The following is a 144,179-nucleotide window of genomic DNA, read 5'->3' as shown; positions in this document are numbered from 1 at the left end:
TTAGCTTTTGTGACCTTCGCCATGCAGGAAATGATTTGCGATGTCCTCCCCTCTTGTATTCTGTAGGAGAATAGCCATAACTTTTATCGGAAGAGGAGGAAGGTGAAGAAGAAGGAGAAGAGGGTGACCTCTTCCTAGCCCTTTTCTTCCTTTGTTTCCTCTCTTGCCTTTCGGAGTGATGAGGAGAAGGACTATAGGTTGCTCTTTTCCTCTTGGGAGGAGTAGGCGATCGTCTAGACCGCCGTCTTCGTGGAGCCACATCTTCAGAAGAACTTAGACTTTCATTGCTTTCTTTCTCTTTGGATTCCTCCTCTCGAATGGGAGAGAGTCTACTTTTGGGGGTCTCTTCAAGAGGCCTCCTAAGCTCTCTCTCTTCTGGGAGAGGAAGGGAAATTCCATAAGCACGAAGTTGTTGAGTAACTTCGGCTTGCAAAGCAGGGTTGCCCATAGCTTGCTGCAACCTAGTGACGAGATAATTCACAAACATGGGAGCATCATCATTAGCACCTTCATGTGCAAAATCAAAGCTATCAATGTTCATTCTACTCTCTTGATTATTGTCAGCCATGTTAACAAAATTTATGTTTATACTTAGTGTATGCTTTGGCAGTTCAAAACCTTAGTTGCCACTCCTCTTAGCCTTTGAAAATCGGCTCTTAAGCATCTACACCCACGGCTCAAAGTGGTTAATTATAGAGAGTAGAGGAGTAGGTCTAACATAGCAGAGTTGCCAAGGGCTAGCTCGTTTCGGACTTCTTATGGCTCAATAATGGTAAAGCCGTAGGCAAGTCTAAAAAGACTCCATTATTAAGTCCAAAGCTCCCGAGGTGTGCACCATCCCCCACATAGTGGGATTAACAAAACCGATATTAGATCCCAGTTCCACTTACTCTATTATAATTAACAACATCAACCATTTATAGGCTACTTAAGGACCTCTCTTCTTAAGCAAGAAAAGAGAAACCAAATGCTCTGATACCAATGTAATGGAATTTGCCTATTCAATTTGAGAGTAGCGGAATTTAATGAGAGTACTTTCAAGAAATGATTTTGTGAGCATAGCGGGTAGACATAATTGAAGATAGCAACATAATCATAGCAATTAGTTAACTTGGCATGGACAATAATTTTGCAAGAGAGAGAATTTAGAGAACATGACAACAGTTGAGGACCGGATTTATGTGGAGCCGGTCCCCCCTCCAATAGGCATTTGTATTATGATTTCTCCCATAAAGAGAGACTTGTTACAATACATTCTTTGTGTTCCTTGTGACCTAGGTGAAGCAATGAAGATGGAAAGCTTCATGCATCACCATCATAGCATAACCTAAACTTGAAGAAAGCTTTAACTATACCAAGCCTCAGTCCCAAGACCTCAAACACCTTCGAAGGTGGAGAGAGCTAGCAGGGAATGAGGGTAGGGAAGAGGAAGAAGAAACATTTCATACGAGAAAGAGCTAGTTCCTCACTTATCATAACTCTTGTGCTAGCATACATAATAGCATAGTAATGAAGAGGAAATAGATGGCAAGCTCAAGCATTGAAGCATGGCTCTTGGATGGATTTGCACTCCATAGCCAAGAGTGTTGGTGTAGGCTCTCAACCTCTACTCGCTTGGAGAAGGAGAGGGAGCTCTTGCACTTTGCATAGTACACCATGAGAGTGTTTGTGAGTGTGTGTGGGTGAGTATACCCCCTAAGCACCCCCCTAGCTTGCTTGGGTCGACCCCCCCTTGTAGCTCATGCTTGAAGCTCATTGGACCCCTCCAGGCCTAGCCAATCACAAGCAGGAGCCATTACAAGCAACATGGGTAGCCTTGGGACAAGTGTCCCCCTTTCCCCTTTGAGAGAGAGGACTTGATAAATGCAAAATCAACTAATTAAATATCCTAAATTATCATTGGACCCCTTGGGTGGCCAACCAATAGGCTTCAGGCACACCATGAGGGCAACATGAGGAGGAACTTGACAAGTGTCCTTGCTGCCTCTTCAAGCTGGGGCTTCCCTTGTGTGTGTGTGTGTGTGTGTGTGTGTCTGTGTGTGTTCTCTCTCATCCCCCCCCCTTGTAGGCTCGCCCCCCTCCTTGTAGGGATCTTTTTGACTTTGGATGAGCAAGCCCCTTAGTCATCAAGCATGACTAAGCACTTGAAGTAGGGGGTGTTCCCACAAGCATCTCAGGCAAGCTTCTCAAGGCACCTCAAGCACCTTAATCATGCACCAAGTCAAGCACCTCAAGCATGGAGCCAGTCAAGCACCTCAAGCATCTTAATCAAGCACCTCAAGCATGACAAGCACCTCAAGCAGGACAAGCACCTCAAGCACGACAAGCACCTCGAGCTTGGGCCGAGTTCCCACCTCAAGCTCAGCCCTAGCTTACCTAAGGTCAAAAGGACTTTTACAGACATTATTGGAGGTCTTCAATGAAGCTAACCCTAAGGTATTATGCTCCATTGGTTAGCCTTGCTCTTGATAGTCCATCTCCCATTTGGGCCCCTTTACTTTTGGCCCCGTGTTGAGATAGATCTATAAGCACATATCTATATCTTAACACTTGTTCCCGTTTATTCTCCCACATTAAGTGATCAATTTAATATGAGAAAATCATTTGGGTTGGTTAGAGATTAGATTTTATGACACTTTCTCACGAAAGGAGTGGGTAACACATAGCCTATTTCCATGGATAAGATAACCATCCTGCAAGGTGAATGGTTCTTCTTTCTTTCCCAACGCAAGGGTTGACATTATGTCTTTAAAGTCAGGGTCAGTAGCATACTCATCTATCATAGAAGATAGATCATTGTGAGTTTCTATAGACACCACATTGACTTTTGGTCATCGTGAAAGTGCATCGGCCCCTTGATTGTGCTTATTTTACCAGCAATGTGAGCAATATGAAAATAAAATTGCGAAAGAAAATTTGCCCACCTCATTTGTTTGTCAAAAAGCTTGGTTTATGTCATGAAGTACTTGAGACTTTGGTGGTCCATTCGCAAAATAAATGGAGTCCCCAGTAGATAGTGCTTCCATGTGTCTAGGGCATGTAGAAGGGGATAATAATTCTGTAAGCTTCTAATTTAGAGCTTTTGGTACAAATTTAGACCTTTTTAATTGTGTGTTCAAATAGGCTTATTGTAATGAGAATGCTCTCAAACATATAGCTTTTTTATATATTTTATAGTCATTTATTTTTAAAACCCTAAGTTGTGTGAAGCTATATTCAATAAGGATTTTCTTGGATTCTTTAAGTTGATACATATTACATATCAAAATTTTCTATTATGTATACCGATTTTGTACCAGAAAAACAACTTTTCTTTTTGCGTACTTGCTTTATATACATGTGTGCATTTTCTCTGTACAACTTTAAGACTTAAGAGACAATGTAGCCTTTCTTCTCACAAAGAAGGGTGAGAGATAATTGCTTAGATCAAGCCACTTTGTAGTCTCAAAGGGTATTTGAAAATGCATCAGATCTTGCACAGATAGAAAACATTAAGTTGAAGATCTTTTTTGTTTAGTGTATGTGCATGCTACATCCTAGCTTGCTTTGAATGTATCCAATTATTTTTGGTGATTCCTAGATACCATACTAAATATTACTCATTTAGAGACATGATATTGTGAATTAGTACTACTATAAAATACTATGAACTAGTACATCCTAGCTTTCTTTGAATGTATCCAATTATTTTAGATAAGTCCTAGATACCATACTACATATTACTCATTTAGAGACATGATATTGTGAATTAGTAATACTATAAAATACACAATCAAAGGCAAACCTTTCTACCTCACAATCTACAACTGCACAAGAACCCACAACAAAAAACCAAGCTCTATAAGAGCGTAAAAATGACAACCATGCAAGAATAGTGTTGTCAAAATACATTTACCATTCATCCATTAGATCGGAGTGACTACATGTGCTTTGAGAGCACAATGATAAATATGACTATATTTGGGAAGATTTCCTTCTATATTTGCACCCAATTGAAAAAGAGCCTGTAGCTTTGTTTTCCAACCTTGTTGACATATCCTTCTATAGTCCACTCCATACGCTTCATCTACATGCTTTCATCCATTAGATCTGAGTGGCTATATGCTTTGAGAGTACAATGATAAATATGACTATATTTGGAAAGACTTCCTTTTATATTTGCACCGAATGAAAAAAGATTCTATAACAATATTGTTTCCAAACCATTGCAAAGACCGAATGGCATGACTAGATACATGAATGCACCCCATTCAGTAATAAAAGTGGTTTTACTCTAATCTTCAGGAGTAATCTTTAGTTGATTATAAGCACTATAGCCATCCATAAAGCTATACATCTCATGGCCTGCAATCTCATCAAGAAGCATGTCTGTAAAAGGTAATGGAAAAGGAATTTGGATGGTTTGAGCGTTCAGCTTTCGATAATCCACACAAACTATGAGCTTGCCATTCTTCTTTGTCACTACCACAATAGGGAATAGCCAGTCACTACTGGCGACTTCTGTGATGAATCTAGCCTTTAGAAGGTTGTCAATTTTTTCTTTGAACTTCTTAGCATAGTTTGAATTCATTTTGTACCGTTGCAGACGCACTGGTCTAGCATCTGGATTCAGAGGTATTCTATGTTGACAGACCTCTTGATCTACACCTTTTAGATCGGTATGTTCCCATATGAATACGTCTTTGTACTTCTCGAACATGTGTCGGGCTTTTTCTTTCATTCCTGGGTTCAGATGCTTGTCTACTTTGATCAATCAAGGGCTTTCCTCAAAACCCAGATTCCATTCTTCGATTTCGTGATCATCTGGAAGCAACCAACTAGGCCCACCTCCCTTTCTTTTGGTTGACTCCTCAGCATAATCCCAGGACGGACCTTGTAGTTATTTTGAACTTCAGTAACTTCTTCATAGTGCACTTCTTCAGTGGCTGCTGGTGTACTAAAATATGAGAATTCTTCTTTGGAGTCAACTGGTTTCTCTGGCCGTCCAGTTAGCTGAACTGGTCGTTGTCCAGGATTTAGTTCAACGAACTGATCTGGAAATTTCCTCCTTTTCTTTTCAGCCAGATCCTTGTCAAATAATACTGCATTTAGATCTATTTTGGCCAATGAAAAAATATTCATTGTTGCCAACATCCTCTTAATCTTCTTTACCCCATACTTCTAGCAAAGCTCTTCTGGTCGCAGTGCCTTCCTCCAACCTCTGGTGTAGTTTTCAAAACTTTCTTGCTGCTTTGGTATCTTCTTGGCTATATCTTAACCGCCAGTTCTCTCTGCTCCTGCCATTCATCGACTACCTTCTCTTTACCCTTTGCCTTCCATACCTCTCTCTGCTGAGTCCATTTGCTAGTTTCAAGACTGACTCGTTTTACCGGCTCTTTTGATTTCCTCAATGACTACCCCTTTACTATGTGTAACTGCTCGTACTAGAACTAGCTCTGGGGCTTTCGCCTCAGTAGCCGTAGTACTGGGCGCCTCTAGACACTGAGTTGCAAAGTGCCCAGACTTGCCACAAGTATAACAATTAAGGCTTCGATTTTGAAAATTACCATGACCGCGGCCTTGGCTAATACCTCCTTAGTTTTTGCCGTGCCCAGTACCAGTGCCACTAGTACTTGTTTTGTCTTCTTGGGGTACACTGGTTATCTCTACTCTACCTGGTTCAGCATTGGTAAATGCCAATACAGACAAATCCTTTCCCTTCTTGAAGTGATGAATGCGAATGCCACAATTGTTCCATAAATGACCATATGCTTTGGAATATGTACATTGTGGACATTCATTAGAAACATGATCTTTAGATTTTCACCTTGAGCACCAGGTTTGCATTCTCCTAACTGGTTGTCTAGTTTGGCTAATTTCAGCAATTTGCCGGGCCATTTCATCAATTTTCCTGGACCAAGACCCCTTTTTAGCCTTGTCCTTGCTCTTTTCATCTAAGCTGCTGTCAGAGCTGCTGGAGATCTCACTAGAATCAGAATTTTGAGTGGAAGAAGTGCTACTGCTGGACCTCCTCTTCTTGTGGCTTCTCTCCTTCTTAGCATGCTATTCAAGCTTCATAGCTCTCTGCACCAAATCATTAAATTTCTTTGTTGCTGTAGGTACCTCTTGTTCTCTAAGCTTCTTACTGCGGAACCCATTTAAAAACCATGCGCGTAGCCTCTTTTTTGATGGTGGCTCCTGCAACTGCCTGATTAACTCCTTGATCTTCTCTACATAACTTCTAACTGACAAATTCCCTTGTCTAATCTTATCTAACTCGCAAAGGATGTCCTCATCACCCCTATTGTCTGAATACTCCAGTGTGAAAGCCTTGAGCAATTTTTTGTATGAATTAAGTTGGCAAGCTGGGTAATGGTAATATCATTTCCTTGATGCATCTTTCAGTACATCTGAGGAAGATATTCTCCCCAGTCATCTCCATCAATATTCTTCAACTCAGCATATTGTTCAAACGCTTGAATATGAACATCCGGATCATCTTTTTGCCCTCCTTTGAACACTGAAAAAGAAATCTTCAATGAAGAAGTATAATCATGCCGATCGGCCTCGTGTCTACTTCTTCTGACCTTGGGAGCCTGACTTCGTCTTGAAGGCTTCATGTAGTGATCTGTGTCAGCATCCCAGTCAACTTCTTTTTTAGTTTTAGTCTCTGTCTCTTCTCTGACTTTCTCGTTATAATTGTGGCGATTGTTACTGCCCTTGGCCTCAACTGCCTTGTGTGTGGACAGAGAACTCCTGGTTTTGCGTTCTTCCTGCTCAGCCCTTCTCTTCCTGGAATGACTAGAGTGCTGAGAGTCCCTGGCCTCTTCAGCACGATTGTGCTCCTCTTGAGCCTCACTCTCACTCTCAAGGTCCTTCTTGGGATCAGACTCTCTTTCTGATACCTCAGGATTAGGGTCGACGCGGTTGGAATCAATGCTTAACCGGGTTGACGGTTTGCGACCACGAGTGGCTTTGGGCGCCATGTGTACAATTGAAAATTCTAACTGAGAGATAAGAGTTTTTTGGTCGAAGAGCGAACAACTCTAACCACGGTGATTACCAAAATGGAATTGGAGCTTGTCTCTTCAAACAACTGATTCCAGTGTTAGAATTTAGAGCTACTGGTTATATCGTTAGTTTAGCTAATGAGACTGGAACAAAGTACTGGATTGAAATAGAGAATTGAACTGGAATGTTATACTGAAACAAGAGACATAACTGAAAGACTGGAAAGAGTATTTGTAGATTAAGATTAATAGCTCAAGGAAAACCAGTACAGTGTATAATGGGTTTAAGCTCAGATGATTACAAAAGCAATGATTACAGGGTGAAACTAGAGGCGAAGAGCTCGTAAACCCAAAAGTGCTTATAACGCTAAAGCCAAAAGACAAAAGTCAGGCAGCTAAGAAGCCCGATTACAATGTAGCAGGTCCTATTTATAGCTATCTAGAGTTACTACAATAACTACCTGCAGTAATTATTGCCAGTGTGACTGCTTCCCACTAGTCATCCTTATAAGGGGCAATTCCCGCCTGCTAGGACTGTCCTTGTCTTCTACAATATGTATAGATCTGGGTATAGGTGCTTTGATGCCAAGTTGGCAGTCGTCGATAGTTTATGTCCAGAGAGCACTCTTTGTTGGTTTATGCATTGTTTTTGGCTTACTTTTGCTTGAGATTTTGATCTCCGTATAGAGGAGACTCTGTCGAATTTTTCCCACGAGTTCTCTAATTTGCTTACGTATCTTTTGCAGTGACATTGTAGTGATTTTGTATTGACATTGTAGTGCCACAAATTTCTAGTCTCCCTCTCTTGCATTTTCTCTTGTCAGTCATGGCTAGAAATTTTGAGAAAGAAGTATATTATATCAAGAAGTTTGATGGCACAAACTTCATGATATGGAAGAGCATATGCTTGATGTCTTGGTCAATAAGGGCCTTGCAATACCATTGAAAGAGCGTAAAGAGGGTGTTTACACTGATAATGAGTGGGAGGAGCTTGCTTATGCTATGGCAACCTTTTGCCTACACCTTGGTGAGTCCATTTTCTTTGTAATTTTGGACAAGACTACTGCAAAGAAATTGTGGGATTCATTATGCTCAGCTTGGGATGGTAAGACTGCATCAAACAAAGTTTTTATCATGAATATGCTTATGCGTTTAAGCATGAAAGAGGGTAGCAATATCATTTTTCACCTAAATGAGTTCAATAGCTTGTTTATGCAATTGACTGCTAAAGGGCTGTGTTTCAATGATGAAATGAAAGCCATTTTCTTGCTATGCTCTTTGCTTGCATCATGGGATCAATTTAACACTACCGTTAATAACTTTGCCCCTCAAGGCAAGTTTGTTTTTAGTGATGTTACTAGTGCTTTGCTCACAGAAGAGATTTGATGTCAATCTCTTGACACTAGTGGGCATGGTGATGCATATATTGCTAGTGAAAGTAGCCAGAAACACCATCAATGAAAAAGAGGTCGTAGTCATACTAGCTACGATCATTCTCAAGATTGCAAGAATGCACGTAGAAAGAGTTGTGGACACAACACAAGGAACATTGAATGCTACCATTATCAAAGAAAGGACACATGAAAACAGATTCTTGTTTGTTGCAAAAAGAGAAGGGAAAAGCCATTTTTGTAAGTCTTACACCTCTTAAAACCAATGTAAAAATAGAGGAGCTCAATGTTGTTGAGTCTCCACATGTAGATGTTGTTCTTGACGTGGCACAACCATCAGATGTACTAGTTTTCACTTCCAATTTGAGTCTAGAGGCATTGTTAGCACTTGATGAATGCTATGCATATAATTAGATTATTGACTCAAGTGCCAATTTTCATGTTACTCCTCACAAGGAGTGGTTCTCCAGTTATACTTCTACACATGGTTCAATTAAGCTACGTGATAGGAAGATAGGGAATCCTCTAGATCTGGTTCATAGCCATATATGCAAACATATGCCACATAAGTTATGGAATCCTCTAAATTTGGTTGATAGCGATCTATGTGGACCTGTGCAACATAAGTCTCTAGGGGGGCATTATATTTCTTGACTTTCATAGATGACTCTACTCAAAAGGTGTGGGTCTACCTCTTGAAGAAGAAGATGAAGTCTTTAGTGTCTTCCAAAAGTTCCTAGATATGGTTGAGAGCCACTCAAGCAAGAAGTTGAAGGCTTTGCATGTTGACAATGGAGGAGAGTACGTCTCCATTGAGTTTAAGGACTGTCATAGCAAACAAGAAATTAGGAGGAAATTTACTATGCTATATACACTTGCTTAGAATGGAATTGTTGAGCACATGAATAGAACTATTCAGAAGAGAGCCAATTCCATGCTATCTATGGAAAATTTACCTCAAGATTTTGGAGGAGATGTTGTTATGACAACGGTGCATATAATCAATAGGTCACCTAGTACACCATTGAGCTACAAGATTTCATAGGAGATGTGAACAAGCAAGAAGCCTAATTATGATAGATTACGTGTGTTTGAGTGTGAGGCATTCTCACATGTCCGTAAAGAGCTTAGAAAGAAGTTGGATCCCAAGTCACACACAAGCATCTTCATTGGCTATGGTACATATAGAGAAATGAATTATCGTCTCTGGCACCCAGAAGTTTGAAGAGTTATTCGCAGCTTACAAATGATCTTCAATGAGTCAAAGATGCACGGATAGCCTGCGAAAAAGGTTGAGTATTGAAAAGTGAGATTCAAGGATGTAGTCTCAAGTCTTATTACACAAACATCTCAGTCTACTAGTGATGTACCTACCACTAGTAATGCTCACCATAGATCTTATGTATGCCATGGTAGCCACAAGACCAGACATTGCTTTTCTAGTGGGAGTGGCTAGTAGATTTATGGAAAATCTTGACAAAAAGCACTAGGAAGTGGTGAAACACATTTTGAGATATCTCAAAGGTGTTGGCGTTGTGATTGCTCACACTATATCTCGCACCTCACTCCTCATGGGAGACATCTCTTACACACTATGACCAGATACATTGAACCTGTGACTAGCCACTTTGACTAGCTTTAGTATATGCTTGCATACACTACCATTTGACCCTTGGCTCCTCCAAATACACCCCCATATGAGCATCCACGAGCTACCTAGATAATTTACACCTCTAGATGTTGCCCAACACATCACCAATGATATGACCAAGATGCCCTTTGATCTGCTCTATGAAAGAGACCTCTTGTACTCACAATTTTGTTGAATCAATCAATCCTAGCATTCTATTTGCATCTCTCTCTATTGTGTATGCTTAATTGCTCATTCTCCATTGCTTGTGGTGTGTGTGATAATCACCTACATTATGCACACACCATGAATGCTACACACACACACACACACACACACACACACACACACACACACACACACACACCCACCTTAGACACTTACTCAATAGGTGGTATCAAAGCCTAATAAGGGCTAGAATTTCCTAGATTCATTAGATCTTGGTTTTGTGTGTGTGTAGGTGAATAATACTCTATGCTAGATCATCTAATTTTCCCTCTCATGATTATGATGATTGCTAATTAACTTCCTCTTGCATTGCATCTAGATTTGCATGAATAAGCTAAAATATTGTAGGCTTTGATTCATTCAACAAGCAAATGGAAGAGGCGCGCTGGTTTACGATGACGAAGAGCCTATATTTGGTAAGGCCACATTGTGGGGTCAAGCCCCATTGCAATTTTGGGTGGAGCCTAGTGGCGGACACGAGTGAGTTCCTCAGATCTCACTAATGCTTGATTGGGTCCAAAAGCAAGCATTCTCACACCCTTTTGCTATCTCGTCTTGTATCTAGAGTTCGTGCGCCATCAAATTCACATCATAACAAGTTGAATCCACTGGCAGGTAGTCTCACCAATTGCATCTGGCCCCAAGCCCTACAAAGGATGCTTTCCCGTAAACTTAAAAGCCCAAATGGATTTTGCTACACAGGAGACAATTCCACGGCCTGCAGCGATGCACTTGAGCATTCCAAAGAAGGGGTTTCCCATGACCTTTTGTTGTAGACAAATCCTCTCCTGGCACTAGGCAGGCATTCCCATAGGCAACCTGCGAGCCTCAAAGCCTTACAAAAGGAGTTTCTCACCAAAGGATAACTTCAACCATCAAAGGTATTTTGTGATGGTCCTTCAAAGGGAGATTCTGAGCCTCAAATTTTTAGCCCTGTGGAGAGGTACTTTACAATAGTAAAGAGTGGAGAGGTACTTTACAATAGTAAAGAGTGACTTCACATAGTTTTTTTATGAAATCTCTTGTAAACCTTTTTTGGAGTGTTGTTCTAGGTACATATGGACACAATGCATATGCCAATTGTGAAAGGGTTAGACACTGCCATTGAAAATATGCAAGACCTCTCTTGTTAGCACTCATCACTAGCACAATGGTTGATATGTATGCCATGCCTACACCATAAGCATCAACACAAATAACTCACTTGGATAGCTCTAGTTTGAGGAAATGACACAAAATAAAGATCATAAAGACCAAGAAGAATATGCATTTGTAAATGCAGACAACAACGAGATGGCAGAGGGGGATTTCTTCCCGACTTGAAGCAAAGGATGTTCCATGAATTTTTTTCATTTTCCATCTTAGGCTGGAAGTTCCAGTTCCTGCTTCAGTAGACTCTTGTTTATCTGATATGCAACATTTCAGGTACATGTTCTAGTGCATGTGTTGGAGTTGGCTTTAATAGGCAGAGGGGGATACTTCTACCTCCAAAACCACTTCTTGTTTGACCATCTGACTTCCTTGGATGAGGTTTAGAGGTGGAGCACGTGGTGCTAGACCCTTAGCCAACAGTGACAACAATACAAGGAGGTTATGTTGGAGTATGGACCCTTCCTTTCTCCATGTTTTATCCTTTCCCCAGTGATAGTATGGCCCTACAGATTTGGTCACTTCCTTGCCCTCTTTTGAGCTTGTCAGTTTCAATTGTGGGATAGTTTACGATCCTTGTCAGCTAGTCTACACCAGTTTTGGGATAGGTTTACAACCCTTTATGGGAAATTTTTCTTGATGATCGATAGCAGATTTGTTGAGATTCTTTGGATGACAGGTTTGCACGTAGTGTTGGAAGTTAGTGGGGACATCTAGTTCCTACTCCTGCATCCAACAACATTTGGATGCTTTTTCCAATACATCTATTTGGAGAGCTCCAATCTTGGGGGCAGCCCTTCTTCAGGTGCAGATTTGACCACGACTGGCTAGTATAGCAGGTTTTTCCCTTGCAGTTTTTCGCTCAATTTTTTGGCATGTTACAAATCAGCCCCAGTGTCCTTCACGGGCTAGTTCCTCGAGCCGGTTCCTTTACTCTCTCTTTAAGTATTGGAGTTATGTTGTGTATCGGATGTTGATTGCACAATTCAATTGTGGGTATGTTCTCTTTAGCACAAGTACAAAGGACAATTTTTTGGTAAAAATTTTAAGGAATCAAGTTACAACAGTGGCAATATATGTGCTATTTCGAGTCTGTATGCAATTTGGCATATTGTATTGGATTGTATTGACTGGTTTGATCTTGGCAAATGCAGAGATATGGTGGACATTTGGTTTGATCTCAGGGAGTTTGCTTGAGTAGCTAGGTCTTTTTGGACCCGACGGATTCTTTGGCAAACATTCTTCTCAGGTGATGACCTTTCAGGTCTTCCTATTCTTCACAATCCGAGTTTACCAGTGGTCTGATTCTCTTTGCGTCTCAAGTTTCATGAGATTCAAGATTTGCTATTCATTTTTAGAGAAATCTGCTTTACTCCACGTTGTCTCATATTTCTTTTTGGTTATATTTATTCTCTTTTCCCAAGACTGAGTGGGATGGGGACTTCCTATGTTGGTAGGAAGTTCTCAGCTTTAACCTTAAGCTTTCAGTGTCAGTGTTTGCTCTATTCCAACATGAGTTGAGTCACTTGCTACCTCATAGCGTACTTTTAAGGATACGTCTCTTTCAGAGGGGGCTTCTGAGTTATTATCTTCAGTTGACTACCGGTGCTCCATTTAGTGGAGTACCACGCATGGTGTCTTTCAATCCTAGGTTTCCCTTGCTTGCGGTTTTGGATGGTGTGCTTGAGCCCACAGTGCATTTATTATCTTGATGGATGTTTTTCCTAAGCCATTTTGGTGGTTGCCCCGTCTTTCGTGGTGTGATGGTTGCTCTTCACAGTGCACCCAAGCAGTAGTCCCTATGCCTCGTCTTCCAAATTGATCTTTGGAGACTGTACCATATAGGACATACCTACTTCCCTTATCCTTAGACCAGCATGTTCTCTTTTGTACAGGTGCATATGGTCCTTCTTGTACTAGGAACCAATTACAGTTTAGCCATGGCATTCTTCAAAGAGGGGAGACAATCTTCTTGCTTCTCCCAGATTTGGTTCCAGGTTCCACAGGTATATCACTCATTAGGAAGAGGATGGGGTATAGGAGGGCCTCTTTAATTGCCATGAGCTTATGGAAGTGATTTTCCCGGAGTCTTTTGGGAGTAGCGATTGGATCGTATGCTGGCCAGGTACTATTCGACCGCAGAGTTCTGTAGCAAATATCCTCATCCACAAAACCCTCTCTTTACAGTTGCAGATTGCTCACTCCAGCTCCTTGGATCCGTTTCTCATCCAAGGTCTGAGAGGGGGTGTTAGAGTTCATATTCCTGTCCGGTGGTAGCTCCGGTATCTCCCAGGAGCAGATTAGGGAGTGAGGGCTATTTTGTGGCTGTGCCTAGCTAGGGTTTTGGCTTTATTCCATGGTCACATAGGCTCTTGCAGGCCTGGGATATTTTATTCTAGGCTCCCCATGTATCTTGTAGCCTTTCCCCATTTTTCCTTCCTTTTTGTCGTGGAGCCATAGGGCTGGGTCGGGCAGATTTGGATGGTGCCTATATATAGGCACCAGGGGGTCACTTCTTTTCTCGTGCATGCAATGCCTAGAGGGGGGCGCCCTCCCTTGGGTGTCCCAGAGGGGTTTGGTGCAGATTAACCTGGAATTTCTCCTCCAGATCAGCCTAGCATTTTGGTGCAGATCAGCCTAGCATTTTGGCATAGATCAGCCTTGCATTTTCTTACACAATAGTTCAGCCCTAGTCTTTTCCTTGGGTAGTAGATGCAGTTGGCAGCAAGCACCCTTCCTAGCATTTTCTCCTCAGGGCATCCCTATGGTGGAAGATCTCATGCAGAGGTAGTGCATCTCTGATGTTGGCCTAGGAGATCAGAGGATTCTTTCTTCCTCTAGAGGGAAGCCATATGACAACATCCTTGAGCCTTGATTCCTCTCTCTCCAGATCCATCATGTCGTCAAGAGGAGATGCAGTTCGGTACAACCCATGTGGAGATTGTTTTAGTGGTCTCGTGCGCAGGAGCAGTTGGCCGTGTCAGTAGTAGTCGTAGTTGTGTGTGTCCTTGGGTCTATCCATTGGCATGTCAGTTCTATGCTGGACCACCCTTGGTCACTTGTATGACCAGATTGTTATCAACAAAGAGAGCTGTTCCCAGATCTCTCTCTCTTTCTCTCCCTCTCTCATTCTCAGATTTCTTGTCTCATTCTACCTATGTGATCTCTCTTCTCCACAAGTGTACCTTGTTCATGTGCTTGGCATTGTAGGTGTTCTAGATCGGAGTCGAGGTACCCACCGGATCACAAGCCAGGTCTTGTCCTCATTGCATCTTCCGCTGCCACCTTTGACATATCATCCCCTCTCTCCCATGTCCGAATACCCCAAAAGGATGGTGCAACAACACCTGCTCCCGTGTTCTTTATATATTTTTCACATTTACCGACTGTGATCCTAAGCACCCTTAACATTGAACCCTGCTTCCCTTTGGTATTCGACGGATTGCCCACATTGTCTTATGAATGTCAATCTCCATAACCACTAGTCCATCCTCGTGTTCCTCAACCACTTGGCTGGCCTCTCCAGCTTGGAGACCTCTACAATTTCTCGGGATGTTTTGTGAGGTACTTAGGTTGATGCAAATCATTCTCCTCCTCACAGATTATCATCGCGGATTTCATTTGCACACTAAAACATATGACTACCTTTAAAAATTGATTGGCAATATTTACCCCAACAAAGTGTTTTCTCTAGCAACGGTACTACATATGCCACCAACATACCCAACAATCCATTTGTGACAACTTATAGTCGGACACTTTTCCACAAGCCCACCAAGCTTGTATATTCCTGTACAAGCTTGTTCCCTCTTCTTCTCTCCTTGCACAATGCCATAATTCACACATACACTTGTGCTCATCTTGGAAATTTTTATGCATGCATTAGGAAGAGAATGGAGTCTAAGAGGGCCTCTTTATTTTCCATGAGATTATGAAGGTGATCAACATTTTGACAAATAGGTGCACGCCATGTGTGCAAGAATGGTGGGTGTGTCAGAGAGGTGTAAGGGTGGTCAAAGGATGCACTTTTCCCCCCCAAAAAGGGGATGGACAACTTTATGATTTTTGGCCTTCCATAACTCTTACATGTGATCTCCAATTTGAGTGGAGATTATAGATTTGTGATCTACATGCGGAGCTCTTTTCGTAGATATGTTACATGATATGGTTTTTCTCGCTAGATTTTGAATTTCGTTTTAGGGGGAAAATTCAAATTCAAATAAACTAGACATTTTGCCGGTTTGAATTCAAAAGTTGTCCTTTGATTGCTTTCTTAATACTAGAGGTTTGACTCCCTTAAACTGCCAAATAAAGAGGCCCTTCTAGATCCCATTCTCTTCCTAATTTATTGCATGGTGTGAACGTGCAAGCTTTTCTCCCAATGAAACAAGCAGGAGAATTCTCTTCCTTCCATAACAAAGTCAGGTTCTCTATGGAATACAGTTCGAATAGAGAATGCTACAGCCTCATCTGTCATGAATCCTCTAAAATAAACTAGATGGTGTCCGCTTTTCGAAAACGCCAAATTCATCATATCCGAGAACAGGGTCTGTGCTTGAGTGTTCTTCCTTCCTCTCGTAGATGGAAATTGTTTGAATTTCTTGAATTCTACACAGAGTAATGATCAATCAACACTACGAAAGAATGAAGGAGAAGTAGGAAGTTTTCTTAGTAGGCCTTATGTAGGATCGTAGACATTTACTGCCATTGTTGTCCACCCCGCTACCCTACGCAAGTGATCGAAGCAAACCTAGCTTCTTCAAAAGTCTCCACTCCTGTCTTGTCGCATTCTACTTACCAACTTGACACCAGATCTAGGGCCATCAATCGACATTTTGAATCCATGATATCGTTTATCACGGTCAATGAATTGCCCAAATCTCATTGTGGTGGTGATTTTCTATCCAGAAGTACTGATGGCTACTCAAAAATATCCTTAAGAGATGAGCCAGTAGATGCAGAGCTGTTTCATACAACAACTGAGGAAAACACAGTTCCAGAATGGTATGATGTATATCGGCTCCTTTCCAAAGGAGGATTCTCAGAAAACTGGACTCAGAATCAGAAGAAGGCTCTGAAATTATTAAGAGTCTGAAGTTCACCATCATAGGAGGATTGCTCTATAGACTGGGAGTAGATGGGGTTCTTCGAAGGTGTGTGCCAATGGAAGGAAGAATGCAAGTTATTTCTGAAGCACACAATGGGGATTATGGAGGACATTTCTCCACTGATATTACTTATAAGAAGATTTTGCAGGCTGGATTGTGGTGGCAAACTCTGATATCTGATGTTCAAAGTTTTTGTAAAACTTGTGATATATGTCAGAGAATGGGTAGACCAACAACAGATGATATGACTCCACTTACTCGAGTTCAATCACTGGGAGTATTCATGAAATGGGGTCTGGACTTCATGGGACCATTCAAGAAGGTCACTCCAAGGAAGAACCGGTATATAATGATGGCTACCTATTATGTCACCAAATGGGTAGAGTCCAAGGCTCTTCCAGATAGCACTACGAAGTCCACTGCTGTATTCCTATTTGAAAATATTATCTGCTGCTATGGATGCCCTGTTGAGATTGTGTCTGGTCAAGGGACACATTTTATTAATGATACTATGGATATTCTGATGGAAATGCTCTCAGTTAAGCACAGGAAGTCAACGCCGTATTATCCTAGGTGCAATGGGCAAGCAGAGAGCAGTAACAAAATCATCAAGAACATTCTCACCAAGATTGTGTAAAAGGAGCCACACCAGTGGGATCTTAAGCTCCTGCTCTATGGGCCTACAAAACAGCTTATAAAGTCACCATTGAAATGACACCTTTCAGAATAGTGTATGGTACTAAAGTTGTAGTGCCTATGGAATTTGTGATTCCAATCTCAGAATGGCGGTTGAGTATGGATTGGATTTTAATCATAATCTCAAACATAGACTGGAGGAATTAGCACAGTTGGATGAGTTAAGACAACCTGCCATGCTGGAATAGGAGATTATTCAGCAAAGAAGGAAACACTGTCATGATACAAGAATGAAGGTTAGGGAGTTCCACAAGGGCGACTTAGTTTTGCTCTATCAGTCCAAACTGGGCCCTAAGAAACCAAATTTAAAGATAGCTTGGGCTGGTCCGTATGAAGTTGACTGGGTGTTTTCCAATGGCACAATAAGGTTGAAGGATTTATTTGGATTGCTGCTGGCAGGTGTCTACAATGGGGCCAAGATCAAGCTATATTATTCTAATGAAAAAGAGACTTCCAAAGAAGAAGATACTGGCATTCTGGGTATTGATGACCAGGAACTTTCAGAACCAACCATTCTAAACGTCTTCCATGTACGGCCAGTACCAGAACTAGTGATGGTGCCAGAAAAGTCTCAGCGTGATAAAACAGTGCCAGTGGAAGAGTCAGTAAAGTGTCAGAGTCGGTACCAATTCTTGTCGGGAAAGGGCTAGTGGGAATGCATGTGATAATCATTAAAGGGAACTTGGGAAGCATTAGCCAGTGCATGTATGCCACGTTGCTGACGGTGCACAAAACTCTAGGAACGGTAAGTAGTGGAGCTTTTATGGCACGTACACGTATAACAGTAAGGCGAGTGGACATTCTTACTCAAAAATCTCTTGCATGATGTCTACCTGCTGTTACACACTCGCCATCGCCAAGCTCTGAGGATTATTCATTACAACTACAAAACTCCTCGTCAGAAGAATCTATTGATCACTGTCTGTCCCTACCTGACACACCTGGCTGCGGCTTGGAATATACAAGCCGAAACACTACTACAGCTATGGGATTTGCATGTGGTTTTACAAGCTACAAGGATAGATTTTGACACGGCCATAATCAAGAAGGTTCTTGATTCTTTTAATGTCGAGGATGGCAGTGTTGTTGTCAATGGTGTAAAAGTCACAATAACTCCTAACGCCATTGCTTATGCTTTCAAAATGCCCAATGAGCCAAAGCCAACCACAGCGTCTGCAGAGCATATAAGTTTGGCTCTGAAAGAGGATGAAGCAGCCAAGAAGAAACAAAAGGCTAATGCACAAGGGATTCTAGTAGCAGGACTGGACGTCCCCTCAGCTCACAGATTTGTTGTTGAGGCTGCTAGCTTGAAGAACAATCCCACATATGTGTCAGAAAAGCTGTTTGCCATGTTGCTTGCAAAAAGATTAAATGCTACAGCCAAAATCAACTTATGTCAGATCTTATCTCACAATGTGCTCCAGCAAACTGCCAAGCTAAAATCTCAGAATGTATTCAAAGCTTGGTATGTATGGTAATTTCTATATTGGGCAACTGCTCCAGAAGCTAATTTCCAGGTAAAGATGGCTTGGGGTCCAAAGACTATTCCATCCACTAACAATGTAGAGCTGTCCTCAGACGAAGAGGACCGAGCTAGTCAATTAGCCCTAACTAGACAAAAGAGGAAGGCCACACAGGTGGAAGCCAGTGGTTTGAAGAAACCAAGGATTACGTTGGCCAAAAGCACTACTTTACTAAAGCAATTGGAGAGTCAGGTCAAGTCTTTGCATACTAGAAAACCTTCAGCATGCCAGACTTTAGCCATACCTGAAGAATAGACTCCAGCACATACCGGTACTGGGAAGGGCCAGCAAGGAGAGTAGACTCTAGCAGACGCCAACACTAGAAAGGGCCATCCAGAAACATCAAGTGCTGAACAGGCGGCGGTCAATGACAAGGGAAAGGGCTCAGCACTTGCCAGTCCATCCAACAAAATTCCATTTAGTGAATTGGCTTTATCCATAGCCAAGAAGGATAGACTGTAATAGTTACAACATAACCCTCTCAAAGGCCGACTAATTTTTCAAAAATCTGATTTGGCAACATTACCATACATGGCTCCCGTTATGGTTTATGAGCCAGTCTAATCTGACTTGCCAACAGTAGTTGATGGCTGCTTTGTGTTTATCCAATAATCATGAAACACCATCATCAAAGCCTTAGGACAGATGATGGATGCGTCAGCTTCCAATGAGCATATGGCTAAGCTAAAAGAAGAACTGGAAAGCAGCCAGCAGCAGCAGGTTTAGAAACTTCAGAAGGATGTGGCTGCATAAAAACTCACGCATACTATTGTTGAAAATCAATTAGTAAGGACAATTAATGAGCTACAAACAAAGTTGTTGAAGACAAAAATAGAAAATTGGCAATTAAAGGAAGACAAGCCAGTAGCCTTAAGAGATGCTTATAGATTTCAGACTGTGCTGCGAATGAAGCGAACATACTTCAAAGAACTGCTAATAGCTCACACTACAGTAAAGGCTTTCCTTACAGAGAGATATATTTATAATAATCTTGCCAATATTCTGAGTCCAAAAGGCAACGTCACTTTGAATATGGACAATCTAAAGGCACTTATGGAGACTATGCAGAGTGATTTGCAAGAGAAGCTTTCTGAATATAACACATCATTAGAAAATCAAGCCATCATAGATTACATCAATCAGCAAAATGATCCTGATGAGGAAGAAGAGAAGGATGAGGAAGGGGAGGACAACCGAGCTGACATACCTGATGACGATGATGATGACTTTCCTCCTTCCCCACCTTCAGGCTATGGAGCTAGTGGATCAGCTGCCATAGGGGGTAGTCAACCCAATAAAGACCACCCAAACTAGCCCAAAGACCAGACATACCAGCAGTCTGATGATCAGCAGCAAGGTAGCAAGTAGCACAATCAAGGCAACACTGAAGATTCTCCAGTACACCAGTCACGACACATTCCAGTAAAGGAAAAGCCAAATCTGTGATGACTGAGTCCTTAAAAGGTGATGAGCAACACTCATTACAGCTCATCACACTGAACAAGAGATTAAGACATCAACAAGCTCCTATTACTAGGAAGTATTTGGAAGATGATACTCTTATCTCTGATCTGGAACGCTTTCAAAGGTTGTATGTTGGAGCCAGAGAAATGATTCAGCACTGTAAATCAGCTGCCTTCCATGATCAAGAATTGTGTCAACTGCCTGTGCATCCCAGCAAAATCCAGCTGCCTAGAAAGAGTACCTGAGTGGAGGCTTTGATGATATCACAGTCAATCCACTTGGAAGAGGCAGTCCACTGCAGATCGACACTCTCTAGCTCTTGAACTGGATCTACTGCTAGGGAACACACCTACATATAGATGTATGAAGAGGTTAGAACTCAACTGAAAGAATTTTTTCTTCAGATGCAAATTGCCAGAGGAGTTTTGGATCAGAGGATGCACGCCATCATTGAAGACTAGTCTTCCAGCAATAAAGGACCTCGGACTCAAATGATAGTCGAAGAACAGACAACTACTCTTTGAAGGCTCTTTCAGCTCGTCCAAGTTACTAGGAAGATGATGCAGTAGGAGAACCAAGCTGTTCTTAATTTTCTAGAGTTTGTGCATGATTCTCCAGTTCTCCTATATGCATTTCCTGCTAAAGAAGCTGAGCTGCCTAGCTTTTTCCCAGCTTTGTATCCTTAGTATCAAGAACTAGTGGATCGGCTCACTTACTTCAGCATCACTAATGAACTCCAGGACTGGTATGAGCGAGCCACTATGGAATGGAATCTTGGCAATCACTGATCAATGACACCCTCAAACTAGATAATATCATGGATCTGCAGGGAGAAATACAGAGGCTCAAACTATGTATGGGACAGTGGAAGATCCAGCACCGTGTCTTAACAAAGATCACAAATCAGTTGCTTCAACTAACTGTGGAGTCTTCCAAGATCCCTGAAAAGGATATCGCTACTAAACCAGGAATGGAACCACAATACAGAGAGATGGCTGAGATTCTCTTTGAAGCTAGAATTAAGATGAATTAGCCTATTTTGCAGGGATGGATCCACACTGCCTCGCATTGTCATAAATTGGCCAGAACCTGTCTAACAAAGGGTAAATGCAGTCTGTATGATCCCGACACCAAAACCTACAACACCCTCACACCTTATGAATTGAGATGTCCACTGAAAGGCGGGATCAGCTTGAGAAGGAGGCCATTTACAGACTTATCCAAAAAGACAATGCTGACACTGAGACTTCTGAAACACCAACATAGACAAAGGGCAAGAGGAAGCGGGTTCAGTGGAAGGATACTGGGTAGTTCCATCTCAGAATCAGATGGTGGATTTTCCCAATAAGGCACTGGATTCTCCTTGGTTGGGCACCCTGGGAATTACAACGATATGGGTGTCAAACACTCAACAAGCATGAAATATGACATAAAGCTAGCAATACCAAAAGAATACTATCATGAGGAACATCGGCCAACTCAACAACCAGAAGGGTTTAGGGTTTAGGCCAAACCAGAATACCAGATGGTTGTCTCAACACCAATTCAGAATCAGATGGAGATTTTTTTTCAAAAATTTGGGAGTTATACCAAAATTAAAGAAATGAGGGAAGGATGTAGAAGGCGAGTACACTCCTAACAGGCGGGAACTGCCCCTTAGAAGGCCGACCAGTGGAAGCAGTCACACTGGTAGTAATTATCGTAGGCAGTTACTGCAATAACTCATGAGTAGGACCTGCTACATTGTAATCGGGCTTCTTAGCTGCTTGACTTTTGTCTTTTGGCTTTAGCTTTCTAAACACTTTCGGGTTTACGAGCTCTTCGCCTCTAGTTTCACCCTGTAATCATTGCTTATGTAATCATCTGAGCTTAAACCCATTATACAGTGTACTGGTTGTCCTTGAGCTATTAATCTGAATCTGCAAATACTCTTTCCAGTCTTTTAGTTATGTCTCTCGTTTCAGTATAACATTCCAGTTCAGTTCTCTATTTTAGTCCAGTACTCTGTTCGAGTCTCATTAACTGAACTGACGACATAACCAATAGCTCTAAATTCTAACACGGGGAATCAGTTGTCTGAAGAGACCAACTCCAATTCCACATATCCTATGGTCATGCCACACGAATGAGGATCTCCAACAACCTAATATACCTCACACTGGGTAACCCAGACCCTAGTGCTCATCTTCAAAAGACCTCACGCAACGACCCTCACAAGAGGTTATGTGGACACCACTAGCCATAGTCTTAGAAAGGGATCTTTCGGATAGAGTCTCACAAACGGCCGAGATTGCCAAAACAAGCCAAAATTGGCTCCACAACGATGTACAATTATAGTATCCGTAACAGAACATACATCCAAAACGTAAAAATTTCACTACAAAATCACATGACATGTGCTCAAACAGGTGCCAATGAGTATGCAAGCAAAAGCATAGAACCAACTCCCTACAGGGAGTAAAATTCTCTCAACAGAGCACAAACTCTCAAGTGCCAGTCACACATAAATCAAATGCATCCAAACCTCCCACTAGAATTATAATGGCTGTCACCACCAAAGTGTCCGGTGAAAACCTATAGTGTCAATGCTAAGAACTGACAACTTTGCCTTGATCGAAAATGAGTATCCACCGTCAGTTGAAACTACCTACATGCACAACGGTCAATAATTCCAAGTCATGTGTAGGCTAATTTAACCCATGTATATGTAACTTACGAGATAAATAGGCCATTGACTTCCAACACCAGCCATTGACTACTGACCATTGGCCAATTGGCCAAACAATCGGCTTTTCGACCACTTTTCGACTGTCATCCGGCCATAATATTCCAGCGAAAAGAATCTTTCGAGACTCACCATGAAAATTTTGGTTTTCGACGAGTGATTTTTCTTTACGCACGGGGCCTTACAAATGTGCGTTTTTAATACAAAAAATTACAAGGTGAAAATCAGGCTCCATACTTAATAGAGATGATATCGATGAATAAAGCTACAAAGTAGAGGAGGAAATCTAGGAGGAAGAAGTGTGGGGCCATAATCGCACTCAAAGGCTTGCAAATGGTAGGCCACCAAGCAAAGGAGGGATCATGTGCACACACCTAGGGAATCACCTTCATGTAAGCAAATAAGGTGCATAAGAAATTATCGTACACTACCTTGTAGGTTAGGTGCAAATTAAACCTTGCAAGCACAAGTTTACACTTGTGCATCCAAATATGGGCACTATCTTATATCCTTGCTCAACTAGAAACTACCTTCTAGCCTCCTATCCCTATTCCTAGTTGATAATGGAAACTACCTAGTTGATAATGAAGGCTTTGTTTTGAGAGAGCCTATCAAAGCTCAATGAATGCATTTGGCATAGTGTTTTTATAAACACATGAAGATTCCCATGCTGGCAATTAGGAGACCCTCAATCAAAGTCTTAACATTCATTGAGCTTTGAGCCGATCAAAGCTCAATGAATACATTTGGCACAATGTTTTTATAAACATAGGAATATTCCCATGCTTGCAATTAGGAGACCCTCAATCAAAGTCTTAACATGACGTCTATGATCTTAACATGGAATTGAAAAGTGTATGGGAGCCCCTTAAACTGTATTTGTAGAGAGAGAGAGAGAGAGAGAGAGAGAGAGATAGTATCTTTGACTACTACAAACTTGTCTTTAATTTTTTATCTTTGAATCAATACATGACTGCCTTATGCTTGGCTTTACAAGGATACGAAGCTCAATTGAGTGTAGAGCTGTAGAAGATATGCAGTGAGCAATACACAAAAAAGTGTTGGATTGATGAGGAGTATCTAGAGTGACACGAGGAAAATATCCTAAGGGGCTACTACAAAACTCCTATGGGGGAACAAGTGATTACACAAGTGGCCAACCCTTCAATTTGGAAGTTACATGAAGTCCTCCCACCTCAAGGCCTAAAAGAAAAGCAATCTTGAAAGCAATGAGTTAGACATATGAAGAAGGGTTTAGAGAGAAGGTGTTTGAGGGAGGTGACCAATAATCTTCCACTCCTTCCCCTTCTAAGAATTCCTACTACTCTCTACACCCAGATAAAGAGGAAGTGACTATAGAAGAACTTCAAGGTAGATAAGTCCACTTAAAACCATCAAGCAAAAGTGTGTAGTAAGTGGGCAATATTAAGGCCCTGTCTTCTTTATGATAAGATGAAGAACACAACTTTTCCAACTCAAATCACAAGTCTAAATGTATGTTAGATAGGAAACTTCACCACTTAATACTAGCCCACCCACTACTCTACAACTCTGATGTTTAATTATAGGAATGAAGGGGATGATGATCTTTTAGATGAAGAGCCTACAAAAAAGGAGGAGAGAAAGCCTCTAACACCACCACCAAGCCCTCAAGAATGAGAAGAGCCTAAGGAGCCCACAAAGTTTGGGAAGCTACCATAAAAAGTGGCAACAAAAGGGCCAACATAGGAGTTGCCTAAAGTAATTCACATTGAGGACTTTGGAGAAACACTGACTTTGGCTGCTCAAAAAGATAAGAGCAAATCAATTTTAGTCCATGAACCTAAGGAATGTTAGGAAATAGGACGTAGCTAAGTAAATATTAGAGTAGTTTACTTAATGAAGAGAGATAATTTTCACACATGAGAGATTAGAGAGAGAGAGAGAGAGAGAGAGAGAGAGAGAGAGAGAGAGAGAGAGAGAGAGAGAGAGAGAGAGAGAGAGAGAGAGAGAGAGAGGGAGAGACGATATACATGGTTCACCCAATGTGGGCTACAGGAAAGCAGCCACTCAATGGCTTTAGTACTTCAAACAAGAAGTAGGTTACAAAGGATTATAGCCTTAATAGAGTTCCCACCTTGCTTCACTCTCACCATCTGACATCACTTCACAATGCACCACAATGCATTTTGTGTCCTGCCCCTGCCACTACCATCACCTCCCTGGTACTTGCCCCTGCCAATACCAGTTTCTCCAGTACTTGTGCTAGCCTCTTTATCCTTGGTCCCACTGGCCCCATCTACCTTGATTGCCTCAGGGTTTGTCAGTGCAATCATTACTAAATCCTTACCTTTCTTGAAGTGATGGACTCTGGTGCCACAATTACTTTAGACTCGACCATAGGATTTACAGTAGGTACATTGGGAACACTCATCAGACCTATGATCTCTTGATCTGCACTTTGAGCACCAAATTTTCATCTTCTTTACTGATGGTCTCGTCTTGGCCATTCAGCAATCTGTTTTGACATGTCCTCTAGTTTCCTCATCCATGATCCTTTTTTCTTCCCTTTGCCATTGTCATTTGACTCACTATCAGACAAACTGGAGACTAAATTCTGATTCTTTAGTCAAGGACTCACTATCACTGGAGTGTGCTGGAACCTTCTCTTCCTTGAGCTTCTTACTTCTAAACGCATTAAAAAATGAGGCTCTCATTCTCTTCTTTAATGAAGGCTCCTGCAATTGTTTGGTTAGTTCCTTGATTTTCTCCACATAACTCCTAACTGACAACTTTCCCTGTTTAATCTTGTCTAGCTCATAGAGGATATCCTCATCTCTCCTGTTTTCTGAATACTCTAATCTAAAATCCTTGATGAGCTTATTATGTGACCTGATCCCGTAGGTTGGGTAATTATAGTACCATTTCCACACTGCCTCCTTGAGTGTCCGGGGAAAGTACTCCCCCCATTCATCTTCATCGATATCCGTAAGCTCACCATACTGCTCAAATGCTTGGATGTGAACATCAAGAGCGTCCTCTTGGCCTCCTATGAATATCGAAAATGATATTTTCATATTGGTGGAATGCTCGTGACTATTGGCTTTAGTTTTGGAAACTTGTTTCTTGTTCTGAGATTTTTGCTTGATGTAATGATTGGTATATGCTTCCCATTCACTATGTATTTTGGTTTCAACCACTGTATCTTCAACTTTCTTCTTTGTTGGCTTGTGTCCTACTGAATTTTTCTTCTTGCTTCCCTCACCTTCTTCAACATGCACTTGCAACACTGAGATCCATGGACCGATTGTGGCATCTTGATCTCTCTACTTGTCTGCGCCTGGAATGAGATGAATGCTGAGAATTCCTTGATTCATCAAATGTTCTTTGTCTTGGAGTAAGGTTGGTTTCATTCCCAAGTTCTCTCTCTATATCGAGCCTTGATTTGACTCTTATGGTATTGGGATGATTCGGTCCATATTCTTCGTGAACCTCATAGCTGGCCTTCTGCCTTGTGCTATTCCTCCGGGCAGCATGATTGATTGTGATGGCTCCAACACTACCTAGGTGATAGTTTGAATGTCAAGAGAAAATTACCTCTAGCCACCTGATGGCAAAATGAAATGAGCTGGACACTTTCAGACAACTATTCATGGTTGGTAGTTAGAGTTATTTCAGATAGGCATAAGACGTTAGATCGGACCAGATAGTGACCGAAAGACCATACTGAGATTGGAAAATGGAAATGAATATTGAGACTGACAATTGGAAATGAATACTGAAAACTGAAAATGGAAATTGGAATTGAACATTGAAACTGGGATTGTATATTTAGACGGGGACAAATACAATGTCGAGACATAATCTCAGTATGTGTTTGGATTACAAGAGTATATAGCTCCAAGATACAAGAGGTTCGGAATAGCTCAAGCTAAGATCAAATCAGATCCTCAAAATGAAGTAATGGCCCCTATTTATAGGCCTTTGACTGGGCTCTGACTGTCTGTTCCCTGCACCAATAACTATAGTAAATGTCTATAATTATTGTCTCTTGACACTTCCAGTTCAGTCATCTACCAGCCGCCTGCTAAGGATCGTTCCTGCCATCTACAGGGAGTGCACACAAAGGTCATCCAGACATATTTGCAAGAAATCCCAAAGGCATGTCCCTGAATGCATGGCACATGAGCCATCATTCCAAAGGGTATGATATTATAACAGAGATTCCCCACTTTATAGCAAATGTGATTTTGTCTTGGTCCTAAGATGTTATTCTCACTTGATTGTAGAGCTAGAGAAGCCATCAAGGAATCTATACGCTTCTTTTCCTACTACTCATTTTAGTACATATTCTGTAATAGGTAGAAACTGGTTACCCCGTATTGTGGCCACATTCATTTGCTTGAGGTTAACACAAGCCCTAACCTTATGGTTTTTCTTTGAAACTACAACCATCAGGGATAATACTCTCAATGTGCTCAATTTCATAGATAAACTTTGGATCCAAAAGTTTGTCTATTTCCTCTTTCATCTCCTTTTCCAAAGTTTTATTGTAGGGGTGTTGTTTGTGTGGTTTGGCCCTCATCCTTGAGAGGGATGGTATATTGGCAAATCAATGGACCTACCCCTTTTAGATCCTTCTAGGATCATGTGACAACATTCACATACTCCTTGAGAGTGGAGTTTTCTCTTATTCGTTCACATCCATGGCCATCCAAACCATTTGGGATGGTTCATCTGCTCCTCCCAGATTTGCTTGTTTAGGGTTCTCAAGACCATTCTAGAGATCTTTTGCCAATTTGGTTGGTTTACACTTAGATTTTCTCAAGTATTTTCTATCTCAAGTGAACAACCTAATGAAATAAGAGGGTAGATCAATATTTTTTCTCCTTCATTAAGCCTCCTTTCAACTAATTCCTCCCAAGCCTCCTTTAAGACTATTTTTTTCCCTTGATGTATTCCCTCTTACTTTTGTTTGTACTTTCTTTCCATAGAGCTTTCCGGTTTTTTTGAAGAGGCTTCATCCGTCTTTATTTTAGGTTCCTTTTTTGCTTTGGTTTTGCAAATGAGACAAGTCATTTTTTTGTTGCTTAATCAGTAGTAGTCTTGCAACCCATCCCTATTTACATTGAATCTCATTTTGGAAATTTTTGTCACTCCTTGAGGTGTTTATGTTGGATAAGAAAACAAATGCAAATAATTATTTCAATTGAGTGACCTCTTTGTCATTATTTACCTCTTCCATTGAGCTATCTAGGCTAGGTGAGGTCTCAAATTTGATGTAAGAGACTCCACTTTTGTTTAGCTTAAATATTGATTCTTGATGATCTAAGTTCTCTTCCATTTCCATCTCCATGGCATCTTCACTAAAGAACACTATTCTTCTTGGGACTACATTGTATCCATCTTCATCATAAAACTTGGTTGTGGCTTTAAGGCACAAGTGCACATAGTGGAAAAACTGTGCATCCACTTTTTGTGCTTGGGTTACAAGGTGTGTAGATTGACATGAGCAATGATGCAAATGTAGGCTTCCAAAATAGAGGGGGTTTCCACTAGTTGACATTGTGGATGTGGCACACACCCAAACAAGCCTCCCCGTGTGTGTCAAAGTAGCACCCAAAATTACAAAGGATCCTCCCCTAGAGAATTTAACACTAGGGTGTACGATCAAACATCTCTCTTAGAGAAATAAACGGTAGGATTAGACCAAACAAAACACCTCCCCTAGAGAGTAGTAGTCATTTAGGTGGTAGGTCAAAATGGTGCTTTCAAAAGGGTTTTGCTAGTGTCAGAGGTTAAGGGTGAATGCCTACTTCAAACCTTCAAAACACCTCCCCTAGAGGGTAGTAGTCATTTAGGTGGTAGGTCAAAATGGTGCTTTCAAAAGGGTTCTACCGACGTCAGAGGTCAAAAGTGATGCCTACTTCAAACCTTCAAATATTTTGTCATTGTTGTTAATGTCAACTTGTTGGATGCTTCTCCTTCCCTCAAGGTTTGTCGTCAAAGTAATCGTGGATGTTGATGCTGCCATGACATACATATTAAACTTTGTGCAAATGATTTGTTTCATTTAGGATGGTATGAACCATTGTAGGGTAGTGTCTGACCCTTTCAGTATTGTTATCTTTGTGAAGCCAAATATCATCATGCCTTGAATACATGCAAATATGAATGCAAGGAATTTGTGAAAATGGGAAAGACCTTGTGTGAATGCGTGGTTCAAGGCTACACGGTAGTAATAATCTTGGGAGATTGGATAAAAGCATACATATCTTTTTGGCCCCGTGGAGACTTGGTCATGGAAGAAATCCCTTAGTAGGCAGTGACACTTGCGGCTTGGCTTGTCATGAGAACACGTGCTTAGTGCACAAATTTGAAATCTAGTGGGAATGGCTATTAATATCAAAGAGATTGAGGCTCTTAATGGGATCTTGATGACCGTGGGAGATGTTGAGGTTGGTTGGCAACTAATAGGCAAAGCCACATGGGTAGCGAGGATGTTGGAGGAGCAGATGTGGCCATGCGTATCAAGGCGAGACTTTTGAGGTGGATGTATGATAGCCCAAGGCCAATAATACTTGTGCCTTTGACTTTCCAACACGTTGGTTGCGGAATTCTTGCATGAGGTGGGTAGGTATGAGTGGGTCCGCGCCGTCAATCACATGCTTGCGAGCTCTTATCGCCACCGATATGTTTTGCAAACTCTTATCACCACCAATATGTTTTGAGAGCTCCACCACATTGACTGTAACAAATAACAAGGAGTTCGTAAGTGATGTCTTGTGTGTACCGGCTAGAAGGGTTGATGGCCACACTAGCGCACCACATCCACAACTCGGTGCAAGTTGTGTGTTATGATGACGCTTCTAGATTGGGGGTGGCCACCTAGATGATGAGATCCCATGCATATTCAGCAGGTGCCATGAATGAGGATCTCTCTCCAGGCTATTTTTGGCTACTTGGGAGTGATGGCACAGATGTTGCAGGTAGCAAGAGAAAATTGGCATGTTTGACGATAATCTTACCTCCTTGTCTTCTCAACTTTGAGGTCACACACTTAGGGAAAAAAAGGATTGGAATGCTCAATCAAACAGCTTTATTAAAGGATAGGAAACACTAATGACAAATCCTAAGATTGTTGAGAGATGCAAATGCAAGATGCCACGCCCTATTTATTCCTCTCAATGTTAATTACACCAACAAGAGTAGTGACTTCAGGGATTAACCCAAGAACATGCCCAAAACTTGGCTAGATAGACATAGATTAGAATAGAATCTGAATTTCTAATGCTACGCATTAAATGCAATCCATTAAGATATTAATGATGATCAAATTAAGGAATTAATAGGCTTAGGTGTGAACCATTGGCTCTGATACCACATGAAAGGAATGGCTATGGTAGAAATGTAAGAGAACCCTTTATGGTATAGTTAGTTCTTTAATGACAAGATATTAGGGAGAGATATCAATCCAATGAAAGTAGCAGAACATAAAGTAGCAAAGATTGATAACAAACTAAATGAAATGGTGACTACAAAGTTGGCTCAAATGATGGGGTTATGTTTGTGTTACAAGGTGTGTAGATTGAGCTACTTTTGTAGGAGTAGGGAGAGAGTATCTAATGACATAAGTGATGATGTCAAATGTAGGATTCCAAAGTAGAGGGGGTTTCCACTATTCGGTGGTGCAAATGTCGAACATACTCCAAAAACCCTCCCCGTGTATGTCAAAGTAGCACCCAAAAATTTATTAGAGGATAGGACACACTAATAAGAAATCCTAAGCTTGTTGAGAGATAAAAAAGTAAGATGCCACACCCTAACTATTCCTCCCAATGCTAATTGAGTCAAGAAGAGTAGTGGCTTGAGGGAGTAGCCCAAGAACATGCTCAAGACTTGGCCAATTAGACATAGATTAGAATAGAATAAAAATTGATAATGCTACTAATCAAATGCATTCAATTAAGCTATTAATGATGATAAAATGAAGGAAGTAATAGGCCTAGGTGTGAACCCTCGGTTTTGATACCACATGAAAGGAATGGCTATGATAGAAATGTGAGTGAACCGTTCATGGTGTACTTAGTGTGTTAATGGCAAGAGATTAGGGAGAGAGATTAACGCTAATGGAAGTAGAAAAACATAAAGTAAATTGATGACAAACTAAATGCAAATGGTGACTACAAAGTTGTCTCAAATGATGGGGTTATGCTTGGGTTAGAAGGTGTGGATATTGGGCTTCCTTTATAGGAGTAGGGAGAGAGCATCTAGTGACAGAAGTGATGTTGTCAAATGATGCGGTTATGCTTGGGTTACAAGGTGTGGAGGTTGGGATTCTTTTATAGGAGTGGAAAGAGACCATCTAATGATATAAGTGGTGATGTCAAATATAGGCTTCCAAAATAGAGGGGGTTTCCACTAGTCGGTGATGTGGATGTAGCACACACCCCAACAAGCCTCCCCGTGTGTGTCAAAGTAGCACCCAAAAGTACAAAGAATTTAACAATAGGTTGTAGGATGAAACATCCCTCCTAGAGAATTTAACAGTAACAGTAGACAAAACAAAACACCTCCCCTAGAGAGGAGTAGTCAACTAGGTGGTAGGTCAAGACGGTGCTTTCAAAAGAATTTCTCTCATGTCGAAGGTCAAAGATAAATGCCTAACTTAAAACTTCAAATAATTTGTTAATGTTGTTGATGTCGACTTGTTGGATGCTTCTCCTCCCCTCAAAGTTAGTCGTCAAAGTCATCATGAATGCTGATGGTGGCATGGCATACATATTTAACTTTGTGCAAATGATGTGTGTCATTAAGGGTGGTCGTACCCATTGTAGGGCAGTGTCTGACCCTTTCATAATTATTATCTTTGTGAAGCCAAATCTCATCATGCCTTGAATACACGCAAATATGAATGCAAGGAATTTGTGCAAATGCGGAAGACCATGTACAAATATATGGTTCATAGCTACTTGGTTTTTGTTAATATTGGGAGATTGGATAAAAGCATACCTTTTTTTTTGGCCTCATGGAGGCTTGGTCATGGAAGCAAGTCTTTAGTAGGTTGTGACACTTACGGCTTGGCTTGTCATGAGAACGGGTGCTTAGTGCACAAATTTGAAAGCCAATGGGAATGGCTACTAATGCGGAAGATCTTGAGGCTTGTAATGGGCTCTTGATGACTATGGGAGAGTGTCCTATGTTGAGGTTGTTTGGCAACTAATAGGCAAAGCCACATGGGTAGTGAGGATGGCAGGGGAGCAGATGCAACCATGCATAATGAGGCAAGAGTTTTCGGATGGGTCTTTGATAGCACAAGGCCAGTGATGCTTGTGCCTTTAAGTTTCTAGCATGTTTATTGTGGGATTCTTGCATGTGGTGGGAAAGTATGAGTGGGGCCGCGGTGTTGATCACATGCTTGCGAGCTCTTATAGCCAACAATATGTTTTGAGAGCTCCACCACATTGGCTGAAACAAAAAGCAAGGAGTTCGTAAGTGATGCCATGTGTGTATCAGCTACAAGGGTTGATGGCCACACTAGCACACAACGTCAACAAATCGGTGCAAGTTGCATATATTGATGACGCTTGTAAAGTTGGGGTGGGTGCCTAGATGATGACGATCAATGCATATTCAACTAGTTCCACAGATGAGGATTTGTCTCCATACCAAAAACCAATGTTTTGGGATACGTTGGGAGTGATGGCACATATGCCGTAGGTAGCAAGAGAAAAAATGGCATGTTTGATAATAATCTTACCTACCTATCTTCTAAGCTTTGAGCATACACACACTAGGGGGGGTCGGGCGGGGGGCGGGGGGGGGGAAGGATTGAAATGCTCAATCAAAGAGCTTTATTAGAGGATAGGACACACTAATGAGAAATCCTAAGATTGTTGAGAGATGAAAATGTAAGTGCCACACCCTAATTATTCCTCTCAATGCTAATTGAGTCAAGAAGAGTAGTGGCTTGAGGGATTATCCCAAGAACATGCTCAAGACTTCGCTAATTAGACATAGATTAAAATAGAATAAAAAATGATAATTCTACTGATCAAATGCATTTAATTAAGCTATTAATGATGATAAAAAGAATGAAGTAATAGGTGTAGGTGTGAACCCTTGGCTTTGATACCACATGAAAGGAATGGCTACGGTAGAAATGTAAGTGAACCGTTCATGGTGTAATCAGTGTGTTAATGGCAAGAGATTATGGAGAGAGATTAACAATGATGGAAATAGAAAAACAAAGAGTAGATTGGTAACAAACTAAATGCAAAACAAAGTTGGCTCAAATGATGGGGTTATGCTTGGGTTACAAGGTATGGAGATCGGGATTTTTTTATAGGTATAGGGAGAGAGCATCTAGTGACATAAGTGATGATGTCAAATGTAGGCTTTCAAAGTAGATTGGGTTTCCACTTTGGTGGTGCGAATGTCACACACACTCCCACAAGCATCCCTGTGTGTGTCAAAGTAGCACCCAAAAGTACAAAGGATCCTGCCCTAGATAATTTAACAGTAGGTGGTACGATCAAACATCCCTCTTAGAGAATTTAATAGTAGGAGTAGACCAAACAAAACACCTTCCCTAGAGAATAGTAGTCAACTACGTGGTATGTCAAAATGATGCTTTCAAAAGGGTTTCTTCGATGCCGGAGATCAAAGGTGAATGCCTACTTCAAACGTTCAAATTGTTGTTGTTGTTGACTTGTTGGTTGCTTCTCGTCCCCTCAAAGTTTGTCATCAAAGGGATCTTGGATGTTGATGGCGGCATGGTATAGATATTAAATTTTGTGCAAATGATGTGTGACATTAAGGATGGTCTTACCCATTGTAGGGCAGTGTCTAAACCTTCTACAATCGTTTTCTTTGTGAAACCAAATCTCATCATGCCTTGTATACATTTGTGAAGTCAAATCTCATCATGCCTTCTATACATGCAACTATGAATGCAAGGAATTTGTGCAAATGCGTAAGGCCTTGTGTGAATGCATGGTTCAAGGCTACTTGCTTTTTAATAATCTTGGGAGATTGGATAAAAGTGTACATATCTTTTTTTTGGCTTTGTGGAGACTTGGTCATGGAAGCAAGTCCTTAGTAGGCTATGACACTCGCGGCTTGGCTTGTCGTGAGAATGGTGGGTGTTAATGCGCATAATTGGGAATGGATACTAAGGTTGAAGAGATTGAGGCTCTTAATGGGCTCTAGATAACAATGGGAGAGCCTCCTTTGTTGAGGTTGGTTGAAAACTAATAGGCAAAGCCATGTGGGTAGCGAGGATGGCAGCGGAGCAGATGCAGCCATGTGTACCGAGGCGAGAGATTTCAGGTGGGTCTGTGATAGCACAAGGTCAACCATGCTTGTGCCTTTGACTTTCCAACACGTTGGTTGAAGGATTCTTGTGTGGTGTGGGCAAGTATGAGTGGGGCTATGGTGTTGATCACCTGCTTGCAAGATCTTATTGCCACCAATATGTTTTGAGAGCTCCACCACGTTGATTGCAACAAATAGCAAGTTCGTAAGTGATGATATGTGTGTATCGGCTACAAGGGTTGATGGTCACACTAGCACACTACGTCCACAACTCGATGCAGATTGTGTTTTGATGATGCTTGTAAAGTGGGAGTGGCTACCTAGATAATGACAATCAATGCATATTCAACAAGTGCCGCATATCAGGGTTTGTCTCCAAGTTGAAAACTAATGTTTTTGGCTACCTTGGGAGTGATGGTACAAATACCATAGGTAGCAAGAGAAAAATGGCATGTTTGATGATGATCGTACCTACCTGTCTTCTCAACTTTGAGCATACACACAGTAAGGGAAAAACAGGATTGAAATGCTCAATCAAAGAGCTTTATTAGAGGATAGGACACACTAATGAGAAATCCTAATCTTGTTGAGAGATGCAAATGCAAGATGCAACACCCTAACTATTCCTCTTAATGCAAATTGAATCAAGAAGAGTAGTGGCTTGAGGAATTAGCCCAAGAACATCCTCAAGACTTGGCTAATTGGACATAGATTAGAATAGAATCTAAAATGTGAATGCTACTGATTAAATGCAATCAATAAAGCTAGTAATGATGATCAAATGAAGGAATTAATAGGCCCAAGTGTGAACCATCGGCTTGGATACCACATGAAAGGAATGGCTATGGTAGAAATGAAAGTGAACCGTTTATGGTGTAGTTAGTGTGTTAATGGCAAGAGATTAGGGAGAGAGATTAGCACTAATGAAAGTACCAAAACATAGAGTAGATTGATAAAAACTAAATGAAAATGGTAACTACAAAGTTGGTTCAAATGATGTGGTTATGCTTGGGTTACAAAGTGTGTAGATTGGGCTCCTTTTATAGGAGTAGGGAGAGAGCATCTAGTGATAGAAGTGATGAAGTCAAATGTAGGTTTCCAACATAGAAGGGGTTTCCACTAGTTGGTGATGTAGAATTGGCACAACCCCAAACAATCTTCAATATAAAACTTGGTTTGTGGCTCTAACGCTTAAATGTGTAGATTTTTGGGGAAAAAATTAGGAAACAACTTTTTTTGGTTCCAGCGTTTCCTAGCTTTGGACCTTTATATATTAGCCTTGAGGGCCTTCTCTGGCATTGTACAGTGCGCAGACTACAGAGGAAGTGCCCCTAGGTTGTTGTATGTTGTGATGGGTTTTAGGGTTAGGATTGTGGGATCAAGGTCATAGATGCAATTGAACATTGCATTCGTTTGGCAGTCAGATTCTCTCTCTAGAAAGGTGGTTCATGCAAATCTCTTTGCCAAAGCTGGAATCCTCTGCGCACATTGATTTTCTCTCTGTACGTTGTGATGTGGCACTTGTATGGACATCCTGAAATGCACGATGGATTTTAAGGGGCCTAGCGGATTTTTAGGAAATAGTTTTTTTGGTGCTAACTTTTTATATCTAATGTTTTCTAGCCTTGGACCTTTAAATATGATCCATGGAGGCCCTCTCTGGCACTCTACAATGCGCAAACTGCGGAGGAGGTGCTCCATAGCTATTATACTTTGTGAGGGGTTTTAAGGTTAGAATTGTTGGGTCGAGGTCATAGATGTAACTGATCATTGTGTTCTTTTAGCAGTCATAGACTCTCTCTCTAGAAAGGTGGTCCATGTGAATATTTTGTGAGAGCTTGAATCCTCTACGCGCATTGGTTTTCTCTCTCTAAAACCTCTTGATTGCTCTCTAAACTTGAATTTTTGAATTTCTCTCTACTACAAATTTTCTCTCTCGCTAATTTCCTCTCTAAAAAAAACGAGTTTTTATCTTTGAACTGAATTTAAATTAGCACTTTTCTTCTCTCTTTTTATGGGAAAAAGCACAAGGGAAGGGGGGGGGGGAGCTTTTTTAGGAGAGCCCTACTTTTTTGGAGACTTTCGATTATTGTAGGTCCTTTGGGTGTATAAAAGCAACCCTCCGGGTTATCACTTACACATAGAGATCACTTGAAGATCAACGCCACATTATTGCTTGAACACAACTATTGGATTTCAACCCTCCGATCCTTGTATGAGAAGAGTTCAATTTGATAAAGAAATACCCATTCGGGGACGCTAACAGTGGCACTTTAGGGCCACCAATTGTGTATAGGGCCTTCACTCTCTATTTTAGTTCAATTATTCAAGTTTGTAGCCTGCTACAGTGTCACTTCACCGGACAGGCAGTTGGACAGTTAGCTACAGATGGTCTGGTTCACACTGGACGGACCCTTTGGCTGGGAGTGACACGTGGCAGGGTACCTACGGTGGTCTAGTGGACGTCGTGGCCAGGTCACCACCACCACTCAGTTTGGAGATAGACTTAGCTGGCTGGACATTTATGGGCCGTTGGTGGCTCCTATGGTTGTACATATCAGTAGTCGTTTTGGGACAGTTCCATCTTATCTTGCACGTAGTCGTCTAGAGAGTCTTACACAGAGCACTGCTACACCATCCATGCACATTTGAGCCTCGACACCCTATTTTGTACCTGTGAGTCTTGGGCTGGAGCTGAGTGTGCTGCCACTCCAGAGTCTGTACATGGTCTTTTGAGTTAGTCGAGTCCACATGTTCTGGTCTGCTGCTGTGTCTCTATTATTATCCATTGTTTCGTGTATTTCATTCTGTTGAGAGAGTTTCTGTTTGTTGAGTGAGATTGTCATGCACATTGCACTGGGGGACACCCACACTGTAGAGAGCACGACACATTATCCGCGCTACAGGTGCTCTCATTTTGGCGATCACGGTGGGACCTCAACTGAAGTCTCACTCTGTTGAGTAGCTGGTTTCTTCACTTCGCCTGTGCAACCTGTTGGTCGCTTCGCCTGTGCAGCCTGTTGGTCTGGTCCAGTTTCACCTTTGATAGCTTAATCTAGCTGGTCTAGTCTCTCGCCTTGCTGGCCTGGTCCCCTCTCGCCCTGGTCCAACTTGCCTCGTCTCTGGTCTAGACCCCTCGACCCTGGTCTAGTCCTCCTCATCCCTCGTCCCTGGTCCAGCTAGTCTAGTCACTCGTCTGGTCTAGTAGAGTCTAGACCAGTCTTCAGCCAGTTCAAGGTTCTCTTGCCCAAAGCTTGGTTGGATTGGAGGTCACTACATGACACATACAAGGAGGTCAGTTGAGCGTCAAAGCCCACTACTGAGCCCTCTGAAGTACTATCACAGAAGATGACCTTTGACACCTTGTAGAAATCCTTCAACCTCATCACCTATACCTCCACATATCACATCACCCATTCCTTCATCAGGTTCCCCATCTTCGCGATCACCTTCTCCAGAAAAGCTCTCTCCTATTCTTCTACAACAAGCTATTGTGCAACAGACTCAGCAAGGAATCATGGAGCCACTAGCTAGTGTTTTGGCCAAGGTGAACATCAAGTTCCCTACATTCAAAGGGCTGTCTTCAGAAGATGCTGACGACCATGCAAGGAGATTTGTATCTCTCTGTAGGGGACGTGGGCTGAACAGAGAAGATGCTTACTTGGTACTATTTCCATCCACCCTGGATGGCCTAGCAGATAAATGGTACAGCCAATTTGCAGAGAACCATTTTGCAACTTGGGCAGCCTTTAGACAGCAGTTCTGTGCAGTTTTCAGGCCAGGTGACTACCAGGAGAAGGTGTTGGATGAGTTGGCCAACATGGTGCTCAAACCTGAGGAGACTTTTGCCGAGCTTATGGCGAAAACTAAGTCACTGGTGGCCAAGCTTCCCCAACAACCCGGTGAATTCATGGTTAAAAAGTGGGTGGAGAAGGCGCTTCCCAAAACTTCTCAGCAAAAACTCCGAGAGAGTCTCCGACCCGACGCCACTCTCGACGAGTTCATCGCAGCTACTACTAGAATAGAGGGAGCTAGGAAGCTCTTCAACAACTCTCCTCAAATAGATACTCCCTCTGTGTTCTCGGAAGGTAGTCCTACTGATCCTTTAACTTCTTTACGTAGGGAACTGGAAGCCCTAAAGCTACAACGAGCTCTTCAAGAGGAGAGGTCCTTCTCTCTTAGACAAGAGAAGCCTACACATAATGAGGCATTGGAACAGATTAAGCGCGAGTTAGAAGAGCTCAAGTGTCAGCAAGAGACTAAGGCTATGGTTTGGTGTAGCTCATGCCGCTCTCCAGGGCACCCACCACAGGAATGCCCCCTTCGGTTTTACTGCCACTTCTGTGAAAAAGCTGGACATGAGGATAAGGATTGTTACTACCTCAAGGGATTGCGTCAAATACAACAAAATCTTGGTCCTTCTCTCCAACAAGGGCTAGCACCTGCATCCAACATGGTCTCACCCTACGGCCATCAAAACCAGTTGCCTCCTCTGCTGACAACACCCCCTATGCAGCAAGGTATGCACAACAACTTTGCACCCCACAGTTTTTATCATGCCAGTACTCCCTCAGTTCCCCAAAGTTTCTACACCTCAGCCTCAAATTCCATGCAGCAACCACCTCGTCCCCCGTTTCGTCCTTCCAATCGGCCCATACTCTGCTACAGATGCGGAGAATATGGGCATTATCAGAGCAAGTGTCCTTTACCCGAGGGGTCCCCTCCTTGTCGTCATTGCCCTGATTCGAAGGATCACTACAGTAAAGATTGTCCCAAGCAAAGGGCATCCACGTCTTCAGGCTCGACTCAGAACCAGCCCAAATTCACCTTTCCGAAGATAAATTTGATTACTGTGAACACCGTGCCTCGACCTTCACCTGCTACTCATGTGGTTAAGCCTCTGCAAGTGGAGGAGCCTGCTGGTGTCCTTACTCGGGCACAAAGAGCAGCTCTTGGTCTCAGTCTACCCACAGGTCCACCTCGCCAGTCTCCACTTCCTCACTCTGGTCTACCTGACCCAAAGGACAAGTCCTTCCCAATTGCTCAGAGCAAACCAACTTCCTTGTTATCTAACATTGATGGAGCCTTCTTAGAAGCAGTGGCTGACTTGGAACATATTAAGGTCACAAAAGGAGCCCAGTTCGAAGGCGCCAAGCCCACAGCAGAAGCCATCTTGAAAAATACTTTTCAGCAGGTGTCACTATACGACATGCTAAGGCTTGATGCAACACTTAGAAGTGACACCCTGTTAGTCATTCACTCTCTGTACCCGGGGGCTGGGCCTAGTGGCGGGCACCTCCCTGTACTGCCCTCAGAGTCCTATTTGATTTCCTATCCATCTGCTCCCCTCACCGATTATAAAAGTCCTCGCCTCACTGTATCTATTCTTTGGCACCAGCTATCCGGCGTCATCGTTGATGGAGGATCTGGAATCAATTTGATGCCCGAATTCACTATGATGGCCTTAGGTCTAAAGCCTACCCGACCTGCTCCTTTCACTGTTACATTGGCTGATCAGAGAACAGTCTACCCAGTGGGCATAGTCGACAAGGTGCCTCTGAAGGTACAAGATTTCACTTTTAACTTGGATTTTGTGGTAGTTAATCTTCCCCTGGTAGAGGGAGGTTATCCCTTGCTGATTGGTAGGCCATGGCTGCGACATACGAAAGCACTTCACGACTGGGGAACCGACGCCATGTGGATACATACTCCTGGCTCTCCAATGCAACAAATTCGTCTCGAAGGAGGTATGGATCCGGTCGTTCAGCATAGCTCTTTGTCAGTAGAGTCCAACCTTGACTTGGACCAGCCGGTCCCTCCCGATGGGTCCAATGAAGACTTACTGCAGTGGTTAGAAGCCACCTCTTCGATGCAATGCTATGTAGTCTCTCTTCAACCTTTGCCAACAGATTCACCCTATCCCCCTGATCCTACATCTGAAGCTACACCTGAGACCAAGAATCCCAGTCAGCCAAGTGAGCCGGAACCAAGTGGACCAGTCTCAAGTGAGTCAGAACCAAGTGGACCGGTCTCTGGTGCCCATCCTTCAGAGGGTCCCTTGATGGAAACCGTCGGCCTGGGTGAGCCTATAACCCACCATAGAAGGGGAAAAAAGTCTCCCTTGCAAGAGTTGGCCAACACCCCAGCTCCCTCCTTAGCCTCTACTCCATCTGACTCTCCACCCATGCCGGAGCACTTTGAGGTATCTGAGGATTTACCATTTGCAAAGCTTCCATCAGGTTGGTTGCAGGAAGAGTATGCTGATTTCAACATTGATCAGACGCCAGCTCATAATGTCCAAAGGCTAACAGAGGCGGCACAATCTTCTCCACCTGACGCAGCCTCGACCACTGCACCGCCTGACCCAGTCAGAGAGGTCAACCTAGGAGGCCCTGACAGCCATCAACCCATCTTATTAGCCACTTGGTTATGGGATCACCCCGCTCTACTCGACCTGGTAATCTCCTTCATGCGCTCTTTCAAAGATGTGTTTGCCTGGTCTTACCACGATTTAGAAGGAATCCCAGCAGAGCTAGGAGTCCACACAATTCCTCTGGTTGAGGGGGCTAAGCCGGTCAGAGGACGTGCTTACAAACTGAATCCCAAGTATGCAGAAGCAGTCAAAATCGAGTTGGAAAAAATGCAAGAAGCAGGTATTATTGTACCAGTAGAGCACTCAGAATGGTTGTCTCCTATGGTTATTGCCCCAAAGAAGCAGTCCAACAAAATTCGAGTTTGTGTCGACTATCGGGCTCTAAATAAGGTCACAATCCCGGATGGATTTCCGACACCTTTTACTGAGAGAGTCCTCGAAGATGTCGCTGGCCATGTACTGTATAGTTTTATGGATGGGTTCAGCGGCTACAATCAGTTAGGAATACATCCTGACGACCAAATCAAAACAGCTTTTGTGACTCCCTGGGGTATTTTCATCTACACTAGAATGTCTTTTGGGCTTAAAAATGCACCGCCTTCTTTCAATCGCATAGTATATCTCATCTTTTGTCCTCTGCTTACTGATCACCTTCGCATATTCATGGATGACTTTTCCACCTTCTTGGGTGCTCAATGTTCGACCCCAGTAGAAAATCTAAAGGAGCATCTTGCTCAGCTCTCTACAGTCTTCCTCAGGTGCAGAGAGGCACGTTTGAAGCTCAATCCGAACAAATGTCATTTTTTGGTCACAGAGGGCACACTGTTGGGCCATGTGGTGTCTGCTCAAGGTTTGGCACCGGACCCAGAGAAGATAGTGGCGATCTTGAAGTCACCTCCTCCCATAAATCCCAAAGGTGTTCAGAGCTTTGTGGGCCACACCGGCTATCATCGCAGGTTTATACGTATGTATGCACAGGTGGCTCAACCATTGACCCGGCTCACCAATGCTGTTGTTCCCTTCCGGTGGTCAACACCTGAGGCCGAAGCATTTGCATACCTCAAAAAACGTATCACTGAAGCGCCTATTCTAGTTGCCCCGGATTGGGCCCTACCTTTTCATGTGCATACAGATGCCAGTCTGCTGGCTGTGGGTGCTGTGCTGACTCAGCCTAGCAAAGAGTTCAACTTGGATCGCCCTGTACATTATGCAAGTCGCCTGCTCACCAAAGCAGAGCGAAACTATAGCACCACAGAGAGGGAAGGATTGGCTATAGTGTAAGCTCTACACAAATTTCGTCACTATTTGCTAGGGATCCACTTCACAGTTATCACTGATCACCATGCCTTGCGCTATCTGCTTAATAAGCCACAGGTTGCAGGTCGAGTATGGCGATGGCTCCTCCTATTCCAGGAGTTTGATTTTGAAGTGGTACTCCGTCCTGGTAAGCATCATGTAATGGCTGACCACCTCTCTCGCATTTACACAGGCGAAGAAGCTACCGGGATTGCGGATGACTTTCCAGATAGCAGTCTTTTTAAAATAGATACAACACCGGAATGGTACGGCGAGGTCCTACATTTTCTATCTACTGGGCTATACCCAGAGAGGGCATCCCCACTGCAAAAGAGGAGATTGCTGTTGAAGTCCAGGCCTTTCACTCTGATCGGGGGCCAGCTCTACAAAGCGGGACCAGATGGTGTTCTGAAGCGTTGTGTCTCGCCTCATGAGGTGGAGCATATTCTGGAGGATGCCCACAATGGTCCCACTGGTGGCCATTACCCTGGTCACATCACTTCTCAGAAGATACTACAGAGTGGTCTGTGGTGGCCCTACATTTTTAAGGATGCAATAGCATATTCTAAGGGTTGTGATGTGTGCCAGAGATGTGGGCCGAAGCCGAGTAAGCAATCCAACCGTCCTTTGCAGGTCTCGATGGCGTGGCTACCTTTTGAGAGATGGGGTTTGGACTTTGTGGGACCAATATATCCCCCGGCTCAACCAAGTAATCGCAAATATCTGCTAGTGGCTACAGACTATGCAACAAAGTGGGCAGCGGTACTAGCGACAGTAGATTGCACCGGCAATACAGTGGCCAAATTTTTATATGAAAATATTTTATGCAGATTTAGATGTCCCTTAGAGATCACCAGTGATAGAGGACGTCATTTTGTCAATGACATGATCTCAAATTTGCTGGCCAATTACAAGATTTTTCATCGCAAGTCGTGCTCTTATTACCCTAGAGCCAATGGACAGGCCGAGAGCACCAACAAGGTTCTGATCGCTCTACTGAGGAAAGCATGTCATCTCCATCCAGCATCGTGGGCTCAGGCTGTGCACGGCACTCTTTGGGCATACCGCACATCTTTCAAAGCAACAACGAATCAAACGCCTTTTCAACTCGCTTTCGGTTTGGAAGCCATAGCTCCATTTGAGTTCAACTCCGGTTCCCCTAGGGTGGGCAGTCTGCGTGCAAGTTGGGGCATGGAATCTGCCTCTATCTCCCGTCTCACCTTATTGGATGAAAGCCGCCTTTTAGCTTCTCGTGCTCTGCAAGCGGAACAACTTCGTCGCAAAGCATGGCATGATCGCCACCTCAGAAAGCCAAAAATAACGCAAGGCACATTGGTGCTACTCTATCAGGCAAAATATTTGAAAAAAGCAAAGAAGCTGGTTCCAGCTTGGCAAGGGCCCTTTAGAGTACAGGAGGTTTTGCCACAGGGGGCTGTCCAGTTAGTCACTTTGGAAGGCGTCCCTTTGCCACTGGTAAATGGCTCCAGAATCAAGTGCTATTACTCCTCTGAGTAAAGGGTATGCAACTTTCCGCCATCTGTAGGTTCTATGGCCCATCTCTCTCCTCCCCTCGAGCTTTCCACCAGAATAGATGTTCTGTTACTGTCTCAGTTTTTGCTATGTTTGTAAGTTTCCACCTTTCCTCTAAGATATCTTTTCTCCACTAAGTCCTCCTGGTAATTGGGTATTATCGGAACTTCAACAGTTCAGTCACTCCTCCAATTGTTTCTATCCTAAGTGTTATTTGCAGTTAAGTATTAAGGTCCTTCCAAACTGCTATCAGTCAAGCTTCTAGTCAGAGTGTTTTTTGTTCAGTTTGAAAAAGTGGAATCTGCTTGGGGATTCTGCTTAGACGACGATTGAGGCTGTCTATATAAAGAATATGGCAGAGTTTATGTCAAAGAACTTTTTGATTCCAATACCAGCAAAAAACCTTTGGTGCAAATAAACTTTCAGCTTTGCTGCAGAAAGAAAGAAAGGGGGAAAGTACTCTTTGGTGCTCCAAAGCTGGCTACTAATAATCATTGCAAGCCTTAATACCCTTCTTTATCTGAGTCCTCTCTTCGTACCTGCTCAAAATTATCCTATCTTTGTATCTGCTAGCACTTTGCTACTGTTGTGCTCACTCTCATTAGGCCTTAATAAACCCTAGTCTCCCAACCCCTCGCCCCTACCCTCTCCCAGCTTCCCCTCTCGCCCCTACCCTATACCCTCGCCCCCTACCCTCCCCTCTCGCCCCTATCCTAAAACTCGCCCCCTACCCTCTCCTACACCCCCTCTTGCCCCTATCCCCCCTCTCGTCCCTATCCTCACCTCTCGCCCCCTACCCTCTCCTATCCTCCCCTCTCGCCCCTATCCAAACCTCTCGCCCCCTACCCTCTCCCACACCCCCTCTCGCCCCTATCCCCCCCTCTCGTCCTTATCCTCACCTCTCACCCCCTACCCTCTCCTCTCCTCCCCTCTCGCCCCCTACCCTCTCCCACACCCCCTCTCGCCCCTACCCTCTCCCACACCCCCTCTCGCCCCTATCCTCCCCTCTCACCCCTACCCTCTCCCAGCACCCTCTCGCCCTAACCGCCCACTTTCGCCTGGTTCGAATTTACCCTACCGCCCACTTTCGCCTGGTTCGAATTTAGCAGAAGAAATCTAACTTGTCTGCATCCTACTACTTTTCCATTGGCTACTCAGCGGCTTTGTTTGTCATCCTCTGTTTGTCATCAGACCTCACCATGGCAGGGGTAGCAAGAAGGAAGTAGCAAGAAAAAGGTAGAGATGAAGAGGAGAAAAGCTCGGGTTGAACAATCAGAGAGCGAAGCAGATGAAGTATCTGCAAGCGGCAGCAGCCATGACATAGATGACTTTACCTCCAGTGACCCAAGTGATGAAAGCTACAAAGCAGACTCAGCAGCATCTGAGGATTCAGATGTAAATTCAGAGTCAGGTGCTTCCAGTGATCTAGAGGAACAATCAAAGGTGGCTCAGAAAAAAGAAAAGCCGCAAATTATCACTCATGAAATCAAGAGGCCTGCTTCTTCAAAAAATCGCACAGCATTTTCATTACATTTTCATATGCAGCAACCTCGACCATCTCTCAGTGAGGTGCTTTCTACTGCTCAGCTACGGACTCTGGGTCTCACAGAATTGGCTGATGCAAATTTACCTGATACTATTCCAGCAGAACTGATACATCAACTGCTGAAAAACTTTCCAAAGGTCCGGGGCCACAAGCTAACAGCTACAAGGCTTGGCCATGCCATGGGTATGACCAACTTTCCAGCTGTGAAGTCTACTACTCGCACTTTCTCGTTGTTGTCCAAGGACGCGACAATTCAAGCATGTAAAGAGCTATTGAGCTCGGATCACCCAAATTATGAGCGAAACAGACAGCTTCTCGCAATCTTCAGGTATTACTTTCTGGCTCGGGATGCCAAAGAAGACAAGGTACAAACAGATATTCTCACTACATTCTCCCACTGCGACGGGCTATACTGTTTAATCCACACTATCCCATGTGGATTCCACCAAATTCTCTTCAGCTCTCTGCAGTTTAGGGCTAAAAGATTTCGGGCCCAAGTGCAGTTAACTTTTAGATGTTTTGCGGCGCCTCTCTTGGCATGGATCATAAACATACCTATCAACATAAATGAAGTGGATGAGGAACAGGGAACCTCGAAAGGGAAAAGGAAACCCGTGAGCATGCAAGTAGACCCCACAGTCACCAAGAAAAAGAAGATCAAGGCGAAAGTGATGAAGGATACAGTGAAGTCTCTACTCTCCTTGCCAGTTTCTGAGAGACAGCAGACTAGGGTACATCTTCAGCGTCATACGTCTACTGCTACACCTGGTTCTGCTGTGCCGACACCAGTGTCTACTGCCGCTCCTCAGGACAGGATGGTCACTTCACCCATACAGGATCCTCTTCCTTCTTCTCCCATCTTCACTCATCCACCGGTCAACATATCACTCGCTGCACCTACAACAACAATCTCTGAAGCACCTTCTACACCGAGTGTCCCTACTTCTAGCTCGCCGGTTGTGCCACCATCTGCACCTACTTTTAGCTCGCCGGCAATGCCACATGTGCGCCCTCCAGCATCACATCCATCTAAGGGATCTTCAGGTAGGACCGACTCCACTTCTCTGTTTCAGCTTTCAGAGAAGTTGCTTCAGGACTCCAGAGCTGCTATTGCCACCATCGAGCTAGGCGTGGAGCAGCTAGCTGCAACCCACCAGCATCACTCCGCCACATACGCAGCTATGGAGGGATCCCTGCGAGTTGCCGAGAGTGCCATCGCAGATCGAGATGCAACGATTTTTGCACTACAGCAGGCATTGAAGATAAAGTAGAGAATTATTGATGACCTCAAAGCACAGGTGCAAGGATTTCAAGAAATGCTTATGTATGAGAACAGGCCTACCCAGGCTACTGTGGGATATGGATGGACTAGGCCAGGGATACAGGTCCAGAGTCTAGCCACCTTTGCAGCGCCAGCAGGTCCCTCTCAACCCTCTCAGCAGTTCATGGGACACTACCCAGCAGGTCCCTCTCAGCCCTCTCAGCAGTTCATGGGACACTACCCACAGCCCCAGGTCCAATACTTCACTCAGCAAGAGTCTCAGATCCAGATGCCACACATGTAGAGCCAGAGTGTTCCTTGCTGTGACGGTGTTACTGGTGCACACCGCCATGGTTGCGTTACTAGGCGTCCGGAGTTCACTTCAGGGCAGGTACTCCCATCCGCTGTGCAGCAGATGGTTGCTACAACCACAGGAAATCAAGGTATGCAAAGCACAGGACAGCAACCGCATGGTTACACTATTGATCTGATGGCTCCTCCCGATCCGGAAGCTTCTGGAGCAGCAGTGGGGACGACCCTTTCCCTTGGGTGATAGGACTGTGCTCTTACCTCATCTTTCATGGTACATATAGTTACTTTTGTAGTTTCATTCAATTTTGGCTCACCGAGACGGTGACCAGTCTTGTGGCGGGCAACCTGTAGCCTGCTACAGTGTCACTTCACAGGACAGGCAGTTGGACAGTTAGCTACAGTTGGTCTGGTTCACACTGGACGGACCCTTTGGCTGGGAGTGACACGTGGCAGGGTACCTACGGTGGTCTAGTGGACGTCGTGGCCAGGTCACCACCACCACTCAGTTTGGAGATAGACTTAGCTGGCTGGACATTTATGGGCCGTTGGTGGCTCCTATGGTTGTACATATCAGTAGTCGTTTTGGGACAGTTCCATCTTATCTTGCACGTAGTCGTCTAGAGAGTCTTACACAGAGCACTGCTACACCATCCATGCACATCTGAGCCTCGACACCCTATTTTGTACCTGTGAGTCTTGGGCTGGAGCTGAGTGTGCTGCCACTCCAGGGTCTGTACATGGTCCTGGTCTACTGCTGTGTCTCTGTTATTATCCATTGTTTCGTGTATTTCATTCTGTTGAGAGAGTTTCTGTTTGTTGAGTGAGATTGTCACGCACATTGCACTGGGGGACACCCACATTGTAGAGAGCACGACACATTATCCGCGCTACAAAGTTGTTTGAATAACTTAACTAAAACAGAGGGCCTTCACTCTCTATTTTAGTTCAGTTATTTAAGTTGTTTGAAGTGATAAAAGTTTTCTTAAGTTTTGTAAGGGATAGTTATCTGTGTGTTTCCGTTCAATCTTTCATCGAAAGTGATTACAATGGTAAATGTGATGTGATTGTTCAATGATTGATGTCTTTGTCCAATTGTTAGATGTGTGCAATCTAGTGCATGGGAGCATAGAGTTAGTGTCTACTGAGCTAGTTTTTGTCCTTTGTCTATTTTGCAAGTGTAATCGAGAGTGATTACTCTTCTTTCAAGAGGGGCGTATGTCACAAATGTGATGATGTGGCATTGTTATGAAAGAAAACCTATTTAAAGTGCTCGAAAATGGCCGAAACAAAGTGAAATTAATTTGAAACCTCAAAATATGATGGCATGGTACCTACCAAAATTCATGGTTGATCTTTAGGAAAAAATTTAGGAAACAACTTTTTTGGTGCGAGCTTTTCATATCTAATGTTTTCTAGCTTTGGATCTTTAAATCTGAGCCTTGGGGTTCCTCTCTAGCACTCTACAATGCGCAAACTACAGAGGAGGTGCTCACCGACTATTGTACTTTGTGACAGGTTTTAGGGTTAGTATTTTTAGGTTGAGGTCATAGATGCAATTGATCATTGCGTTCGTTTGGCCGGTCATTGACTCTCTCTCTCTAGAAAGGTGGCCCATGCTAATCTCTTTGTTAGACTTGGAGTCCTCTACACGCATTGGTTCTCTCTTTAAAAATCTAGTGATTTTCTCTAAACTTGAATTTCTATTTTTCTCTCAAGACTACTCTTTAGAAACGAGTTTTTTCTCTCTAGAACTAAATTTAAAATAACATTTTTTTGCAAAAAGCACTCTTCTTCTCTACTATTTTTGGCTTTTTAAAAGAAGCCTTACAGGAGAGTTGAGTTGGGCATACTTTCAATGTTTTCAGTGATGATTGAGACTTAAATGTTATTTTGGTTTTGAAATATTAAATGGATCTTTTTATTTCACCTTCCATTTCACATCTCGACATGTTTTGACTTTTCTTGCATTCTATTGTTTCAGAATGCTAAAGTGAAGCTTCACCTTGCATAATTCTAGTGAATTCTATACATACATACATACATACATATATATATATATATATATATATATATATGTGCGTGTGTGTGTGTGTGTGTGTGTGTAAATATAAATATGTACGTATTAGTGAGTCTTTTTATTTCACCTTTCATTTCAAAGTCTCACATGGCTCGACTTTTCTTGCATTCTATAGCTTAATTCCATTTGGTGTTCGGAAAAGTCTCTTTCATTAAGCAGCCGTCTACCAAGTTTCCTCCTCGCAAAGAAACAACCGAAAATACCAGCAAAAAAATTTGAACTCTTTTCTCACATATTTCACTAGTTTTCTTCCCTTTACCATGGTTTACAATTGGCTAGTCTCGATGTTCAACCAGCTCAAAGCGAAGCAGACACTGATTCCAATTAAACTCAACCTATTGATTTTATCACTTTATTATTGTTTTAAAAAGCCACCGTGACCCTTTCACTCATTTTAAAAAGCGCTCTTCTTCTCTCTATTGGGGCCAAGGGCGGGGGCGGGGGGGTCTATTGGAGAGCCCTACTTGTTAGGGACCTACTATTGTTGCGAGTCCATAGGCCTATAAAAGCAACCCTCTCGGCATCACGTGCAGATCAACATGGTGTGATTGCCAGAGCACCAATTCTCAAATTTCAACCCTCCGATCCTTGTACGAGAATAGATTTATTTAATAAAGGAATACATGTATGGAGTCGCTGACAGTGGCAGCTCAAGGCCACCAATTGTGTATAGGGGCATCCTCTTCCAACATCTTCTCCCCCCCCCCCCCCCCCCCCCCCCCCCCCCCCCCCCCCCCCCCCCCCCCCCCCCCCTGTTTCGCTCTATTTCAATTCAATTATTCAAGTTGTTTGAAATGGAAGTCTTCCCAAATTTTGCAAAAGGTAGTCTCTGTTCCCCCTCCCCCCCAGTGCAAGAAAGTGATTACAATGTCTCTGTATTCAAACAGTCCAATTGACCTACCGGTTCTTTATCTTTGCCTTCCCAAGCTTCATAATCTTTGCATCCTTCCTATTAATAAAAGACTTTGGCAACATTTCCAGCCAATTATGCTCTCCAAGGTAGCCTCCATAACGAGCTTCCAAATATTGAACTCATATAACTAGTTCTTTACCACATCATCAAGACAATGGAGACGGTCATGATGAGTAAAACGTCCAGCTCTCTCGATAGGTAGCTCTCTTACGAGGGTAGCTATCCCAAATGTGATCAACAAGTATCTTGATTGAAATGTAGCACACTTCTTTGTAAAATTCACGTTGAAAAGAGTCAATTCTCGCCAAAAACATACCTGAAGGTACATATTTACACCGAAACCTCCAGTGCCACGAAATTGTTCCCAACAGAAAGTTTACAACCTATTGAGGGGGTAGGCCATACTGAACAAGAAATATACATCTAAATGCTTCATACCTTACCACTCCCACAAGCCAGAGACAATTCCAATGCCGCTTGGATAATCTTGAACTCAAACTGCCAAGAAAACACATGGACACCTTCTTGCGAAGTACATATGCACACACACAAAACAACAAGAATCAAGATTGCTAGCATCACAAAATATTATTTGAAATTTTACTGTGGAATCTGTCAAGTCCTACATTCACTCACAAAGCACTTGCTTTGAATCATCCTTACCACTCTCCGTGAAAGAGGTCCATGCCATTCATCTGTTATGTAAACATGCTTTTCATGAGCATGATGTTCCATGCACGAATAAACGTGTTCGTAGTTATGTGCGGTTGCTAATGTAAAACTTCTTGAGAAAATCTGATTCACCATGGTCTGCAATCCCCAATTTCAAAGGTTGTACCAGGCCCTCTTGCCCCACGATATACTCGGACAGAATATGATGCCGTTGCTTTGAATGTGACAGAATATTATGTAGCTCCTCCTGTCCTTTGAACACAAGCATGTCGATTACCTACATATAGGCACATGAAACAGGTGAAATCCTCCAAACATAATAAACATTAAGTCGGTACAAGAATTACAAGAAAAATAGAATGCTAATGCAAATTTGCTTACAATCCATTAATGTTAATTTTCACCATTCACCATGAGAGAATCAGACATTCTTATACCTTCAAACCGTTCCTATGATGAATCTTTAACAAACAATATTCTTCCTAAGTTGGTTGCATAATTTGAGTGCTTGCCTGCTGAAAGCAACCTTGATGCCTGGAAGGAGAGAAAGTTTGGTATTCCAGCATACTACAAATTTGAAAATGGCTGAAGTCATTTTTATTTGGAAAGCAAGTACAAATATTTACATCGCCCACAACGAAGAAAGTCGTCCTTATTGGGACAAGATGATTGACTGTTCAACAACACACAGAAAAAACTCTGCCAAAAAACTGTGATGGAGAGAATAATGGCTAGTGACATGACGTCACCTCCACATGCCAAGAGAGAGCTCCACACACCAAGAAAGAACTCCGGATAGGGTAGATGAGTCAGGAAGGAGATGTGCGTGTGAAGCCCACTGTTAAGCACTCCCTTGTTCCAATAAAAGTGTAAAATCCTAAAAGGTGGTTGGTTGAACCTTACGTTTTCTTTGGGAACAAAAGTGCCTTCTTTAGAGTTGGTTTTCAAAATTACCAACTTGCACAAATTTCTAAAAAATATCAATATTGGTCTTGGAAAAAGCTTCTTGAAAGACAAATCCAAATTTGTCTTTAGATGTCACATTTGCATTCAATAGCAAAATCTCCCCCAAACTTACCTCTGTTTTGTTAGGTGCACTTAGACTGGTACAATTACCCTAAAGAGAACACATCTCTTTGTCCACAAGGCTTTGGCTTTGTCACAGAAGGCTTGCCGATTTAAATGCATACCATGTGCAGACTTAAGTACCTTAAGCTACCCATTAAAACCCACCACTGAAAGGCCTAGCCTTTGAAACGCAACGTAGCCAAGGTCATTTGCAAGTCTTCACAATGATTCTTAGCCTTGAAAATAATCCCAAATTGCTTCAAAAAAGGGTTATAGCATTGACCGTTTCTTAGCTCAATGAATCCTTCCAGGCTAGTTGCTCGCTCAATAGAGGTTAAGCCAAAGGTAGATCCCAAAAGAATCGACTACTAAGACAACTGCTCCCGGGGCATTAAGCAATGTTGCTGTTCAAAAGGTAATAGATTCCTTGTCCTCAAGACCCCTTATGCTACAACTAGACTCCCCTTCGTGATCCACTTCATGATCGCTCCTCTTTTCCTAAAGAAAGGAATGCCCCTTCTCTAATACAGATGAAACAAAATTGATCTAAACTTAATTAACTAGTGATAGTTAAAATTTAGTAGTTGTGCAAGTTATGCTCTTTTGGCACAAAAGAAATGCACTATAGACAAGAAACATAGGAGTCGCGGACTACATGCATAATCAAACATTAACTGTAGAGTAATCACATACCAACCATGAAGGCTGAAGTACTTCACAATTTGAGAAATTAGAAGCCTCCCTCTCAAAGGCATTAGATTACATGATAAGGATAGCCTTCAAAGAAGGAGAGAGAGAGAAGGTGCAAAAGATCGGTACATGATTAATGAATATTCAGCAGCGGATTGGTTAATCAATACCCTCTACTTCACTATACATCAACAAATTTTTTGTTGAATGACCATAAGAACAAACTACAGATGCGTAGAGCTCTAAAAGAGCTTCAGGTTGTGTATAAGGCTACATCACACGGCTTCTTTGAAGAGTCTCTAGGCTACACACACACACACACACACTCCCAAATCAACGTTGGGCACTGCTGACACTTCAGAGAGAGAGAGAGAGAGAGAGAGAGAGAGAGATGTTATAGATGAAATAACATCTGCAGGTCAAAACTCACTCTAGAAGGTCTCATCCAAGGGGGGGCGCCCAATTTGTGTCACAAAATGATGATAGTATTGCCCAAACAGAGGGGTGATGACGTGGCAGCAAATAGTACGCCGACAGGCTGATGTGGCAGCAGATAGTAAGGATTTCCGGAATATGCGCTGACACGCTGATGTGGCAAAAAGTACAGATTTCCACGGTCTGCGTTGACAGCTGCTGACGATTCCAACTGTATGGAATTCCGAAATCTGCATTGATTGCTTTTCCGGCAGTTTTAGGGACCAAATGCTTTTTGGACAAATTGCTTTTGAGTTAACTGCTTTTGGGGCATCCCTTGTAAGAATAAATAGACCCTTAGGGGCCTCACCCGTCAGAGCATTTGGACGTAGAGTCTCAAAGCAGAGGACCCCTCGGGTGTTGTACTTTGCTTAAGCATTAATATAAAAATTAATACCGAAAGGGGCGCCAGCTTTTGGGGCCACTACCTCTAGGCACGGAACTACGCCAAGCCATGTCGACTCAAATTTTAAAGTTGTGAATTATTTTGAGTGATTCTCTCGTGTGTCGTGTCGGATTCTCGACTTGGGGTGTCCGAGTCTGTAACAATGGTATCAGAGCACGGCCGATTTCTTTTCTAACGGGAAATCCGATCCTCTTACCGCGACACACATGGATTCAAACGACAAGTCCCGCAAAAATCAAACGAACCCTCCTGACACTTCTAAAAGGGAGGCAGCATGGGAAATTCGAATAAATCAACAGATCCAGAATACGGGCCACCTCTGCCTATGGGATATCAATTGATGGAGATGCAGCGTCAACTACAGGTTGATGATTGTGCAAAGCAGATGCTTCAGTTTGCAAAGGATCCTCAATATGCTAAATTTTTGACCCGGCACCCGATCGATGAGGTGCATTCCCATTGGCAGAAAGCCATCGATTCCCCAATAAAGTCGGCCCTCCTCCTGTCCCACAGATGTTTACTGGAGATGAACTCAAGGACGTTGTCGAAAGACAAGTCAACCAACTATTGGGGGCAAAGAAGAAGCAACTGAAGAAACGCAACAAGGGAACTGACTTTCTTGGTTACTTGGGCCAAAAATCCTCTTCTGCGAATGCAAGGAAACAAAAGAAACATGTACGCTTCGAAGGATTCTCCAGTTCGTCCTCACCTAAAATTGATAGCCCCAACAGCTTATTTTCTTCTCACTCGAGTTACGAGGACAAGAAACGAGGAAAGAACCACAGATTGGGAAAGATAAAGAAGAAGGCCAAGAAAAGCGGATCCCCACACTTTTCTGACAGTTCTAATGAAGATTCATCCTCTTCTTAGGGTTCGGACTCCGATGAGCATACGTTTTACTAAAAAAGGAAGCACTTTTACAGAGCCAACCAATATGACTTTCTCGAAGACAAGGGAAAAAGACCAAGGAATTCAAAGAGGGTGGACGAGCAGTAAAGTTTGAATTCGTTTCAAGGTTTCAAGATGCTCCCAAGGCTTTAGCCTTTATCCAACAATTTGACATAGCATTTTTTGGAGGCCGTTATACATGGCCCTCCAAGATTAGACGGACAACATCCTTTTTGAAAGGTAATGCACGAACATGGTGGTCCACTCTTTTGTTAAGAAAGAAGCACCGACGAAGGAGTTTAAGAGACTCTTTATTTCTTCGTGGCTCACTCAAAAATACGAACGGGACGTGATTACTGACTGGAATCATCTTCGGATGGTCAAGGCAGAACCCTTGGATACTTGTTGTGAGAGATTTTGGAATGTTTTCCTACTTGCTTCATCCTTTAAGAAAATCAGTTTCAAGCAACAAATCGAGCGATTTTGTTGTGAACTTCCAAAGAGATCCGAGATTACTGCCTTGAGGAGAAGTCCGAGTCCATACAACAATTAATGGGACATGCTAAGCAGGGATTTGCTCTGCATTCGGGTAACTTGACTTATCCACCAGATGAACCTTCAACAAGTCATAACAAAAGCAGACGACAGAGAGATACACGATCTCGATTGACAGAAGAACAGAAAGACGAATATTTCCAAGCAAGAAAGTGTTTTGAATGTGGAAAACAAGGACATATCTCTGCACGGTGCCCCAAAAAGACACAAGAATGAGAATGACTGACATATTGAAAATAGAACTCGGCGAGGAGATACTCGTTCCAGAACAGATATTAGATAGAAAATTACGGATGAACTCGCATTATTTTGGTTTGTGAATTTATGGATGAATAAAGTAGGACCTTTTGAAGATGATTTTGATGAAACTAATGTTTTATGGAAGATCCTGCTATTTGTGAACACATAATAGGATCGAGAATGCCATGATGATGATTTCGGAGCAATGATAGCTTCAGAATGGACCCGATAACGATAACAATCATGAATTTTGAATCATGATGAATGATTGAATGGAACTGTCGTGAGCGCATCAAGAGTTCCCGCGGGATGAGATGGCCACACAGCTAGGACTGAATGATTGAAACACTCTGTTCAGTATGAACTCAGTGTCTCATTGATGGATTGGAATTCCCGGAAATGATTACTCGCACATGACTGTGCTTGAGTGCAGATGGAATGATTGACGAAATGACTGCAACATTTCGGTCTCGAGAAATCTATGGACATGATTACAATATGGGATTAGTTAATCGGACATCAATGAGGTCCGGTGCAGATCTAGATGCGATTACTAAATCCGTTGCGAGGAATCATGGTACTAGATTAGAATGGATTCAATGTGATATGACCTGAATGTGATTTGTGTCGTCTAGTGCGTCGGTACTTAGAGTCAGTGTCTGTCACCAGCGTGTGACTACTATCTATCCTTTTTGTTGATTTCTTTCTTATTATCTATTTACTTTCACTTTTTGGAAACACCCCTCGGGAAATCTAACTGCCCTGCATTGCATAGCTAGTGTCGAACTGTCCAGAGGGAGTTCAGGCCTGAGGGCAAGAGAGCACTAAGGTTGGACAAGGACTATGGTTAGCCAAAGTGGGGTCATTGACTAGCCAAAGTGGAATCCTTTGGTACAGAGGCTACATTTCAGTTCTGGATGTGGCCGCAGTGTACAAAGAGGGTCGGATGACCTAGAAAGATACAATGGCAGCATCTCCTAAAATTTAGGGAACTGCTATTTTGGGACCTGAAAATGTGAAAATGTGTTGGCCTGAAAATGTGTTGGCGTCATTACCTCCGGAATGACAAGGGGAACATTTTCTTACTCTGCCGTGAAGTCAGCTCGGCAACCGGTTGGGAGATTTTTAGGCGGCAACCCCGAAACGGGAAAATGCTTGTAAATGTGCCAAGTGGCACATTCTGGTGCAGTTTCCAATGCAAGAAGGAAGTGGCGCTGAATTTTAAGCTGGGAGAGGCTCACTTTCAGAATTTGTCACAGGTTAAGAGCTATGGAGTGCTTGCTTTCCCTCTTATGCACAGTGTGGTGCTAGGAGTGATGCCCTGCACGCTACGCACTGCCCTCTCTCTCCCCTTTGGCAGTATGTTATGCCCCTCTAGTGGGCTCTTCATTTGACCAATGTACAGTTGTGTGGGTTCATGCGCGATTGCCGAGGCAAGAGCCTCTTGCACAGGTACTGGATTAGCTAGCGGCTAATCCCCCCGCAGGTACAGGTGAATTCGGAGAGGTTTCACGCCAGAAATCTCGTCCGATTCAAAGGGCAAGTAGCCCTACAGGTGCGGGAGCTCGAGGACTTGCTACGGATGCGACCGGCACGCGAAACGGAGCCCGAAACAGTGAATTACAGCCTGCTGTGTATTTTTGCAGGTTTAGGGTTTTGGCCCTAAACGGACCCTAATACCCCCAGGAGGTTCGGGGACGCAAGGGGACCGCTGTACAGGCGATCTGGCGCATTTTCAGGGCTGAAAACAGAGAATTCAGCGTGCTGCAGATTCTCGCTAGGTTTTGCAAAGTGCCCGTGTGCATCGGGAAAGTCAGTCAATGCGTGGGAATACTGACTGTGAAGGGTCCTAGTATAGTTATGCTGCCGAAATCAGGCCGGAACAGTTGAAATTCAGCCAAGTTTGTGCGGGGCAGCTTGTAGGGATCCACAACATTTATTCCCTCTTTTGAACAATAAAGAAATACCGAAAGGGGCGCCTAAGTTAGGGGCCAATTTGGTGTTGGTCTTCTCATACAGGTGCATTCTAGCATCTGTATCCCATTCCCCTCTCTTGTGTCACTATAGCGCAGGTATAATAGACGACTAATAATGGGTGAAAGCTAAATCAAGGTTTGAAGTAAAGTCTACCGCCCTTTTTGGATTGAACAGGCCGGTTTCAGTGTCTGCTAAAATGGTTTATGGCCTCTGTCCGTTTTGCAGGCGTAATCAAGGGCGATTAGAATTCTTTCAAGAGGGGGGTATGTCACAAAATGACGACGGTATTGCCCGGACAGAGGTATGTCACATTTATTCCCTCTTTTGAACAATAAAGAAAATCCCATTCCCCTCTCTTGTGTCACTATAGCGCAGGTATAATAGACGACTAATAATGGGTGAAAGCTAAATCAAGGTTTGAAGTAAAGTCTACCGCCCTTTTTGGATTGAACAGGCCGGTTTCATGGTTCCATCGACGGAATTAAATCACTTTTTCCCATAGAAGTGAGCCTTGGTCAGTTTTGGGCTTGAAGACATAGGGGATCATAGACCAGACACAGGGAATTGCAATTATGGCTGACAGACCAGATGATGTGACTGAAGAGGTTTCCTCTTCACAGGGTCAACAAACACATGAAGTGGGTGAGTCCTCAAGACCACCACAGACAGATGACGAGATATTCAGGACCCAGTTGGCTACTGCTGTGGCTATGTTCACACAAGTAATGCAGAATCCGAGGTTTTTAGCCTTTCTGCAACCTCCTGTTCCGTCTGGTTCTAATGGGCAGGGAAGCAACCTACAGGCTATGCAACAGGTCTTCCCACCACCTTCAGTTCACCCTGGCTATTTTGGAGGTGGATCGGTATTCCAGAGCATGGCTGGTCATGCACCTGGAAATCAGTTTTACACGCCAGGAACAGTGTTCGGGAGTGCTCAAACGATGATGCCTAACCCCATGTATGGTGTCATGGGCATGCTACCAGGGTTTCAGAGCCCTCGGGGCCAATTTGGGATGCCACAGGCAAATTTTGGTATGGCTGGAATTACAAATCAGCAGCCAAATATGGCCTTTCCAAGTCAAGTTAATAGCGGCCAAGGAACACAGATGAACCCTAATAGTGTTCCCATGTTTCAGTCACTTCCATATGACAATTTAACGCCGCTGGAGAGGCGAACTCCATACAAAGAAGGTGGCAAAGGTGTGTCTTTCACGACCTTTACAGGGTTTGATGACAGGAAGAAGGCTCTCTCATTCCTCCAGCAGTTTGACAAGGCCTATGCAAGGGGAAACTTTACAGAGGCTTCAAAGGTCCGCAAGGCAGCCACTTTCTTGACAGGGAATGCGGAACAATGGTGGACAACTTTATTGCTTCAAGGGCAAGCTCCGTCCACATGGATTTACTTTAAGCAGATTTTTGCAGCAGCATGGTTATCTGATGACTTTGAAGCAGATGTCATGACAGAATGGCACCAGCTTAATGCTGCCACTTGCAGAAATCTGGATGATTACAATCGGAAGTTTTGGAAAGCTCTACTTCCAGTACAAAAGTCACTACTTTGACGCAGCTCATCGAGGTAGCAAACACTGGCAATGGTTTGCTCAAGGGAGAAGATTGTGAATTTAACACTGGCGTCAAGGCAGGATCAGGCAAGAAAAATTCAGCCAAGAAGCACGTTCCCAATGAGGCTCCTAAAGGGACTCAGGAGTCAGCCAACACAGGGAAAAATAAAGCTACGGCTGAATCAGAAAAGGGACCAGCAAAGAAATGGAAAAGACGTTTTCCTCGCAAGTCAGAAGAGCAAAAGAAGGTCCTGAGGACAGAGAACAAATGCTTTATATGTGAGCAGCCTGGCCACATTCCTTACAACTGTCCTACAAAGAAAAGGCCAGCTGATTCTGAAGACAAGGAGGACAGGAAAGGAAAGAAGCCCATGGCTGGTCTAGTGCCAGATATGGTGGGCGACAAGCCAAATTCAGATGCAAGTGAGCTTTGCAGAGCATGGGGAAAGGTCAGGGATCAAACAATGCTTATCTTCTTTGATCGAGGTGCCAAAGTCAACTTTATTTCCCCAGAATTGGCTTCAAAGTTGGGAATCAGACCTGAAGAGATGGGGTATACAGCAGAGGCAGGTTTGGCATGTCCTAGCCATACAGAGGCTGTGACACCCATCATTGGAAAATTGCGCCTACATATCCAGTCCTATGTAGATGCTGAAGAATTTTACATCATGCCACTGGACGGATGTGATGTGTTGTTAGGTATTCCTTGGTTGTTTCGTGTACAGGGAATCATGGATGCCTACAACAAAAAGATCACTGTACAGAGCAGGGGAAAGACTCACATTCTGGATGTAAAGCTTAAAGGGGAGTCTATTCCCACTGTATCAGCTTTTGCTATTACTTCTGTAATGAAAAAGCATCTTTCTGCGTACTTGGTTTTTGCACGTGAAGTGTCAGATTGTGACGAATCAAATTTATCTGTGCTAGATAAAGAAAGGTCAATGTTTTTACAACAATATAGTGACTGCTTTTCCGATTCATTACCGTCTCAATTACCGCCAGAGAGACCCGAGGACCATGCGATAGATTTGGTGCCAGGCAGTAGCCCACCAAATAAGCCTCCGTACAGGGTTAGTGCGGCTCAACAGAAAGAGATAATGGGCCAAGTACAGGAGTTGTTAGAAAAGGGGCTGATTCAGCCCAGTTCATCTCCATTCTGCTCTCCAGTGTTGTTGGTGCAGAAAAAGGATGGCTCATGGCGTATGTGCATCGACTACCGTGCACTGAACAAGAATACCATCAAGAATAGGTTCCCTATACCTAGAATTGATGATATTATGGACAAATTAGAAGGAGCAGCTATGTTTAGCAGGATAGATCTAAAGAGTGGGTACCATCAGATCCGCATTAGATCAGAGGATGTGCACAAGACTGCTTTTAGAACAACGTTTGGCCTTAACGAATTTTTAGTGATGCCCTTTGGTCTCACAAATGCTCCTGCTACGTTCAATAGGATGATGGACAGAATTTTCCGTCCACACCAGCAGTTTGTTGGTACATTCTTTGATGACATGATAGTCTACTCAAAGAATGAAGAGGAGCATAGGCATCACTTGGCCATTGTGTTCAAAGAGCTACGCAGTCATAGGTTGCTCATCAATGCAAAGAAAAGTGAGTTTTTTCTGGAAGAGATTCACTTTCTGGGACACATTGTCTCAAAGGATGGTGTCAGAATGGATCCTGCAAAAGTTGAAGCGATCAAGTCATGGCCAAATTTGAAGACGGTGCATGATGTCCGAAGCTTCTTGGGACTATGCTCCTATTACAGAAGGTTTATCCGAAATTTCGCTGAGATTGCTTCACCTTTACATGCTCTTCAAAAGAAGGCACTCACCTTTAGATGGACACAGAAAGAGATTTCAGCTTTTAATCTCTTAAAGGAAAAGATGACTTCGGATCCAGTCATTGTGTTGCCAGATCTTAGGAAGTCATTTGTGGTCCAGTGTGACGCCTGTGGTAGTAGCATTGGTGCAGTGCTAATGCAAGATGGCAGGGTAGTAGCCTATGAGAGCATAATTTTGCAAGGGCCAGAGATGACCATGCAAGTCTATGAGAAAGAGTTACTGGCTGTGATTCATGCGCTCTTAAGTTGGAAACACTACCTACTCGGTGCAGATTTCGTTGTCCAAACGGACCATCAGACCTTGCGATACTTCTTGACACAAACAAAGTTATCTGAGAAGCATATGCGATGGGCAAATATTTTGTCCATGTTCCATTTTCAGATTGTGCATGTGGAAGGCAAGAAGAACGTTGTGGCTGATGCCTTGTCAAGGAAGCCACAAATTTCAGCTGTGTCGATTCCTTATCATCATGAACTTGATGATATGAGAGAACAATATGCAAATGATGAAGATTTTGCAAGGGTCTTCGAGCAACTAATGGATGGACAACGTCATGAACACTATCTTCTTAAAGACGGGTTCATGATGATGCATGGAAAATTGTGTGTCACAAAGCCATTGTGACGCAAAGTTATGGAAGAGAGTCATGTCCCACCGTATGCAGGGCATCGTGGTATCGATGCTATAGTTAAAGCGGTTGAGACATTCTTCTATTAGCCTACATTGAGAAGGGATGTGGATGCCTTTGTGCGAGAATGCCTGATTTGCCAGAAGGTCAAGTTTGACAGGCAAAAGGCACCAGGATTATTGCAGCCACTACCTATTCCAGATAAACCATGGGAAAGTATTGCTATGGATTTTATCTTTGATCTTCCGAGAACACAGACAGGAAACGATGGTATTTGGACCATTATTTGCAGATTTAGCAAGCAAGCTCATTTTATTCCTGTCAGGAAGAAGATAAAACCAGATCAGATGGCACGCTTGTTTATGAGCAATATTTTCAAGTATCATGGCATGCCACAGTTGATTGTTAGCGACCGTGATCCACGCATGACAAGTTTGTTCTGGAGAGGCTTGTTAGAGAATATGGGCACAACGCTCAAATTCTCTTCGGTATTTCATCCTCAAACACATGGGCAGTCAGAAGAGGCAAATTCTACTGTCCTAGATCTGCTGAAGTGTTATGTGTCAGAGCATAAAGGAAAGTGGGAGCAGTATTTGCCATTGGTGGAGTATGCATACAATAATACAGTGCATTCATCAACTAGCAAGGCACCTTTTGAGATAGTTGAAGGTGGCAAGAAAGTTCCTCCCATATTGCATACAAAGGACAAGATATTTGAAGCAGATAAGTATGTTCAGGACATGGATGAAATGCACAAGAAGGTCAAAGTGGCCTTGGAAAAGACTCAGGCAAAGCAAAAGAAAGCAGCTGATTGTCACCGTCGTGAAGTGGTATATTCACTTGGTGATTGGGTGCTTTTACGCTTTGAAAAGGCAAGGTTAAAAAAGATGAAGGGCAAGGAAAGACTGTTTCCAAAGCTCAGCATGCGTTACTATGGGCCTTTTCAAGTATGCGACATAATCAGTGATGTTGCATATAGGCTGAAATTGCCTGACAGTTGGAAGATTCACAATGCGTTTCATGTGAGTCTTCTCAGACCCTATGTGGGTGATGTGCCAGAAGATATGCCAGCTGAAGATCAGCCGGAAGTCGAAAACTTGACGAGATCTTGGTCCCTGAACAGATTTTGGCACACAAAGAAAGGAAAGTGAAAGGCAAGGTTGCTAGGCGTTACTTAGTAAAGTTCAGAAACTATCCACCAATGGATGCTAAGTGGATGGAAGAAGGTGAACTTGCAGAATCACCAACTGTGTTATCACTTTACCTTGAAGCCTTCGATTTGCAACCTACCTTGACCCCATGAGTTTCAGAGCTACATGGATTGTCAGTGTGACAATGGCTTCTGAAACAAATGATGTACATGGTATTTAAAGCGAGCTCAAATGAAATACCTGTTACATGAATGTTAGAGCTGTACAGATTGTCAGTTTGGCAATTGCTCTTATGGAATGTCCAAAAGTTTGGTTAGTGCTATAGAAGTGAGTATTTCTTGTCAGTTTGTCAAGGATACAGTGATTGGTTCTATTAAAGAGTACATGTGTAACTGCATTCTTAAACTGTCGATTTGGGTATGCTTGAAAGTGTTACGGGATCCAGCGTGTACTATAAGACAGTGGCAAAATGTGCAGCTACCATTTTGTCATTGGAAAGTTAGTGACTCAAAGCAATGGCACAGTGCGAAGCTACCACTATGTCATTGGGACAGGGTTCACACGCAAGCAATACATGAGTCGACGAGGTGTTGAATACACGAGGGTTGACAATGAGCATGTATGTGTCGTACATGTGTCGACAGGTGTTGAATACATCAGTGTTGACTACGAGCATGAACGACATAGATGCAAACGAGGACGTTTGAGATTTCAAGAGGGGGGTGTGTCACCAACGTGTGACTACTATCTATCCTTTTTGTTGATTTCTTTCTTATTATCTATTTACTTTCAATTTTTGGAAACACCCCTCGGGAAATCTAACTGCCCTGCATTGCATAGCTAGTGTGGAACTGTCCAGAGGGAGTCCAGACCTGAGGGCAAGAGAGCACTAAGGTTGGACAAAGACTATGGTTAGCCAAAGTGGGGTCATTGACTAGCCAAAGTGGAATCCTTTGCTACAGAGGCTACATTTCAGTTCTGGATGTGGCCGCAGTGTACAAAGAGGGTCGGATGACCTAGAAAGATACAATGGCAGCATCTCCTAAAATTTAGGGAACTGCTATTTTGGGACCTGAAAATGTGTTGGCGTCATTACCTCCGGAATGACAAGGGGAACATTTTCTTACTCTGCCGTGAAGTCAGCTCGGCAACCGGTTGGGAGATTTTTAGGCGGCAACCCCGAAACGGGAAAATGCTTGTAAATGTGCCAAGTGGCACATTTTGGTGCAGTTTCCAATGCAAGAAGGAAGTGGCGCTGAATTTTAAGCTGGGAGAGGCTCATTTTCAGAATTTGTCACAGGTTAAGAGCTATGGAGTGCTTGCTTTCCCTCTTATGCACAGTGCGGTGCCAGGAGTGATGCCCTGCACGATACGCAATGCCCTCTCTCTCCCCTTTGGCAGTATGTTATGCCCCTCTAGTGGGCTCTTCATTTGACCAATGTACAGTTGTGTGGGTTCATGCGCGATTGCCGAGGCAAGAGCCTCTTGCACAGGTATTGGATTAGCTAGCGGCTAATCCCCCCGCAGGTACAGGTGAATTCGGAGAGGTTTCACGCCAGAAATCTCGTCCGATTCAAAGGGCAAGTAGCCCTACAGGTGCGGGAGCTCGAGGACTTGCTACGGATGCGACCGGCACGCGAAACGGAGCCCGAAACAGTGAATTACAGCCTGCTGTGTATTTTTGCAGGTTTAGGGTTTTGGCCCTAAACGGACCCTAATACCCCCAGGAGGTTCGGGGACGCAAGGGGACCGCTGTACAGGCGATCTGGCGCATTTTCAGGGCTGAAAACAGAGAATTCAGCGTGCTGCAGATTCTCGCTAGGTTTTGCAAAGTGCCCGTGTGCATCGGGAAAGTCAGTCAATGCGTGGGAATACTGACTGTGAAGGGTCCTAGTATAGTTATGCTGCCGAAATCAGGCCGGAACAGTTGAAATTCAGCCAAGTTTGTGCGGGGCAGCTTGTAGGGATCCACAACATTTATTCCCTCTTTTGAACAATAAAGAAATACCGAAAGGGGCGCCTAAGTTAGGGGCCAATTTGGTGTTGGTCTTCTCATACAGGTGCATTCTAGCATCTGTATCCCATTCCCCTCTCTTGTGTCACTATAGCGCAGGTATAATAGACGACTAATAATGGGTGAAAGCTAAATCAAGGTTTGAAGTAAAGTCTACCGCCCTTTTTGGATTGAACAGGCCGGTTTCAGTGTCTGCTAAAATGGTTTATGGCCTCTGTCCGTTTTGCAGGCGTAATCAAGGGCGATTAGAATTCTTTCAAGAGGGGGGTATGTCACAAAATGACGACGGTATTGCCCGGACAGAGGTATGTCACAAAATGACAACAGTATTGCCCAGACAGAGGGGTGCTATCACGAGACAAAGGGGTGGTGACGTGACAACAGATGGTACGGATTTTCGGAATATTCGCTAGCAGGCTGACGTGGAAGACCGTACGGATTTTCGCAATCTGCGCTGACAGCTGCTGCTGACGTGGCCAACTGTATGGAATTCCAAAATCTGCGTTGATTGCTTTTCTGACAATTTTTGGGACCTGATGCTTTTAGGACTAATTGCTTTTGAGTTAACCACTTTTGGGACATCCCTTGTAAGAATAAATAGACCCTTAGTGGCCTCACTCTTCAAAGCATCTGGATGCAGAGGACCCCTCTGGTGTTGTACTTTGCTCAAGCATTAATATAAAAATAAATACCGAAAGGGGCGCCAGCTTTTGGGGCCACTACCTCTGGGCACGGAACTACGTCGGGCCGTGTCGACTCAAAATTTTAAAGTTGTGAAGTATTTTAAGTGATTCTCTCGTATGTCATGTAGGATTCTTGACTTGGGATGTATAAGTTTGTAACAATTTGAGATTGGGGCCTTATTTTTGAACAATGCTAGATCACAGCTTTAATGGAAAGCTTGCCTTCTCCCTTGTCTCATGCAGCGCGATGATTTTCTCTCGCATCTCTCTTCCTCCTTTGCACATATGGTAATGCCTCTCTTTTTTTTTCCGAGAAATAGATCCTTCTATTAGTTAATGAAAGCTGCCCATAGGGCTACATCCACCTCTGCGAGAGAGGGCTACAACAAGCATGATGGGGAGACTCTCCCAATGAAAAAACAGCATATATACAATGAGGCTAAATCAAGAGATGGGAGGAGGGAAGAGCCACACAGGTGGACAGTAGTGCCATCGGAGCACCCCCTGGACTATGGTGTAGAAAGGCCCAAGGCGCCAGAGTCGAAGAAAAGCCTCGCGGCGCTCCCGCATGCGGTCGGAGCTGCCCTGTAGTCCCTCAAGCTGTCCTCTGAGAGTATGGATCAGCTCTAGCTAAAAGTCACGAACAGTCTCTGCTGGTGGCACAGGACGAGCCTCAAAGATGCGGAAACAGCGGGCCTGCCGGATGAACCAGAGAGCTAGGCCGCTGATGAGCTCCCAACACTCCTCTCTCTCACTGCACCACTCCTGTGGAGTAAGCTCTGTAGCAGGTTGGAGTGTAGGTCGCCCCCCCTGTATCACTATCATCCTGCTGGTGGAAGATAGCTCAAACTGAAGTGCTGGGCCCGTGAGGGTGGACCAAGCCGTTGCCCCCCAAGTGTACAGTCGAGCCGTGGAGAGGGCAGGCATCAGCCGAAGAACACGTAGCCACACTTGCTGGGCTGAGGGACAGTCCCACAGACAGTGACGCTGACTCTCCACCAACTGGTCATAGGCTGCACATGCGGCCGAGAGACCACTATGCACAAGCCAGCTCCCTACTGCTGTGGCTCTGTGTGCAACCAGCCACTGGAACAAAGTGACGCGCCTCGGCTGTCTGGAGTCCCACAGCCTCTGCCAAAAAGCTGCCAAGAACTCGACTGTGAGGCCCTCCTCCTGCCAATGACGTGCTGCAGCGAGGCGAGCCTCTCTCTGTGTTGCAAGTATATGGCGTCCAAGCCGAACAGTGTACTGAAAGAAGGGGACTCCTGGGCGGTCTGCAGAAGAGAAGGGGTCCCTCCATAGCCACTCACCATGATCCCACTATACTCGTGTCAGTGGACAACACTCCCAAGCCCATAGCCTCCAGTGTCCAGTCTCAAGAGCTGCTGGGTCAAGGTCTATGACGCAAGTCCTCTCACAGATGCCCACAACTCGGATCCTCTGGAAACAGCACTCTGCTACCTGCGGGGCCTCTACTCCAACTCGCTATAATCGTCCCCCACCCTGAAGCTCGAAGAACAGGGCTGGGACAGTCTCTGAGCAAGCCCTGACTGAAATGAGAACCTCCAGTTGTGTGAAGGCTCCCATCCACTAGGGTGCTACTGGCTCGAGAGGCGTGAGCCACTCAGCTGGAACTGACTCTGAGATGTCCTGACACATGCTCTGCACCCCTCTCATGCCCTGTAGCTGGACAGCCTGCACCTCCTCTGACAAACCTGTGAACTCTAGCCAGTCACCTAGAGAACGCGTTGGACCTGCCGCCATGGGACCCCAAGAAACATGAGGCCGACTCCCAACCAAGTGGCCTCTCTGAGTGCTAACCATGGGGTTCCAGACGAGGGGCTGCCGTAGGCGCTCCTCCGTGCACGTCGGCTGTCTCTGCTCTAGGCCACGCCGTAAGAGCTCCCAAGATCGAAGCAAACTCATAGCAAATCTGTCCTCCAGTCTCCTGCTCAAACCAACTCGGCACAACTCTGTAAAGATCCATCTGGTCGAGGGTTGCCAAGGGCCTCCTGACTGAGGCACCCTGGCACGAAGCCTCTGCAACAAGAATTCCTTCCAGGGCTCCTCGCCTGGAAGAAATCCTCTGACGACAAACTTCCCAAGAAGGGCTCTGCTCTGCTGTACAGGATCAATGATCCCAAGCCCTCCCTGAGAACAAGGAAGTGTGATGACCGACCAAGCCACCTTGGCTCGGGCAATCTGAGTATCGCGACCTGACCAAAGGAAGTTCCTGATCAGCCTCTCTACCTGGCTGATACAAGAACTCGAGAAGATCCAGCAAGAAGTGATGTACCACATAGTTGCCAACAACACTTGGTTGGCAACTACTACTCTACCAGCCAGCGAAAGTCGTGCTGAGCTCCAATGTAACACCTTTCTCCTGATGGACAAGAGAAGAGGAGCAATCTGTTGCTCGGGAGACAAGTCCAAACCAACCTGACAACCCAAGTACCGAACTGCAGTCCCTGGAGGAATCCACCTGAAACCCTCTCCTGGCATCCAATCTGGCACAGGAGCACTGCCAACCGAGAAAGCCATTGTCTTTCTCCAGTTGATCAATGCGCCCGATGCACAACAGAAGGTCTCCAAAGCCTGCTCACATCTGTGTAGATTGGCCTCCTTGCCCTCTAAGTACAAGGCTGAGTCGTCGGCAAACTCAGCGTCCAGAAGCTCATCTCCCCGTATAGGGAGTGCTAAGCCTCTCAGACCAACCTGCTGTGACACCAAAAATCTGCTCATCGCCTCCGCATAGAACAGAAAGAGAAAAGGGGCAAGAGGACAACCCTGTCTGACCAATCGTGTGAGCATGAAGCGCTCACCTCTACCTCCTGCCAAAAGCACCTGACTGTGAGCCTGTCTGTACAAAGCTGACACCCCTCTGATCCAAGCATCTGAGAAGCCCATCCTGCGTAGCGTGCCCTCTAGAAAGTCCCAGTCAACTCTGTCGTATGCCTTCTCAAAATCGAGAAGAAGAATCACAAGGTCCTCCCCACGGAGCCGTGCAAGGGCAGAAGCCTCCCAAAAAGTGAAGATGTTGTCAAGGATACTGCGTTCCTTGACAAAACCTGTCTGAGTCCCATGAATAAGGCTCTCCAAAAGTGGCTGAATCCTCAAACTCAGAGCCTTGGCAAGAATTTTGTAGGCTGAGTTGAGGATGGTGATGGGGCGCCACTGTCGAATCTCATCCAAGGAGCCACCCTCCTTTGGAATAAGGTAAATCAGGCCCTCACTCATGCTATCTGGCATCACTCCTGTGTGCAGAATGTACTGAAAGGCACTACAAAGATCTGGGCCAAGCAGGTCCAGTACTCCAAGAAGAAGCTGGGAGTCAGCCCATCCTCACCGGAACAGCTACCACGAGGGAGGGCCCTAAGAGCCGTGTGCAGCTCCTCAAGCTAAAGAGGCATCTCTAGCCTCTGGCGCATCTCCTCAGTAACAAGACAAGGCATCTGTGCCCAAACCTGCTCCCTGCATGCATCCTGTCGCTCTGACTGGGGCTCAGCCGACAGTAACTCACGGTAAAAGTCAGTAGCAACTGTACGCATATCCTCGGGCTCACAAGCAACTGACCCATCGGGTCTCCTCAACTGATTGACCTTGGCATGTGAGTGCCGAGGTCCCACAGTCTCAAAAAAGGCACTTGTAACTCTGTCACCCGCCTGAGTCCACTGAGATGCCTGTTGGTGAAAGGCAAACTCATGACGCCTCTCCTCTGTGCAAGCAAGCTCCTGTTGAGCCTGTTGTAACTGCTCCTCCAACCATGGACTGTCTGGATGCTGCTCCTGCATCCTCTGTAGTGAAGAAATGCCTCGTCTGAGACGCTACTCCTCCTCTCTCGCTGCAGCCCGTCGAGCCAGAGACTCCTGGAGAAAAAAGTGGCTAAGCTGAGCTAGGCCTAAGGCCACTCTGTCTGCAGGTAGAGCCTGGCTGTCCATGCCCTCTGTCCAGAGAGCCTCTACCCTCTCTCTAAGTGCTGAGTCCAACAAGACCCGCTCTGGGATGCGAAGCATCGTGCTCCCACCCCTCTGCCTGTCTGCCACTGTGAGGATCACTGGTGCATGGTCCGAGAAGGAAGTCCCTGCCAGGATGCCCACGGATCCCCCCAGGTCACTGAAGTGGTCACTAGTGTAGAAGCGATCTATCCGCGATAGATTCACTCCTCCCACTTTGCGGTTCGATCTAGAGAAGGCAAGACTCTCTGGAGGCCTCACAAAGCCAGATTGCTGCCATGTATCCGAGACCCTCAAAGTCATACACAACCTCTCCCAAGCAGCTAACTCGACTCCATGCACAGTAGCATGGCTGCCTCCGATCCTGTCAGAAGGGTCCTCCAACATGTTCAAGTCCCCTCCTACACACCAATGGTCAACCTGTGGTAAGGACTCAACAATCTGTGACCAAAACTCTGCACGAGCAGTCGCCACATTGGGCGCATAGATGTTCAGGAAGCCCACAAGGCAACCCTGAACCTGCATAGTGATCCACTGAGCCCTGCCTGGCACAATAATCCCTCTGCCCACAATGGCCTACTGCAATGAGTCCGCAATAGTCATACATACCCCTCCTTGGATGCCTCCAGGTCCATAAGCAGCTGACCAAAAGGTATCATAACGTCCACGCAAAATCTGACCACATCGCCGAATGCGGCTCTCACACAAATGGTGCTCCTGAAGCATAAGGAGATCAATCTCTCCTCCCACAAGGCAACGCTGAAGCTCCTGACGCAATCGGCCCCGCTGTCACTGAAACTGGGGCCCACCTAGTCCCTGTACGTTCCACGAGACGATCCTCATGGGGAACGAGAGAGAACAGATGCTGCCGCAGCAGCAAGACGGGCTATCTTCGAGGATGGCTTGGATGGGGAGTAATCCGCATCCGAGCGTCCTCTAGATAGGCGAGACTGCAATGAGTGTCTGGCCCAAGCCCAAGCAGAGCGAGCCGTGCGTAAAACAACCTCCTCTGTCCAGGAGTCCTCATGAATGTATACATAGCAAGGCAAACACTGCGTATCAGCAAAAAAGTACACCACAATGTGCCTACATCCTGCTGAATCTGGGGGTGTCACCGCAAACTTGGCCAGTGGCCACAAAGTCTGCAGCAAATCTGTAACTCCAAGTTCTCCCATGTGGTGAGAGAACTCAAGAACCTGTGTATGCAACCATCCCACCACTGAGTCGAGGGACCACTCTATCTCGGTCCTACCACAGAGGGGGAAAGAGAAACCAACTGCTGAGTCCAAGGCCTCTGTCCCCCTAGCGGTGAGGAACAAAGAATGGACCCTGAAGCAGGCTGCCTCGTGGTCTGCTGCGGAATCGCCGAGAAAGCGAGTGAACCCGTAATCGAAGAAATCCCAACGGCGTCGGAGGTCAATGCTCGTCAGACCCCAAGGGATAGCTGCAAGGGAAGATGTCTGAATCTGCAGAGGGGGCCGCAAGAAAGGCTGACCCTCTCTCGCTAGGCGACTCGTGGCAAAAGCGCTGCCAAGAGATCTCCTAGCCGTCGGCGGCGAGGGACTAGTCTCCTGAGTCGACTGTGGTACTGAAGCAGGAGGAGGGGGAGAAGGAGCTGGGGGGGGCGGAGGAGGAGAGAAGAGGGGTGGGGCGACAGAGGCAGGGGGGCGAGGTGGGGAGTGGACGAGAGCAGAAGGCGGGGGGGGGGGATGAGGAGGAGGAGGGGAACTCTGAAGGGGGGGCGGCTGGCGAGGGTGAAGCGGAGGTGGATGCTGGTGTAGGGGGCTCCTCTTGCTCAAGAGGACCAAAGCGGTTCCCCGTGGGAACCCACTGCTGCTGAGTAGGCACCTGAGGGCCACTCTGAGTGCCAGGTTGTCGTTGTGGCCCTTGGCGTCGACGGCCACGGGCTTGCTGCCACCCCTCCTCCGCTGGAGCCCCAGGCTCGGAGGGTGGCTTTGAATCTGTGCGCTGTGCCGCTGGCTGTGGCTGCAGCCCAGCCTTGGCAAGCTGGGGCTGAGGCTGAGGTGCAGGTCGTGGCCTCCTCCGTGGACAGGCCTTCGCTAGGTGGCTCATCTGTCTGCAAATGAAGCAATGGTTCGGGAGACCCGAGTACTCCACACTCTGTCTAAACCAACCCCCACTCACCCGAGGCAGAAGGATGACCTTCGGGAGCGTGTGGGTATCTCTGACCAAAACTCAAACTGAAGGGATGCCAACCGCCATGGCAGCTACTGATGCTGCCGTACGAGGTGTCTCAAGGACTGTCCCGATGGCGGAACCAATCCTGGCGAGAAGTGGAAGGTACTCCCTCCGTAAAACCGAAAAGCAGACTGAGATGGGGATGTCTGTCTCCTCTACTAGCACATCCGAAGTCGGGTCAAAACCATGTCGCCACTGTCGAAAGTGGGCGCGTGATGCTCGGATGGCTAGTGGACTCATAGCTATGACCTTGGAGGCCATCTCGGAAGTCTCGAACTCAATCTGGTAGTACCCCCGTCCGAGAATCTGGACATCCAGGATCTTGCCCACCTCTGCGAGAAGGCGGGCCTGGAGAAGGTCTCGCAGCTCTCCTCTGCTAGGTCGGGTGCCGAGAACCTTACAGATGACCGAAGTCGACTGCAAGCGCTCTACCTCTGCGGCAAGGCTAGCTTGCTCTGTCGGCGAAAGAGCAAGTCGAATGGTGGGCTCAGCGGGGTCGGGCGAGGGGGCCTCAAGCGAGTCCCTCTGCGACGAAGCTGGAGCCTCCATCTGTGTCTACTGCTGTGGCGTAAGAAGAGAATGGCGGGCGGAATCTGCAACTTGACACGCCAGGCACTGCCCCAAAACGGAGTCAATGCTGAGAGTACCTAAGTGCAGGATGTAACAGTGAGGAGAAAAAAACAGGCAGGTCGAGGGGGGGGGGTGTCACAAGGAGGTGTATTTTTCCTGTTGCCTTCCGTAGATAAGTATTAGATATATTTATTTTATTTTTACTTGTTTGTCCCAAAACCCTTAAAAAGGTGCAAGTGGACATTGCATGGTCAGTGTGAAACGGCTGCAGCCAAATGGGTTTCTCACATCGGGGATCTAGGTCGGTCAGACAGGGACTGCCCGGGCCAGTTAGCACTGAATTCTGATGAGTATGGAAGCTCGTGTGCGCCAAACTGGAATTTGGGCCACTCCTCAAGTCACTGCAACTTTATAAGTTGAAAGGGGCCAGTAAATTAACCCACATTGTAGATGTTGGTCAAATGGTGGTCTTCAATGATGGTCAGGAGACCGATAAGGACGCCATGGAAGCATCTCCTAAAATTTAGGGAACTGCTATTTTTGACCGGAAAATGTGTTCGTGTCATTAGCTCTGGAATGACAAGGGGAACATTTTATTGCTCTGCTGCCAAGTCAACTGACGCACCAGTTGAGATATTTTTAGCAGGGAAAGCCCAAACTCGGAAACTAGGCAACGTGTCAGCCTGTGTGCGATTCTGCCACTCTGGGAGGCAAAAACGAGCTGCATATCAACAAAGGGGGCGCCATTTTCAGCCTCAGGTGGATTGTAGCAGGTACAGAAGCTATGGAATGCTTACCTTGCCCTCTATGCACAGTATGGTGACGGGAGTGATGCCCCGCACGCTACATACTGCTCTCTTTCTCCCCTACGTACAGTATGTTATGCCCCACTAGTGGGCTTCTCATTTGACCTATGTACAGTTCTGGGGGCTTATGCGCGTTTGCCAAGGCAAGAGCCTTCTGAACAGGAACCGGATTAGCTAATTGCTAATCCCCCACAAGTACGCACAATTCCATCACGAAAGATTGCGAGTTTGGAGAGTTTTCTCGCGTGAAAATTCGTCCAATTCACAGGGGAACTATCGCATTGCGTGCGGGAGCCCTTGGGACACGCGTAGGCGTGTTCGCTCCGCTAAAAACGATCCAAAACAGGGAATTACAGCCTGCTGTGTTTTTCTGCAGGTTTAGGGTTTCGCACCTAAACTGCAAGGGAACATCGGGGAAGCCTCGTGAGAGCCTTGGGATGCGTGTACAAGCTTTTGGGCTCCCGGCAGTGAAAAACAGAGAATTACAGCCCGCTGAATTTCTGTGACAGCTCACCAGAAAGCTTCCAGATATCGAGGGAATCCGTCCTAGACAGGTGTTTTTGACCTACAGGGGTTTTTGCGCCGTTATGCTGTCGAAATCCGGTCGAAAACCTGCGTTTTCAGCCCTCACCAGGTTTGGACAGCTTTGTGAAAGCTTGTGCTAAGTGGTCGGATCGTCTACCTTAATTTGAATAAAGAAATACCGAAAGGGGCGCCAGTCTTTGGGGCCTACAGGGTGTCGGTCTCGTGTGCGCAGTGACATTCTAGTCGCTGGACGCAACTGTGTTCTCTTCCCTTCTCGGTGCTCTGTGTAAAGTTAACAGGTAATTGAAATAGTACCGCCCTCTACGTTGTACGGGCCGGTTATATGGTTCCATCGACGGGATAGTCACTTTTTCTTCAAAAAGTGCAGCGTGGATTGTTGTGGGTGAAAGCAACACAGAGCTTGTCGATATGGCAGAGAAGAGAGACCAAGTACCTGAAGAGGGATCTTCCTCACATGGCACAGAGAAAATTCCTTCAACTCTTCAGGAAGAGGACAGGTTGTTTAGAACTCAACTGCGTTGCTGCATGGACATGTTTCAGCAGTTGGCTAACAACCCAAGGTTGCAGGAGTTCTTACAGGCTCCGACACAAGGTTTTCAGCCTCCTACACAGGGCATGACTGAGCCGTTGCAGGAAAAGGAGATTTCCAATGCGCAGACGACTCATGATGCTCGAGGGAAAGCCCATGTGGTTGAGCAACTAGCGGTGTCCAATGATCCAAAGCAACTTGCTTTAGCTGGACAGGAACCGTTTGTGAATGGTCAAGGGAGCAATGAACAGGCTATGCGTCAGACCCTTCCATTACCTAATACTTATCCTGGTTATTTTGGAGGTGGTTCAGTGTTTCAAGCTATGGCTGGACCTTCCCCAGGTTATATGCCACGGAATGTGTTCGGGACAATGCAAACAGGCATGGGTAACCCTATGTACGCGAACATGGGTGTCCAACCAGGTTTTCAGGGTGCCTATGGTCAGTTTCGAGTGCCTGGAACACAATTTGGTATGGCTGGTTTTTCGCAGCCATACGTACAAAATGCAGATATAACAGGGAAAACAGTTGATGCGAGTGTTGGAATGAACACTCATGGAGCACCACTGCTACAAGCACCTGTTTAAGATAATGTGGCTCCTTTGAGTCAGCCTAAGGATTACAAGGAAGGTGGCCAGGGAGTGAAGCTTGAAACTTTCAGAGGAACTGAGGACCAATTGAAGGCTTTGACCTTCATACAGCAGTTCGATGCAGCTTATGCTGGAGGAAACTTCACGGAATCTTCAAAGATACGCAAGGCTGCCACTTTCTTGAAAGGGAATGCACTCCAATGGTGGACCGCATTGTTGAACCAGGGTCAAGCCCCAACAACGTGGGTCAATTCAAACAACTTTTTGCGCCTGCATGGTTGACAAACACTTTTGAAGTGGATGTGATGACAGAATGGCACGAGTTGAATGCTAAACAGTGTGCGAATTTGGAAGAGTACAATAAACGGTTTTGGGTCGCACTGTTGCCAGTCACCTCTTACAGGTTTGTGCCATTGTCAGAACAGATTGAGAAGTACTGTTGCGGATTGCCCAAGAAAATCAGGGACTATTGCACAAAGACTACTGTCATGAATATGTTTCAGTTGATAGAGAATGCAAGAGTGGCGAGCAATCTGTCGAAGGGAGATTCCAATGGATTTAATAGCCACAAGAAAGGGTCCCAGGGCAAACAGTTTTCAGCCAAGGGCAATGTTGCAGCAAAGCCTTCTGAGCCTCCCACAAAGAAGCCCTCCACTGAAGAAGATGATACATCCAAGAAGCAATCTAAATCTTCTTCGGAACGAGGACAAGGACAAAAAAGGCATTTTTCTCGCAAAACTTTTCAAGAAAGGAAAGCTCTTAGGGAGGCCAAGAAATGCTACATTTGTGAACAGGAAGGACACTTTGCAAATGAGTGCCCACAGAAGAAGTCACAGGATAAGGATGACAAGTCAGACCATAAAGGGAAGAAGCCAAAGCCGAGTGCAAGACTTGTTCCAGATTTGGTTGGAGATCAGCCAAACACAGATGCCACGGAGCTGTGCAGAGCTTGGGGCAAAGTTAGAGACCAGACAGTGCTGGTTTTCTTTGATCCAGGAGCCCGTGCAAATTTCATATCACCAGAATTGGCATCAAAGTTGGGCATTCGTGAAGAGGAGATGGGTATGACAGGCGAAGCAGGTTTGGCATGCCCAGGACATTCAGAGCCTGTTACTCCCATTCTGGGAAAGCTTCATCTGCACATTCAGAGCTATGTGGATGCGGAAGAATTTCATATTATGCCGCTTGAGGGTTGTGATGTGTTATTGGGTATCCCATGGTGTTACAGGTTGCATGCTATGGTGGATACTTACAACAAAAAGATTACCCTTGTACATAGAGGAAAGACTCATGTCCTTGATGTAAAGCTTAAAGGAGAGTCTGTTCCAGTTGTTTCTGCTTCTGCTATTTCATCTGTAATAAAGAATCATCTTTCTGCGTACTTGATCTTTGCAAAAGAAGTACCTCAAGTTGTATCTAATTTGTCTACCTTAGATAAAGACAGGTCAACTTTTTTGAGTGGTTTCAGTGATTGTTTTTCGGACTCTTTGCCAAGGGAGTTACCTCCTGAGAGACCTGAGGATCATACTATAGATCTTGTGCCAGGTTCTAGTCCACCGAATAGACCACCATACAGGGTTAGTGCAGCCCAGCAAAAAGAGATTATGGGTCAGGTCAACGAGATTTTAGAGAAGGGGCTGATTCAGCCCAGTTCATCCCCTTTTTGTTCGCCTGTACTCTTAGTGCAGAAGAAGGATGGTTCATGGCGCATGTGCATTGACTATCGCGCCTTGAATAAGAATACTATCAAGAACAGGTTCCCCATACCGAGGATAGATGACATTCTTGATCGGCTTGAGGGAGCGTCATTGTTTACAAGAATAGACCTAAAGAGCGGGTATCATCAGATACGCATTAGACCAGAAGATGTCCATAAGACTGCGTTCAGGACAACATTTGGTCTCTATGAGTTTCTTGTCATGCCATTTGGTCTCACAAATGCTCCTGCCACATTTAATAGAATGATGGACAGAATTTTTAGACCACATAGAAACTTCGTGGGTACCTTCTTTGATGACATGATTGTCTACTCAAAGTCTGAAGAGGAGCATAGGGATCACTTGACTGCAGTTTTCAATGAGTTACGTAAGAACAGGCTACTCATTAATGCGAAGAAGAGTGAATTCTTTTTGCAAGAGATTCACTTCCTTGGGCACATTGTTTCAAAGGATGGGGTACGCATGGATCCCGCTAAAGTGGAAGCAATTAGGTCATGGCCAGACTTGAAGTCCGTACATGACATTCTAAGCTTTCTAGGCTTATGTTCCTATTACAGGAGGTTCATCCGAAATTTTGCTGAGATTGCTTCTCCACTCCATGCACTGCAAGGAAAAGGAGTTACTTTCAAGTGGACAGCCAAGGAAATTTTAGCGTTCAAACACTTGAAAGAGAAGCTGACTTCAGATCCGGTAATTATTTTGCCAGATCTTTCTAAACCTTTTGTGGTTCAATGTGATGAGTGTGGCCATAGTCTTGGTGCAGTTCTAATGCAGAATGGCCGAGTAGTCGCATATGAGAGCAGAATTCTTTTGAAGATTGAAAGGAACTTGCAAGTCTATGAGAAAGAATTTCTGGCAGTAATTCATGCTCTCACTAGTTGGAAACACTATCTGCTAGGTGCTGATTTTGTTGTCCAAACGGATCATCAAACCTTGCGATATTTTCTCACACAGACGAAGTTGTCTGAGAAGCACATGCGATGGGCAAACATCTTGTCAATGTTCCATTTTCAGATTGTGCATGTGCAAGGGAAAAAGAACGTGGTGGCTGATGCGTTGTCACGAAAGCCCCTAATTTCAGCAGTGTCAATTCCGTACCATTGTGAACTAGACGAAATGAAGACACAATATGCTGAAGATTCAGATTTTGCAAAAGGATCTATGACCAGCTTGTTGATGGGCAACATCATGAGCACTATATGCTTAAGAATGACTTTCTCATGATGCATGGAAAGTTATGCGTTACTAAACAGTTACGGCCAAAGATTTTGATGGAAAGTCATGCTCCACATTATGCTGGGCATCGTGGAATTGATGCGACAGTGAAAGGGGTTGAGGCATTCTTCTATTGGCCAGCTTTGCGTCAAGATGTTGACACATTTGTAAGATCATGCTTAGTATGCCAAAAAGTCAAATTTGACAGACAAAAGCAACCGGGATTGTTGCAGCCATTGCCAATCCCTGATAGGCCATGGGAAAGTATAGCAATGGACTTTATCTTTGATCTTCCAAGGACGCAAACAGGAAATGATGGGATTTGGACTATCATTTGTAGGTTCAGTAAGCAGGCCCATTTCATTCCTGTTAGGAAGAAGATAAAGCCACAACACATGGTCAAGATATTCATGAGCAATATCTTTAAATATCATGGGATGCCTCAGTCAATTGTCAGTGACAGGGATCCACGTATGACGAGTCTTTTCAGGAAGACATTGTTTGAGAACATGGGCACTACGCTCAAGTTCTCTTCTTCGTTTCATCCGCAAACTGATGGACAGTCAGAAGAGGCAAATTCTATTGTCTTGGACCTACTCAAATGTTATGTCTTAGAGCACAAGGCAACTTGGGAACACCATCTCCCATTGGTTGAATATGCTTACAATAACACTGTGCATACATCAACAGGTAAGGCACCATTTGAGATAGTGGAAGGAGGAAAGAAAGTCCCACCCATTTTGCAGACTAAGGACAAGATATCTGAGGCAAACAAGTATGTGCAAGATATGGATGAAACATACAGGAAGATAAAGATTGCTCTTGAGAAGACTCAGGCTAAGCAAAAGAAAGCTGCTGATCGTCACCGTCGTGAACTTGTATTTTCACTTGGTGATTGGGTACTTTTGCGCTTTGAAAAGGCCAAGTTAAGGAAAAGGAAAGGCAAGGAACGCTTGTTTCCTAAGCTCAGTATGCGATATTATGGTCCTTTTCAAATTTCAGAAAAGATCAACGATGTAGCTTACAGGTTAAAGCTACCAGAAGGCTTGAAAATACATAATGCTTTTCATGTCAGCCTTCTAAGGCCCTTTGTTGGTGATGTGCCAAAGAATATGCTTGATGAGGAACAACCCGAAGTGGAAGAATTGGATGAAATCCTTGTTCCTGAACAGATATTGGCACATAAAGAAAGAAAGGTTAGAGGAAAAGTTGCAAGACGCTATTTGGTGAAGTTCAAGAACTATCCATCATTAGATGCCAAATGGATGGAAGAGTCTGAATTGCTTGATTCACCTCAGCTATTGCAATTGTATCTTGAAGCCTTTCAAATTGAACTCGCAGTGACTTCATGCAGCCTTTTTGGAGCAAGGCAAGAGCATGGTTCATGATGCTCAAGAGAGTAGTTAAGCAATTGTATCTACTCTTTCCATACAGAATTTAGCTAGAGAAGTTTGTGCTCAAGAGTACACTAGAAGACTTCTATGCTTGATATATGTGTCGTAGCCAGGTTGGTGGGATTGTTTAATCGTCCAACGCTACATTTCCGCAAGCATGTATATCTTGGATTCCCATCATAGAATATATGTGATATCAAGAGATATCTGCATGTATTATTGGCATGCAAGCGAGGTCGCTTGCAGTATTTCAAGGGTGGGGTGTGTCACAAGGAGGTGTATTTTTCCTGATGCCTTCCGTAAATAAGTATTAGATATATTTATTTTATTTTTACTTGTCTGTCCCAAAACCCTTGCAAAGGTGCAAGTGGACATTGCATGGCCAGTGTGAAACGGTTGCAGCCAAATGGGTTTCTCACATCGGGGATCTAGGTCGGTCAGACAGGGACTGCCCGGGCCAGTTAGCACTGAATTCTGATGAGTATGGAAGCTCGTGTGCGCCAAACTGGAATTTGGGCCACTCCTCAAGTCACTGCAACTTTATAAGTTGAAAGGGGCCAGTAAATTAACCCACATTGTAGATGTTGGTCAAATGGTAGTCTTCAATGATGGTCAGGAGACCGATAAGGACGCCATGGAAGCATCTCCTAAAATTTAGAGAACTGCTATTTTTGACCGGAAAATGTGTTCGCGTCATTAGCTCTGGAATGACAAGGGGAACATTTTATTGCTCTGCTGCCAAGTCAACGGACGCACCAGTTGAGATATTATTAGCAGGGAAAGCCCAAACTCGGAAACTGGGCGACGTGTCAGCCTGTGAGCGATTCTGCCACTCTAGGAGGATAAAACGAGCTGCATATCAACAAAGGGGGCGCCATTTTCAGCCTCAGGTAAATTGTAGCAGGTACAGAAGCTATGGAATGCTTACCTTGCCCTCTATGCACAGTATGGTGACGGGAGTGATGCCCCGCACGCTACATACTGCTCTCTTTCTCCCCTACGTACAGTATGTTATGCCCCACTAGTGGGCTTCTCATTTGACCTATATATAGTTCTGGGGGTTTATGCGTGTTTGCCAAGGCAAGAGCCTTCTGAACAGGAACCGGATTAGCTAATTGCTAATCCCCCACAAGTACGCACAATTCCATCACGAAAGATTGCGAGTTTGGAGAGTTTTCTCGCGTGAAAACTCGTCCAATTCACAGGGGAATTGTCCCATTGCGTGCGGGAGCCCTTGGGACACGCGTAGGCGTGTTCGCTCCGCTAAAAACGATCCGAAACAGGGAATTACAGCCTGCTGTGTTTTTCTGCAGGTTTAGGGTTTCGCACCTAAACTGCAAGGGAACATCAAAGGAGCCTCGTGAGAGCCTTGGGATGCGTGTACAGGCTTTTGGGCTCCCGACAGTGAAAAACAGAGAATTACAGCCCGCTGAATTTCTGTGACAGCTCACCAGAAAGCTTCCAGATATCGAGGGAATCCGTCCTAGACAGGTGTTTTTGACCTACAGGGGTTTTTGCGCCGTTATGCTATCGAAATCCGGTCGAAAACCTGCGGTTTCAGCCCTCGCCCGGTTTGGACAGCTTTGTGAAAGCTTGTGCTAAGTGGTCGGATCGTCTACCTTAATTTGAATAAAGAAATACCGAAAGGGGCGCCAGTCTTTGGGGCCTACAGGGTGTCGGTCTCGTGTGCGCAGTGACATTCTAGTCGCTGGACGCAACTGTGTTCTCTTCCTTTCTCAGTGCTCTGTGTAAAGTTAACAGGTAATTGAAATAGTACCGCCCTCTACGTTGTACGGGCAGGTTATAGATGGGGGCGGGGGGCAGCGGAAGGAGACGGCTACTGCGAGAGCGAGAGCAGCAACGGGCGGGGGCAATGGCGGGAGCGGCGCAACAGGGGGGGTCGACAGCGGCGACAGGGGCGGCAGTGCCGCGAACTACCACAGCTGGGGAGGGGCAGTGAGGGTTGGCGGGGGGGGCAAAGAGAGGGCAGGCGGGCAGCGATGGGGGGGGGGGATACAGCAGCAGCGAGCTTGTGCTCGACTCGTCAATATGGTAATGCCTCTCTAGTTGGGCTTCTAAGATGACCATGTACACTTCGGGAGTTTTATGCACGTTTGCCAAGGCAAGAGCCTTTTGTACAGGAACCGGATTAGCTAATTGCTAATCCCCTTAATGTACGCACAATCCCATCGCGAAGGAATGCGAAAACGGAGAGTTTTCTTGCGTGAAAATTCATCCGCTTTACAGTGGAACTCTCCCATTGCATGCAGGAGCTTCTGAGACACGTGTAGATGTGTTTGCTCCGCTCGAAATGTTGCGAAAAGAAAATTCCAGCCTGTTGTGTTTTTTTTTGGACACGTTTGGGTTTCGCAACTAAACTACAAGGTAATGCCAAGGGAGCCTCGAGAAAGCCTCGGGTGCTTGTACAAGACAATTTACGAAAACAAAAAATTAAAGCCTGCTGTGTTTTCTGTCACCAACGTGTGACTACTATCTATCCTTTTTGTTGACTTCTTTCTTATTATCTATTTACTTTCACTTTTTGGAAACACCCCTCGGGAAATCTAATTGCCCTGCATTGCATAGCTAGTGTGGAACTGTCCAGAGGGAGTCCAGGCCTGAGGGCAAGAGAGCACTAAGGTTGGACAAAGACTATGGTTAGCCAAAGTGGGGTCATTGACTAGCCAAAGTGGAATCCTTTGCTACAGAGGCTACATTTCAGTTCTGGATGTGGCCGCAGTGTACAAAGAGGGTCGGATGACCTAGAAAGATACAATGGCAGCATCTCCTAAAATTTAGGGAACTGCTATTTTGGGACCTGAAAATGTGTTGACGTCATTACCTCCGAAATGACAAAGGGAACATTTTCTTACTCTGCCGTGAAGTCAACTGGGCAGCCGGTTGGGAGATTTTTAGGCGGCAACCCCGAAACGGGAAAATGCTTGTAAATGTGCCAAGTGGCACCTTCTGGTGCACTTGCCTCATGCAACAAGAGTTGGCGCTGAATTTAGGAGAGGGAGAGCCTCATTTTCAGTTTGGTCACACGTTAAGAGCTATGGAGTGCTTGCTTTCCCTCCTATGTACAGTGCGGTGCCAGGAGTGATGCCCTGCACGCTACGCACTGCCCTCTCTCTCCCCTTTGGCAGTATGTTATGCCCCACTAGTGGGCTCTTCATTTGACCAATGTACAGTTGTGTGGGTTCATGCGCGATTGCCGAGGCAAGAGCCTCTTGCACAGGTACTGGATTAGCTAGCGGCTAATCCCCCGCAGGTACAGGTGAATTCAGAGAGGTTTCACGCCAGAAATCACGTCCGATTCAAAGGGCAAGTAGCCCTACAGGTGCGGGAGCTCGAGGACTTGCTACGGATGCGACCGGCACGCGAAACGGAGCCCAAAAAGGGGCTGATTCAGCCCAGTTCATCTCCATTCTCCTCTCCAGTGTTGTTGGTGCAGAAAAAGGATGGCTCATGGCGTATGTGCATCGACTACCGTGCACTGAACAAGAATACCATCAAGAATAGGTTCCCTATACCTAGAATTGATGATATTATGGACAAATTAGGAGCAGATATGTTTAGCAGGATAGATCTAAAGAGCGGGTACCATCAGATCTGCATTAGATCAGAGGATGTGCACAAGACTGCTTTTAGAACAACGTTTGGCCTTTACGAATTTTTAGTGATGCCCTTTGGTCTCACAAATGCTCCTGCTACGTTCAATAGGATGATGGACAGAATTTTCCGTCCACACCAGCAGTTTGTTGGTACATTCTTTGATGACATGATAGTCTACTCAAAGAATGAAGAGGAGCATAGGCATCACTTGGCCATTGTGTTCAAAGAGCTACGCAGTCATAGGTTGCTCATCAATGCAAAGAAAAGTGAGTTTTTTCTGGAAGAGATTCACTTTCTGGGACACATTGTCTCAAAGGATGGTGTCAGAATGGATCCTGCAAAAGTTGAAGCGATCAAGTCATGGCCAAATTTGAAGACGGTGCATGATGTCCGAAGCTTCTTGGGACTATGCTCCTATTACAGAAGGTTTATCCGAAATTTCGCTGAGATTGCTTCACCTTTACATGCTCTTCAAAAGAAGGCACTCACCTTTAGATGGACACAGAAAGAGATTTCAGCTTTTAATCTCTTAAAGGAAAAGATGACTTCGGATCCAGTCATTGTGTTGCCAGATCTTAGGAAGTCATTTGTGGTCCAGTGTGACGCCTGTGGTAGTAGCATTGGTGCAGTGCTAATGCAAGATGGCAGGGTAGTAGCCTATGAGAGCATAATTTTGCAAGGGCCAGAGATGACCATGCAGGTCTATGAGAAAGAGTTACTGGCTGTGATTCATGCGCTCTTAAGTTGGAAACACTACCTGCTCGGTGCAGATTTCGTTGTCCAAACGGACCATCAGACCTGGGGATACTTCTTGACACAAACAAAGTTATCTGAGAAGCATATGCGATGGGCAAATATTTTGTCCATGTTCCATTTTCAGATTGTGCATGTGGAAGGCAAGAAGAACGTTGTGGCTGATGCCTTGTCAAGGAAGCCACAAATTTCAGCTGTGTCGATTCCTTATCATCATGAACTTGATGATATGAGAGAACAATATGCAAATGATGAAGATTTTGCAAGGGTCTTCGAGCAACTAATGGATGGACAACGTCATGAACACTATCTTCTCAAAGACGGGTTCATGATGATGCATGGCAAATTGTGTGTCACAAAGCCATTGCGACGCAAAGTTATGGTAGAGAGTCGTGTCCCACCGTATGCAGGGCATCGTGGCATCGATGCTACAGTTAAAGCGGTTGAGACATTCTTCTATTGGCCTACATTGAGAAGAGATGTGAATACCTTTGTGCGAGAATGCCTAATATGCCAAAAGGTCCAGTTTGACAAGCAAAAGGCACCAGGGTTATTGCAACCACTACCTATTCCAGATAAACCATGGGAAAGTATTGCTATAGATTTTATCTTTGATCTTCCGAGAACGCAGACAGGAAACGATGGTATTTGGACCATCATTTGCAGATTCAGCAAACACGCTCATTTTATTCCTGTCAGGAAGAAGATAAAGCCAGATCAGATGGCACGCTTGTTTATGAGCAATATTTTCAAGTATCATGGCATGCCACAGTCGATTGTTAGCGACCGTGATCCACGCATGACAAGTTTGCTCTGGAGAGGCTTGTTTGAGAATATGGGCACCACGCTCAAATTCTCTTCGTCATTTCATCCTCAAACAGATGGGTAGTCAGAAGAGGCAAATTCTACTGTCCTAGATCTGTTGAAGTGCTATGTGTCAGAGCATAAAGGAAAGTGGGAGCAGTATTACTAACTGTCACCAACGTGTGACTACTATCTATCCTTTTTGTTGATTTCTTTCTTATTATCTATTTACTTTCACTTTTTGGAAACACCCCTCGGGAAATCTAACTGCCATGCATTGCATAGCTAGTGTGGAACTGTCCAGAGGGAGTCCAGCCTGAGGGCAAGAGAGCACTAAGGTTGGACAAAGACTATGGTTAGCCAAAGTGAGGTCATTGACTAGCCAAAGTGGAATCCTTTGCTACAGAGGCTACATTTCAGTTCTGGATGTGGCCGCAGTGTACAAAGAGGGTCGGATGACCTAGAAAGATACAATGGCAGCATCTCCTAAAATTTAGGGAACTGCTATTTTGGGACCTGAAAATGTGTTGACGTCATTACCTCCGAAATGACAAAGGGAACATTTTCTTACTCTGCCGTGAAGTCAACTGGGCAGCCGGTTGGGAGATTTTTAGGCGGCAACCCCGAAACGGGAAAATGCTTGTAAATGTGCCAAGTGGCACCTTCTGGTGCACTTGCCTCATGCAACAAGAGTTGGCGCTGAATTTAGGAGAGGGAGAGCCTCATTTTCAGTTTGGTCACACGTTAAGAGCTATGGAGTGCTTGCTTTCCCTCCTATGTACAGTGCGGTGCCAGGAGTGATGCCCTGCACGCTACGCACTGCCCTCTCTCTCCCCTTTGGCAGTATGTTATGCCCCACTAGTGGGCTCTTCATTTGACCAATGTACAGTTGTGTGGGTTCATGCGCGATTGCCGAGGCAAGAGCCTCTTGCACAGGTACTGGATTAGCTAGCGGCTAATCCCCCGCAGGTACAGGTGAATTCAGAGAGGTTTCACGCCAGAAATCACGTCCGATTCAAAGGGCAAGTAGCCCTACAGGTGCGGGAGCTCGAGGACTTGCTACGGATGCGACCGGCACGCGAAACGGAGCCCAAAACAGTAAATTACAGCCTGCTGTGTATTTTTGCAGGTTTAGGGTTTTGGCCCTAAACGGACCCTAATACCCCCAGGAGGTTCGGGGACGCAAGGGGACCGCTGTACAGGCGATCTGGCGCATTTTCAGGGCTGAAAACAGAGAATTCAGCGTGCTGCAGATTCTCGCCAGGTTTTGCAAAGTGCGTGAGAATACTGACTGTGAAGGGTTCTAGTACAGTTATGCTGCCGAAATCAAGCCAGAACAGTCAAAATTCAGCCAAGGTTGTGCGGGGCAGCTTGGAAAGAACCACAGCGTATATTCCCTCTTTTAAACAATAAAGAAATACCGAAAGGGGCGCCTAAGTTAGGGGCCAATCTGGTGTCGGTCTTCTCATACAGGTGCATTCTAGCATCTGTATCCCATTCCCCTCTCTTGTGTCTTGAAAGTACAGGTAAAATAGACGACTAATAATGGGTGAAAGCTAAATCAAGGTTTAAAGTAAAGTCTACCGCCCTTTTTGGATTGAACAGGCCGGTTACATTTTCTATGTAGGCTTAGGGTTTCGCACCTAAACTGCAAGGTAATGCTAGGGGAGCCTCGAGAAAGCCTTGGGTGATTATACAAGACAATTAGAGAGATTTTTCGTGAGGATTCTCGTCTAATTCAAAGGGTAAGTGACCCTAAAGGTGCGAGAGCTCGAGGACTACCCACAGAAGTGATCGGCACGCAATCGGAGCGCAAAATAGAGAATTATAGCTTGCTGTAATTTTTTGCACGTTTAGAGTTTTGGCCAGTTTTGATGCCTACAGATCCCAGTAGCTTTGGGGAAGCTAGGGAATCACCCAACATGTGTTTTAGTGCAAATTAGAGGCCAAAAACAGAGATTTCAGCGTGCTGCAATTTCTCGCCAAGTTTTGTAAAGTGCGTGGAAAGTCATTGTTCTTGGGATTTTGTCCGTGGAGACTTCTAAGATGGTCATGCTGAAATCGGGTTAGAGTAGAGGAATTTCAGTCTAATAAAAGTGGGACAGCTTGTAGACCAAAGGTCTCATCCAAGAGGGGACGCCCAATTTGAGGATAAGGGCTGATTTTTAAACATTGTGCTACACAGTGTGTGTGTGTGTGTGTGTGTGTGTGTGTGTGTGTGTGTGAGTAGTTGGGTGCAGGTGATCGCAGCTTTAATGGAAAGCTTGCCTTCTCCCTTGTCTCATGCAGCACGATGATTTGCTCTCGTGCATCTCTCTCCGCCCTATGCACATATGGTAATGCCCCTCTAGTTGGGCTTCTCAGATGACCATGTACAGTTCTGGGGTTTTATGTACGTTTGCCAAGGCAAGAGCCTTCTATATAGGAACCGGATTAGCTAATTGCTAATCCCCTTCAGATACGCACAATTCCATTGCAAAGAAATGCGAAAAGGGCTAGTTTTTGCGCCTGAAAACTCGTCCAATTTTCAAGGGAACAGTCCCATTGCATTCGGGAGCTTCTAAGACACACGTAGAGTGTTCGCTGCGCTCAAACTGATGTGACACAGAAAAATATAGCTTGCTATGTTTTTTTTGTAGGTTTAGGGTTTCGCACCTAACTGCAAGGTAATGTCAGGAGAGCCTCAGAAAAGCCTTGGGTGCTTGTACAATACAATTTATGAAAACGGATAATTACACCCTGCTGTGTTTTCTTTGCAGGCTTAGGGTTTCGCACCTAAACTGCAAGGTAATGCTAGGGGAGCCTCAAGAAAGCCTAGGGTGCTTGTACAAGACAATTTAAAGAGATTTCTTGTGAAGAATCTCGTCTAATTCAAAGGGCAAGTGACCCTACAAGTGCGAGAGCTTGAGGGCTACCCACAGAAGTGATCTGCACGCGAATCCGAGCACAAAATAGAGAATTACAGCTTGCTGTAATTTTTTGCACGTTTAGGGTTTTGGCCTGTTTTGATGCCTACAAGTCCCAAGAGCTTTGGGGAAGCTAGGGAATCACCCAACAGGTGTTTAGGTGCAAAGATTTCAGCGTGCTGCAATTTCTCGCGAAGTTTTGTAAAGTGCGTGGCAAGTCACTGTTTTCTTGGGATTTTGTCCGTGGAGACTTTTACAATGGTTATGCTGCCAAAATCGGGTTAAGAGTAGAGGAATTTCAGCCCAATAAAAGTGGGACAGCTTGTAGACCATAGGTCTCATCCAAGAGGGGGCGCCCAATTTGAGGATGGGGCTGATTTTTGAACATTGTGCTACATTGTGTGTGTGTGTGTGTGTGTGTGTGTGTGTGTGTGTGTGTGTGTGTGTGAGTAGTTGGGTGCAGGTGATCGCAGCTTTAATGGAAAGCTTGCATTCTCCCTTCTCTCATGCAGCACAATGATTTGCTCTCGCGCATCTCTCTCCCCCCTATGCACATATGGTAATGCCCCTCTAGTTGGGCTTCTCAAATGACCATGTACAGTTCTGGGGGTTTTATGTGTGTTTGCCAAGGCAAGAGCCTTTTGTACAGGAACCGGATAAGCTAATTGCTAATCTCCTTCACGTACGCACGTTTCATTGCAAAGGAATGCGAAAACGACGAGTTTTCGCGCCTGAAAACTCGTTCGATTTACAAGGGAACTGTCCCATTGCATACAGGAGCTTCTAAGACACACGTAGACGTGTTCGCTGCGCTTTCATTGCGCTCAAAATGATGCGACACAGAAAATTACAGCTTGCTATTTTTTTTTTTCAGGTTTAGGGTTTCGCACCTAAACTGCAAGATAATGCCAGGGAAGCCTCGGGAAAGCCTTGGGTGCTTGTACAAGACAATTTAAAGAGATTTCCTGTAAGGTGCAGCGGAATGAATGTTTGAACTTTGCTCAAGATGAGTGCTCCGAACTGTGCTCAAGGTTCCTTTTGTTCTTATGGAAGGGAGAGCCTTCCGTTCTTAATGAGAGAGTCCAATGGACACAAACAAAGTGAATGGACACTGTGCGTGAAAGTGTATGAGACTGAGAGATAGAGAGAGAAGAGAACCAGAGACGTAAAACCCTCCTCCGAAGGCCCCACCCTCGTTTGCGAGAGTGGTCTACTATTGATTGCACAAACTCATACAAGTGGATGACTGTGGACTGATGCAATTCTAGGCTATGTCGAGGTCGACGACGGGGATGACGAGATCGACACTAAGGCTGAAAACTGATGCAAATTCACTGCTGTCCAAAAACGCTACTGGTTGAATCTGATGCAAATCTCTTGCTATCCCAAAAACGCTAATGGCTGAAAATTGTTGGAACCAAAAACGCTGATGTGGGCTGATTTCTGTTGGCTGAAATTCGCTGGTTTTAGGCTGTCAACCGCTGAAATTTGCTGATGCTAGGCGATGCTGAAAACGCTAGGCAAAGGGGGGGCGATTTGGGGATTGTGGAAACGCCAGGGCTGAGACTGTATGGCGATAAAGTCTTGATGAAAACACTAGGGCTGAGAGGTCTTGGCGATGAAGCTATGGCTGAAAACGCCAAGTGCTGGAATCTGATGGCGAGGGTGACTTGCTTGGAGGGAAATGCTAGGTGAAGGGGTGTTTAGCTTGGAGGGAAAACGCCACCAAGGGGAGGATCATGTTGAGAAGTTGCATGTTGAGCAAGGTGCTCCTGCTGCCTTTTCTGCCAATTAGTGCTAGCCTAGGTTTGCTTATATACAAACTTACTCAATTTGCCCTACCTACTTTCCAACAAAATTCACTTAAATTAATAAGTGAAAAATGTCAAAAATAGGGAAAATAGGTTAAATGCACTGGAAAATTCCCCTGAAGGATTCTGATGGGAATGCTTATGATCATGCTGTGTGCAACCAGAGGATATGCATCTACACTAAGTGATTGGTAATGCACGGTCTGCGAACAGACTCACAAAAGTGCCAAAACACTTGCTAATCTAGGCTGACTGGACTGACTGAACCTTTGTCATGTTGTAGCTTGTCCACGGACACATAGGGTTGGATGTGTCACGTGACATTTCCCGCGAGGAATCTCATCTAATTCAAAGGGCAAGTGACCCTACAGGTGCGAGAGCTCGAGGGCTACCCACAGAAGTGATCGGCACACGAATCGGAGCGCAAAACAGAGAATTACAGCTTGCTGTAATGTTTTGCAGGTTTAGGGTTTTGGCCAATTTTGATGCCTACAGGTCCCAAGAGCTTCAGGGAAGCTAGGGAATCACCGAACAGGTGTTTTGGTGCAATTAGAGGCCAAAAACAAAGATTTCAGCATGCTGTAATTTTTCGCCAGGTTTTGTGAAGTGCTCGAAAGTGCATGGAAAGTCACTGTTTTCTTAGGATTTTGTCCGTGAGACTTCTACGGTGGTTATGCTGCCGAAATCGGGTTAGAGCAGGGGAATTTCAGCCCAATAAAAGCGGGACAGCTTGTAGAAGTTTACAGGTTTTTCTCAAGTGTAATAAGAATAAAGAAGTACCAAAAGGGACGCCAGTCTTTGAGGCCAACAGGGTGTCGTTCTCTGCTAGGAAGCGCTCTAGCTGCCAAGCCGTGGTTTATTTGAAGTGTAATTCCTAGTCATAGGTTTATTCATGAAGTTCCTTTGTGTCGTAAAGTTTAACAATTTAAAGATTCGGGTGAAAGCTAAAGTCTACCGCCCTACGGGCCGGTTTCACCAACTCTCTCCGAGACTGCATCCAGGTGCTCTGCGGAAGAGTGGCCCCAAAGGCACTTATAGACTTACAAGGGATGCCCAAGAGCAGAGACCCAAAAGCACCACACCCAAAAGCATGTGCTCCTCAAAAGCCTTGCGTAAAAACTGGCGGAGATCTGCACAATAGTGCCACGTGGCAGCTCAACGCGTTTTACTGAAATCCCAGCTAGAGATCAAGCTTCTAAGTTTTTAGGGTTAGGCCCCTCGGCCGGTGCTCTTTAAGTTCTTTGACTTGGTTAGGTTTTTAACTCCTAACCCCCCCCTTTAGGCCTCTCGCCTAACTTTTCAGGGTTCAGTTCTTCAAGTTTCAGTTCCTCTTGTCCACTTAGCCATTTCTCTTCCAATTGAGCACGTCACGTCATCACTTTGTAACATTCCCCAAAGAATTGTAATCACACTTACAAGAAAGCCAAAGAAAGAAATAAACATTGACTCTATGTACCATGCAACAGACTCCACCAATACAGCACTTCTACAAAGACATCAGTCTCACTGATCAATCACATTTCTGTCGAGGGTCTCAGATACACATCATGACGATAATAACCTATTTAGCAATCAATTCCAAACTGCGCTGATCTTTTCACCGATGTCGATCTACAAAATCTTGTTACTATCAGATTCATATTCTTTCTTTTCACATTTTAATCAAGAAAACCATGCCCACAAGATAGTACATCCACATAGCATGCAGTTCACAAATCACACACTTAGTTCCCTTGTGTGTTTCAATCATTCAATCTAGCTATCTCATTCCGTCCAGAACTCTTGATGCACCTAGATCACCATGCAATCATCTCATCCTTCCGGAACTCTTGATGCAATCGCACCACTATCCAACCATCTCATCCAGATAGACATCTTGTTGCACTCGAATCTCATTCAATTCTAATTCACTTAGCCATCACATCTAGATCTCACTGATCTCTAACATATGTCTAGATGCACTAAGTTCAAATCATTCATCAAACAAAATGTTGCTGACGTTTCATCTTTCTCTACATGTCTTTCTAGCAATATACACATAGAGAGCATGTCTTCATCTCAATCAAGAAAAATTCAATTTAGTGCATATCTGTTCATAAAGTCATTCAGCAAAATACCGTTAGCCCATCAATATCCCTAAAATCTCAAAGAGAATTAGTGACTTTACTCAATCTAGGCAATCTGTGACAAAGGAGTGGAGTGGCCTCTCCTCTTGTGTGCATCAGATTCAACCTGCTAATCGGTAACTTTTAGCACACACACTACTAATATTCCACAAGCTTTAAGGTACAACTCTCTCTAAAGAGGATTTGCAATGTTCTCCTTCTCCATCCACTTTGCATCAAGAGCCAAAAAGTACCTTGATCACATTATCCGGTGGACCTAGCTAGCGTTTTGCTTCCCAATCAGCCAACGTTTTCAGCAGCCATCTTCAGCCGTAGCATTTTTTCTTACAAGTGCTAGATCAGCCCGGCGATTGCCAAATCTGCGGATTGACCCTAGTGTTTTAGTTTTCAGCCCTTCCCTCGCCAGATCGGCCCGGATCTGTGATCACTAGCCATCCTCATTGTGGTCCGGTACTTTGCATCAACGGCCAAAAAGTACCTTGACCACATAATCCGGTGGACCTAGCTAGCGTTTTGCTTCCCGATCAGCCAGCGTTTCAACAGCCATCTTGAATCCTAGCATTTTTGCTTACAAGTGCTAGATCAGCCCGGCGATTGCCAAATCTGCAGATCGACCCTAATCTTTCAATTTTCAGCCCTTCCCTCGCCAGATCGGCCCGGATCTGTGATCACTAGCCATCCTCGTTCTGGTCCGGCACTTCAGCAGCCCATTGGCCATTCCCTCACCGCCATCGAGTACTCACATTGCTGTCCATCATCGGCATCGTCGAGATCTATGTTTTCAGCCCTGCTTTATGCAATAGTTCTGTTGCGTTTTGCGCGCCACATCTGCGTTTTTGCAGCCAGTTTTCAATCCTTCATTCCTCTCACATCAGGAGTGCAATTCAGCCCCACATCTACCCCTTGGTGGCTGTCCGCAATCCCACATTGAAAAGGATCCCAAGGTGCATTAAATCAGCCCCAGAGGTGCCTCGTCTTAAGGAGTTACCAAGGCAACAGTCATCATTTGAGTTGGTAGAGTCTGTACTTGAGGTATTGCATGTGTGTACATTCCATTTACGCAATCTGAAGCAAATACCACATCGGCAACGGTGTGGGGGGGCCTTAAGAGGGTTGGTTGGTGTAAGGATTCTAATTACTAATCCTTAATTAAGTATTTGAACTCATGATTAATACTTCAGAAACTTGAACTTGACTCAGAGATAAGACTCAAAAGACTCTGTGTTTGATTGATTGATGATTGAAATGTGTTACAAGGGCGTTCTTATATAGAAACTGAAGAGACATAACTATAGGTCAAAAGGCATGACTCTAAGCCAATAGTCGTGTCCCTCTACTGTAGAGTCGTGACCCTTCAACGTAAAGGTGCAGCCATTCACTGAAGAGGCATGGCTATTCGCCAAACAGGTGCGACTCTTGGGCGAAGGGACACATCCCTTGGAGAATCGGGGTCTCGGATCTGGTGCATCTTCGTATCTGCAAAAGCATCAAGTGAAGAAGGTAATACAAGACAAAGAATACGTCACAATCGTGACATTCCCTCTCATTTAAAATAAAGCAAACGGGAGTAGAAACTCCGGGAGAAGGAAATGTATTGTTGTAGTGCTTCTGCATCGAATGCTCTTTTTGTTAAGTCCCATGTCATGGCACTGTTATTGACCATAACTATTTTGCCAAACTGAAAACTGATCATATCTGCAACTTGTCTCATCTTTGTCAAAAGTATCAATATCACATCTGCAACTTGATTAGTGCTTTTGTCAAAGTCATGTCTAACTTCGAGCTTTGTCCAAAAAAAGATTGAATCTTTATTTACTTTGAGTGAAATGATTGGTAAACTGACTTGAGTTTTCTGTTGAGTGATGACCATTGGTTGGAAATCTGCAAGGTATTCCATTGGTTTGTCTGGAACAGTAAAATCTTCCTGAAGGGATGTCATAGACTGAGACACAGTAGTGTTTGAAGGTATATCAATCTGTAAAGGTTTACCAATGAAACAAGTTGTGTCCAAAGATTCAATTGCAGTGACTAAAGTCGTGTTGCAAGAGTTTGCATCTAATTTATCATTTGCAACGCTGAAGGTAAGGACTAGAGTCTTCAAGTTTTAAGAATTATCGTTTACCACTGTATTTGGTATTTGTTCAGAGAGAGAGTCTTTATCTGCAAGGGCGGTGACGAGGCGAGTTTTTCTGCCTAGATCACGGCCAAAGAAGGGGTCATGTGCTTATTGGTTGTCACACAAGAACCTGAATCTTCTGAATCTTCAGATGTTTCAGTGGGTATTCAGGCTTCCAATTGAGAAGGGGGAGGTCGAGGGAGCTGTTGCCTCTTGATCCTCTGAAGAATCCTCTTGCACAAGGAGAGGATCAATAAATCTTCGATTTTACCACCATTAGATAAGAAAGACTTAAATGTAGGGCATGGCTTACGAGGGGGAACTTGTCCAACGTCGCGGCATTCACGACCCAGTACTCGACTAGGGTCGGATATATGTGTCACTAAGTAAGCCCATCTTAATATTGCTTATGATCCTTTGGAAGCTTCATGTTGCTGCTTCTGTTGCTGATGATTCCAATAAGAAGTTGGTTGCTAGAACTGTAGCATTTCCAAGAATATTCATGTTGAGACTTTTGTTGCTTGCACGAAGGTACTTTGTGTCTAGTTGTCTCTGAGGAACCATGCTTTGGGTGAGAAAATTTGAGTTCCGAAGGCTTTTGTTTGAGTGGTTCTTCCTGGTCGACCACTGAAGCGTCGGAAGAAGATAGCAGAGAAGCAGCATGTGTAGTCCGAGAAGCAGTAGAATGACTTTGAGAAGTATTTTGCATCTGCATCTACTCCAAGCAAGTGTGAATTGATGCGAGGCTCGTGGAAAGTGCTGCCATTTGCTCTTTGAGAACTGCTATCGGGTCCTCCGGTAAAATATTGCCGTCGCCATTTTGAGATCTTGTCATGCAGACTCCTTATAGAAAGTAATTGATAATTTGGAAGAACCTAACGGCTAGGCTCGAGAACTGGAACTTGTGTGGAAGTAGGTGTTGCTACAGGAACAGATTCTGAAAGGAGTACTCTGGGAACAAGAACGGTGTCTGGAACGGGTTTCGGCTCCGAGATATCGGGAATGATAATAACTTCGGATATCGAGAGAGGGTAGCCAGCAATTCTGTCGAGAACCTGGTCTATGTACGGAAGATTTGGGATGGGTACATTGAATTCTTCGTCGGTCATGATGGCGAAGAGTCTCGCACACAAAAAGTGCACACGAAGCCAGCGTTGTTGAGGGTACTTTGTAGGATAGGGTGCGCAGAATCTAAACGCTACTTCTTGTGTGTCATTAGGCCTCACGTAAGTGAATTGGGGAAATTTAACGTCTCAAGTGAGTTTACATAAGGGTTTTTTAAAAATCCGGGCAAGCCAGCCCACTTTGGCCGGCCAGTGGGGCATTAAAATTTTGGGGTTTTGTTTTTATGACTTTGCGCTGCTGGGTTTGTGTGCAAAATTTGTCAGCGAAGAGTTGTCAGCGCAAATGTTCAGCAAAGGGACGTGCGATTTCAGCATACAGCATTGGGGAAAAATATGCACAAGGGGAAGTGTGAAGAGGCACCTGTCACAAGCCGGGCACCACGTGCCAATAGAAAAGAACAGACTGAACAACTTTAAGCACTTCAAATAACAATTGAACTGAGAGAGAGAGAGAGAGAGAGAGAGAGAGAGAGAACACGCGACACAGAGTGGCGGAATTCCACCCCAGAGAGTATTGGCCCCAAACCTTGGCGCCCCTTTCGGTATTTCTTCATATTGCATCAACACAGTACAAGCCGGTACTCCAGACTTTGCACCTTCTCCAGGAAGCATGCCAAAGAATGAGCCCTAGCCTCATATTTAAAGGCCCTTGGCCTAAAAAGCGGTTACAGTAAAAAGCCTTCAAACTCAAAAGCATCTGGTCCAAAAGCAAAGCCAAAAAGCTGCCAGCGTAATTTACGGAAATCCATACAACCTGCCACGTCATCATGCCAGCGCAATTTTCAAAAATCTGCCACGTCATCAGTTTTTGCGTGTGTGCGGGTCCTGCTTTATTTTAATCCTTTATGTTACTTGGGGCCCCATCGGACGGGGTCCCCATAAGTTGGTAGGACTTCTTCTTCTGTTACTTGTTCTTCTTAGGGTTTAGGTCCCTCGGCCAGCATTTGCAAGTTGGCTCGATTCTTTAGGCTTTGACACGTCAGCAGTTTGTGACATCTCCCCTTCTTGAAAGAGAGTAATGGTCCGCAATTACAACATACCTGCAAAACAACTCAAGTTAGCTCAAAAATTTCCGAGGGACGTTCCGAGGGACAATCAATTTGCTCTTTTTGTTAAGGAGTTAGCTTCTCCTTTCGGCTCTTTTGATCAAGGAGTTAGCTTCTCCTTTTGTCCAGATCGGAACTCTTGATATTCCGGCATAGTAAAATTAGCCATCACACCCAGACCGTACTGATCTTCCACGGGTGTCTTGATACACTAAAATTACATACCCAGGCAATCTCATCCAATTAGGAATATTCAATAGTTGGCACATCACAATGCAACACAAATGCTCACATATGCATGTTACAAGACATAGAAACATAAAGCCGCTCATGAACACTCCTTCCACATAACCTAACAAGGTCCGGGCCGGAAGATATTCAACGACTCTCTCATCACTCCTCCCGCATAACCTAAAAACGTCCGGGCCGGGAGATATAGAGGCCTTTTACAACCAAACGCACCCCAAACCACAGTTTGCGTCGTTTGGAGGTGCTCAGAGTAACCACTGCTCAGACTTCTTAATACTCCCCCCGCAAATAACCACAAGGGTCCGGGCCATGAGTATGAACAAGCATTCTCAAACATTATTTCTCAGTACTCTACTGTAAGGTGCAACGGAATGAATGTTTGAACTTTGCTCAAGATGAGTGCTCCGAACTGTGCTCAAGGTTCCTTTTGTTCTTATGGAAGAAAGAGCCTTCCGTTTCTTTAGTGAGAGAGTGCAATGGACACAAACAAAGTGAATGGACACTGTGCATGAAAGTGTATGAGACAGAGAGAGAGAGAGAGAGAGAGAGAGAGAGAGAGAGAAGAGAATACGACACCAGAGATGTTGTCAAACCCTCCTCCGAAGGCCCCACTCTCTATGGCGAGAGCGGTCTACTTATGATTGCACAAATCTCTACAATGCTTGGACTTGCCGACGATGTCGACGACAACGAGACGGGCTGAAATCTGAAATCTCTAAGGGCTGAAATCTGCAAATCTTTATCTGCTGAATTCTGACTCTATGTCGATGACGACGATGCGACGACGACGCGCTGAAAACGCAGATGCTGAAATCTGCGTTTTCCGGGCTGAAACTGTAAACCTGGCGGAAACTGACCGTGCGGCAAGGAACTCCTGCGGGAAGGTGAGATCTGCGAGGTTCGGGGGTTCTTCTGCGGGTGCTAAAGGCTGAAAACTGAAAACGCTGGTCTATGGGCTGATTATGTCACGAAGATCTGCAAATACGCCGAGGTGACTGGCAGATGCAAAAACGCTAGGGCTGAAAAATCTTCTATTGTCGCCGGATGGCCTGCAATTGCAAAAACGCTAGGCTGATCTGCTGTCTGCAAAAACGCCAGGCTGATTTGGGAATTCTGCAAACGCTAGATGATCTGCTGCAAAAACGCCAAGGCCTGTCTGCTGTAGAAAACGCTAGCTTGGTCTGATGGCTGGAAATGCTATGGGATCCTGCCGGTCCTTCTGAGAAGGTGCCTGTTGAGCCAAGCTCCTGTTGCCTCTTCTGCCATTTAGTGCTAGCTTAGGTTTGCTTATATACAAACTTACTCAATTTGCCCTACCTACTTTCCAACAAAAGTCACTTAAAAATAATAAGTGAAAAATGTCAAAAATAAGGAAAATAGACTAAATGCATTGGAAAATTCCCCTGAAGGATTCTGATGGATTCTGATGGGAATGCTTATGATCATGCTGTGTGCAACCAAAGGATATGCATCTACACTAAGTGTCTGGACATGCATGGCCTGCGAACAGACTCACAAAAGTGCTAGATCACTTCCTATTCTAGACTGACTGGACTGGTTGAACCATTGTCGTGTTGTAGCTTGTCCACAGACACATAGGGTTGGATGTGTCACGTGACATCCCCTCCTTTTCAAAGTGAGGTACTGGTACCGAACTGTATGGCGTTGAGGGAGATCGCCAATAGCATCCGGAATCCTGGGAGGGACTCTTCGCCGGCCCACTCTGATGTGTGGGTCGTGCGGTACTTGAACTTCATAAAGATCTGCAAAGTCTTCTTCTTTAGGCCACGCCGAAGGCGACACAGTCTTCTGAGGCTCCTTCGATGCTTCAACTTCGTCGAGTGTCATGCTTCTTTCTTCTTCAAGAATCTCCATGGCTGAAAATTCCTGAAACCACTTCCAACACAAAACCATGAACATACCTATTCCATGTAAAGTGAGTGGAAAAAATCATGTCTTCCTCAAAGACTGTGCATGCAATGTAGATGAACAAAGAGACGAAGTGCCAAACCGTTCATCAATCACACGCAAACAATGAGATCGAATCTTTCTCTTATGATCTAAAGCAATCAACTGTGGCAATTCACAACGGAAATGCCCATGCTTAGTGCTCATACTTTCATGTGCTCTTTCTACAAATGTGTCATCCCAAGGAAGAGACATGGAATGTGACTTCCTTGAATGCATACTTTTCAGCTTTTCATGAACAATCCGCATACATTCGTGCTCATTCATGAGTGAAACGTGCTCAACGTACAATATGTCATGCCTAGTAAAAGGGATCACATAAAGACGCTGACTAAAATACACGATCACGAATGAAACACTCGAACAATGCGTGCGTATCAGTCATGCGAACACATAATACTTCTTGTGAGGGTTCTTTGGACCTAGGCTCGAGAGCCAAGATCGGTTCTTCCTGAGGGGGTTCTTTGGACCTGGGCTCGAGAGCCAAGATCAATTCCTCGTGATTGATCGAATCTGCAACAAGGTTAGCTTCGCTAGAAAAAGCATTCACTAACTCATCCTTCTTGTGAACAATCACATTCTTTTCATGCAAATCATCATGCTTGTGAGAAATCACATCTTGATCATGCAAATCATCATGCTCATCATTATCATCCACATCATCATGCTTATCATTGTCATTCAATTCATCATGCTTCTCATAATCATGCAAATCCTCTGTGTCATGCTTTGGAGAAGAAGAGACTGAGAGAGTCTCCTTTCCCCAAATCTCTTGCATCTGTGCCTGAACTTGAGAAAAGAGTCGCCAAAACTCTTGCTCACGCTCTATGGCTGCCTTTCTTGCTGCCTTTCTTTCTGCTTTGCTTTCTGCGTGTCTGCGATCCATTTCTGCTTTTCTTTCTTTGCATTCACGATCAAATTCTGCCATTCTTTCTGCATTTCTTGCATCGCGTTCTAACTTCCTTTCCATAAACATCTGGTCCAACTCCTCCATAGGAGTTAGTGCAATCCTTGACGTAGATGGGGAAGGGGGAGGGTCGGAAAAACCTCCTGGTGGGGAAAATTCTTCTTCGCCTCTCTCATGCTCATCACCTCCAAGCGAAGTATCCATTCCGCTTCGAGTGATGACCATTCTGAAGTCGTGGGTTCTTGTGGTCTTGGGTTCTTAAGTTTACGAGGAACTTGGGTTCTTGGGGGTTCTTGGGGTTCTTGCGGGTCTTGAGGTTCTTGAGGGTCTTGAGGTTCTTGAGGGTTTTCTTTCGCTTGTAATCTGTGTTCGAGAAGGATCTTCACTTCACCTGAGTTCTGCTCTTTTCCGCGGGCGCACCCCTTGGCGGCTTTGCGCTCACACCAAGGTTTCTTTTTCCCACCTCACGTCGATTGGCCGACCGCTAAGTACACGGTCCACTCTCAATGAGTGAAAAGACACACAAGGGGAGCCTGGACAAGCCCTTCTTTCCTGGGATTCTTGTCACTCTTCAAAAACATGATTAGGAATCGACACGCCCAAGCGAACACGGGTTCGTGCGACCGCAACAAGCCAAAAAAATCCTTGTGATTCTTGTGGTTCTTTCCTTGAGTGATACAGAACACTACCAAAGCTCTGATACCAATGTAAGGTGTAGCAGAATGAATGTTTGAACTTTGCTCAAGATGAGTGCTTCGAACTGTGCTCAAGGTTCCTTTTGTTCTTATGGAAGGGAGAGCCTTCCGTTCCTTTAGTGAGAGAGTGCGTGAAAGTTTATGAGACTGAGAGATAGAGAGTAGCAATCACACTGGACCTCTAAGGTCATCTGCTCGTGAAGAGACATCTACGGAGAGATGTCGAGAAATTTCACGTTATAATCTGCTAGGGTTTCCATGGCAAGCATTTCAGGATACCACACTCTGCCAGAAGTTGCACTCTGAAGGAAGATGTCAGAAACCATATAACTTCGGGCAAAATTTTTCTCTTGAAAGCTTGCCAAGTACTTGGAGTATGTTGCTTGGTAGCTATCAACATTTGCATGGTACTGTCTCTGAGAAAAACAGCAACTTGAAACAAATCTTGGATCCTTCTCTTGCAAGTGACCTTAACGGCTTATGCCCTGTAAGACATGAGCGGTGAAGACGGGAGCGCGCCCGATGCGAGATGAAGTAAGGGTGGGAGTGGCTAATAATTCCGGGGTCGGAGCATGAAGCCAAAATTTCCAGTGAACTTTTGGAAGTGCAATCTTGCTCTGTCTGCTCCTTGGTAGGACCGGTATGCTTTCAGAAAAGCACACTCCTGAAGCTCTGATACCACTGTCACAAGACGGGCACCATGTGCCAATAGAAAAGAACAGACTGAACAACCTTAAGCACTTCAAATAACAACTTAACTGAGAGAGAGAGAGACAACGCGCGACACGGAGTGGCGGAATTCCACCCCAAAGAGTATTGGCCCCAAACCTTGGCGCCTCTTTCGGTATTTCTTTATATTGCATCAACACAGTACAAGCCGGTACTTCAGACTCTGCACCTTCTCCAGGAAGCATGCCAGAAAATGAGCCCTAGCCTCATATTTAAAGGCCCTTGGCCTAAAAAGCAGTTCAATCTGCCACGTCATCATGCCAGCGCAATTTTTGGAAATCTACCACGTCATCAATTTTTGTGTGTGTGCGGGTCCTGCTTTATTTTAATCCTTTTATGTCACTTGGGGCCCCATCGGACGGGGTCCCCATAAGTTGGTAGGACTTCTTCTTCTGTTACTTGTTCTTCTTAGGGTTTAGGCTCCTCGGCCGGCATTTGCAAGTTGGCTCCATTCTTTAGGCTTTGACACATCAGCAGTTTGTGACAGCACCCGCGTGAAAAGTCCAAGAAGCCAGCACTTAAGTTTTGTTTAAAATCAAGCTTATCATACGCTGCATAAATGCTATCCAAGGTGCCACGTGGCATTAGATATGCCATGGCATACTTATGCATATTATAATGCGCATCATTAGAACACGTCGTTTGCTGTTGAAGGGTGCATCAACTTGAAGCAGTGGGGCACGGCACCACCCAAGGGCATCAATTGCAAAGAGTTATGTGGAGGCACAGGAAGGGGCAAGGCAGCCAATGAAGAGCCACTATGGAGAGGTACCATCCGACTATAAAGAGGCACGACCCGACGGAAAGGTGCCGATGAAGCAACCTGCGAAGAGGCACCTGGAGGAGGCATGGACGACTACCAAGAGGCACAACCAAATGAAGGGATGCCGATGAAGAGGTGCATCGCGAGGCTTCCATCAAGAAATTTCCGCACGCACATTGGGTATGCCATCCATCCGTACATATTCTGTAGTCAGTATGTAAATGGTAGAGTTTAGGAATACCTCACATAAAATCTGACAGCTGCCATACAACTCTGGAAAGAAGGTAAAGTGTAGCAGCGAGGGTGAGAGACCCACAACCTTTGGGTCCCGGGAAAAAATTTGATATGATACCACTGTAAGGATTCTAATTACTAATCCTTAATTAAGTACCATGACCATAGATCAAAAGGCATGACTCTAGCCCAATAGTCGTGTCCCTCTGTTGTAGAGTCGTGACCCTTCGGCGTAAAGGTGAAGCCATTCGTGACCCTTCGGCGTAAAGGTGAAGCCATTCGAACAAGTGCGACTCTTGGGCGAAGGGACACATCCTTTGGAGAATCGGGGTCTCAGATCTGGTGCATCTTCATATCTGCAAAAGAATCAAGTGAAGAAGGTAATACAAGACAAAGAATACATCACAATCGTGAAAGTTGGACCCCATCCGGTGTCAATCTTCCACCATCATTCAAGCTAAAGAAATCACTAACACAAGGAAAGAAAGAAAAGGATTTGTGGAAGTGTGAAACCTAGATCTTCCGTTGCACCTGACATCAGGATTGACTGGAGTTCCCAACCTTTGGGGAGTGAGACCGAGAGATTCTGAGGTGTCCAGCGAGATGAAGTTGTCTATCGAGCCTGGATCAAACAGAATCAGGACTCTTTGCCCATTTAAATTGCCCCACCCCTTTAGTAACTGTCTTTTTCCTTTCTCCTTACTAGTGTTAACTTGCGCGTTGATTATTAAATTTGACACAGGAGACGGAGAGTCTTTCTTTAGATGTGGGAAAGATGTGGGCAATCTAGTTTCTTGTGGCCTTTCTCACCACAAAAGAAACATTTGCCCTCTTCCATATGTAGGTCTTCAACTAAGAGGAAGTCAAGTACTTGCTTCGCTTACCCCTCTCTAGCTACTTTCCTTAGCCTTTGGGCTCCTCTGAAGGTCGCTTTCGAGAGGAAGTTTCTGTCTCAGTAGAGGGAGCCTTTTGTTTTGCCTAAAAAGTACTAAAATCCTACTTGCAAGGAGTTCCTTTCGAATGAAGATTTTCAGCAATTAGAGCAGATTGCATCATAATGTGGAGAGTGTTTCGTGGGTAAAACTTCATACTTTTCTGAAGTGTCCCCTGGGGCCTGGAGTCCAACCTCAAACTTCCGCATCTTCTCTTCATGAAAGACTTTCATAAAGGGAGTGGCCTTGAGAAGGATCTCCCCCAAAACTTGTCGATGTAGTCGAAAGCAGCTTCATGCTCTTTTTAGGAGAGCCAATCCCATTCTTTCTTTACATCTGTGTCAAAGTCAGGAGGGAGGAATTGAGCATAGAAGTGCTTTTCGAACTCCTCCCAGTCTTTGGGTTTGCGTCCTTCCAGAGTTGTAGTAAGCCATCAATTGCTAGCTCTATCCTTAAGATACATGCTAACATGGCGCAATTTGGATCGTTCTAAGAAGTTGCCTTCTGCAAAGGCCACTTCGAACTGACGGATAAAAGCTAGAGCCTTATTGACAACCCTTCTTCCTTTGTAGTTTTCAAATTTGGCGTCCTTACCTCTAGCTTTGAATGTCTTCTTCTTGTGGTGTCACAACCGCTTCTTGGAGATAGCTTTGGAATCTTCTGCACGGGGATTTGGCGTCGACCCTTCCTTCGACCCAGGTCTTGTTCTTTTCCTTCCCTTGGTTGCTCTACGACCTCTTCTACATCTAGTTGCAACTCTTTGTCAAGGACTATGTTGTCCAAGTTCTTCATAAAGGAGTGAGTAATTTGGAGAGTAATCGGCCGGAGGAAGAAAGATCTTCTTCATGCAGACGGAAAGTTCCCACTCCACGCTCCCTCTGGGGCTGTGTTGGAGCCCCAGTCTGTCGTATATCCTGAGTCGGCTCTGGGAATTCTGAGGTGGCTCCACCATCTTTGCTTTCCCTTTTTCAAGGTTCTTAAGCACTTGTTGCACTTCTGGCTAAGGAAGAGCTGCTTGTAGTTTTGCAATCTGCTTCATGAGGCGCTCAAGCTATTCTAGTTGTACTGCCATGACAGGTATGTTTCTGCCAAGAATTATTTCCTTAGGAAAGGAATAGAGAGGACCTTACTCCGATACCACTCTCACAGAAACGGAAGCGTGCTTTTAAATACTTTAGTGTTAATTCAACTATTTCACGTAGGATTTCACACGAAATATTACTGAGAAAACAATATTGATACCACTCTCACAGAAACGGAAGCGTGCTTTTAAATACTATAGTGTTAATTCAACTATTTCACGTAGGATTTCGCACGAAATATTACTGAGAAAACAATATTGATACCACTCTCACAGAAACGGAAGCGTGCTTTTAAATACTATAGTGTTAATTCAACTATTTCACGTAGGATTTCGCACGAAATATTATTGAGAAAACAATGCGGAAAGAGAACATGGTACTATAGACCAGAAGTTGGACGTACCTTGGCTGAAATTGACGAGTCGAAGTCGAAAGAGTGCTAAAAAACTGAGTGGACGGCCGATACTACGCTTGTCTGCGTGCGGCTATTCCTTGCAAGGATGTGCACCAGTTTCTTTGGCTGTCCGTTAACTTTGCATAGGTTCTGCACGGCCCTCACAGGAGCTTTGAGCAAGAAATCGCAGGGGGGGGGGGGGACTGGGGAGTGGGGGCTGAACTGGGAACTGAGAGAGAAATCTCTGTGTGTGTAATCTGCCGCAAAGGCTTGCAAATTGGAAGCGCTACATCTTTTATAGCATAGCGTAGAATTTTCCATGCCAGATGGCGCTTCGGGGGGGGGAGAGAGAGAGAGAGAGAGAGAGAGAGAGAGAGAGAGAGAGAGAGAGAAGCTTCACAAAGTTGCCCACACTGCCCTCTTTCTAAATCTCACGCTAGTTGCTAATTTGTTTGAGCCTTATTTTAATATTATTAAATTTGACTGCTTTCATACTGAACAGGCCACTCGTTCTTTAAGCTTTTTAAACCTTAGACTTAAAAAATAAGTGTTTGGACAGGAGTTTCTACCCATTCTGCAACAAGTTTGCCCTGCTGTTTTCCATGCTCCTCCCAGCTCAATCTACCAGCTCTCGCCGAAACGTATTTACATTGTCCCCAACTGATCACTTTCTTGGGCGGCCACAATGAAAATATTAAATCGCAACTTTTCTAAGCGAATTGGGGACACCATCTTATTCATGTGCTTGTTATGAGCTATTCTGCACTATGTCCAACTATTGTTCTACTTATCATACTATCCAGACACGGATAAATTTCCAGATGGCATAATGCACCCAAAATTTTACCCGTTCATTTAAATTATTAATCAGTACCAATAAATTCATAAATCTATTTTGTGTGCACAAAAATCATTTTCATTTATCTTCAGCCGTAGCTAAAAATAATACAGTCTTGCACGATAAGTGCTTTGTTCCATCCTTTTAGGAGTTCCAGTAGAGTGTAAGTCCTCAACAATGATTGTTGACTCCATCATCCTCTGAAGGGTATCATGGGGATACACCTTAATGCTCTTTCAAAGCTGTGGTTGTAGGCATGCTTCAAAATTTCGCAGCATAAAAGGTGTGACTTCCAAAAAAACCGACCGATACTTGTCAAATTCCATATGATCAATTCCATATGATCAAAAAGACTAAAGTATGATCATTTGGAGCCTAGAAACGGTAGAAAGGCACTCAAGGATGGTGGACGTCTCAAGTGTGATACTTAAGAAAAGCATTATCTTTTATTTGACAGTTTTGACACCCCCTTTTTGGGAGACAACTTTACAAAAGTTTCCGAGGTTCGCAAAGCGACCTTTCCTCTCAAAGGGAATACACGAATGTGGTGGCCAATGCTTTAACAACACACAAAAGTACGTGGTAAATGAGTAAAGTTCAAAAGATTATTTTTATCTCTTTGGTTAACACCCCAATAAGAGGCAGTTGTTCTTACTGCTTGGAACCATCTTCGAATAACGGAAGAATATACTCTTGCGACTAGGATCAGAGATTATCTTTTGAGATTTACTGTGATGGTTGTGGAAGCAATCAAGGTGCGATCTTCATGCAAGAGCACCATGTCATAGCTTATGAGAATCAAACATTTTCAAACTGCCACAAGACGGGCACCACGTGCAAATAGAAAAGAACAGATTGAACAGACTTTTAGCACTTCAATAACAACTAAAACTAAAAGAGAGAGATCACACGCGACACGGAGTGGCGGAATTCCACCCCAAAGAGTATTGGCCCCAAACCTTGGCGTTCCTTTCGGTATTTCTTTATATCACTTGAACTCAGTACAATGTCGGTACTCGCGCTCTGCACCTTCTCACTGAAGCGTGCCACACTGAGCCCTCTGCACTTATTTAAAGGCCCTTGGCCTTGAAAAGCAGTTAACATGAAAAGCTTGAAACTCAAAAGCAACTGGCCCAAAAGTTGGCGCTGAAAATCAACCAACATAAATCACCACGTCAGCAATTCAACAAAATCTGGGCGTCCATACCACTTATTGCCACGTCATCAGCTGAATACGCAAGTCCTCCTATGTGTGTGTGGGTTGTGCTTTATTTATTCTCTTTAGGTCACTTGGGCGCCATCGGACAAGGTCCCATAAGTTGGCGAGAACTTCTTTAAAAATAGACCGACTCGGCGAGAATCTGTAAGTTGGTGAGAACTTCAACTTCTTTTGTTGCTTCTAGGGTTTAGGCCCCTCAGCGGGGATCTGCAAGTCGGCTCCGTTCTTCATTGGCTTGACAGCGATTTGTGACATCCCCCCTTCTTGAAAGAAAGTAATCGTCCGCGATTACAACATATCTGCAAAACAACTCAAGTTAGCTCAAAAGTTTCCGAGGGACAATCAGTTTGCTCGTTTTTTTGTTAAGGAGTTGGCTTCTCCTCTCAGTTCTTTTGTTAAAGAGTTGGCTTCTCCTTTCGTCCAAATCGGAACTCTTGATATTCCGGCATAGTAAAATTAGCCATCACACCCAGACCGCACTGATCTTCCACGGGTGTCTTGATGCACTAAAATTACATACCCAGGCAATCTCATCCAATTAGGAATATTCACTGGTTGGCACATCACAATGCAACACAAATGCTCACATATGCATGTTACAAGACATAGAAACATAAATCGCCAATGAACACTCTCCCACGCATAACCTAACAAGGTCCGGGCCACGAGAGTCGCATCATTGTGGTCATGCCAAGGCATGCCCAAGAGAACGTCGCAATTGCCCAACTTTATAATGTGGAAATCGGCTTTTCCATGATAATCTTGGATAGTCACTGAAAGAGCACCAATGAGCGGTACCACTTTCTAAGTTTGCCCCGTGGCTAGCTCGGCTTCAATTTCTCCACCCTCTCTATCATAATCAAAGAGCATCTACTCCAAGAATTCTGGATGGATGAAGTTCTTTGTGGCTCCGAGGTCAAAGAAAATAAGGGCTTTAAAGCCATTGACTTTGCTACATGCTCGGCACAATTCATTTGTACTCTCAAGGCATATGCCATAGATATCAGGGATATAACAGACTTGGACACTCCCAATCGAGAATCTACCGCGACACCACGAGAATTCACTTCCAACAGTTCACAGTTCACAATTGATTCGACACTGGCCCGGCGGAGTTCCGTGCCTAAAGATATTGGCCCCAAAGACTGGCGCCCCTTTCGGTATTTCTTTTTGTATTAATCTACAACTCAAAGTACAAGCGAGTGGTCGGGACTCACTCTCAGACTCTGCGTCTAGATGCTCTCAGAAGTGAGAGCCCAAACCACTATTAAATAGGTTACAAGGGATGCCAAAAGCAGAGCCCCAAAAGCTGTCCCAAAAGCTTCAAAATCAAAAGCTTCACTCCTCAGCCCTCAGTGTTTTCAGCATAGCTTCGTCACAGCTGCAGTCCTTGCCGCATTACCACCAGTGTTTTCAGATTTCAACCATCTTCATCTTCAGCATTTTCAGTTTTCAGCCATCGGCACTCCCGGCGATAGCAGATCAGCCCACAGCCTCGTCTTCATCATCGTCGTCATCGTCGTACCAAGCATCTCCAGTAGCACCACCTCAACAGCACCACCGCAGTACAAGTACCCCTTGTCGTCGACGCAGTACCCCAACATCTAACACCCCTTGCATTTTGGCTTGGCTGTTGCCTAGCTCAACATAGGGATCATCAAGACCTCCGTGTCCTTAGCACCTAAGTACCTTCAATACCCAACAGTACCCGCAGTAGCAAGTACCAAGAACCCACAGTACCAAGCACCAAGCACTGCAGTACCTCATCAGTACCCAGCATCAGTAGCATCAAGCACCCATTAGCATCTCAGTATCTGAGCATCTCAGCATTAGCATCATAGTATCAGCATTTTGTGCAAGAAATAAAGCAAGTACTTGCTCTGGCAAGGGGGCCCTTGAGGGTGGTTGGGACCCAACATGCCTTGTCGTCTCTTCTCTCTCTCTCTCTCTTGTCTCTCTCTTTCATTCAGTTAGTTCATTTTTCTTTTCAAGTGAAGTAAAGTAACCTTGTGTTTGTGTGGAGTACTAGATCCGAGCTAAATCCTTAAACACTTCCGCTGCATCTGACATCCCTATACATGAGTACTAACTCATATTCACCGCATCACTACCAAGGCGGATTTGTTAGCACATTATGGTTGTGAGGTGTGTGCACACACTTAGGACAGTCCGTGAGGGGTTTTTCCCCCTTGGCTTGTATAAATGCCCATCACTCTAGGGCAAGCCTTATCTTTGTATTGGCACACTCAATAATACTACTTCTTGTGTTGTGTGTGCTTGAGCTTCTCCTTCATCTTCTCCATCTTCACATACAATCCTACAACCATATTTCTAGCAGATCCAATATCTAGAACCGGTTACCGCATTGACTTAAAGAGTGTGCTATCATCAAATCAAAGCGGTCCGCCACAATGTTCACAAAACAACAACTCAACCTAGGAAATGTGTTGAAGCAAAATCAAGATAGCAACCTTATAATCAATGGTAAGTAAAAAGTGAGTTCTTCATCCATATAATTAACTATTCGGGACACATAATTTCAAAGCAAGGTATCTTCACATGGATAAAGTTTCAATGATTAAAGAATGGCCACATCTTCATGATGTACATGAGGTATGATCTTTTCTTGGCTTATGCTCTTACTACCATTACTTTTTTAAGCACTGTGCACAAATTAATTCTCCTCTACACGACTTAGCGAGAGGAAAAGTACATTCCAATGGACCAAGGTAGAAAAATCAACCTTCATTGAGCTGAAAATAGCTCTTAATTCTGACATGCACTCATAATTCCAAATCTACTCAAACCCTTTGTTACGACATTATGAGAAAGAATTGTTGGTTGTGGTTCAATCACTAAAGTTTCCGCCATGTATGAAAGCAATTGACTATTTTGAGCGAGACTACTTTTGGGGGCTCTAGTTTTTTATAGCAGTTGTTTTTCGTCCGCGTGCCTTTAAATATGGGCCTTGAGGAATTTCTTGGCATTCACTTGCATTGTATCTCTGAGAACAATCAATAAACAAGTAACGCAAGGGGCACCTAGCTTAGGGACCACCACCTCTGAGTAAAGAACTACACTCCACTATGTCTCTTGTCCATAGTTCTTTTCCAATTTCAGAACTTGCTGTTTCAATTCAGTCATGGTGTGCTATCTGTTTTACTACCTTGCCAGTGACTCGTGCTCTATATGACCAAAGGCCAGACCAAATGGCACATTTCCACCAAAGCACGATATTTGCATCACGATCTACAATGACCAGAAAGAAGAGCATCTGCAAAAGATCAATGTGGTCATTGTAGATTGTGATGGTCCGGCTGGGTTGATGCCCTCTCTTCCTTGCTGAAGTTATTTGTCCTGGCCTATTTTGATTTGTTTCGTGAAGTCAAGAGAACAATGTTGTTCTCTAAGTGGTCAGGCTGTGGCTTGCCCTGTCCAGAAACAATTGTGGCTTGCCCTATCCAGAAACAAGAGCATCTGCAATAGATCAATGTGGACAGGGCAAGCAATGTCGTTCTCTGAGTGGTCCGGCTGTGGCTTGCCCTGTCCAGAAACAAGAGCATCTGCAATAGATCAATGTGGACAGGGCAAGCCTCAGCCAGAACACTCAAAGAACAACATTGTTCTCTTGACTTCACGAAACAAATCAAAATAGACCAGGACAAAGAACTTCGTAAGGAAGAGAGGGCATCCACCCATCCACCACACCTTCAAGGACACACGCAACCCAACTGCCCAACAATCATGAGAAAAAAAGAAAGAAACGAAACAAGCACAAACAGCCATACACATCCCCACACCACCACCCGGGACCACCACGCCTATAGGCAGCAACAAACACAGCACGCACATACTGACATTTGAAACACAAAGAGGGCAGATAGCAACACTCTCTCTCTCTCTCTCTCTCTCTCTCTCTCTCTCTCTCTCTCTCTCTCTCTCTCTCTCTCTCTCTCTCTCTCTCTCTCTCTCTCATACTGACATTTGAAACACAAAGAGGGCAGATAGCAACTCTCTCTCTCTCTCTCTCTCTCTCTCTCTCTCTCTCTCTCTCTCTCTCTCTCTCTCTCTCTCTCTCTCTCTCTCTCTCTCTCAAGGGTGAAAGGAAAACCTGGGGGTTCTGAACGTTCTCATGCTTGCGGAACTCAGAAGCTATCTTGGAGCGCAGTTCAGCACGGGAAATGGTCTCGTCGAGAATGTACACGTGTATGATGGTGGGCAGGGCCCTGCAGCAATCCTTGAAAAAAGACATGACTTTCCGCTTGGCGTCATCCAGGGATCGCGATACATCAGCTGTTGTAGCCATGCCCCTCTTTGCCATTCTGCACGCCATTCTCCTACAACTAATGATCAATAGAGAAAGCTTGCAACATAATTCATTCAACAAGTGGAGAGGGGCTTTTTGCAAGAGATGGTCTATGTTATAAAAGCTGGCAAGTTATAAACAATTGAGACGCCATTTCCAGCCATGCATTAATTGCACTAAATAAAGGAGACACATCAACATGCAATCCCAAAGGGAATACCGCAGAAGCGTAGCTCAGTTGGTGAAGCCTTCAAGATGTAACCCCAAGGTTGAGGGTTCGAGGCTCACAGGCTGCGTTCTCTTGGGTGTATCCTCCTCGCCATTGGGGAGATTGCTCCCTTCAAATAACCCAACAAGATAGAATACCACCTTTAAACAACATTCATGGAATGTCCATAGTACTACTCATCTAATATGAGGTTAATCTCTACAAGAATTTAACTTACAAAACGTTTGGGGATGTAGAATTTTTGTTATGAGGATTTTCAATAAAAATGTGGCCTTATGTTAAAGGAGGTAACACTTCTTTCATAGGCACAAACAGAAATGGAATCGATAACTACACGTTGAAGCAAGCAACAATAGCACACTAGCTATGTCACTGATAATTAAAAACACCCAGTTGAATGGGCATCTAAAGGTTGCAAAGAAATGTGTAGCTAGAATACAAAATTTATTATGTTTCTACCAGCTTATTCAACATGGAAGCGAATCATACGAAAAAAAAGCATAAAAATTGGATGACGAAGCTGATCTGCGTGAGGCATAATAATGTCGATGAAGAGGGAGCAATGGCAAATTTGCGACCTCCTCGTTTTCCTCTTCCTTAAGCGTGCCTCCTTACTTGCTCCCTTGCCTCCTCCCCCCTTGGCAATGCCCCATTTCCTCTGCACTCACATCGTAAGCTATTGAGATCTCTCTCTCTCTCTCTCTCTCTCTCTCTCTCTCTCTCTCTCTCTCTCTCTCTCTCTCTCTCTCTCTCTCTCTCTCTCTCTCTCTCTCTCTCTCTCTCTCTCTCTCTCTCTCTCTCTCTCTCTCTCTCTCTCTCTCTCACACACACACACACACACACACACGCGCGCGCGCGCATTCACATGCACAGTACGTAAGCTTGTCAGATTACTATGTCCTTGTCTCTCCCTTTCTAGCCCATTTCCTTGAGCATGGCATGCTTGCATGCTTCTTCTTATTTCTCCAACACTCAAGACTATATTTTTCCACAAATTTAGCATTCAAGGTGTATCATCAAGCAAAGCTCACAAGGCCACAACAATGATTTGAACATGGGTGTTGCTACCGGAGCTCAACATCCCCATTGTCATCGTCTACAAGTAATTTATGGTGTGAAAGGGGTAGCACTATCGACCAAGAGACTATATTGTCAGTCTAGAGCTTTACTTGCAAGGATTTTTTAGCAGGCTAGGTGTTAAGGACTTGCCATACATCATCAAGGTGACAAAGGCAGGTGATCTTGTGTCACGGAGATGGCTAGAGCTGAAGAACAAGAGAGGATGTCTATGCAGTTGTGCACCTTCATGGTGAGAGCTTGCACGATGCAGTTGGTGGCAGAAGAAAGGTGATAAAGTTGTGCACTATAGTTTGTCGATGTGTGTGTGTTTGTGTGTGCGTGTGCGTGTGTGTGTGTGTGTGTGTGTGTGTGTGTGTGTGTGTGTGTGTGTGTGTGTGTGTGTGTGTGTGTGTGTGTGTGTGTGTGTGTGTGTGTGTGTGTGTGTGTGTGTGTGTGTGTGTGTGTGTGTGTGTGTGTGAGAGAGAGAGAGAGAGAGAGAGAGAGAATGCACTCACAGTATTGAGTGCTGCATAAATGCCTAGTCGTGGCAGAGAGAGAGAGAGAGAGAGCACTCACAATACTGAGGGCTTTGTAAATGCCTCGTCGTGGTCTCTAGAGAGTGAGCGAGATAATGTGTAGAGCATCAATTTTCTACCTACTATGATAAACTAAATGGTGGAGGTTTAAAGACATTCATCATATACGTACTCCTCCACCAATAGCAAATTCCTAAGATAAATAAGAATCCTAGGTCCCAAGATTACTCTCAGCCCTCCACTTCAAAAGCCCCACCCTAGCTAATGCCCTTTGGACATGCCAAAAAGCACCTACAACATATTTAGCACCATGCAATCAAGCAAAGATGCAAATAAATGTGGATAGACTGCATGTGTGTGCCCTAAAAGAGAAAGAAGCAAAAATATTTCTTGATGCACAAGTAGATTGATTTGTTATTGATATGCAAAATACTATATATAAATTAAACTTGACCACTGGAGGGTTGTATTGGGTCATAAGTCTCCAAGTACTAGCAAAAGTCTGATAAGAGTCTGGCAACACATCAAAAGCAATCTGTACAAGTAAACTGTTAGAAATAACTTCACTTGCAAAAATGAGTTGCTCATTGATACCAGTAAGAAAAGTGTCCATGTCATCTTCCTCTTGCATAATCTTCGAGTGCAACTCTTTACGCAGCAATACAATTGTTTCCTCATTGTGACTTGCATAGTATCCAAAGGTTGTTTTGTTGATTTTGTTAAGCAAATGTGAGGGGTAGTAGTGCACTTCACAAATAATGTAATCAATGCATGAGCCTACACATATCTTATATCCCAATGAGATTGCTTAGCTGTAGTAGGCAAAACGCCTCTAACAACAATAGATCTCCTAGAACCTGCCACGTCCTCAATAGAGCATGTATCCATAAAAGACGGACGCACATCAATGCCCTGCACAACATTTCAGATGCCCTTTGACACAAGAACATGGGTCATCATGTAAGCCCACATTGGTTAGTTATTGCCATCCAATTTTTCCTCAGCAACAAAAAATCTTGAACACATCTGTGTCATTGTCAATCATGGCAATTGACTGCACCTGATCTGAAAACTATCCGGAAAGAGGAAAAATGAAGTAGGACTAGACCATGCTATATATCACAACCCAAAGATGAATGTATGGGGCCTATTTTGAAGAAAATTGCATTGACAAAAGTTTTGCAAAAAAAGACAAAATTGCCTATGCAATACTGCTTGTAGTGGAAACAGAGGCCGAAACGAGCCCGAATGAAAAAGTGGAGCACACCAAGCTCTACAAGTTCTCCTGAAGTATTAGTCAATATGTTGATGCTCGTCAAAGCTCTCCAAAATCTAAGAATGTAAGCAGAGGGGTGCTAGCGATAATACCAAGAGGACGTGACCTACTCTAATACCAATTGTTGGAATCAGGGTTGCAGGGATGCACACACATTTTGGAGACAATCGTACCCTCAAATATGAAGTTGTAAATGGATATGGATAACCTAGATTCGTATAATTATGTAATTACTTCCAAAATGCCACTATCTTTTGCTACCCTAGGGCCTACAAGATTTTCAACATCTAGAAAGTTTTGAATGTCATGAAAAAACTTTTTGTGGACATTGCTTAAGACTCATGGGAGAATTTCTACATCATCCTCTGCATATTCTATTTAGTTTTGTATGATCGAAGGAAAAGATTTTATTATCTTAGATAATGATGAAATATTTATTGCTCTTTATGTCAAAACGAATCATTAAAAAAAAATTAATCATGAAGTTCTTCAAGGAAATTATCATACCATGAAACTCAATATGCTTTGGAAGAACTTAGCAGCATTGGTCATTGACCTCTCTTTAGGTGTGTGTATGGAGTTTTTCATGGAAGTGGACTTCAAAAGTCTTTCCTTTTTATGAAGGCCTTGAAGGTACGCAATGGAACCTCATTTTCTTTTGAAGGCATTGTGGAATCTCCCCCTTTCTCGATTCACTCGTGCAACACATCTATCCCTACATCTACTGCCACTCTTGCACTCAAGAGTTTCCTCAATCCACCCCAGCATCACTTGCAGCCCTCAACCCTGCTGGAGTTGACGCTTTTAAACATAGCCCATTTCTATGCTACCCCAAAGCAAGCCCTACCATCACACACACCAGCTACAGCCCAAAGCTACCCATTGAATAAACCGGTGCCCCACCACTTTGCCATATCATGCACCACCTCACCTAGTGGCACAAGCCAACCGGACTACCATTGCATAGTGCAATCATTTTTTGGTGTTCACCAACCTTGCTCGAAGCCCAAAACAGTGCACATTTTTTCTCCCTCTTGGTGCTATGATTACCTTCAAGACTCAACAACCCTCAGCCTTTTACTAGTCCATTCCCACCGGTCTCTTTACCTGCATTGCTTAGTCCACGTTTATGCAAAGATTGGAGGCTTTATTCTAAGCTTTGAACAACCTATACCAATTGAGCAGGCTCTAGAGCCGTTCTTATGCAGTTATAATAAATTATCACCAATGCTTGAAACATACTCCAATTCTCTCCAAAAGACGGACTAGACACTGCCATTGAACATTGAAAGACCTTCCCAACACACATGCGCACACACATGGTGAGCACCACATTTGACATCTGTTGATATTAGCCATGAAGGCTACATCCTCAACATTGTGGACCAATGACATCAATAAAAATGAACAACAAGAAGAAGAAGATTCAAACTACAACGAAGATGGAGAAAATTTGGGCATTTTTTATTTGTATGTCATGCCACCATCGGCATCTACTATGTATATGATCATTTTGAACACAACTTTGAGGGGAGAAGAAGCATACAAAAAGTCTTGATAACAATGACAAAGATATCTTGAAGTAGGCATTCTTTTTTGACCTCCGACGTTAGAGGAACCCTTTTGAAAGCACCGTTTTGACCTACCACCTAGTTGACAACTACTCTCTAAGGGATGTTTTTAATAATAATATAAAAGACCTCCCTTCTTTACTGCATACTAATTTAATTCTCTCATCCTCATCATGTGAACCTCTACCCTACTTCTTATTTATTAAACCCCCTTTGCATAAGAGTCGAGGTCACTTTGATAAGCCACTGCTTTTGAAGATCATGAAATTCAAATTTATCACCCTTCATGAGAGCTTAAGCATGTAGCATTTCCGACAAAGAAATGGGGTGGGAAGCCACAACATTTATTTTTCTCAAGCTGCAAAGCATCTTGCTCTCCTCAAATGAAGTGAGAGATCTATACACCATGGCCACTGACCACAAAAACCATAACCCACTGATTGACAACACATGGAAAACCCCATTAAAAATACCTGAAAATGTAGTCATAGAATCAATTGACTACAATTGGGCAAAAAAGTTGACATAACCTAACTGGGATACACCCAATGCAAATGCCCAGTCAGGAATCAAAAACTACAGTACATCATTTCAAGGATACAAGAACCAATTTGATTACTTTTATGAAGAAGCAATATGCAATGGTTCTTAAGAAGAACACATTCCCTATGATCTACCTTCCCCTCCTTATAATTATGAAATTAATTATGGACCGAGAGAACCACCTCACCTAGTGGCACAAGCCAACTGGACTACCACTGTGCAGTGGAATCATTTTTTAATGTTCACCAACCTTGCTCGAAGCCCAAAACAGTGCACATTTTTTCTCTCTCTTGCTGCTACAATTACCTTCAAGACTCAACAGCCCTCGGCCTATTACTAGTCCATTCCCACGGGCCTCTTTACCTACACTTGCATTGCTTAGTCCGTGAGAGCAGGCTCTAGAGCCGTTCTTATGCAGCTACAAGAGATTATCACCAATGCTTGAAACATGCTCCAATTCTCTCCAAAAGACGGACTAGACACTGCCATTGAACATGGTAAGACCTTCCCAACACACATGACCACACACATGGTGAGTGTCATATTAACTAATATCTAATTCTCCTAAATGATTTTCTCATGTTAAACTGATCATTTAATATGAAGAAGTACCAAGGGAGAAAAAGCTAGAATATTGGTTAAGCTGGAAGAGTGGTCACATTAGGGATCCAAAGGAGGGAAAATAGAGATCCAAAGGGAGGGCCATCTGCAAAAGAGCAATGTGCAACAATGGACTTCAAAGACCCTAAAGTTCAGCCCATTAAGACTTCCAAAATGCTAAGGTTGTAAAATTCAAAGGTTGTGTCCAATGGTCCAACCCTAGGTAAAATTGGATGCTTGTGGGAAGACTCAAAAGTCTTCCCACGTCCCTATCTTGATGGGGGCGAGCCCTTTTAATAGGGGATGAGAGAGAAACACACACACTCTTGCAAGCCCTTTACACAAAGGGAATAGGGGAAACATGTCAACTCCCTAGGCCAGTTACCCCCAAGATGCATTCAAATCCTATTGGATGGCCATAGAGGTGGACCAATGAGAATTAGGCTAGAGTACATTTAGTTTATTCATTAAAAAAAACTTGATAAAAGAACCAATAAAAATTAAGCTCTTTAGAAGACTATTGGACAGTCTCCCAAGGGGTCCAATGAGCATTTAGCAACCCAATGGCTTTTTGCCTAATTCCTATCGGCCAGAAGACAAAGGGGTCTAATGAGGGTTTAATTGCATTAATTAAATACCTAAAGCTCTCACAAAAGGGAAAGGGGGACACATGTCAAAAGGCTATCACTTAGCTTCTCAATTTTTATTGGCTAAGCCTTGCAGGGTCCGAACGGGTGCCAGCATGAGTAAACCTGCTACAGACGGAAGACGTAGCGTCCCTGCAGAATACCCCGAATAGCATGATGGAAACAACAAAACACCGCAAATACGCATACCTGACAAAGCCTGTGAGCATATAATCAAGTCGTACACGAATAGAGAGAGATAGAGAGCGGGAGAGAGCGAAAGAACACGTGCAGGCGCACCTCCTAGAGCTGAGTGCTACGCCGGCACGGCGAGAGAGAAGAGAAGAGAGGATAGAACAAGACACAAGCACTGGGTACAATCTCCCCCCGTGCAAGAGTGACCATTTCCCTCTTGCATGTATTTCATTTACAGATTTCTTAAATGGTCAAATTGAGTACAAACTGGCCGGCCGGTCATAAATGGCCAAAGCTCATAAAAGAGCACTTGAATAATAAAATGTACAATGTATATAATTTCATTTGCATAGGCCTAGCTCGGTCCCAGTCTTTTTTCACCTGTCAGCTGCAACAAATAATAAAATATCAATTCCATAACAAAACCCAAGAGGGGTCGACCAAGAGAGAGAGAGAGGGCTGATTTTGGCAAGGCATTATCACACACACACTCACACAATCTCATGTGTGAAGCAAGAAGACTCTCTCTCTCCTTCTCAAGCTTTAATGGAAAGATCATCATCTACTCCAAGCTTGTGAGAAGGGAGGCCTACACCAACAACTCTTGGCTTTGTGATGCAAATCCAACCAAGAGCCAAGCTTCAATGCATGCTCATCTCCTCTACCATGCTAATTACTAAGCTATGCAAAGCTTTTATGAGTGATTATGTGAGGAGATATACTTCTTTCTCGTAAGAATACTCCTTCTTCCTCTCAATCTACTCTCATACCCCGCTAGCTCTCACCATCTTTGAAGGTGTGTGAGGTCTTGGGTCTGAGACCAACAAGGAATTGATTTTGTGTTTTATAGTGTTTGATTAGTGCTTGAAGCTTCCATATTCATTGCACTAGCTAGATATTGAAGGAACACAAAGAGTTGTCTTGTAAAACGTCTCCCTTGATGGGGGAAACCTATAATACAAAGCCTTTTGGAGGGGGGACTGGCTCCATGTAAATCAGGTCCTTAACTGTTGTCAATAGCTTAATTTCTCTTTCTTTTGAAGTAATGTTCATGCCTATCTAACTAGGTGTTATGCTTTTTGTTGCTCTCTCCATCCAAGCACTCTTGCTAATGCTCATTAGGAATCTAATCTAATGAAATGCTCACTATGTTTATGCTATTTTCCGCTACACACAAGTTACTAGGCCATTAAATGTTTACATTGGTATCAGAGTACAAGGTTTCTCTTTTCTTGCTCAAGAAGAGAGGTCCTCAAGCTAGCTATAAATGGTTGGTATTATTAATTGCAATTGAGTAAGTAAAATAGGGATTTTTCAGCCTTGCAGTGTGCCTGCTTCGTGCAGATAACGGGGCATCACCATCGATAGCTATGGTCTTAATAGTGGAGTCCTACGGGGCTTGCCTACAACTTAACCACTATTGAGCTATTAGAAGCTTGACAGCAGCCGACATTGTTTTGGTGTTGAAAGACCCTCTCTTCTATTCCTTGCAATTAATGATATTCGAGCCACGGGTACATGAGCTTGAGTTCTTTTCTAAAGGGGTAAAGAGGAGTAGCAACTAGGGCTTGTAGTGCCAAAGTACACCTAAAAAAAGTTTACACCTAAAAGTTGTTAGAATGACTGACAATAGTAAAGAGAGTGAAATTAATGTTGATAGATTTGATTTTGCTAATGAGCAGGCTACTAATGATGCCCCTATGACTACCTTGTTTCTAGGCTTCAACAAGCCATGGGCAATCCATCCCTCCAAAGTGAAGTGCAACGGTAGCTTCGCGCTCATGGGATTCTCCAAACTCCCCACAAAGAAGAGAGATTACCTAGGAAGCCTCCTTGTGAGACTTCCAAAAGAGGCCTCTCTCCGATTCAGGAAGAAGAAGAGGACTCGCACGAAGGGCTCAAAAATTTACTACTTGACGACGCATCTCCTTCCCAAAAGAGAACTCAAGAGCCCCTACCAAAAGAACATGAAAGAAGTGAGCCTCCTGCCACCTCGGCGGAGATGGCTCCACGAAGACGGCGGACAAAACGCTCTCCATCACCTCCTAAATGGAGAAGACCATCGCACACTTATCCACACCATAATTCAAAGAGGGATGACAGAAAACAAGAGAAGAAAAAGGCGAGAAAAAGGTCATCCTCTTCTCCATCTTCTTCATCCTCTTCCTCTTATGAAGAAAGTGATGGTGCAGACAAGGAGGAACAAGGCAAGAAAAAGGCGAGAAAGAGGTCACCCTCTTCTCCATCTTCCTAAAATTCTTCATCTTCTGAAGAAAGCGATAGTGAAACTTTCGAACCACCAAAAAGAAGAGGCCATAGGAAATCCTATGCCGCATGGAAGAGATCGTCCAAGCTCAAGAAGTTCAAGAGCATCTCTTTCCTTACCTACGATGGCACCTTTGGTGCTACAGACAAAGTCTTGGCTTTCATTCAACAATTCAATGCGGCGTTTGGAGATGAGGGCTTCACGGAGTCCTCGAAGCTACGCCATGTAGCTATGCATTTTCAAAAGTCCGCTAGGCAATGGTGGCCTAGCCTACGGGCAAACAGTGAAGCTCCATGAACATGGAAAGCTTTAAGAGCTTCCATCATGAAGCAGCTTTTGGCTACCGATGCCAAAGACAAAGTACTCACCGAATGGTGAAGCTTGAATCTCTCTCCCTACGAATCTATTCACAAATATGTAGACAAGTTTTGGGACTTACGTCTCAAAGCCACTGTCTTCAAAAAGATGGATTTTGGAGAGCAAAAACAACAATTTTGTGCGGGCTTAGTTGAAGATATGGCAGAGTATGTCAAAGGCCACGCACCATATCTGCAGTCATACACCATACCATGGTGGCTTCACGAATCAATTTCCAAATAGGGTCTAAGAGAAATCTTAAGCCTACGGAGAACAAGGACCGTAACAATGAGCCTAAGGGAAAGGACAATGTCCAAAAGTCTCCTAAAGGCAACGCCAACAACAACAAAGCTAAGGAGAAGGGAGTTTATAAAGGCAAAAATAAACTCTCTCCTGAAGAGCTTGAGCGTTATCATAAAGATAACCGCTGTTTCAAGTGGGGGGAGCAAGGGCATGCTTATCGTGCTTGTCCCCACAAGAATACACGAAACGAGCCTCCTAGAGCTACCTTGGTCAAAATCCAAGAAGAGGAAGCTCACCACAAAGGATCTCCTCTATGCCATGCTTGGGGAAAGGTAAGAGAACATGATGCTTTTATTCTCTTTGACCCTGGTTCTACTCACAATTTTATATCCATAAAGTTGGCCACCAAGCTAGGCATCCAAGCCTATGAGAGGAGAGATGTCCTACCCGCCGATGGTGCTTTCAAGGGGCAAGAAGCTTCAGTCACTCCCTTGATTAGGAAATTGAGGCTCCATGTCCAAAGCTATGTGGACAAAGAGGACTTCTTTATCTCTCCTCTCAAGCACAAGGATGTAATCCTAGGGGCACCATGGTTTGACACATGGCTGCCAATGTTAAATTCCCTGAAAAGCGAATCTACTTTAGGTTCCGAGAAAAAGATATGTACATAGACGCTAAGGAGTTGGGTAACACAATACCCAATGTACATACGCAAGCTTTCAATAAGTCAATAAAGAGCTCTATTTTCGTGTACATGATTTTTGTTAAAGATTCTCAAAATGAACATAATGCTTTAGCAAAAGAAAATATAAACAATCACAAGGAATTAGAGTTATCCAATTTTCTCAAGGGATTTCAAGATGTTTTTATTGACGACATTCCTTGTGAACTACCTCCTAAACGAGGCAATGATGACCATGCAATTGAACTTCTTCCAAGCAGTTCACCTCCTAATAACCCTCCTTATAGAGTCTCTCAAGCTCAACAAGAGGAGATTATGCGGCAAGTGCATGAGTGAGTTGAGAAGGGCATGGTTAGGCCTAGCTCATCTCCATTTTGTTCACTTGTGTTATTAGTACAAAAGAAAGACGGCACATATCGTATGTGTGTTGACTATAGAGCACTAAATAGGATCACTATCAAAAATAGGTTTCCCGTTCCACGGGTAGAAGACCTATTTGATAAGCTGCAAGGGTCGACCTACTTTAGTAGGATTGACCTAAAAGTGGCTACATCAAATAAGGATTGTGGATCAAGACATTGTAAAGACCGCATTTCGCACTACGTTTGGTCTTTATGAATACATTGTCATGCCTTTTGGCTTGACCAATGCACCAACCACATTCAACCGCTTGATGGAGAAGCTATTCAGACCTCACCGTACCTTTACTGGAGTGTTCTTTGATGATATTAGCATCTACTCTAATTCCTTAGACGAACACAAGCAACACCTCCAGGTAATATTTCAAGTCTTACGAGAGAATAAACTTTATATTAATCGAAAGGAAAGTGAGTTTTTCTTACAAGAGATTCAATATTTAGGTCACATTATCTCTCAAGATGGCATCCAAATGGATCCATCAAAGTTAGAGAAAAGGATGGCCTAATCCAAGGAATCTTCATGAACTAAGAAGCTTTATAGGTATGTGTGCATACTATAGACGCTTCATAGAAAAGTTCTCACAAATCGCGGGACCATTACATGACCTAACAAAGAAAAACGTTAGGTATACATTGTCTACCAACGAGAACCATGCTTTCAAAAATCTTAAAGAAAAGCTTATCTCTCAACCTGTGCTTACACTGTCGATCTCTCAAAGCCATTTGAGGTCCAATGTGACGCTTGTGGTGATCGCCTTGGAGCTGTTTTGCTCCAAGAAGGGCACGCCATAGCCTATGAAAGTCAAAGGCTCGACCCTGTTGAGCAAGCTCTAGGCATATATGAAAACGAACTCCTCCACAGTTCTTTATGCCTTAGACTCGTGGAACCACTATTTATTGGGGACTCCTTTCATTCTACGAACAGATCACCAAGCCTTAAGTACTTCATGACGCAGACCAAGCTCTCTGACAAACAAATGAGGTGGGCAAATTTCCTTTCACAATTTCATTTTCATATTGCTCACATTGTTGGCAAGCATAATCAAGTAGCCAATGCACTCTCAAGACGGCTGAGAGTGAATGCGGTTTCCATAGCAACTCACAATGATCTATCTTCTATGATAGATGAGTATGCTATTGATCCCAATTTTAGAGATGTGATTTCAGCCCTTGCACTAGGGAAGAAAGAGGAACCATTTACCTTACAAGATGGTTATCTTTTCTATGGTAATAAACTATGCGTTACTAACTCAATACGTGAGAAAGTAATGTATGAATCTCATGCTCCTCCTTATGCGGGGCATAGAGGGATTCAGTCTACCCAAAAAGGGATTGAAACATATTTCTATTGGCGTACCATGAAAGCAAACATACAAGAGTATGTTTCTAAATGTGTGGTATGTCAAAAAGCAAAGTTTGATAGAGGGAAGCAACCTGGATTGCGTCAACCGTTGCCAATCCATAATTCACCATGGGAGAGCATATCATGGATTTTATCTTTGGATTGCCTAAGTCTATCCATGAGAATATGGGAATATGGACGATAGTAGACAGGTTCAGCAAACAAGCTCATTTTATACCTGTCAAAAAGACTATCAAAGCCATCAAATGGCAACCCTCTTCATATCACAAATATTCAAGTACCATGGCTTGCCAATGTCCATAGTGTTGGATAGAGATCCTAGAATGACCACTAATTTCTCGAAGGGTCTCTTTGAGAATTTAGGGACAAGGCTAAACTTCTCTTCGGCTTATCACCCGCAAATGGATGGCCAAAGTGAAATAGCTAACCTAACATTTCTTGATCTACTAAAAGCCTATGTAACAGAAGTAGATCAAAGGTCCCAATGGGAAAAGTACTTACCCTTAGTGGAGTATGCCTACAATAATAGTGTACATATCTCAACGGGAAAAGCACCTTTTTGTTGGAATTACGGTTGCAGAGAAACACACACAGCTTGGACAAGACAAAGGAAGCTCAAGGCACACGATAGAGAGTGTGTTACTTAGTGTGCTATGGAAAGATAGATAGCCCTAGAGTGATGGGCGTATATACAATGCTCGGGGGAAAAAATCTCCTAAAGAGGGAAAAAATGCCCCGGTGGTCCTAGTGTGTTCACACACATCACTACCACATGTATATGGTAACAAATCCCCCCTGGAGTGATGTGGTGAACGAGAGCTGGCACATGAGTGAAGGGAAGTGCCATGCCCTGAGGACATGATCAGTCCACAAAGGGGACTAAGCCTAAAGCTTTGCAGAAAGCTTCAAGCTTCTCACGAGACAATGCCTTTATGAAAAGATCTGCAAGGTTGTCCTGTGTTGGCACATAAGCCAAGCTGATCTCTCCTGCTGAGAGCCTCTCCCTGACATAGTGGTAATGCACCTCAATGTGCTTTGTGCGAGCATGAAAAACTGGGTTCCTCGCAACTGCCAATGCGCTCTGACTGTCAGTGTAGATAGTGGTTGGCAGTGTCCTGTCCAACACCCAAATCAGCCATAAGGTGTCTGAGCCATACACACTCAACCGTAGCTGTGAAGACTGCCCTGTACTTAGCCTCATAGCTTGAAGTGGCCACAGTAGCTTGCTTCTTGCTCAGCCATGATATACATGAACTGCCAAGCATGAAACAAAAACCACTTGTGGACACTCGCGTGTCAAAACAACCAGCCCAATCTGAGTCCGAAAAAGCATGTAAGTCTGGCGGCAATGATCCCCCCTTGGAATAAAACAAGCCAAGATGTAAAGTGCCACTAAGGTAGCGGAAAATCCTCTTGATAGCCTGCCAATGCTTAGACCCTGGGCTATGCATAAATTTGGTGACCTGTGATACTGCAAACTGAATATCCGGCCTCGTGTTGCATACATAAATGAGGCAGCCAACAACAGTTTGGTAAAGAGTGAATCAGCAAGATTGCCAGCATCATGTAGACTCAACTTCAAACCTGTTTCCATGGGAGTGGCAATAGGTTTGCAATCCTCAAGTCCAAACTTACATAGCAAGGTCTCTATGTAACTTTTCTGACACAAAGGCAATACCACCATCACATTGCTTAAACTGTATGCCCAAGTAATGATGCAACAGCCCCAAATCTTTCATCTTGAAAGTAGCATTTAAATCAGCCTTAAATTCAGCAATATGTCTCTCATTTGGTCCAGTGATTAGCAAATCATCGACATAAAGAACCACAATGAGAAGTACATCACCCTCACGCTTTACATACAATGTGCTTTATGTTGGACTGCTACGAAAGCCTCGTTTAACCAAATGAGTGTCAGCCTTCTCATACCAAGCACAAGGAGATTGCTTCAACCCATACAAAACCTTCTTACATCTGCACACTTTGTTCTCTTGTCCTTTTATGACAAAACTGCGAGGCTGCGTTACATAAACTTCCTCAAATATGTCACCATTCAAGAAAGCAGTAACAATGTCTGATTGATGTAGATCCCAACCAAAATGAGCTGCCAATGCACATAGAAAACGCACAGTAGTCATACGACAAGTGGGAGCAAAAGTCTCTTCATAATCTATGCCTTTTTGCTGTGCATAACCCTTTGCAACAAGTCGAGCCTTATGGCGATCGATCTCACCATCCGGTTTGCGTTTCAACTTGTAAACCCACTTTGTACCAATGGCCTTTTTGCCAGGAGGAAAATCACATAAAGTCCATGTGTCATTCTCTATAAGTGCATCATATTCTGATTGCATGGCAGTCATCCAATTTTCTGAACTCTGTGCTTCATCAAAAGACAGAGGCTCCTCAACATCACGTAAGCTAGACACAGCCAAAGCATAACAATCTGATGCATAAGATGCATGGCGAGAGCCTGAACAAGTACGACTAGACAAAGGTGCATCCAATTTACTATCACGCAAAGTGTGCACCAGCCATTTTGGCATACCTCTAGCCTGCTCATTTTCAACCCTTTCCTCATCAAGTACATCATGTACATCTGCATTAGTAATAGGCTGATCTGTAACATTTTCAGAAACCCCTATAGGCTGTACATTTGCCTCATTGGAACTTACATTCGTATTTCCACCACTGAAAAGAGGCAACAAAGTGTCATAAATGTCCTGTGAGCTTACATTAATGTCTCTAGTACATGTCAACAAGGGCTGAACAGAATCTTCCACAAACACTACATCCCGTGAAACCAGAATACGTTTTGTTTGCGGATGATACAACCTGTAACCTTTTCTTTCAGTACTATAACCAACAAAAATACATTTGATAGCCTTATCATGCAATTTTCTGCGCTGCACTTGTGGCACCAAAGCATATGCCAAACAACCAAAAACACGCATGTGCTCAATAGAAGGCTTTCTATCATGCCATGTTTCATATGGAGTAATAGATTGCAAGGCTTTCGTAGGACACATGTTAAGTACATAAGTGGCACACATGATGGCCTCAAGCCAAAAAGAATGCGGCAAAGCTTGACTTTTGACCATACATCGTGCCATTTCCGTCAGTGACCTGTTTTTCCTCTCAGCAACATCATTTTGTTGAGGTGTATAAGGCACTGTACATTGGTGTTTTATCCCACGACTAGCCAGAAATGCATTAAAACAGGAGACATATACTCCCCCCCTCGATCGGAACGGAGGATGCCCATAGTACATTTCAAGACATTTTTAGCCATAGCCAGAAATTGTTTGAAGCACATAAAAACTTCGGACTTCGCTTTAAGCGGAAATACCCATGCATGCCTGGAGTAATCATCAATGAAAGTCATGAAGTACAGGTATTTACTCAAGGACGGAGTTTGCATGGAACAGAAGTTTTGCCACTCGCAGCAGAACCATAAGAAGTGGCTGCATTACTGTTACCACCCTTTCTTTCAGAAGCAATAAAAGCCTGTTCAACTGCACGCTGCCTAGTCCTGTTTTTTCTAGAAAGCGATCTTGCAATAGCAATGTGCATAATGCATCAAACTTGAAAACTTCTGGATTTCCTTGGGTCATAAGTCTCCAAGTACTAGCAAAAGTCTGGTAAGAATCTGGTAAGGCATCAAGAACAGTCTGCACAAGGGAACTATCTGAATGACTTCACCTGCAGTAATAAGTTGCTCATTGATATCCTTGACACTAGCAAGGAAAGTGTCCATATCATCTTCCTCATGCATAATCTTCGACTCCAACTCTTTACGCAGCAAAGCAATTTTAGCCTCATTGCAGCTTGCATAAAGACCCGCTAGAATATCCCAAGCCTGTTTTGTAGATTTTGCTGAACGGATGTGAGGAACAATGGTGCACTTCACAGACAACACAATCAATGCATGAGCCTGCGCATCCTTTACATTCCAACGAGCTTGTTCTGTCATAGGCAAAACAACTCTAATAGCAGCAATCCTTGCAGCAAGACCTGCAACATCCTCAACATCACCTACATCCTTAGAACCAGGACGTACATCAGTGCCCTACACAATATTCTAGACGCCCTTTGACACAAGAACGTATTGCATCATATAAGCCCACATAGGGTAGTTGTCCCCATCCAACTTGTCCTCAACAGCAAGCATCTTGAACACATTTGTGTTGTTGTTGTCAGCCATGGTAAATGCTGCACCTGATGTGAAAACTGTCCGAAAATAGGGAAAACTGCTCTGATACCAATTGTTGGAATTAGGGTTGCAGAGAAACACACACAGCTTGGAGAAGATGAAGGAAGCTCAAGGCACACGATAGAGAGTGTGTTACTTAGTGTGCTATGGAAAGATAGATAGCCCTAGAGTGATGGGCATATATACGATGCTCAAGGGAAAAAACCTCCTAAAGAGGGAAAAAATGCCCCGGCGGTCCTAGTGTGTTCACACACATCACTACCACATGTATATGGTAACACTTTTGAGGTAACTGAGGGAAGATCCAAAAGTCCCCTACTACTTAAGGTACACGGGAAGATCTTCACTGCAGATGAGTATAGCCAAGACCTACAAGAATCTTTCCAAAAGATTAAGGATGCTATCTCTATCTCACAGCAAAGGCAAAACGCTGCTGCTGATAAGCACAGAAGAGCCCAAACCTTTGAATAAAATGATTGGGTCTTGCTTAAATTTCCCAAGGCTCAATTAAGGCACACGACGGGCAAGAATCCTACGGGACACCAAAAGTACTATGCTAAGTTAGCAAAAAGGTACTATGGTCTCTTCCAGATTCTTAAACCAATCAATGACATGGCCTAGCAACTCAAGTTGCCCAGTCATTGGCTCATACACAATGCTTTCCATGTGAGCTTACTAAAGCCTTGCAAAGAAGAGCCACCTCAAGAACCAACTATTGAAGACCCACCGGAGATCGAGGACCAAGAAGAGGTGCTGCAGTCTGAGTCCATTTTCTGATATGAAGACAAGGTATTGAGAGGCGGTAAGATTATAAGACAGTATCTTATTAAGTTTAAGAACTATCCTTTTGAAGATGCTAGATGGATGCAAGGCATACAATTAAAGGATAACCTAAACCTCGTTAATGCTTACAATGCTTCCCTAGAGTAAGTAAATGTACAAATGTTTAAAATGAACAAAGTTTTTGTCTTATAAGACTCTCTTTTTCTTTATTGTGCACAAATGTTAAGTAGTATGCATGCTTAGGATCAAGTTTGAGGAGACGATATCTCCCAAACACCAAGTAGAGCTTGTCACTCTACTATGGAAGATTGATAGGACTAATGCACAAGCATGCTTGCGGCAGCTTAGGCTCTCAAGCGCCAAATGGATTAGTCATCCATTCTGGAACAATGTCGTAGGGTAAGATAGGGATCCTCTACCCTCTAGAAAAAGGAGTAATAAATAGGCTTTATCTTCTCCACCCCATAGTCTAGGACGACTATGATCTTAAGAGGGAGGTAATGTCATAATAACTAATATCTAATTCTCCTAAATGATTTTCTCATGTTAAACTGATCATTTAATATGGGGAAGTACCATGGGAGAAAAAGCTAGAATATTAGTTAAGCTGACAGACCGACCACATTAGGGATCCAATGAGGGAAAATAGGGATCCAAAGGGGGGACCATCTGCAAAAGAGCAATGTGCAACAATGGACTTCAAAGACCCTAAGGTTCAACCCATTAAGACTTCCAAAATGCTAAGGTTCCAAAATTCAAAGGTTGTGTCCAATGGTCCAACCCTAGGTAAAATTGGATGCTTATGGGAAGACTCAAAAGTCTTCCCACATCCCTATCTTGATGGGGGCGAGCCCTACTAGTAGGGGATAAGAGAGAAACACACACACACACACACACACACACACACACACACACACACACACACACACACACACACACACACACACACACACACACACACACACACACACACACACACACACACACACACTTGCAAGCCCTGCCCTATACACAAAGAGAATAGGGGACACATGTCAACTCCCTAGGCCAATTACCCCCAAGATGCATTCAAATCCTATTGGATGGCCATAGAGGTGGACCAATGAGAATTAGGCTAGAGTACATTTAGTTTAATCCATTTTAGAACACTTGATAAAAGAACCAATAAAAATTAAGCTCTCTGGAAGACTATTGGGCAGTCTCCCAAGGGGTTCAATGAGCATTCAACAGCCCAATGGCTTTTTGCCTGATTCCTATTGGCCAGAAGAAAAAGGGGTCCTATGAGAGTTTAATTGCATTAATTAAATACCTAAAGCTCTCACAAAAGGGGAAAGGGGGACACATGTCAAAAGGCTATCACTTATGCTTCTCAATTATCATTGGCTAAGCTTTCAGGGTCCAATGGGGTGCCAACATGAGTAAAATCCAAGAGGGGTCGACCAAGAGAGAGAGGGGGCTGATTTTGGCAAGGCATTATCACACACACACTCACACAATCTCATGTGTGAAGCAAGAAGACTCTCTCTCTCCTTCTCAAGCTTTAATGGAAAGCTCATCATCTACTCCAAGCTTGTGAGAAGGGAGGCCTACACCAACAACTCTCGGCTTTGTGATGCAAATCCAAACAAGAGCCAAGCTTTAATGCATGCTCATCTCCTCTACCATGCTATACTAAGCTATGCAAAGCTTTTATGAGTGATTATGTGAGGAGATATACTTCTTTCTCGTAAGAATACTCCTTCTTCCTCTCAATCTACTCTCATACCCCGCTAGCTCTCACCATCTTCGAAGGTGTGGTGAGGTCTTGGGTCTAAGACCAGACCAACGAGGAATTGATGTTGTGTTTTATAGTGTTTTCTTAGTGCTTGAAGCTTCCATCTTCATTGCCCTAGCTAGATATTGAAGGAACACAAAGAGTTGTATTGTAAAATGTCTCCCTTGATGGCGGAAACCTATAATACAAAGCCTTTTGGAGGAGGGACCTGCTCCATGTAAGTCCGGTCCTTAACTATTGTCAATAGCTTAATTTCTCTTTCTTTTGAAGTATTGTTCATGCCTATCTAACTAGGTGTTATGCTTTTTGTTGCTCTCTCCATCCAAGCACTCTTGCTAATGCTCATTAGGAATCTAATCTAATGAAATGCTCACTATGTTTATGCTATTTTCTGCTACACACAAGTTACTAGGCCATTAAATGTTTACAATGGGCCATATTTGACATCTGTTGGTATTAGCCATGAAGGCTACATCCTCAACATTGTGGACCAATGACATCAATAAAAATCAAGAAGAAGAAGAAGAAGACTCAAACTACAATAAAGATCGAGAAAATTTGGGCATTTTTCATTTGTATGTCATGCCACCATCGGCATCTACTATGTATATGATCATTTTGAACAACTTTGAGGGGAGGAGAAGCATCTAAAAAGTCTACGTTGATAACAATGACGAAGATATCTTTGTCGTTGTTGTCGACATCGACAACGACAAAGATATCTTGAAGTAGGCATTCTTTTTTGACCTCCGACATTAGAGGAACCCTTTTGAAAGCACCGTTTTGACCTACCATTTAGCTGAGTAATACTCTCTAAGGGAGGTTTTTTTAAATAATATAAAAGCCCTCCCTTCTTCACTACATACTAAGTTAATTCTCTAATCCTCATCATTTGAACGTGTACCCTACTTCTTATTTATTAAACCCCCTTTGCATAAGAGTCAAGGTCACTTTGATAAGCCACTGCTTTTGAAGATCATGAAATTCAAATTTATCACCCTTCATGAGAGCTTAAGCATGTAGTATTTCCGACAAAGAAATGGGGTGGGAAGCCACAAAGTTTATTTTTTCTCAAGCTGCAAAGTATCTTGCTCTCCTCAAATTAAGTGAGAGATCTATATACCATGGCCACTGACCACAAAAACCATAACCCACTGATTGACAACACATGAAAACCCCATAAAAAATACCTGAAGGTGTAGTCATAGAATCAATTGACTACAATTGGGCAAAAAAGTTGACATAACCTAACTGGGATACAGCCGATGCAAATGCCCAGTCAGGAATCAAAAACTAAAGTACATCACTCTAAGGATACAAGAACCAATTTGATTACTTTTATAAAGAAGCAATATACAATGGTCCTTAAGAAGAACACATCCCCTATGACCTACCTCCCCCTCCTTATAATTATGAAATTAATTATGGACTGAGAGAACCAAAAATTGATGATTCTCAAGATGGATGCCTTCAAATTCCATTGCATATAGAAAAAGTCGAGCCAATAGAAGAAGCAACAACTAGCTCTGCCAAAGCACCACAGGCTCCCTATTTTGTTCAAGGTATAAGAAAGGTCACCAATATTAGTTTCTATAGCATAGATAATAAGGAACATCATGACTTTATCTAGTTTTTGAATACATGCACAAATGGATATATTAAAAAATGCTATTCAATAAAGGAGGTGGCAAACTACACTAGAAGCTACAATATGGGTCAATAGGTATCCTAAAATCTTGGTGGAAAATACTTCCTATCCAAATTAAAAATTCCACTCTAAGACCTCATGATGACAAATCTCCACTTCTTGTCCTAATTGAAAATATCTACCAAGAGTTCATTGGTCACCAAGAAGATCATGCAACTTTAGCACTGCAAGCCTTTCATGAAGCACAAATATATCTTTCCTCTATTTGGGATTTTTGCATTTGTTGTAGAAATGTGATCAACATAGTACGAAAATATAATTTTGTTGAGGTAAAAGCAGAGTTTTCCACAAGCTACCAAAAGCTATAAAAAAGCTACTCAAAAAAAGGGATGGACCAGCAAAATTTGGATATCCAATTGGCAACAATTGGAGATATTATCCAAGCCTTATATGTTGTAGTACAAGAACTCTGCATTAAAAAAAAGCACAAAAAGAGGTAAAGAATTCAAAACCCTCAAAGGAGTTACTACTATACAAAAGATTTTAGTTGTGCAGAATCCAAAATAAATGCTTGTGAAAATCTAAGAAGAAGGAGAAGTATAAGAAGAAGTTCACAAAAAGACCAAAATATTGACAATGAAAACGTCCACCTCTTCTAAGAATGATAACAAATGTTTTATCCCTAGAAAAACTAGACATTGGCCTTATGAACGTCTTTAAACAACATCAGTAGAATTCAAGTTTCTTATTTTAGAAGAAGGATATAGCTACTCAAAGCTATCGTCCTCTGATGATTCCAAATTTGAGTTCAATATTGCCCAATTTGAAGATAGAGCATCTTCCTCAGAAATAAGCACTTTCATTTGCAAATTGGCCCATTCTCTTTATTTCATGAGCCTTGAAGACTTCATGCCAACTCCCTTCAATCCTCAACGATAGAGAAAGGCCTATCGAAGGCAAAATAATCCACAAAAATAATAGACTAAAGAATTTGAAACAAATGATTCAGATTCTATCTCAAGATTTGAAAAAATAAGTCACAAGAATGAAGCATCTATTTATCAAAAGCAGCTCAAAATTTCTCTAAAAGAAGTAAGCAAAATTAAAGCGCCTGTTTTCAAAAGAATGGTGATTTTTGCTCGAGATGATAAACTGAAAATGAAAAAATCAAGATTAGGAAGAAAATGAGGTGTAGGAGGGCCTCTTTATTTGGTAGTTTAAGGGAGTTAAACCTTTAGTATTAAGAAAGAGATCAAAGGACGTCTTTTGAATTCAAATAGACAAAAACGTTTAGTTTATTTGAATTCATATTTCCCTTCAAAATGAAAGTTAAAATCTAGCAAGTCAAACCATATCATGTACCATATCTATGAATATAGAATTGTGTGTAGGTCATATATCTATAATCTCTGTTCAAATAGGAGATTACATGTAAGAGTTATGGAGGGCCGAAAATCATAAAATTGTCCACTTGCTTTTTGGGGAAAAAATGTGCACCCTTTGACCACTCTTACATACCTCCCCATTATTGCACACATGGAATGTACATATTTGTCAAAATGTTAATCACTTTCATAATCTCATGGAAAATAAACAGGCCCTCCTAGACTCCATCCTCTTCCTAGTGAGATAGTAATCCTCTCTTTGATACCACTTTTATCAGCAACCTAGTTAGTGGAAAAATCAAGGGGCCAAATCTATATATGAATTGCCACCAAGAAGAGACCCTTGGATCTCTAATTCAGTGGGAAGCAGATCTTGAAATTAGAGAAGAAGCTCCTCTCTCTATTCAAGGGTGCGAAATATCTCCGCAAATCTCAACAACAAAAGCTGTTGGGGTGTATGCCACATCCACACCATGAACTAGTGGAAACCCCCTCTACTTTGGAAGCCTACATCTGACATCGTCATTTATGTCACTAGATGCTCTCTCCCTACTCCTATAAAAGAAGCCCTTTTGTACCCAAGCATTGGCTCATCATTTGAGCCCAGTTTGTAACTATCTTTTGCATTTCCATTTAGTTTTTTATCAATATACTTTATGATTTTCTACTTTTGTAGGTATTAATCCCTCTCTCTCTAATCTCTCATGATTAACATACTAACTACTCTCTCTCTAATCTCTTGTGATTAACATATTAACTACATCATGAACAACTCACTATCGTTTCCGTCATAGCCAACTACTTTCATGTGGTTAAGAGCTGGTGGTTCACTCCTAGGCATTAATCTCTATGCTAGATTACATTGGCATCCTCTCTTAGCCATTGTAAATCGATAATAAAAACTTTGCATCGCACATTATGCTCAACACTTATCGCATACACTAATTCTCTTCTTTTAAACTCTATTAATACTGGGATATGAACTATTGAAGTGCCACTACCCGCATTGATGGAATTAGAAACAATGGAAGTGATTAGAGTCCCTTGCATCATTAATTAGGTCAAATTTTTACACCTCATTTTTACTCAATTTTAGCATTTTTGCACAAGAATAATTTCTCTCTCTAGCATTTATTTTCCTTTTTGATTTGTCTGTGTGTATAGTGATTCTTGATCTCTCTTCGTAGATCCCCTAAATGCTAAAATTGCTTGTCATTTGATCTCCCAATTGCTTGGCCAAAGTACCCTTTTTCTTCAATCTCTCATTAGAGACCTTAATTGTTGCATTTGGAAGAGCTTAGCACCATCGATCATTGGCCTATCTTTAGGTGTGTGAGTTTGGAGTTTTTTGTGGAAGTGCATTTCAAAAGTCTTTTCTTTTTTTTGAAGGCCTTGAAGGCACGTGATGGAACCTCATTTTATTTTGAAGGCATTGTGGAGTCTGTCCCTTTCTTGGCTCACTCGTGTTGCACATGTGTCCCTACATCTAATGTCGCTACCTATTCTTGCACGGGGTTCTAATCTCTTGTGATTAACATACTAACTACATCATGAACGACTCACTATTGTTTCTGCAATAGCCATTTCCTTTCAAAAGCACCCCATAACAGGAAATTACTTAACTCAAGAAGATATCCAAATTCTCAAAGAGATGATAACTTTGTTCAAAAGACAAAAGGTTCAGCCATCAACATATGAATCTATCAAATTGGAATGGCTCATGAGTCCAAATTGTGCTCAAAGAGGAAGTGGTAAAAGTAATGCAGCCACTTCTCGAGGTTCTTTTATGAGTAGCATGTCACCTATGTCTAGTGCTTCTGTTAAGGTTGCTAAAAGGATCTTCCTATTGTGAAGCTGAGTACAAGATAGTTTTCATAACTATGGTTGAAGGTGTATGGCATAGGTGCCTTATGGCTGATATGGGTGTTGGATAGGACACTACCAACATCATCTACATTGATAGTTAGAGCGCATTCATTGTTGCAAGGAACCCAATTTTTCATTCTCACACAAAGCACATGGAGGTGCATTATCACTATGTCAGGGAGAGACTCTTAGCAATCATCTTGGCTTATGTACCAACAAAAGACTTAAGATATATTCAAAAAGGCATTACCTCAAGAGAAGTTTGAAGCTTTACACAAAGCTTTGGGCTTTCTTCCCTTTGTGGATTGATCATGTCCTTAGGGCATGGCTCTTCCCTTTACACTATTTGCTAGTTCTTGCTCACCACATCACTCCCAGGGGGGATTTGTTACCATATATGTGGTAGTGATGTGTGTGAACACATTTAGGACCATCGAGGCACTTTTTTCCTCACTAGGAGGTCTTTCGCCTATGCATTGTATATGTGCCCATCACCCTAGGGCTAACTTATCTTTCTACTTGTGCAATAAGTAATACACTCTCTATTGTGTGCCTTGAGATTTTTCATTGTCTCCAAGCTATGTGTGTGTCTCTGCAATCCTAATTCCAACACCTTCTAGAGAATAGTTTTTGTAACAAAACTATTGCAAAGTGGCAACATCACTACCCCCTCATTAGAAAACACCACGTGCAATTATATGTTGAGATAAGCCTAGATGAGAAGAGTAGTTATTGGTACTTTATGCAAGATTTTGCAAGAGCCTAATGAAAGTAATCCTTGTTGAGCACTATTTTCCTAGTCTCTCTATCTTTCTCATGCAATGTATACCATATGATTTTTGATTGGTTGTCCCCCCCCCCCCCCCCCCCACACCCACACACACACACACACACACACACACACACACACACACACACACACACACACACACACACACACACACTAGTGTTATGCCGTATAGGGCCTCATAAATGAAACCTTTTTTACTTAATATATGGCACTCTCTTGCAAACTTAGAATGGCTGGGACATGTCCCTTATGGATCTAGGATATGGTTCCAAACCCCCCATCCATTATCCAAGAATTTTTGCTCTATATCAAAGATTCATCTTTTCACAACACCATTGTATGCTTAGACAAGGAAGCATTGGCCAAGGATGATAATTCCTTCCTCCTACACCTACTAGACATCTTTGCTTGGTTCAATATTTACACCATGGCAAAGGAGAACCCTCAAACTATTTTCAAGAAAATCAAAGATATCTCCCCATAGCTGAAGGACATATGGGATGATGATACCAAAGAACACTCAAATGGCTAGAGCATTCTCCATAGAGAGCACTCAAATTGCCTGGACCATTCTCCACACATGAAGAGGAAATTTTGGGGGGCCATGGTTGCAAACTCAAGAATGACCCTCTAGATAGACAAAGAAAAAGAACTATGCTCCAAGGGTGAGGAAATTAGTGGGGGACCCATGGATGCAAACTAAAGAATGACCCTCTTGTCAGGCAAAGAGAACTATGCTCCAACGGTTTCCTACTTACTCTCTCTCACCACCCATTACCATAAGGAGCTCTCTCATACCTAAAGAATGGATGATAATGAAGCACATGCAGCCCAACCAAACTTTTCAAATGCTAGCCCTACATTAAATATGGCAAAGAAACCTATGGAGCAATACACAAACCCATAAATACCCCACAGACTCATGGAGATGATCCTTGGTGGGGCCAACAATAAGGAATGGGGTCTAAGGAAATTTTCTTTGATGGTTCTTCGTATGGAAGTATCCTCCTTACACTCCTCAATGATGTTCATAAAAATGTTGTGAAGATTGGCTTACTACAAGTTCTAAAGGTTAACATCTCTATAATTGAAGACCCTTACGTGCTCCTTACGTGATGTGTTGGAATTAGGGTTGCAAGGAAACACACCCAGCTTGGAGAAGATGAAGGAAACTCAAGGCACACAACAGAGAGTGTATTACTTAGTGTGCAATGGAAAGATAGATAGCCCTAGAATGAATGGGTGTATATAAAATGCACGGGGAAAAAAACTCCTAGAGAGGGAAAAAACTGCCCCGGCGATCCTAAGTGTGTTCACACACATCACTACCACATGTATATGGTAACCAATCCCCCCTGGAGTGATGCAGTGAACGAGATTTGGCACATGAGTAAACGGAAGTGCCATGCCCGAAGGACATGATCAGTCCACAAAGGGGAGTAAGCCCAAAGCTTTGCGGAAAGCTTCGAACTTCTCATGAGACAATGCCTTTGTGAAAAGATTCGCAAGGTTGTCCTGTGTTGGCACATAAGCCAAGCTGATCTCTCCTAATGAGAGCCTCTCCCTGACATAGTGGTAATGTACCTCAATGTGCTTTGTGCGAGCATGAAAAACTGGGTTCCTCGCAACTGCCAATGCACTCTGACTGTCAGTGTAGATAGTGGTTGGCAGTGTCCTGTCCAACACCCAAATCAGCCATAAGGCGTCTGAGCCATACACACTCAACCGTAGCTGTGACGATTGCCTTGTACTCAGCCTCACAACTAGAAGTGGGCACAGTAGGTTGCTTCTTGCTCAACCATGATATACATGAACTGCCAAGCTTGAAACAAAAACCAATTGTGGACATTAGCGTGTCAAGACAACCAGCCCAATCCGAGTTCGAAAAAGCATGTAAGTTTGGCAGCAATGATCCCCCCTTTGGATAAAACAAGCCAAGATGTAAAAGCGCCACTCAAGTAGCAAAAAATCCTTTTGGCAGTTTGCCAATGCTTAGACCCTGGGCTATGCATAAATTTGCTGACCTATGAGACTACAAACCGAATATCCGGCCTTGTGTTGCATACATAAATGAGGTAGCCAATAGCAGTTTGGTAAAGAGTGACATCAGCAGGATCACTAGCATCATGTAGACTCAACCTCAAACCTGTTTCCATGGGAGTGGCAATAGGTTTGCAATCTTCAAGTCCAAACTTACATAGCAATGTCTATATGTAGCTTTTTTGACACAAGTTATTACCACCATCACACTGCTTAAATTGTATACCCAAGTAATGATGCAATAGCCCCAAATATTTCATCTTGAAAGTAGCATTCAAATCAACCTTAAATTCAGCAATATGTGCCTCATTAAGACCAATGATCAACAAATCATCCACATAAAGAACAACAATGAGAAGTGCATCTCCCTCACGCTTGACAAACAATGTGCTTTCTGTTGGACTGTTATGAAAGCCTCGTTTGTCCAAATGAGTGTCAACTTTCTCATACCAATCACGAGGAGATTGCTACAACCCATACAAAGCCTTCATACATTTGCACACTTTGTCCTCTTGTCCTTTCTTGACAAAACCATGAGGCTGTGTTACATAAACTTCCTCAAATATGTCACCATTCAAGAAAGCAGTAACAATGTCTGACTGATGTACATTCCAACCAAAATGAGCTGCCAATGCACATAGAAAATGAACCATAGTCATACGACAAGTGGGAGAAAACCTTTCTTCATAATATATGCCTTTCTGTTGCACATAGCCTTTTGCTACAAGTTGAGCCTTATGGCGATCAACCTCGCCATCCGGCTTGCGTTTCAACTTGTAGGTTAAAGATAGAGGTTCCTGAAAATCATGTAAGCTAGACACAACCAAAGCATAACAATCGGAGGCATAAGAGGCATGGCAAGAACTTGAATGAGTAAGACTAGACAAAGGTCCATCCAATTTACTGTCACGCAAAGTGTGCACCAGCCATTTTGGCATACCTCTATCCTGCTCATTTTCAGACCTTTCCTCATCAAGTACATCATGTACATCTACATCAATAATAGGTTGATCTATAACATTTTTTGAAACCCTCATAGGTTGTACATTTTCCTCATTGGAATTTACATTCGTACTTCCACCACTAAAAAGAGGCAACAAAGTGTCATAAATGTCCTCTGAGCTTACATTACTGTCTCTAGTACATGACAGCAAAGGCTGAACAGAATCTTCCACAAACACAACATCATGTGAGACCAAAATACGCTTTGTTTGCGGACGATACAACCTGTAACCTTTGCTTTCAACACTATAACCAACAAAAATACATTTGATAGCCTTATCATCCAATTTTTTGCGCTGCGCTTGTGGCATTAAAACATAAGCCAAATAGCCAAAAACACTCATGTGCTCAATAGATGGCTTTCTATCATGCCATGCTTCATATGGAGTCATAGATTGCAACGCTTTCGTAGGACACTTGTTGAGTACATAAGTGGCACACATGACAGCCTCGAGCCAAAACGAATGTGGTAAAGCTTGACTCTTGACCATGTATCTTTCCATTTTCGTAAGAGACCCGTTTTTCCTCTCAGCAACACCATTTTGCTGAGGCATATACGACACTGTACATTGGTGTTTTATCCCACGACTAGCCAAAAATGCATTAAATTCATGAGACATATACTCCCCCCCTTGATCAGAACGGAGGGTGCCCATAGTACATTTTGAGACATTTTCAGCCATAGCAAGAAATTGCTTGAAGCACATGAACACTTTGAACTTAGCTTTGAACGGACATACCCATGCATGCCTGAAGTAGTCATCAATGAAATTCACAAAGTACAAGTAATTTCCCAAGAATGGAGTTTGCATAGGCTCACAAACATCACTATGCACAAGTTGCAATCTGCATGTAGCACCAACTGACCCATCCTTTGGAAACTTAGCACGCTGCATTTTATGCAGAATACAGCCTTCACAAACATGTTTGACACGTGCTTCAAGAGGCAGCAAAGAAGCAACCATATCAAATTTTTGCAAACGCAGCAAACTGGCAAAATTCGGGTGCCCAAAACGTGCATGCCACAGTTTTGCATCTGAAACAGCCCTTGAATCTGGAACAGCATTTGCAAAATTTTGTCCACACTTGTCATACAAAGCGAGCTTATACATCCCATGGCACAAAAGGCCAGATGCAACAATTTCATCACCAAAACTGAGATCATGAACTGTACATATGTCATCCACAAATTTGACTACAAGTCCAAGTCTAGCAAGTGCAGATACAGAAAAAAGATTCTTCTTGATCCCAAGTACATAAAGTGCATCAACAAGTGTGAAGGAACTGCCATTTTCAGTAGTAAGCACAATCTTTCCAACTCCTTGAACATGATAAGAGCCATTGTTGGCACAAGTCACCGTATTTCCATGAGGGACAAACTCAAGGATAAGGCTAAAAGCAAGTGATGGTGGTAAAAAATTGGTTGTCCTTGACACCACATGGGCTTGGTGGGTTTCCTAAGTAGAGAAAGGCTAAAGTAAAAGAGGGCAAAAGGGAAATAAAGGAGAAAAATCAAAGTGAAAATTCCAGGACGTTTTATACTTTTGTCTTTTTTTGAAAAGTCCCATAACAAATTGATGTGGGTGCAGACATGGGTGGGACTTTCAATGTGCAAGGATGCAGATTCCGTTGTGCTCTCTCTCTCTCTCTCTCTATCCTACACATCGTTTGTTCTCTGTGGAGAACCATAGCCCTATGTGTGTGTGTGTGTGTGTGTGTGTGTGTGTGTGTGTGTGTACATCGATGGCAGCTCAGGCCAGTACCGTATCTACAGAGACAATGACAAAAGTTGAGTGTGATCCCTTCACCAATCTTGAGTCAAGGATACTTGCATCTACAAAGGGTATTATCATGGAAATTATGAGCATTCACAAACCTGTCTCAGCAACCAAGAATTTTTGCAAGGTTATTGGGTGCTAAAGAAGCGTGAGCAATGATGCAAGGAGCACAGCCCTGCCAAGACAACTAAACTTTCAAGAACCAGGTCAAGGAACAATATACAAAGCCATGGCTAGAGGTTGGCACCGGTAGACCCAAGGACACAACAACAGTAGAACAACAAGAAATTTTAGAGCAACTCTTGCATCATCAGCCATTTTCCAAGTTAAGGAGTTTTGGCGTGCAATCAAATCTTCTTTTTGAACTTCGTAGCACATTTACTCAGCTGAAATTGCCCCTTTGCAAGTAATCTTTTTGTGAAGAGAACCTCTTTGATGATGATACTGAACAATGCTGATCAGAGAACAACATCGTGAACCAATCCAAAATTGTTGCTGTCTTGGGTGTTCATCGTCGGAATATAGCAATAGCAAGCAGTCGACTGGAAATGAAAGATGAGGATGAAGTGTTTCCACTTAGTGCTTATCAAAGACAATTGCCTATGCATACAAGTATCACAAGTGAAACTAAAGATTTGGTGACCGCTTTCTAGAAATCTGAGACGACAGTTTTACCTAACAAAAAGGATATTTGTAAGCACAAGATCGAGGCAAAATGTGTCATCAAACATCCCACACATCTTCTAGATGACTCTCAAGTAATATGTTTTTCCTACAATGCAATCCTTGGTGGCCTTGGTTTGTGTTGGAATAGTACAAAAATTTGTAGTCTTTCAAGTAGCACTCACGTTTGGCTGTACAGTACCAAATTGGTAGTTTTTTCTCTAGGCTATATTGTACCAATTTGGTAATTTTTGGTCAGCAATCATTGTAGGTACCAATTCCCAGCTCCATAGTACCAATTTCTAGCTCCATAATATCATTGCAGATACCAATTCCTACCTCCATAGTACCAAATTGGCGCTTCTCTGGCTTTTGCATAATACCAAATAGGATACATAGTACAATTTTTTGGTTGCAATGCTAAAAAATATGGATGCACAGTCCCAATTTGGTACTTTGGGCACCACTCACACTTGGTAGTATAATACCAAATCGCGTTTTGAAAACATATTTGGTGCTTTCAATGTATCTTGAAAAGTATCAAACTGGATGCATAATACCAATCTTGGCACTTTTTTGTATCTAGAAATGTTTTCAATTTGGTACAATGGATTGAGTTTGGTACTATGTAGTATACAAAAAAGTACCTAATGTGGTACTATGCAGGATACTTAGTGTGTCTGCATAGCACCAAAGGGGATCCATAATAACAATTTGATACTTTTGGGAAATTCTCACACTTGGAAGTATAATACCAAATTGGATTTTGAAAACAGATTTGGTGCTTACAATGTATCTTGCAAAGTACCAAACTAAATGCATAGTACTAGCTTTGAAGCTTTTTGTATACTGAAAAGTACCCCATTTGATACTATAGATCCAACGCGGTACTATATAGTATGCAGAAAAGTTGCCAGGTTGGTACTTTGGATCAAGTTTGGTAATATGTAGTGTACAAAAAAAGTACCCAATTTGGTACTATGGATCCACTTTGATATTATGCAGGGTGCTTTTAGCGTGCCTGCATAGTACCTTAGTACCAAATTTGATACTTTTATACATCATACTATCAAAGATTATATACATAGTCAAGCAATTTCATTCTTTTTGGCACCGGTCACTAGCGGTAGTATAGTACCAAATTGCCTTCTAAAAACAAGTTCTTGCTTTTTAGGGTACTTTCATAGGTTACATAGAGCTAAATTGGTGCTTTTTTGCACCCGATTTGGTACTATAGTCTGATTTCTGGTAATATAGTGCCAAATTTGGTATTTTAGAATGAGATGGTGGTATACAATACCAAATTTGGTGCTGTAAATTGCTTTGGTGCTTTACTTTTTTTAAAAAATATTCTAGCTCTAACGTGGATCATTTTTTGTTTATAGGTGGAGGTATACAAAAGATTCAAGAGCACATATCCTATGGTGAAGTTGTCACTTAGGTCCTTTGAGACACTCAAGCCATTCTTTGTCCGAAAATTGAAAGAGTGGTATACTTGCTACTGTATTTACTACTTCAAGGACGCTTTCAATCAAATTCGTCAGAACAAGTTTGGGCATCATGCAAAAGAACATCTATATACAAGCTCCATTTGTGGTACACATAGTGACACAGATCACTGTTTTGCAAAGCAGACAATTTTTTAGCACATAAGTAACTTGCTCGATTCCATATCATGCCCTCACCCTAAGGATCATGAATATCATGCAAAGAGATGCTTGGTTGGAGAGTGCCCTAGATGTAAGTTTCCTAGAGATGTTGTGGTTTTTGTTGTTGATTTTGAAGAGAATTACAGCTTTAAAGTGTAGAATGGGATCGAGTACATGCATTCGTGATCAACACAAGTAACAATATTGGTGCACATCTCTTATATCAAATTTTCAAAAGGAGCTGTTGAGAAGAATCTGCATTTTTACATATCAGATGATAAGCTCCATGTGATATAATGCCCTATAGTACCAAATGTGATACTCCATAGTACGAAATGTGGTATTGTACATTTAACTTCAAATGTCACATCAAATACGCAGAGTGTACATGCACCGTTTAATTAACGCATGCATGATGCCAATGAATAGTGTACCACGTCTTGACTTTAATGGCAGATTTTGATTCATCAGTGTCACAGAGGAGTGAGGCCCGTTCGGAGTCAATATCAACAACCTTGCACTGTTTTTAACTAGCCCTTGTGTTGGGATTGGTTTTGTGTTCCGGCTCTGTTTGTTGGGGGGAGGGGGTTGAAGCACCTTTGTTGTTGCTTTTGCCAAGGGAAGGAATTCCCTCCTTGGTCTTCACTTTCTATTTGCATCTTAAAGGTGACCCTTTATTGATAGCAGCTTCCTTGACCTTTGGGGTCCTCATGGTTGGAAAACTGACGCGAGAGAGTAGAGTTGCTATGCTGCAACCGAATGTGATGCCGAGAGAGAGAGAGAGAGAGAGAGAGAGAGAGAGAGAGAGAGAGAGAGAGAGAGAGAGAGAGAGAGAGAGAGAGAGAGAGAGAGAGAGAGAGAGAGAGAGAGAGAGCTCAGGACTATGGAAGGCGACCAAAAGAGCACATGATGCTGGAGAGAGCTCAGGATTGCAAAAGAAAACCAGAGGAGCATGCGATGCAGTGATCGAGTTCAAATGCAAGGCCAAAAAATTTGGAACCACTGAATCCACTCATGACACCACTACTCCCACACAGGATGGTTCAGGGGCCCCATTTTGGAACTGTACAAAATTTTCTTATAGAAATACAAACACCTTTCTTTTCAAAAATTTCCCTCCAAAGTACCAATAGGTGTAAAAAAAATTGGCTCATTTTTTGTACCACCAACCCTTGCGTTTAGCCGTAACATATTCTTTAAGGCCCTTCCCCATACATGTGAGCCAATGAAATGGACTAGGAAGAAGTACAAATCGGGGTATCTTTTACCTTTAAAAAGTTATAACTCTCAACACTTGGCTCATGCTTATACAATGCCAAGTATACAAACAAACCAATGGCATACCTATGGGGCTTGCCTGTTCAACCCTATGGTGTAATCTCTATTTGCAATCTCTTAAATTTGAACATCTAGAAATCCTACTTATCACTCCAGAAGGAAGGACTCTAATCATCAACATGGGGATAGCCTTCATATATTTTGATGACATCCTCTGGATAGATAATCATGCATCAAAATTTTGCCTAGAAACAAGAAAGATGTACCCTAAAATGCTTACCATTGAAGGTGAGGAAGGGCAAGAAGCTACATTAACCTTAAGCTCACCATATCACATGGACTTTTACTAGAGTCCCTAGCACCCAAAGACCACAAGTTGCCAATAAAACCAATAAGATACATGTACAGAAAAGGCAAAAACCTCACTAGATGGGCAACAAGGCTATATTTTTTCAAATTAAGCCTATACTCTACTACAATAGCAATACACTCATTTTGTTTCTCAAGACATCAAGAGTGTTATTAAGGATTTTTTCCTAAAGGGTTTTGAAAGGCTTGATTATGGAGGCTAGTAAGAAACTACTTCGGCGCTTGCTATGTATCTCATCATGCATGTAGCCCAAAAGAAGTAGTCCAAATAGTCCAAATTGGTGGGCAATGGGACCCCCTTGGGGAGCCTAGTGCCCCACAATTATGTGGGATGACCTAGTGTGGGCTGGAAGGAGAACCACATAGACACAAGCTATGGATGCACCTTCTACTTTACTATATTGGAACACCTTAGTCTTGAAAATTACTCCATCGGGACACCAACCCTTATAGAGAATACAAAAGTATCTTGAGCTCTCTAATGGAAAGGCTTACAAAATGGAAACATCACTAGTCTTAAACACCATGTGAAATTATAGGCTGAGATAAGCCCAATTGAGAAGATGATTTCTTCATACTCTATACAAGATTCTGCAAGTTTGCACCTCCAGGTAATGATGAAGGCCCACACACATCCCATCCTCTTAACCATGCGCAAATGCTTCTTGGTGATTATTTCGATTGGTTGTAAGGAAGGTCATGAGCCAAGATACACTCCCTCTTAGCGACCTCCTCAATATGAGGAATACTATATAAAGGTTGTGTCCAAATAATGCTACACAAAAGCTTATTGGCAAGCTTGTTGGCCCATAATTCAACCACAAAGGCCTATACCCTCCAATGGAGCAGTCTAAGACATAGGTTGAAAGCTTTGCCACGTTGCCCTCAAGTTTTTTCTATGGACAAGGATGATAATTAGGAATGCCTTTTTTGACACTTGTCTTCCATAATATACTAACTTCACTATTGGTATTTATGATGGTCACAGGTACTAGGGCTTTCCTTTACATTCAAAACTTTGGTGGTAGCATGTTATGAATCTCAAGTCCTATTGTGTAATGGTGTTGAAAACACTTGACCCCCTTCCATTTGGGTAGGATGTAGTAATGTACAGTGTTCTGCCTAATGAAAGTAATCCTTGTTGAGCACTTTTTTCCCAGCCTCTCTCTCTTTTTCATGCAATGGATACATATGCTTTTTGCTTGGTTCTCTCTCTCTCTCTCTCTCTCTCTCTCTCTCTCTCACACACACACACACACACACACAATCATGGCACCAAGTATGAGAAGTGGCTAAAAAAAGTAAAAGAAAAGAAAATACTTTGACTGAACATACACACACACACACACACACACACACACACACACACACACACACACACACACACACACACACACACACACACACATGTACATGGTGTTTGCATGTATGTGTGGATATACACATCCACTAAGACATGAATGCATGTTATTAAGTGCATATAAGTATCTACATGTGTGTGCTTGTTGTTGTTGTTGTGTGTGCGCGTGTGCACATGTTTATATATGTGTACATACATGGAAACAAAACAATCAAGCGATGAGTTTTTAATACGTTCAACATGTGTCATTGAGCCTATCGGTTGTTATCCACGTCAAACTTAAAAACACGTAGACTAAGTATCCTCCTAAGTATTATTATAAATCTTTTTATGATCTGAAGTGAGGTATAAAACCTACTTTACTTACAATAAGCCATCGAGAGGTAGTGATTCTCTTTTGAAGCATGTGGAGTTTCCAACACTTTTTTAAGCATTTTATGGAGTTCATATTTTTTTGGTCATATAGATCCACAAAAATGTATTGCAACAGTATGAAAGCTAGATATATTTGCCTATCAAAACCCATAACACTCATATTCTTGTCCAAGAAAAACATAGTTCTTTTGTCCAAAACCTTTAAGTTTATAATGTTGCAAGCCAAATGATATACATGTATGTATGACATTAAGTTTGTGTGTAATTTTTATGTGATGCTATTACTGCATGGGTGTTGCATGAATGTTAAACATATGCATGCAAGTGTCTGTGTACGTGTGCGCGCGCACGCACACCTGTGCACACCTTCATCATGTCCGTTGATATAAACATTTAAAAATTTATCTTCACATCAAGGATCCTTTTTAGATTCCCTCTCTCTTTCCTCCACCCTATTTGCATGTTATCCTTTGCACTTGTCTTTTTCACATCCTTCATTCTTAGTTTCCATAAAATCAATTAACTCATTGTCATGAATTTTCTAGCATGCAATAGACATAGCAACTATGGTGCTTCAAGGCATAACAAACCAAGCATTCCATATTCAACTTTGCAAGTCAATCTTGGATAGCATTGGCATTGTTGCCAATTAAGGTACCGTTAAAACACCCCAAAACCATACATATTTCAATCAACTCTTGTTTCCACAACAATTAAGATATGGCAACCAACCCATACATAAATAGAAA

At 43.6% G+C, this 144,179-nt stretch overlaps 1 protein-coding gene across 1 annotated transcript; it reads right to left on the bottom strand.

The window, feature by feature from the left end:
• Positions 1–50,075: 50,075 nt before the first annotated feature.
• Positions 50,076–108,578, bottom strand: LOC147418867 (LYR family of Fe/S cluster biogenesis protein). The gene is made up of 2 exons (XM_086505318.1): positions 108,301–108,578; positions 50,076–50,455 (listed from the first exon to the last, which is right to left on the bottom strand). The coding sequence occupies exons 1-2, from the start codon at positions 108,520–108,522 to the stop codon at positions 50,264–50,266; spliced, it is 414 nt and encodes a 137-aa protein (XP_086361444.1). The 5' UTR covers positions 108,523–108,578; the 3' UTR covers positions 50,076–50,263.
• Between the last annotated feature and the right edge of the window lie 35,601 nt (positions 108,579–144,179).

The sequence above is a fragment of the Adiantum capillus-veneris genome, chromosome 29 (assembly GCF_014529385.1).
Source record: "Adiantum capillus-veneris isolate H3 chromosome 29, ASM1452938v2, whole genome shotgun sequence".
Classification (NCBI taxonomy): Eukaryota; Viridiplantae; Streptophyta; class Polypodiopsida; order Polypodiales; family Pteridaceae; genus Adiantum; species Adiantum capillus-veneris.
The sequence above is the reverse complement of the archived record's forward strand: the minus strand, read 5'-3'. Positions and strand labels throughout refer to the sequence as shown.

Excerpts from the sequence above, each read along its gene's own strand:
- LOC147418867 (XM_086505318.1), bottom strand. The coding sequence starts at position 108,522 with ATGGCGTGCAGAATGGCAAAGAGGGGCATGGCTACAACAGCTGATGTA. Across the intron at positions 50,456-108,300 it reads AGAACGTTCAGAACCCCCAG|GTAATCGACATGCTTGTGTT; the intron begins GTTTTCCTTTCA and ends GCCTATATGTAG.